Source organism: Gobius niger, assembly GCF_951799975.1.
Source record: "Gobius niger genome assembly, chromosome: 2".
Classification (NCBI taxonomy): domain Eukaryota; kingdom Metazoa; phylum Chordata; class Actinopteri; order Gobiiformes; family Gobiidae; genus Gobius; species Gobius niger.
Genome location: NC_136853.1, coordinates 55,810 through 199,988, shown reverse-complemented (window position 1 = coordinate 199,988; position 144,179 = coordinate 55,810). Strand labels below are relative to the sequence as shown.

Genomic DNA, 144,179 nt, shown 5'->3' with positions numbered 1-144,179 from the left:
GTTTCCTCAATAGTATTTCCCCAAATAAAGCATGTTTTACTGGAGCTTTTGTTAATGAACCTCGGCAGTACACCCCCCATAGATATAAATAACCCCCCATAGATACTTGCTTGGAGACCCCTGTACTAGAGTAACTAGAGCTCTGTGGAGTGGTCTTATCCATTCATTCCCCTCACTTGGAGGCCAAAGGGCTGCTCTGACTACCACCAATCACTCACTCATACACAATAATAACAAAGACAACCTTTTTTTGTTCATTTTTGTTGATGATGATCTTCATTATCATCTTTAAATCATCATCATCATCATCATCATCATCATCATCATCCTCTTTTTCTTTTAAAGCCCTCCTGAACCAAAAGAAAAGGGCTTTCAACTCAGGGGACAGAGAGGAGCAGAGGAGAGTCCAGCATGAACTCCAGTGGAGGATCAGGAAGGCCAAGAAGGACTATGGCGAGAAGCTGGAGCAGAAGCTGGAGCAGAAGCTGGAGCAGAAGCTGGAGCAGAAGCTGGAGCAGAAGCTGGAGCAGAAGCTGGAGCAGAAGCTGGCGCAGGGCAACGCACGGGACGTGTGGAGGGGACTGAAGAACATCTCCGGTTTTGGACAGAGTGCCAGAGGGACAGCGGTTGGAGACCAGTGCGGGGCGGATGAATTCAACCAACATTTCAACCGGTTTGATTCTCCCCCCACTCCCTCCTCTTCACACGTCTCCAGCCCAGTGGACACTGCCACCCTCCCCCGACCACCTTCACCTGCCTCCAGCCTCCAGCCCCCCTGCACCCACGTCTCCAGCCCCCACTATACGGACTTCCTCTAGCACCTGCCCCACCCCCGGCAGTCCACCCCCACACCGGTCCCCCCCTCACTCCCCCCTCTCCATCACACCGGACCAGGTGAGGAGGGAGCTGATGCGACTGAAGCGGGGGAAAGCTGCAGGACCAGATGGCATCAGTCCCAGGCTGCTGAGGACCTGCGCAGACCAGCTCTCCGAGGTCCTCTGCCACATCTACAACCTGAGCCTCAGCCTGGAGAAGGTCCTAAAACAGCGCACGCCAGGGAACCGGCCCACTACAGACCAGTCGCCCTGACCTCCCACCTGATGAAGACGATGGAGCGGCTCATCCTCACCCACCTCCGCTCTGTGGTGAGCCCCACCCTTGACCCGCTGCAGTTTGCTTACAGACCCAACATCGGAGTGGAGGACGCTGTCATCTACCTGTCGGAGCGGGCGCTCACGCACCTGGAGCACGCCGGGAACGCTGTGAGGGTCATGTTCTTTGACTTCTCCAGTGCCTTCAACACCATCAGGCCGGCGCTGCTGCGGGGGAAGCTGGAGGACGCGGGAGTGGATGAACATCTCACCGCATGGACCATCGACTACCTCACGGACCGACCACAGTATGTGCGGCTGCGCAGCTGTGAGTCTGAGGTGGTCGTCTGCAGCACCGGGGCCCCTCAGGGCACCGTCCTCTCACCGTTTCTCTTCACCATCTACACATCGGACTTCACATACAACACGGACAGTTGTCATCTCCAGAAGTTCTCCGACGACTCCGCCATCGTGGGCTGTGTGTCTGAGGGGAACGACCTGGAGAACCGGTCAGTCATCCTAGACTTTGTGGACTGGTGTGAGCGCAACCACCTGTGCTTGAACATCAGTAAGACGAAGGAGATGGTGATCGACTTCACGAGGAAGACACTACCGCACACACCGCTGAACATCCAGGGGGAGGACATTGAGGAGGTGGACAGTTTCAAGTACCTGGGTGTTCACCTCAACAAGAAACTGGACTGGTCCCACAACACCTACGCCCTGGACAAGAAGGGCCAAAGTCGCCTCCACCTTCTGAGGAGACTGAGGTCCTTCAGAGGAGACTGAGGTCCTTCTGAGGAGACTGAGGTCCTTCTGAGGAGACTGAGATCCTTCTGAGGAGACTGAGGTCCTTCTGAGGAGACTGAGGTCCTTCTGAGGAGACTGAGGTCCTTCTGAGGAGACTGAGGTCCTTCTGAGGAGACTGAGGTCCTTCAGAGTGACCAGGCCTCTGCTCTCCACTATGCTGCCGTGTGCTGGGCCCCGGGCCGCACAGAGCGGGACAAGAACAGACTGAACAAGCTGGTCAGGAGGGCCAGCTCCGTCCTGGGGCCCCCTGGACTCTGTGGAGGACGTGAGGGACAGGAGGGTGTTAGCCAAGCTCACCTCCATCATGGACAACACCTCCCACCCACTGCACGGGACTGTAGAGGAGCTGAGCAGCTCTCTCAGTGGCAGACTGAGACACCCTCAGTGCAGGACGGAGCAGGTCCTTCATCCCCACTGCTGTCAGACTGTGCAATAAGACCGTAAAGTATATGTGCAATAATCTCTGTATCAGCTGCACTTTATTCACTCTGAGTGATCTTCTTGAACACCGACTGTAACAAGTGAATTTCTCCATTGTGAGATCAATAAAGGATTAGATTATCTTATCTTATCTTATCTTATCTTATCTTATCTTATCTTATCTTATCTTATCTTATCTTATCTTATCTTATCTTATCTTATCTTATCTTATCTTATCTTATCTTATCTTATCTTATCTTATCTTCATTAATTACTTATACTTTGCAAATTACCTTGGGTTGGCGTTGCCATTGTTTTCAAGGGAATCTCCAATGCGGATTTCTGCTCCATTCAGTCGATAGGAGCAATCAGCTCTGTTGGTCACATTCACAGAGAAAATCCTGTGTGTTTTGCCCAGGTCCAGTCTCCACCAGGGACTTAATTCACTCTTTGTGTGTGGGCACAAGTCAATACTACTGGCACGGTTTCCATCAATAGCTAAGTATGCCATTTGATGATCATACACAGATGACTGAGTAGCTTTTCCATGGATTGCCAGATTCTCTCCTGTAAAAGGAAAACACAATACATGTTTTCTTCTGAAGTATGTTCCAAATTATTATGCAAATTATACTTTTCTCAGATTTTCTAAATTGTCAGTTCAAATGACAGTAAGCATAATGTTTAAACAACTACAGAAAAGCAAGATCAGCAGGTATTTAATACATGGGTTCACTTACTTATTCCATGCATGTTTCTGCAAAATGTCTTCATAAACTTGTGAATTAATTTTTCTATTGATGATATCAGGTTGTCCAGGCCCTGAGGAAACAAAACAGCCCCACACCATGATTCTCCTGCTCCAGACTTCACAGTGAGGAGAGGGTTTGATGTCAGTGTGCTGTTCCATTTTTCCTCCACACATGACGTTGTGTGTTCCTCCCAAACTATTCAACTTTGCGTTAATCAGTCCACTGTATTTTTTTCCAGCAGTGCTGTGGAGTATCCAAGAGCTCTTTCACAAACCAAAGTTGAATAGTTTGGGAGGAACACACAACGTCATGTGTGGAGGAAAGCTGGAACAGCACATCAACATCAAACCCTCTCCTCACTGTGAAGTCTGGAGCAGGAGAATCATGGTGTGGGGCTGTTTTGTTTCCTCAGGGCCGGACAACGTGATATTATCAATGAAAAAATTAATTCACAAGTTTATGAAGACATTTTGCAGAAACATGCATGGAATAAGCAAGTGAACCCCTTGTATTAAATATCTGCTGACTCTTCTTTTGCAGTAATAACTGCTTTTCTGTAGTTGCAGATTTGACGCTCACAAAGATCAGGATGAATCTCGGACCATTCCTATTCACAAAAGTGCTGCAGTTCAGCTGTGTATTTCATTCATATTTTCATTTTATCAATGAAAATGTGATCAATTGTAAATGTTTAGGTGGTATTAGTTAAAGCAGACACTGTTTAATCACTCTTATGATTTTAATAAAGATCAGACCACATTTTATGACAAACGAAGGCAGAAATGTGAGAAATTATTCCCACTGTGTATATTGACAAAGGTCAATTGAGTGCAGTATTTTCAGTTTCATCAAGCATCTACTGATTATTTAAAATAATTCCAGTCCGTCTTAATTCTATACGTCAATTTGGCCTTTTTTAAAGCGACATTTTAATTATTTTACGACCAAGAGGGTTCATTGTAAAAATATAAAGTAAAGTTGTACCAGTTGGTGCATGGTATCCATAGACCTCCACTTCACAGAGGGTCAGAACTCTACGTGCTCCAGGCAGGAACACAATGACATACCGTCCCTCCACTCGTCTGGTGAAGGTGATGGTCAGAGACCGTCCTGCTGGGATGTGTGGGAGCACAGCCACTCTGGAAAGCAACAACATAATAACACATCTGCATAGACAGAATCAATATTTAAAAGTTTTCTACCTACACTGGATTGTAAGCACCATAATTTAGCAAAGAATTGCCGACATGGACCTCAGCCCTGTCCAGTCTGTCCGCACAGCAGTCTCCTCTGTTGGTGATGGTGATGGAGGTCACAATGTAGTTCCCCAGCAGGTCCACTCTCCACCAGGGGTTGCTCCGTTCATCAGTCCGTGTGCACGAACCAGCAAAGTAGTCTGATTCCCGATTCCCATCAATGGCGTTGATGGCATTTGAAAGGCTGTCTTGATGTGTGTCCGACTGGGTAGCTTTTCCACGAAGAGCCACATTTGCTAAAGGTGTCATAGAAGTCAAACAAATTGCATTTGTATTTGCAAGCCTGGGGACCCACCTCTAAATCTTGAGCCAAGGTCTTTGTCGTGAGTACCTATCTGGATAATTAACCTATATTGTACATGCATTATGTTAGTAGTGTCCAGAAGAATCCCACCCAGACTCAGGGAGCACATGCAGCCAGCCCATGACTCAAACCCAAAAAGACTTACGGTAGGTACGAGAAGAGCAGGTGTTCACCAGAAATATCACAAATAAACCTCTGTTCCAGTTCATTTTCTTCCCCATAGATGAAAATGTGCTAAAAGAGCGTCGCTTGAGTGTGTTGATGGAGTGAACTGACCCACTTAAACACACACCTTTATGAGGCAATGCCCACCTTTATCTTTCCAAGGGGTGGTGTTCTTGGCAACACTAACGATTGATTTTATTGCTGTTTGAAACCTTTGATCAGAGAGTCAGATATTTCAAAGATCTCCGTCAACAGACATTTATTATGTCCTGTAAAAAGTGAAATGATTACCACTGTGGTTATCTGACCGGAGATGTCAAATGATCTGTCTGGTGGTGACTTGGATCCGCTGGTGGGTGAAGGGAAAACCAGGCTTGAAAGACCCAAACGTTAGAGGGTCTGTAGAGGCGGCTGGTGGTCTTTCAAGCTCATCATATTTTATATTCATTATCATGGACCTTTTTGTCCCTGTGTCAGAGCGTGGTGTCCTGCACTGGTCGGCTCTTCCACTTCCTCCTTCCTTTTCCTCCTGCGCAGCTCCCTCCGCACCGCCTCCTCTCGCTCCTTCTGCTCTACATCTTTGTCTTCCTCCTTCTCCCTTGGCTATGGACGCCATTTTTCACTCGGGTCAACTGTGACTAAACAAAGCAAACCTTGGGCTAAACCAGAACTGATCAGTCAGGAGTATGTTTTGCATACATTCTGTAAACTTCAACTTTTTCCTGTCATGAATAATATATATACATTATATATATATATATATATATATATATATATATATATATATATATATATATATATATATATATATATATATATATATATATATATATATATATATATATACTTTAAACTCTTTTCTGAGCCCCTGGTGTTTCTCTAGTTTCTCCTGTTCCTTTTTCCTGATGTTGAAGTCTTGGTGTTGCTATGTCGACCACAGCGGCTCCTCTGCTCTTTGTCACCACCACAATGTCCGGTTGGTTCATCACCTTCTGTCCGTCTGGATCTGGACGTCCCACAGGATCTTGGCTCGGTCGTTCTCCACCACCTTTGGAGGTGTTTCCCACTTTGACCTTGGGGTTTCCAGCCCATACTCTGCACAGATGTTCCTGTACACTATACCAGCCACTTGGTTATGGCTCCATGTAAGCTTTCCCTGCAGCATCTTACACCCCGCAATTATGTTCTTACACCTGCAGTTATGTTCTTACACCTGCAGTTATGTTCTTACACCTGCAGTTATGTTCTTACACCTGCAGTTATGTTCTTACACCTGCAGTCATGTTCTTACACCTGCAGCATCTTACACCTGCAGTTATGTTCTTACACCTGCAGTTATGTTCTTACACCTGCAGTTATGTTCTTACACCTGCAGTTATGTTCTTACACCTGCAGTTATGTTCTTACACCTGGGGTCTTGTCTGGTGTGGTAGATCTGGGCCTCTCTTGCTCTGGTGCTCGAGGCTCCTGTGCAGCCATGATGAGCCTCTGTGCTGTCCTTTAGTCCGGCTCTGTCTGAATATCCGCCACTTCAGTTATGTTTGGGTGGTACCTGCCGTGTAGGGGCCACTTCAGTTATGTTTGGGTGGTACCTGCCGTGTAGGGGCTTCAGTTATGTTTGGGTGGTACATGCCGTGTAGGGGCCACTTCAGTTATGTTTGGGTGGTACCTGCCGTGTAGGGGCTTCAGTTATGTTTGGGTGGTACATGCCGTGTAGGGGCTTCAGTTATGTTTGGGTGGTACCTGCCGTGTAGGGGCCACTTCAGTTATGTTTGGGTGGTACCTGCCGTGTAGGGGCTTCAGTTATGTTTGGGTGGTACCTGCCGTGTAGGGGCCACTTCAGTTATGTTTGGGTGGTACATGCCGTGTAGGGGCCACTTCAGTTATGTTTGGGTGGTACATGCCGTGTAGGGGCCACTTCAGTTATGTTTGGGTGGTACCTGCCGTGTAGGGGCTTCAGTTATGTTTGGGTGGTACCTGCCGTGTAGGGGCCACTTCAGTTATGTTTGGGTGGTACATGCCGTGTAGGGGCCACTTCAGTTATGTTTGGGTGGTACATGCCGTGTAGGGGCTTCAGTTATGTTTGGGTGGTACCTGCCGTGTAGGGGCCACTTCAGTTATGTTTGGGTGGTACCTGCCGTGTAGGGGCTTCAGTTATGTTTGGGTGGTACCTGCCGTGTAGGGGCCACTTCAGTTATGTTTGGGTGGTACATGCCGTGTAGGGGCCACTTCAGTTATGTTTGGGTGGTACCTGCCGTGTAGGGGTTTCAGTTATGTTTGGGTGGTACCTGCCGTGTAGGGGCTTCAGTAATGTTTGGGTGGTACCTGCCGTGTAGGGGCCACTTCAGTTATGTTTGGGTGGTACCTGCCGTGTAGGGGCTTCAGTTATGTTTGGGTGGTACCTGCCGTGTAGGGGCCACTTCAGTTATGTTTGGGTGGTACCTGCCGTGTAGGGGCCTCTTCAGTTATGTTTGGGTGGTACATGCCGTGTAGGGGCCACTTCAGTTATGTTTGGGTGGTACCTGCCGTGTAGGGGCTTCAGTTATGTTTGGGTGGTACATGCCGTGTAGGGGCCACTTCAGTTATGTTTGGGTGGTACCTGCCGTGTAGGGGCTTCAGTTATGTTTGGGTGGTACATGCCGTGTAGGGGCTTCAGTTATGTTTGGGTGGTACCTGCCGTGTAGGGGCCACTTCAGTTATGTTTGGGTGGTACATGCCGTGTAGGGGCCACTTCAGTTATGTTTGGGTGGTACCTGCCGTGTAGGGGCTTCAGTTATGTTTGGGTGGTACCTGCCGTGTAGGGGCTTCAGTTATGTTTGGGTGGTACCTGCCGTGTAGGGGCCACTTCAGTTATGTTTGGGTGGTACCTGCCGTGTAGGGGCCACTTCAGTTATGTTTGGGTGGTACCTGCCGTGTAGGGGCCACTTCAGTTATGTTTGGGTGGTACCTGCCGTGTAGGGGCCACTTCAGTTATGTTTGGGTGGTACCTGCCGTGTAGGGGCTTCAGTTATGTTTGGGTGGTACCTGCCGTGTAGGGGCTTCAGTTATGTTTGGGTGGTACCTGCCGTGTAGGGGCCTCTTCAGTTATGTTTGGGTGGTACCTGCCGTGTAGGGGCCTCTTCAGTTATGTTTGGGTGGTACCTGCCGTGTAGGGGCCACTTCAGTTATGTTTGGGTGGTACCTGCCGTGTAGGGGCCTCTTCAGTTATGTTTGGGTGGTACCTGCCGTGTAGGGGCCTCTTCAGTTATGTTTGGGTGGTACCTGCCGTGTAGGGGCTTCAGTTATGTTTGGGTGGTACCTGCCGTGTAGGGGCCACTTCAGTTATGTTTGGGTGGTACCTGCCGTGTAGGGGCCTCTTCAGTTATGTTTGGGTGGTACCTGCCGTGTAGGGGCCTCTTCAGTTATGTTTGGGTGGTACCTGCCGTGTAGGGGCTTCAGTTATGTTTGGGTGGTACCTGCCGTGTAGGGGCTTCAGTTATGTTTGGGTGGTACCTGCCGTGTAGGGGCCACTTCAGTTATGTTTGGGTGGTACCTGCCGTGTAGGGGCCACTTCAGTTATGTTTGGGTGGTACCTGCCGTGTAGGGGCCTCTTCAGTTATGTTTGGGTGGTACCTGCCGTGTAGGGGCCACTTCAGTTATGTTTGGGTGGTACCTGCCGTGTAGGGGCCACTTCAGTTATGTTTGGGTGGTACCTGCCGTGTAGGGGCCACTTCAGTTATGTTTGGGTGGTACCTGCCGTGTAGGGGCCTCTTCAGTTATGTTTGGGTGGTACATGCCGTGTAGGGGCCACTTCAGTTATGTTTGGGTGGTACCTGCCGTGTAGGGGCCACTTCAGTTATGTTTGGGTGGTACCTGCCGTGTAGGGGCTTCAGTTATGTTTGGGTGGTACCTGCCGTGTAGGGGCCACTTCAGTTATGTTTGGGTGGTACCTGCCGTGTAGGGGCCTCTTCAGTTATGTTTGGGTGGTACCTGCCGTGTAGGGGCCTCTTCAGTTATGTTTGGGTGGTACATGCCGTGTAGGGGCCACTTCAGTTATGTTTGGGTGGTACCTGCCGTGTAGGGGCTTCAGTTATGTTTGGGTGGTACATGCCGTGTAGGGGCTTCAGTTATGTTTGGGTGGTACCTGCCGTGTAGGGGCCACTTCAGTTATGTTTGGGTGGTACCTGCCGTGTAGGGGCCACTTCAGTTATGTTTGGGTGGTACCTGCCGTGTAAGGGCCTCTTCAGTTATGTTTGGGTGGTACCTGCCGTGTAGGGGCTTCAGTTATGTTTGGGTGGTACATGCCGTGTAGGGGCCACTTCAGTTATGTTTGGGTGGTACATGCCGTGTAGGGGCCACTTCAGTTATGTTTGGGTGGTACCTGCCGTGTAGGGGCCACTTCAGTTATGTTTGGGTGGTACCTGCCGTGTAGGGGCTTCAGTAATGTTTGGGTGGTACCTGCCGTGTAGGGGCCACTTCAGTTATGTTTGGGTGGTACCTGCCGTGTAGGGGCCACTTCAGTTATGTTTGGGTGGTACCTGCCGTGTAGGGGCCTCTTCAGTTATGTTTGGGTGGTACCTGCCGTGTAGGGGCCTCTTCAGTTATGTTTGGGTGGTACCTGCCGTGTAGGGGCTTCAGTTATGTTTGGGTGGTACCTGCCGTGTAGGGGCTTCAGTTATGTTTGGGTGGTACCTGCCGTGTAGGGGCCACTTCAGTTATGTTTGGGTGGTACCTGCCGTGTAGGGGCCACTTCAGTTATGTTTGGGTGGTACCTGCCGTGTAGGGGCCTCTTCAGTTATGTTTGGGTGGTACCTGCCGTGTAGGGGCCACTTCAGTTATGTTTGGGTGGTACCTGCCGTGTAGGGGCCACTTCAGTTATGTTTGGGTGGTACCTGCCGTGTAGGGGCCACTTCAGTTATGTTTGGGTGGTACCTGCCGTGTAGGGGCCTCTTCAGTTATGTTTGGGTGGTACATGCCGTGTAGGGGCCACTTCAGTTATGTTTGGGTGGTACCTGCCGTGTAGGGGCCACTTCAGTTATGTTTGGGTGGTACCTGCCGTGTAGGGGCTTCAGTTATGTTTGGGTGGTACCTGCCGTGTAGGGGCCACTTCAGTTATGTTTGGGTGGTACCTGCCGTGTAGGGGCCTCTTCAGTTATGTTTGGGTGGTACCTGCCGTGTAGGGGCCTCTTCAGTTATGTTTGGGTGGTACATGCCGTGTAGGGGCCACTTCAGTTATGTTTGGGTGGTACCTGCCGTGTAGGGGCTTCAGTTATGTTTGGGTGGTACATGCCGTGTAGGGGCTTCAGTTATGTTTGGGTGGTACCTGCCGTGTAGGGGCCACTTCAGTTATGTTTGGGTGGTACCTGCCGTGTAGGGGCCACTTCAGTTATGTTTGGGTGGTACCTGCCGTGTAAGGGCCTCTTCAGTTATGTTTGGGTGGTACCTGCCGTGTAGGGGCTTCAGTTATGTTTGGGTGGTACATGCCGTGTAGGGGCCACTTCAGTTATGTTTGGGTGGTACATGCCGTGTAGGGGCCACTTCAGTTATGTTTGGGTGGTACCTGCCGTGTAGGGGCCACTTCAGTTATGTTTGGGTGGTACCTGCCGTGTAGGGGCTTCAGTAATGTTTGGGTGGTACCTGCCGTGTAGGGGCCACTTCAGTTATGTTTGGGTGGTACCTGCCGTGTAGGGGCTTCAGTTATGTTTGGGTGGTACCTGCCGTGTAGGGGCTTCAGTTATGTTTGGGTGGTACCTGCCGTGTAGGGGCCACTTCAGTTATGTTTGGGTGGTACCTGCCGTGTAGGGGCCACTTCAGTTATGTTTGGGTGGTACCTGCCGTGTAGGGGCCACTTCAGTTATGTTTGGGTGGTACCTGCCGTGTAGGGGCCACTTCAGTTATGTTTGGGTGGTACCTGCCGTGTAGGGGCTTCAGTTATGTTTGGGTGGTACCTGCCGTGTAGGGGCCTCTTCAGTTATGTTTGGGTGGTACCTGCCGTGTAGGGGCCTCTTCAGTTATGTTTGGGTGGTACCTGCCGTGTAGGGGCCACTTCAGTTATGTTTGGGTGGTACCTGCCGTGTAGGGGCCTCTTCAGTTATGTTTGGGTGGTACCTGCCGTGTAGGGGCCTCTTCAGTTATGTTTGGGTGGTACCTGCCGTGTAGGGGCCACTTCAGTTATGTTTGGGTGGTACCTGCCGTGTAGTGGCCACTTCAGTTATGTTTGGGTGGTACCTGCCGTGTAGGGGCCTCTTCAGTTATGTTTGGGTGGTACCTGCCGTGTAGGGGCCTCTTCAGTTATGTTTGGGTGGTACCTGCCGTGTAGGGGCTTCAGTTATGTTTGGGTGGTACCTGCCGTGTAGGGGCTTCAGTTATGTTTGGGTGGTACCTGCCGTGTAGGGGCTTCAGTTATGTTTGGGTGGTACCTGCCGTGTAGGGGCCACTTCAGTTATGTTTGGGTGGTACCTGCCGTTTAGGGGCCTCTTCAGTTATGTTTGGGTGGTACCTGCCGTGTAGGGGCCACTTCAGTTATGTTTGGGTGGTACCTGCCGTTTAGGGGCCTCTTCAGTTATGTTTGGGTGGTACCTGCCGTGTAGGGGCCACTTCAGTTATGTTTGGGTGGTACCTGCCGTGTAGGGGCCACTTCAGTTATGTTTGGGTGGTACCTGCCGTGTAGGGGCCACTTCAGTTATGTTTGGGTGGTACCTGCCGTGTAGGGGCCTCTTCAGTTATGTTTGGGTGGTACATGCCGTGTAGGGGCCACTTCAGTTATGTTTGGGTGGTACCTGCCGTGTAGGGGCCACTTCAGTTATGTTTGGGTGGTACCTGCCGTGTAGGGGCTTCAGTTATGTTTGGGTGGTACCTGCCGTGTAGGGGCCACTTCAGTTATGTTTGGGTGGTACCTGCCGTGTAGGGGCCTCTTCAGTTATGTTTGGGTGGTACCTGCCGTGTAGGGGCCTCTTCAGTTATGTTTGGGTGGTACCTGCCGTGTAGGGGCCACTTCAGTTATGTTTGGGTGGTACCTGCCTGTAGGGGCTTCAGTTATGTTTGGGTGGTACCTGCCGTGTAGGGGCCACTTCAGTTATGTTTCGGTGGTACCTGCCTGTAGGGGCTTCAGTTATGTTTGGGTGGTACATGCCGTGTAGGGGCCTCTTCAGTTATGTTTGGGTGGTACATGCTGTGTAGGGGCCACTTCAGTTATGTTTGGGTGGTACCTGCCTGTAGGGGCCTCTTCAGTTATGTTTGGGTGGTACATGCCGTGTAGGGGCCTCTTCAGTTATGTTTGGGTGGTACCTGCCGTGTAGGAGCTTCAGTTATGTTTGGGTGGTACCTGCCGTGTAGGGGCCTCTTCAGTTATGTTTGGGTGGTACCTGCCATGTAGGGGCTTCAGTTATGTTTGGGTGGTACCTGCCGTGTAGGGGCCACTTCAGTTATGTTTGGGTGGTACCTGCCGTGTAGGGGCTTCAGTTATGTTTGGGTGGTACATGCCGTGTAGGGGCTTCAGTTATGTTTGGGTGGTACCTGCCGTGTAGGGGCCACTTCAGTTATGTTTGGGTGGTACATGCCGTGTAGGGGCCACTTCAGTTATGTTTGGGTGGTACCTGCCGTGTAGGGGCTTCAGTTATGTTTGGGTGGTACATGCCGTGTAGGGGCTTCAGTTATGTTTGGGTGGTACCTGCCGTGTAGGGGCCACTTCAGTTATGTTTGGGTGGTACCTGCCGTGTAGGGGCTTCAGTTATGTTTGGGTGGTACATGCCGTGTAGGGGCTTCAGTTATGTTTGGGTGGTACCTGCCGTGTAGGGGCCTCTTCAGTTATGTTTGGGTGGTACATGCCGTGTAGGGGCCTCTTCAGTTATGTTTGGGTGGTACCTGCCGTGTAGGAGCTTCAGTTATGTTTGGGTGGTACCTGCCGTGTAGGGGCCTCTTCAGTTATGTTTGGGTGGTACCTGCCATGTAGGGGCTTCAGTTATGTTTGGGTGGTACCTGCCGTGTAGGGGCCACTTCAGTTATGTTTGGGTGGTACCTGCCGTGTAGGGGCTTCAGTTATGTTTGGGTGGTACATGCCGTGTAGGGGCTTCAGTTATGTTTGGGTGGTACCTGCCGTGTAGGGGCCACTTCAGTTATGTTTGGGTGGTACATGCCGTGTAGGGGCCACTTCAGTTATGTTTGGGTGGTACCTGCCGTGTAGGGGCTTCAGTTATGTTTGGGTGGTACATGCCGTGTAGGGGCTTCAGTTATGTTTGGGTGGTACCTGCCGTGTAGGGGCCACTTCAGTTATGTTTGGGTGGTACCTGCCGTGTAGGGGCTTCAGTTATGTTTGGGTGGTACATGCCGTGTAGGGGCCACTTCAGTTATGTTTGGGTGGTACCTGCCGTGTAGGGGCTTCAGTTATGTTTGGGTGGTACATGCCGTGTAGGGGCTTCAGTTATGTTTGGGTGGTACCTGCCGTGTAGGGGCCACTTCAGTTATGTTTGGGTGGTACCTGCCGTGTAGGGGCTTCAATTATGTTTGGGTGGTACCTGCCGTGTAGGGGCTTCAGTTATGTTTGGGTGGTACCTGCCGTGTAGGGGCCACTTCAGTTATGTTTGGGTGGTACCTGCCGTGTAGGGGCCACTTCAGTTATGTTTGGGTGGTACCTGCCGTGTAGGGGCCACTTCAGTTATGTTTGGGTGGTACCTGCCGTGTAGGGGCCACTTCAGTTATGTTTGGGTGGTACCTGCCGTGTAGGGGCTTCAGTTATGTTTGGGTGGTACCTGCCGTGTAGGGGCTTCAGTTATGTTTGGGTGGTACCTGCCGTGTAGGGGCCTCTTCAGTTATGTTTGGGTGGTACCTGCCGTGTAGGGGCCTCTTCAGTTATGTTTGGGTGGTACCTGCCGTGTAGGGGCCACTTCAGTTATGTTTGGGTGGTACCTGCCGTGTAGGGGCCTCTTCAGTTATGTTTGGGTGGTACCTGCCGTGTAGGGGCCTCTTCAGTTATGTTTGGGTGGTACCTGCCGTGTAGGGGCTTCAGTTATGTTTGGGTGGTACCTGCCGTGTAGGGGCCACTTCAGTTATGTTTGGGTGGTACCTGCCGTGTAGGGGCCTCTTCAGTTATGTTTGGGTGGTACCTGCCGTGTAGGGGCCTCTTCAGTTATGTTTGGGTGGTACCTGCCGTGTAGGGGCTTCAGTTATGTTTGGGTGGTACCTGCCGTGTAGGGGCTTCAGTTATGTTTGGGTGGTACCTGCCGTGTAGGGGCCACTTCAGTTATGTTCAGGTGGTACCTGCCGTGTAGGGGCCACTTCAGTTATGTTTGGGTGGTACCTGCCGTGTAGGGGCCTCTTCAGTTATGTTTGGGTGGTACCTGCCGTGTAGGGGCCACTTCAGTTATGTTTGGGTGGTACCTGCCGTGTAGGGGCCACTTCAGTTATGTTTGGGTGGTACCTGCCGTGTAGGGGCCACTTCAGTTATGTTTGGGTGGTACCTGCCGTGTAGGGGCCTCTTCAGTTATGTTTGGGTGGTACATGCCGTGTAGGGGCCACTTCAGTTATGTTTGGGTGGTACCTGCCGTGTAGGGGCCACTTCAGTTATGTTTGGGTGGTACCTGCCGTGTAGGGGCTTCAGTTATGTTTGGGTGGTACCTGCCGTGTAGGGGCCACTTCAGTTATGTTTGGGTGGTACCTGCCGTGTAGGGGCCTCTTCAGTTATGTTTGGGTGGTACCTGCCGTGTAGGGGCCTCTTCAGTTATGTTTGGGTGGTACATGCCGTGTAGGGGCCACTTCAGTTATGTTTGGGTGGTACCTGCCGTGTAGGGGCTTCAGTTATGTTTGGGTGGTACATGCCGTGTAGGGGCTTCAGTTATGTTTGGGTGGTACCTGCCGTGTAGGGGCCACTTCAGTTATGTTTGGGTGGTACCTGCCGTGTAGGGGCTTCAGTTATGTTTGGGTGGTACATGCCGTGTAGGGGCCACTTCAGTTATGTTTGGGTGGTACCTGCCGTGTAAGGGCCTCTTCAGTTATGTTTGGGTGGTACCTGCCGTGTAGGGGCTTCAGTTATGTTTGGGTGGTACATGCCGTGTAGGGGCCACTTCAGTTATGTTTGGGTGGTACATGCCGTGTAGGGGCCACTTCAGTTATGTTTGGGTGGTACCTGCCGTGTAGGGGCTTCAGTTATGTTTGGGTGGTACCTGCCGTGTAGGGGCTTCAGTAATGTTTGGGTGGTACCTGCCGTGTAGGGGCCACTTCAGTTATGTTTGGGTGGTACCTGCCGTGTAGGGGCTTCAGTTATGTTTGGGTGGTACCTGCCGTGTAGGGGCTTCAGTTATGTTTGGGTGGTACCTGCCGTGTAGGGGCCACTTCAGTTATGTTTGGGTGGTACCTGCCGTGTAGGGGCCTCTTCAGTTATGTTTGGGTGGTACATGCCGTGTAGGGGCCACTTCAGTTATGTTTGGGTGGTACCTGCCGTGTAGGGGCCACTTCAGTTATGTTTGGGTGGTACCTGCCGTGTAGGGGCTTCAGTTATGTTTGGGTGGTACCTGCCGTGTAGGGGCCACTTCAGTTATGTTTGGGTGGTACCTGCCGTGTAGGGGCCTCTTCAGTTATGTTTGGGTGGTACCTGCCGTGTAGGGGCCTCTTCAGTTATGTTTGGGTGGTACCTGCCGTGTAGGGGCCACTTCAGTTATGTTTGGGTGGTACCTGCCTGTAGGGGCTTCAGTTATGTTTGGGTGGTACCTGCCGTGTAGGGGCCACTTCAGTTATGTTTCGGTGGTACCTGCCTGTAGGGGCTTCAGTTATGTTTGGGTGGTACATGCCGTGTAGGGGCCTCTTCAGTTATGTTTGGGTGGTACATGCTGTGTAGGGGCCACTTCAGTTATGTTTGGGTGGTACCTGCCTGTAGGGGCTTCAGTTATGTTTGGGTGGTACATGCCGTGTAGGGGCCTCTTCAGTTATGTTTGGGTGGTACATGCCGTGTAGGGGCCTCTTCAGTTATGTTTGGGTGGTACCTGCCGTGTAGGAGCTTCAGTTATGTTTGGGTGGTACCTGCCGTGTAGGGGCTTCAGTTATGTTTGGGTGGTACCTGCCGTGTAGGGGCCACTTCAGTTATGTTTGGGTGGTACATGCCGTGTAGGGGCCACTTCAGTTATGTTTGGGTGGTACATGCCGTGTAGGGGCCTCTTCAGTTATGTTTGGGTGGTACCTGCCGTGTAGGAGCTTCAGTTATGTTTGGGTGGTACCTGCCGTGTAGGGGCCTCTTCAGTTATGTTTGGGTGGTACCTGCCGTGTAGGGGCCTCTTCAGTTATGTTTGGGTGGTACCTGCCGTGTAGGGGCCACTTCAGTTATGTTTGGGTGGTACATGCCGTGTAGGGGCCACTTCAGTTATGTTTGGGTGGTACATGCCGTGTAGGGGCCTCTTCAGTTATGTTTGGGTGGTACCTGCCGTGTAGGGGCTTCAGTTATGTTTGGGTGGTACCTGCCGTGTAAGGGCCTCTTCAGTTATGTTTGGGTGGTACCTGCCGTGTAGGGGCCACTTCAGTTATGTTTGGGTGGTACCTGCCGTGTAAGGGCCTCTTCAGTTATGTTTGGGTGGTACCTGCCGTGTAGGGGCCACTTCAGTTATGTTTGGGTGGTACCTGCCGTGTAGGGGCTTGTCCTCCCATGACGGGACCTCCAGCACCTCATCTTCTGTTCCCCATTGTCTGAGACATTCACTGAGCACGTCATCTGTCGGAGCCTTGTCCTTGATGTACTTATGGATCTTGGATGTTTCATCCTGGATAGTGGCTCTCACACTCACTAGTCCTCGGCCTCCTTCCTTACGGCGAGCGTACAGCCTCAGGGTGCTGGATTTGGGGTGGAACCCTCCGTGCATGGTTAGGAGCTTCCACGTCTTAACATCTGTGGTCTGTATCTCATCCTTTGGCAGATTATTATTCCTGCAGGGTATCTGATTACTGGTAGGGCGTAGCTGTTTATTGACCGGGACTTGTTCTTGCCATTGAGCTGCTTCTTAGGACCTGCCTTACTCGTTGGAGGTATTTGGCCGTAGCCGCTTTCCTTGTCACCTCTTCGAGGTTGCCATTTGCTTATGGGATTCCGAGGTACTTGTAATTGTCCTCAATGTCTGCAATTGTTCCTTCTGGGAGTGAGACCCCTTCTGCGACCGCATCACTGCTGACGCCGCACCGATCCGTCTGTCCATCTCACGCTCCATCCGTCCCTCACTCGTGAACAAGACTCCGAGATACTTGAACTCCTCCACTTGAGGTAAGGACTCCCCACCGACCTGTAGAGGGGAAGGAGAACCATGGCCTCAGATTTGGAGGTGCTGATCCGTATCCCGGCCGCTACACACTCGGCTGCAAACCAGAGCAGCTGAAGGTCCTGGTTTGTTGAAGACAACAGAACATCATCTGCAAACAGCAGAGATGAGACTCTGAGGCTCCCAAACCGGACACCCTCCGGCCCCTGGCTGCACCGAGAAACTCTGTCCATTAAGGTAATGAACAGAACCGGTGACAAAGGGCAGCCCTGAGGAGACCAACACGCACCGGGAACAGGTCTGACTTACTGCCGGCAATGAACCAAGCTCCTGCTGCTCATACAGGGAACGGACAGCCCTTAGCAGAGGGCCCCGGACCCCATACTCCCGGAGCACCCCCCACAGGGCACCACGAGGGACGCGGACCCCATACTCCCGGAGCACCCCCCACAGGGCACCACGAGGGCCCCGGACCCCATACTCCCGGAGCACCCCCCACAGGGCACCACGAGGGACGCGGTCGAACGCTTTCTCCAGATCCACAAAACACATGTGGACTGGTTGGGCGAACTCCCACGAACCCTCGAGCACCCGACGGAGGGTATAGAGTTTGTCCAGTGTGCCACGACCAGGACGAAAACCGCATTGTTCCTCCTGGATCCGAGGTTCAACTATCGGCCGGATCCTCCTCTCCAGCACCCCGGAGTAGACCTTACCGGGGAGGCTAAGGAGGGTGATCCCTCTGTAATTGGAACACACCCTCCGATCCCCCTTCTTAAAGAGAGGGACCACCACCCCGGTCTGCCAATCCAGGGGCACTGTCCCCGACCGCCACGCGATGTTGCAGAGACGTGTCAGCCAAGACAGTCCTACAACATCCAGAGACTTAAGGTACTCAGGGCAAATCTCATCCACCCCCGGAGCCACCAAGGAGCTTTCTCACCACCTTGGTGACTTCAGCCCCGGTGATGGGCGAGCCCACCTCCGAGTCCCCAGCCTCTGCTTCCTCATTGGAAGACGTGACGACGGGATTGAGGAGGTCCTCGAAGTACTCCTTCCACCGCCCGACGACATCCCCAGTCGAGGTCAGCAGCTCCCCACCCGCACTGTACACAGTGTTGGTGAAGCACTGCTTCCCCCTCCTGAGGCGCCGGATGGTTTGCCAGAATCTCCTCGAGGCCGACCGATTGTCCTCCTCCATGGCTTCTCCGAACTCCTCCCAGACCCGAGTTTTTGCCTCCGCGACCGCACGAGCTGCAGCACGCTTGGCCTGCCGGTACCTCTCAGCTGCCTCAGGAGTCCCACAAGCCAACAAGGCCAGGTAGGACTCCTTCTTCAGCTTGACGGCATCCCTTACTTCCGGGCGCCACCACCGGGTTCGGGGATTGCCGCCGCGACAGGCACCAGAGACCTTAAGGCCACAACTACGAGCAGCCGCATCGACAATGGAGGAGGAGAACAGAGTCCACTCTGACTCCATGTCTCCAGCCTCCCCCGGAATCTGGGTGAAGCTCTTCCGGAGGTGGGAGTTGAAGACCCCACTGACAGAGGGATCCGCCAGACGTTCCCAGCAGACCCTCACAACACGCTTGGGCCTGCCAGGTCTGACCGGCTTCCTCCCCTGCCAGCGGATCCAGCTCACCACCAGGTGGTGATCAGTTGACAGCTCCACCCCTCTCTTCACCCGAGTGTCCGAGACACGCGGCCGGAGGTCAGATGACACAACTACAAAGTCGATCATCGACCTCCTGCCTAGGGTGTCCTGGTGCCACGTGCACTTATGGACACCCTTGTGCTCGAACATGGTGTTCGTTATGGACAAACTGTGACTAGCACAGAAGTCCAATAACAGAACACCACTCGGGTTCAGATCGGGGAGGCCGTTCTTCCCAATCACTCCCTCCCAGGTCTCACTGTCGTTACCCACTAGGGCGTTGAAGTCCCCCAGCAGAACAATGGAGTCCCCAGTCGGAGCACCATCTAGTACCCCTCCCAGGGACTCCAAGAAGGCCGGGTACTCTGCACCGATGTTGGGCCCGTAGGCCGAAACAACGGTGAGAGACCTGTCCCCGACCCGAAGGCGTAGGGACGCGACCCTCTCGTCCACCGGGGTGAACTCCAACACGTGGCGGCTGAGCTGGGGGGATATGAGCAAACCCACCCCAGCCCCCGCCTCTCCCCGCGGGCAACTCCAGAAAAATGGAGAGTCCAGCCTCTCTCCAGGAGTTGGGATCCGGAACCCAAGCTGTGCGTGGAGGTGAGCCCGACTATATCTAGCCGGTATCTCTCAACCTCCCGCACAAGCTCAGGCTCCTCCCCCCCAGCACAAGCTCAGGCTCCTCCCCCCAGCACAACCTCCCCACAAGCTCAGGCTCCTCCCCCCCCCAGCGAGGTGACGTTCCATGTCCCGAACGCCAGAAGCTGCTCATGTGGACCAGGTCGTCGAGGCACCCGCCTCTGACTGCCACCCAGTCCTCTCCGCACCCGACCCCTACGGATCCCTCTGCGGGTGGTGGGTCCACAGGAGGGCGGGCCCACGTCGTCCCTTCGGGCTGGGCCCGGCCGGGCCCCGTGGGCAGAGACCCGGCCACCAGACGCTCGCGTTCGGGCCCCAACCCCAGGTCTGGCTCCAGGGTGGGGCCCCGGCTGCGCCATGCCGGGCGACGTCACGGTCCTTGTATAGTGTACGTCCATGGGGGTCTTCTGAACTGCTCTTCGTCTGACCCGTCACCTCGGACCTGTTTGCCGTGGGAGACCCTACCAGGGGCATAAAGCCCCAGACAATATAGCTCCTCGGATCATTCACTCTAAAGTTTCTCTTTCCTCATATTTATTATAATTGAGCCTCAGGCCAATACAGTGACAAAAGCCACAGGTCGCGCACGCCGTTTTCACCGAATTAATGATGCTAATTAGCTGCGCGCATTTGGAGACTCACATTATGAATACGCAGCTTTGGAGACGAGTCAACCTGATTCTAGTGAAAGGTGGAGCTCGAGCCATTTAGTCTATTCCAACGTAACTTTTTACAACAACAATTTACTGACAATACACTTAAAGGTATAGGCTTCAAATATGGTGAGACTAAATCAGACTGAAGCCCTTGAGTTTTGCATTCAGGCCTGTGGCCACAGAGACAACATAGTATCATATTTTTTTTGGAAAAGAACATTTTAAAGCCTATTTTAAAGTCACACATGTGTTATTCTCAGCACAAATATCCCATGTCCCTAGTTCAGTCCTCCTGTTTAATGTGATGCTAATAATCATTATGCTCTACCTAAAACTAGCCATTTCAACTGGCCCAATGAAAGTAGAATATTTATATTCTACTTATATTTATATTGAACTGCACTGTCAAACCACTAAACCAAAGAACATAGAATATGAACTGTGAATTTCATATGGGGGGGTACTCCAAGATAGTTTGTACCCAGGGCCCAGAATTTGGTGCTACGCCCCTGGCCGTATACAATGAATGTGCGTACAGCGGCCTGCGGAGAGGGCGTGTGAACCCGCGCATCACTAGTGTGTATGTGTGTGCGTGTTTGTGATATGCAATCTGGCAAATGTGAGAGGAGTTTGTCTGCGTGTTTGAGAGAGGAATATCCACTATGCAACCAACTTGTGCAAGACAAGAGACATTTATTTACAGGGGTTTGGCTGTGTATATGAGATGTAAATGAGCCTTATTGTCACCCCAGCTGCAGAGAGAGGTGAGAACTGCTCTGCTTTGAAAGCCGTTTACTCACTTCAAACTTTGTTGAAGGCCTAAATTCAAGTGTCTTCTAAATGGTCAAATATGATCAGATTTCCATGTGCTACACATCGTCGAAAAGCTTGGAGACTACACTCTAACGATCGGTCACATATTGCATTGTATGTGGACACATGTTTTTACCACAGAGGAAATATTTGTGTTTGTTCATTTTACAGGAGAGAATCTGGCAATCCTTGGAAAAGCTTCCTCGTCATCTGTGAATGATCAAAGATATGCATCGTTAGCTATTGATGGAAACCGCATCAGCAATGATTATCACTTGTGCCCACACACACAACATGATTTCAGCCCCTGGTTGAGACTGGACCTGGGCAAAACACGGAAGGTGTTCTCTGTGAAGGTGACCAACAGAGTTTTCAATTACGAAAGACTGAATGGAGCTGAGATCCGCATCGGAGATTCCCTTGATAACCAGGGCAACAATAACCCAAGGTAATTTATTAAAAGACATAGTTAAAGGCAAATATACTGGAGCAGCCCTTGGTTGGCACAGTGGCACAGCGGTTGGCACTTGTGCTTCACAGCTAGAAGGTCGGGGTTTGATCATCTCTTTTATTTCACATTTTTTTACATAACATTTAGCAAACTCTAGTGATTAGGCAAACTATGCAGACACAAATGTATAGTTAAACTCATTTATTTTTATGATGTGTGGAGGCCCCTTGAAGTGCCCACCCGGGGATTTAGAGCCACAACTAACTCTCTCGTCCTGCTCCTGGGCTCTTTTTCTATGAAAGCCCATCTAGTTTTGTCTTGGTAGAGTCTTTAAAAAAACAAAAAATAAAATGAACATAACTGAAATTACGCAAACTAATGCAATTTCACATTTCGAGCATAATTTATAAGTGGGGAAATTTCTCTTCTCAACTCTTTTAAATGATGAAAACTAATAACTTTGTGTCTAAGACGCTTGTTTGTGAGTGAGTGACTTCAAAATTCAGAAGGATTGTAGTAGGATTGCTCGGATAACTGTCAATAGTTATATAGTAGTAATTATTATTGATTGACTGCGGAATTCTTCTGCAGTCAATTGTGCAATTTATGCAAGTTAAGCATCAAAACGTTCCGCATGTTGAGGAGAAGGGTGCTATTACTTTTGGGACTTCTGCAACTTACGGTTTTTCCGCAATTGGCCAAAATGTCGGAGATTTTTCCCATTGACTTATAATGGGGCTGCCGCAAATCCATGCTTTTCTGCACTTTTTTCTGCATTTTATGCAATTTCTGCACTTTGTGCATGTTCAGCTTATGCAACTTGTGGGTTTTGAGAAAAAATTGTCCTTCTGCAGTTTTCCAGTTTTTTTATACGAGAGTTTGAAATTTTTGCATCAGTGTGTATGTGAACCTGGCCATTAGTGTGTATGGGGGAATCCAGCCAATGGGGAAACTCCAGGCCTTTCAGCCATTTGTGCAGCTTCTGCCAATCAAGCACTGAGGCCATTTCAACAGTTTGACCAGTTTATGGAATATAAACGTTTATGCAATATTAACAATTTATACAAAGTAACCACTTTATGCATTTTGAACCGTTTATGCAACTTAAGAGTTTATGCCATTTAGGATTTATGAATTTTAAAGAGTTTATGCAATTTACATAATTTATGCAAATTAACCCATTCATGCAATTTACCAGTTTATGCAGTTTATACAGTTTATACAGTTTATGCAACATGACATTTTATGCATTTTACCAGTTGATGCAAATTAGATCATGCAAATTAAGCAATTTATGCAATTTGAACAGTTTATGCAACTTCTGCATTCGCTTCCCACATTTCCGCAGTCAATCGCAATGGCGAAGCTAATATTATTTAATTAGTTAATATTATTATTATTTTGTCAAGTCGTTTCTGAAGATGGCGCCGCTGTGCGTGGCATGTCGTCAATCTCTGCGGAGATTTTTGCTGCTATTGTTGTTAATTTCAGTTTTCTTTAAAAATGTGTCGCCGCTACTGGTGCCAGACACTTCTGAATATCCGCAATTGTGTGACAAAATCTCCGACTTCTGGCAGCAGTGGACAATCAAAGACGCTCCCACCATTCCTGGGCCACACTACCTGCTGCATCTACCTGTCACCCCTCCTCGCAAACGCCGCCACAGAAAGCGGGGGAAGCGAAGTGGTGAACTTGTTAGACTGAGACCTACCTGGCGCAGTCTTCGACCCATGACCACTTCACGCGGATTTCCCGGGGCTATGGTGGCTTCATCGTTCGGGGCTCCTCGGAGCTTAGCTGCCTCCGCTCTGTCCCAGGCACTGGCTACGTACACTCTAGCCGCCCGTGCCGTGTCCGCGTCTGCAGACGAGGCTCTGTGCGGGTAAACCTCCGTCCTGTTGCCTTGGACACATTGCGCTCATTAATGTGAGGTCTCTCACAAACAAAACTTTTATTCTAAATGACTTCTTCCTAACACGTGAGCTGGACTTTCTCTTGTTGACGGAAACGTGGATTAAACCGGGTGATGACAGCGCCTACACTGAGCTCCTCCCCCCTCACTGCTCTTTCCTCAGCTCACCGCGAGCGTCAGGTCGAGGAGGTGGAGTCGCCACAGTCTTCAAGGATAAATTTACATTCAAGCCTTTCCATGTAAATATGTGTTCCTGTTTTGAAGTACAGCTGTTTACATTAGAACTCTCTTGCCCTATTTTGTGTGCTGTTGTCTACCGTCCACCGAAATACAACAAGGATATGCACCATCACTGACTTTGGCCTTTTTAAATCCAGGCTCAAGACGCATTTATTCAGACTGGCTTTTAACACTTTTAGCACGGCCACACTTTTAGTACATTTGACCTGTTTTATTGTTTGGTTGTGTGAATGTTTTTAGTGGATTTTATGTTGTTTTATTGTAAAGCACTTTGGTCGCCTTGAGTGTTGTAAAGGGCTCTATAAATAACATTTGCTTGATTGATTGATTGATTGATTGATTGATTGATTGATTGATTGATTGATTGATTGATTATTTTTACTTTATGAATTAAATCAGGTCAACATTGGCAAACCCTGGTGAAGTGTTGAAACACAAATATAGGACTTTTAATCCAGCAGTCAATGTAGGGCTTTAAGTCTTTGTTGTTCTGAATGTTCCTAAAGTGTGGTCTCTCCTCTCAGGTGTGCAGTGATCTCTAGTATCCCTGGAGGCTTCACCCAGGGCTTCGACTGTAACGGGATGGACGGTCGATACGTCAACATCGTGATCCCAGGACGAACAGAGTATTTGCACGTGTGTGAGGTGGAGGTCTACGGCTCTGTGCTGGACTGAAAACACGTCCAACAGCATGTGCACGCTATGTAACATGTGTTCATTCCATTAAAATCCTTGGATCATCATATTGTTCTTTGAAAGGACAGATATAAAAGACAAAACAAACAGGCTTAACCAGACTGAGAAGGGGCACTTGACTGAAAAACACCGGCAGCAAAGTTTGATGATTTAAGCAGCCTTCTGTTTTCACACAACCACAGTAGCACATTAATGAAGTAGTACCGAACACTAAAAACTTCCAAAATATAGACAAGGTTTTGGTCCTCTTTGAAATTCAGACAAATTCAATTCAATTGGCTATGACATTTGCATGCCAAACAATGAAGGCTGCTAAAACATACCACTTCAGTAACTTTTTGAACCTGCTGCTGTCTTGCTATCCTTCCTCTCTCTCTCTCTCTCTTTCTCTCTCTCTCACATGAAGCACGTGAGGGATTGGCTGTGCTCATGGGGCCCTCTACACTGTTAGAAAAAGGGGTACGCAAGGGTACATTTATGTTCTTTAAGATAGAATTTTTAGTTATGTGCCCTCGATGGGTCAAATTTGAACCACAATATTCTGATATGTACCCTTTATGGGCTTAAATGGTGCTAATTTGTTCCCACTGATGAAAGGGCCCTAATTTGTACCCTTGTTCTTTGACATAGGGGTACAATGCATGTTATTCTACCATTGTATATACTGAAGCTGTTAAATATTAGTGGTAAGGTCGACTTTTCACTGTACTGTTTACAATATGTAGCTCAATTGTTTTGCACACATTTGCGTTACATAAAATGTAATATTGTATGTCCAAACATTCTAGGTTTGAATATTTTATGACCCATTCAATTGTGTGCTTGTGGGCTAAAATAATGAAATAAATATGTCAGTGCTGATCAGGTTTGACTCTCAAATGTGTCTTTCCACGCCCCACAACACCCAATGTTGTTGTATGCACAGTGACCCCACGTGATTTCCGCTTGGACAGTGAACCAGACGCTGTCCTTCCTGTCCGCTCTCTCTTCCCATTAAAAAATAGCAGGTCCCACAGAGATGAAGCGATAGCTCAAGATTTGGGAAAGGACAGCGAGTAAAAGTTCGGATGTGGCTGGAGCAGTTGTGCCATTGCCACATTTCCAAAAAAAGTCTATAAAGGTAAAAAATGCAAACCTAAGATCAATAACAAGGTGTGGTTTAATCATGACTGTAAACAAAAAAGACACAAATACAATGATGCAAAGAAAAAGAACAGAATTTAAAAAATTATTACTTCTGCAGAAAATTTAAGAATAAAAAGTAGAGCTTACAAAAATGTTTTACGCAGAGCTAATAGAGACAGTAAAGTCAGATTTAATAGAGAACTACGGAATCTGAAGTCTAAATATCCCAAAGTGTATTGGAAAAAGCTCTCCGAATCCGAACAGAGAAAAGAACAATGTCCTATCTCTGTTGAAGAGTTTTATAATCATTTTAAGGACATTGAACAAATACACAATGGTATTAATATGCCCGACATGGGTTTGAACTGTAGTGCCTTAAATGAACGTATGAGTTACCAAGAAGTTACACAGGCTATCAAGACACTTAAAAGTGGAAAAGCAGCTGGAGTGGATCAAATAATTAATGAATATATTAAGTATACTTCAGATACTTTGGCCCCAGTGTATATAATTTTGTTTAATAAGATCATGGACAGTGGAATAATCCCTGAGGATTGGGTTCTTGGTTTGATCGTGCCTATATATAAAAAGAAAGGTGATGTACATGACTGTAATAATTACAGAGGCATCACACTCTTGAGTTGCTTGGGTAAATTATTTACCAATATATTAAATGCAAGATTATGTAAATTCTGCAACGATAATTTAATCCTGTGCGATAATCAAGCTGGATTCAGAAAGGACTGTTCTACAATCGATCACATTTTCCTTTTGAAACAAGTAATTTCGCTTTAAAAAGAAGTTGTTCATTGACTATAGGAAATCATTCGATACGGTTTGGCGGGAAACTTTGTGGCATAAACTGTTGAAAACAGGTATAAAAGGTAAATTCATGACAGTAATGAAAAGTATGTACGACAATGTAAAATCTTGTGTTTATTTACATGGTGCAAAATCTGAGGCATTTGTGAGTCTACGAGGTGTCAGGCAGGGAGAACATTTATCCCCACTGTTATTTGCTTTGTATGTGAATGATCTAGAGCAGGGGTCACCAACATGGTGCCCGCGGGCACCCAGGGGCCCTTTGGGGCATGTCCAGTAGCCCTTGGGACTTTTTCTAAGGTGTAAAACACTTCATTTTCTTGAATCTAATTCTTAAAATTACAGTTATTTCGGTTCTTGTGACTCAGTATGAGTTTAAAATAAAGCTATTTTAATATAATATGGGGTCAATATCCTATAAGTGAACAGTGTACGTTTAAGTCTTTAGGATTTGTTTTTAACTGGTCGCCCTCAAACAACTTAATGCTCTTAAAGTCGCCCTCAGCTGAAACACCCCTGATCTAGAGGAATACTTGTTGGAGAATGGATGTGAGCCTGTTAACATCGGTGATTCAACAATAGAGATTTACCTTAAACATCTATTGCTATTGTATGCGGATGACACCATCATCATGTCCACAACTAAAGAAGGGCTACAGAGAGCCTTGAATTATATGTGCGAATATTGTAAAAAAAAAATTAGAAATTAGAAATTAATAGTGGCAAAACTAAAGTAACAGTATTTGGGCACAGGAAAGTGGATGGCACAAAATTAAATGTATTATGCAATGGAGAAAGACTGGAGATTGTACAATGTTTTCAATATTTAGGTGTTCTCTTTAATTATAATGGCTCCTTCAAGAACGCAAATGCAGAGCTACAAACACAAGCTACAAGAGCTATGTTTACAGTCCTAGCAGGAAAGGAAATTTGATTTGTCAATTGATGTTGCATTGGAATTATTTGATAAGTTAGTCTGCCCCATAATGCTGTATGCATGTGAAGTGTGGGGCTTTGAAAAATCGGAAGTATTTGAGAAAATTCATCTTCGGTTTTTAAAATACATCTTAAAAGTAAAACTGAGCACATGCAGTAACGTGGTGTACGGGGAGCTGGGACGATTCCCTTTGTCAATAATGATTAAGAAGAGAATGATCGGGTTCTGGAGAAACCAAGTACAGCCACAAAATGTACAACCTGTTGTTGGACTTGTTTAGAAAAGGTGAATACACGTCTCCATGGTTACTGCAGGTGAAACAGGTCCTCGATGACTGCGGTCTCTCCTGTATTTGGAGATCCCAGAAAATCACCAATGTTAACTGGCGGAAACTCAAAGTGGAACAAACCCTAAAGGACCAGTTTATACAGAAATGGAGAGGAGAATGTGTCGCTATGTCGTCCTGTGATGTCTATGTGGAATTTAAAACCGTATTTGAATTAGAAAAGTATCTTTTGTGTGAGAATGTCTCCCACAGACATTTGTAATTTAAGAACCGGAAACAATCGACTGGCAAAAGTAGTGGCCGATACAAAGGCATTGACAGAAAATGTGGTTATTGTAAATCTCTGTAATGATAATGTTGACGGCGATGAGTTTCATTGACTGCTTGAATGTTCAAATGCGGAAGTTGTCATCAATAGAGAAAAGTATTTGCCAAAATGTTATGTAAGGTTCTTCTTCTGTTAAAATGATGAACTCGTCCTTAGCCAGATCCTGAGTATCTCTTTATTTGTGTGGGAACCTGCTAATTGTGAAAGTAAACGATCAGCGACAGGAAGTCCAGCGTCTGCTCACTGTCCAGGAAGACGTCACGTGGGGAAACTGTGCATACAGCCTGTAATGCAGTCCATACCAGTGCAGTTGTGCGGTTTGTGCGCGCGGTCCCGACAAAGATTTGAATTTCACCGCCATTTCCTTTCTGCCCCGCGCGCACATTCCGCTCTCAAACTTTTCAGATGGACTTCACCACGGAGGAACTTCTTCTGAAGCTACAGGAGTCGGGTGTTAATATTATGGAGGAAGAGGCACAAAAATTCAGACGATGTGACCATGAAGGTTGCTTGTCAGCGTCAAATGGTTTGCTAATGCTACCTAGCCTGCTTGGGACTGCTACTAGCGTTAAACAACTGAAATTCATAGAGCATGGAGGGTCGTATTCTTAATAATAAATAAAACAAATCCAAAATGAGGCTACCGTTACATTTCACATGTCCTCAATTCCCCAAAGACCTACAGAGCCTGCTGGACAAAAAGGAGCCATGCCATAAGATGTCTAAATATAGACATAGGATTGTCCGTGTGCTCCATGAAGCGCTTCTAGAATATACAGTGTAAGTCATAACTGTTACTTGGTTAATTTCTTTTAAACACATAGGCAGTGTTTCTCAAAATGGTGTTTTTCTGAGTTTGTTTTTTAAATCATTAAATAAAATGCCATTTATACTTACTGCATAAAGTTGTGTAGTTTTTGGTTTAGATCTGGTCTTAAGATCTAGCTTGATCTGGCCCATTCCAATCACTGATAACTAGGAAGAAGCTCATGACCACATTGAGATTTCCACTTTATCCAGTGAATGAATGTTTATCACTGCTATTGGACATTAAGTAGGGGGAGGAAAATACAAAATTTAAACATTTTTAAACTCTGCATGGTCCCTTTGAGACATGACGGGACATACGTTTTGTGCAAATGATCAAAGAGACTTAATAGAATATTTGTGTGTAATTGTTTCAACAGCTGAAATACCAATGTTTATAATGTGTAATAATTCATGCTGTACTTTGAAATGGGCTCAAAAGAACCAGACTTTAAAGGAATAGGCCACCGTTTTTACATACTAAGATATGTTCTTACCTCACTTTAGACGTGTTAATATATCCCCGTCTGGTCTTTGTCCGTGCGCTCACACATACGCAGCCTCTCCCACATGTCACATAGCTCCGAAAAAGCTCAGATAGAAGCTACCAAGCTCTTCCACGTGTTCCCTATTTAAATAAAGTTACGTGAAGTGTTTTCATGCGAAGTATATTTACACAGAAATGTAACATGTGGATTTTATAAGCAGATAAAAAGGGGGACTATATTGTGAGGCGTAATGATACAGGAGCAAAACGTCCGCGTAGTAACTCCTAAAGACTTCCCCCGCTCACTTCCGTCAATAACCTTTAGGAGTTACTACGCGGACGTTTTACTCCTCGTATCATTACGCCTCACAATATAGTCCCCCTTTTTATTTGCTTATAAAATCGACATGTTACATTTCTGTGTAAATATACTTCGCATGAAAACACTTCACGTAACTTTATTTAAATAGGGAACACGTGGAAGAGCTTGGTAGCTTCTATCGTGAGCTTTTTCGGAGCTATGTGACATGTGGGAGAGGCTGCGTATGTGTGAGCGCACGGACAAAGACCAGACGGGGATATATTAACACGTCTAAAGTGAGGTAAGAACATATTTTAGTATGTAAAAACGGTGGCCTATTCCTTTAAGATAAGACACATTCATAAATAGTCAGACAAATAGCTCCCGGTCGATGTAGACAACACGCTAACACACATTTGGTAAGTACTTCTTTTCAATCTCAACCTTTTTAAACGACTTTTCCTAAAGGCTTGTGATTCTCTGCTAGTTTCACGTTCAATATTTCAGGCGTTTTTTTGGGAGTTGGGATTCCCCGGGGAAAAAGCCTCAACTGTCCAGGGGGGGAAATGTTTTTTTTTTTTTTATTATTATTGTCCTAAAGCAAAACTAAGTAACTTGTTTACCTTCATAAATCCTTTCCGTCGTGCCTCTGGGGGTTATACAAGTGTTAATGGGATGATTGGAGGGTCTTTCATCTTCTCCTGGTGACCCTGGCCAGAAAAACACATTTGCAACTTCGCTGCCACCAGGTTACAGGTGCAATACACACTAATGGAATCTCGAAGAAGAAGCTAACAGGTGTTGTGACAAGTTTAGTTAAAGTTAAGCTGGTAACCAAACTGGCGCCATGCTGCCTGGCACCCTGCTGGGCCTTTGACTAAGCCACGTAGAGAGACCGGCTTCTTCCTGTACTCCAGACGAGGCCCTCGCTCCTTTACCCAATAGGCCCCAATAGGCCCGTCTCCTCAACATCACAAAGATCTCCTTCTGCCTCCAAACGCCACCATGATGCATTACCATGGAAAGCGCCTTTTGGTGGCTGCATTAACATCTCCAACTGCATTACCATTTCTCTGTGTTTCTGGGCTTCCCTTTGTTGTGTATGACCCCTGTCCTGCTGCTCTGTCTTTGGTGCTCACCTTCATAAGGTGATGCCAAAGCTGAGCAGGGCAGAGCTTACCTTGAACTCGCGTTATGTGTAACCCTCTCCGCAATGCATTGTGTAATAAACTTCACATCTTGACTAGACAAACATCTCTTAAGCTTTATTAAGCAAGAAAATCCACAACACAGGCTAATGGGCAAAGCTAACTGCGGGCTAGCGCCACTCAAACAGTATTTACAGCCAAGTTTGAGTGAAAAAAATGATCTCGATAGAGTAATTGGATGAACAATCTCCCTCTGTCCCTTTGTCTTTTCTGTCAGCGTAGGATTTACTCTCACGGACAATTAATGAGTAAAAAAACATGTTACAACACCTGCAGTGGCGCTCATGGCCTCTAGGGGCATGAGTTACTCAGTATTGCTTTAAGGGCACATCATTATGTCATATGCAGCATCAATATATGATTGTTATTTTTTTTGTAGGAAAATGAAGTGCCTCACTGTTTTGTTTGTGTTGTTTACTGTGAAGACATGCTCCGCCCGTGTGAGTGTTAATATACAGCAGATGTTTGTGTTCACTGAGCAATATTAAGGCTTCTATCATTTATTCTCACTCTTTCTTAGAAACTGTTGCTCTTCGTGGCAAAGCTACCCAGTCTTACAGAAGCCTTCACATTTTGGGAGCAGCCTCCAACGCCATTGATGGAAATCGTGAATCCAACTACAATGTCTAAGTCCAACCCCTGGTGGAGAGTGGACCTGCTGGAGAACTACATTGTGACCTCCATCACCGTCACCAACAGAGGAGACTGCTGTGCAGAGAAGCTAGAGGGGGCTGAGATCCATGTTGGAAATTCCTTACTGAATGACGGCCATTACAATCCTGTGTAGGTGAAAATAAATACTATCTTAGATAGTGTCAGCATGTGCCTGCCCACAAAACATTGGCCCCTTCCGAAGCGAGCAGATTGGTAAGAGCTCTTACGCCAAATCGGATGTGTGTCAGCGTCCGCCATGATAAGAAGCGTCCGAATTGGTCTGCCAGTTAGGAAGTAGTTAGGAAAAGAAGCCTCAATGCTAACAATCAATCAATCAATAAATCAAACTATCATGGCTGATGGAGAATTATAGAGTTAATTCGGCCATAGCACATTCCTTTCGAATCTTATCATATTGTACTGTCAAAGGGGAACATTCAGGCGCCGACCTTCTACATGACTTGTGGCCTAGTCAACGTGGCACATTGTCCGAGAGGTAGACTGTTAGTGCCTACGTCTAACCGAGGCTATATAGCTCTCCTCATGTGGAAGTATCCCCAGACTCTGAATGATCAATGCTCTGAACATTGTGTTGACTGTTCAAATGTCTCCAGGCCTGTAATACGGTAATAAACTTCTAACATGTAAGACATCCAGACCGTGTCCCGTCTCTCCATCCACATCTCCTCCGGACTCCTTTAGTATTTCCCTAACAGTTGGCGTCACGAACTTTGGTGTCTACAAAAAGCTGATCTGGTAAGTGCAGATTTTTCTTCTTTTACAAAAATGGAGATTGGACTGCCTTACCAGATGCAGACTTGACAGATTAAAAAAGACTATTGTGTGGGGAATTTATTAAAGAGTCCGATATAACAAAAACTAAAATGGATAAATACCAATTGGCGTACAACAATCACAACATACCTCTCTTGCCACAGGCAATGATTGTGCAAAAATAGTGTATTTGGTTTGTTCTGGAGTTCGAAGCCAATCGAAGGTAGGGAGAACCATCAAGGTTCAGGCTACCGCTCGATTGGATATTCACGTGCACAAGACCCACAGAAAATAGCTATTGCAATTTGTGAAGTTCCATGAGGCTGCATTCTGGTCTAGAGTAGGTCTGAAAATCACCTGTTTTGCTCGAAAGCTGGTTTGTAATTATTGTCATGGATCCAAGAGGCACAACTTGTTGCAGCTACGTGTGTTTTTGTGCTACGCTGGTGTTAAACTTCAGTGTTGAATATTGAGATGGTAATATTTACAAAGGCCTTGTGATTTATTGCTGAAACAGTTGGAGGTTAAGTAAAATTCGCAGTCGGATTACGACTGTGGCCACAGGCTGTGTGAAGACCTGATTAGTGTTGTCTATAACAGGTAGTCATAGAAGTTTGTGGTTTTATGACAGCTGCTGCTTTCTCCTGAATATTATTGAGGGAAATCGAGTTGCTGTTGATGTTAATGTTTGTTGGGACAGAAACCTAGGATAATCTCTCTCAGCCTTGAGATCGTTGACATCGCTTGAGTTGTGCACAAAAGAGAGGACACTTCTGCACCATATACAACCTATGGTCGCTTGACGTGTTGACTTGAATCTAACTGTGAGCTCCGGAATCAACCAATGCACGTTACCTATTAGACGGACGCTCCCTAAACGAAGTGTTCGATACCTCTGGATGCAATAGCAGAAGCTTTGTTTGCCATAAAACTGTGAATTTGATTTTGTTACAGCTATGGGTTCTTCTCAGTCCACTTCCAAGGTTAACCATAACAGACAACAAACTCACCCCAGTATGGACTCAAACAAAGAGAGCGTGTGCACCCCAAAGCCCAAGGTTGAAATAATCCCAGCAGAAAAAAATTGACAAAATTAAATGCGATGCGCTGTTCTCCCCCAGAATGCCGGCTGGCATTGTGGGCCGTACCAAAGGTTGGGAATTTGTTTTCCCATTTACTGCCATGTTGTGTGATGAAACCCACCGGATTTGGCCTTATGAAGGCACATTTAGCTTTAGCCTGATGGATTTTGTGCAGAGCTATGTTGACGAACTTATACCAGATAGGCGTTACATTGCAAAATGCTTTAGCGTTTGGAGAGATGCGGCGTTGCAAAATCCGCGAGTGGATGAGTGTGTTCTGGATGCAAGAATTGACGACAGGACTCAGAGACTGATTCAAGAGGCGGGAGCTAAGGCCACAAAGCAGGTGGTCCTCCCCCTCATGGTTGAATTAGACCTAGACTTCTCAGAATGGGGACCAAACCTTAGGGCGCTCTCCCCACGCGTAGCCGCTACAGCTGCTATATATGCGTGGATTGCAAAAGCACACAACAAACCATACACGTACGAAGAGCTCCTGATCCATCTGCGGAGTGTGGGGTTGACCGCTCAAAACAGGGAAGTCAAACATCAGTTCGTTAAGACCAATCGAGCGGTAAGGTCTGCACTAGCTGCAGCAGCTCGAACCACTGATGATTTAATTACATGCACAGCAGCGATGCGTGACATGCAAATTCAAAGACAAAAAAGACCGGTGAGCTACATTGAGGCAGGGGTGCAAACGAGCCGTTTGCAGTCAACAACCTTAGACACAAGTCTGGGTGACCAGGCAGCAAGCAGCAGTTACATATCGCCCCCCACGAGCTCCTCAACCCCGACACCTCACTCACCGGATACAATGACGCAAATTGCAACATCCACGTTCAACCCCACATCTCCAAACATGCCTTCCGTGTCACATGGTCCCCAATACGCCACACCAGTTGAACTAGCAGCCGGTGCTAGGCCCAAAGTCAAACCTCACACCCCTGACCCAGATCACACTCAAGCTCTAACCACTGATAACGCACGCGAAGGGAGAAACATCCCGCCCCTCCCGCACTGCTCTAGCTCAGATAGCATAGAGCAGCCCATAGCTAAAGCAGGAAAGAGAAAGGCTAAAACTAATGGCGAAGGGAAAAGGGAGAAAAAAGAGAGACACAACATAGATAGTGAAGATGAGACCGACGGGCAAGTCACCGAATCGCGCTATCAGCTCAGGGACCGAACTGCGTCCCCCACTAGAAACAAACAAACAAAAAACGAAGGCGACACAATCCAGCAATTTCCGATGTTTAGAATTGGGAATGTTAGAGTTAACAAGCCTTGGACACCTGCGGAGATAACGGATCTGATTGATAGATCCCCTGATCCGCTGCGTGACCCCGATACATTTATCAACTGGTTTTCTCAGGTATGCAAAAATTACAACTGCTTGGTAATGGATGCGAGGCAATTGTTGGAGGGAGCTTACAAACTCGAGTGGCGTTACTGCATGAAGTTGTTTGAACTTCCTGAGCCTGATGACAATGGCGATTGGCCCGCAAACAAAACAATGTTGCAATGGTTGGATGATTTCAAAAGAGCTGTGCAGAAGGCATCACACGTTCGCTCGGACTTCAGCCAGGTGATCAATTGTTCACAAAGTCCGAGCGAACCTGTGGTCAAATTCATTTATCGCTTTGACCAAATTTGGAACAAATATTCAGGCCTCAATAGTGATGACAACCAAAACCCACTCCTAAAGGTACACTATATGGTTAATGCATTAGCCCAGCAGGCCCAGCTGGCCTACAAAATAGCTGTAGTGGAGTGGGAAACTGTGCCATGGCAAGTAACGATAGACAAACTTCTTGCCATGGAGAGAGCTGGCGTTTTCACAGCCGCTAATCCCCCATCTGGTAACCAAACTCAAATGGCACAATTGGTGAACCCAAACCCTTTAAAAAAGGGTCAACGCAAAAAGGCAGCAAGAATGGCGAGGTTGAAATGCTTTCTCTGTGGGGAAACGGGGCATTACTTGCGTGCATGCCCTACTTTCTCCATACAGCCGAATTCCCAATCTAATCAGCCAGGGAGACATCTGCCGGCCTTGCCCGGCTCAGAACCAATGCAAGATTAGAGACGCCGCGAGGGAGCAGGATCATACACCAGTCAGTCAGACAGTGAACAAACAGATGAAGATGGTGAAATTGACCATAACATCATAATTCAATCTGTAAAAATACAACTTTCCAAAAATCCAGCTGAAAACCCCGTTTTACCAGTCGAAATCAATGGTGAAAGAGTAAATGTTTTAGTGGACAGCGGCGCCACGCTATCTGCAGTCAATAATGATCATGTGTGTAGCCCAACAAACGAGTACATAGCGACTATGGGAGTAGCAGGAGTATCTCTCCTTGAGCCAGTGTCCGCTTCCTCGGAAGTGTGTGTTGCAAATACAGATATTCAGCATTCTTTTCTGATTTCAGACACGTCCCCTGTCTCACTCATGGGCCGAGACCTATTGTGTAAGTTACATGCTAGCATCCACTGTACTCCAGATGGGTTGTATCTGACTATCCCAGAAGAACAGGTAACACAGGCAACGCAAGTAATAACACAAAGCACACATGTACATTATGGCTGGACTTTGCAAAATTTTGATTTGAGAAATCTTTTCTCTGTCCCCAGAATCCAGTCCTTGGCCAAAACGTCTCCAGCGTGTGCGGCCTTGATCTCTGCTGCTAGACCGGTCTTATCAACATTCTGCACAGCTGCCGTAAACCCGTCAGATGAGTATAAGCAGAAAGTACAAAACATTTTAAATGCACAAGAGTGGCTGGAAGGCGAGCAGTTTTTGTATGTGGGCCCACAAGGGTGCGCTCTGCCAATTACATTGACAGAGACACAGGGGGCGCTCGTGCAGGACGCGGAGGAGACAACTTTTGTTGTGATAGCCTTGACTCCAGGGTGTGATTTAGGTCAAATCAGGGAGATGGTGAAACACTGCCACCTAGCTCCGAAACCTCAAACACTATCTGATGTGCAACCGGCACATAATTTGAGCAAAAACTACTATCAATTACACTTGAAAGAGCCTGTTGACAGAATACCTGCCATTTTTGACAAACAAAGCACACCATTCAAGATTCAATTTGGCCCCCCTTCTGAACTTGCAGAAGTTCCTCTAACATTGTGGGCATTGCACAAAAATCATGTAGGGTTTGTTAAATCTGCTACACCACACAGAGTGACGCTTAAACCTAATGCTAAGCTGCCAAGAATCAAACAATACAAGCTTTCTCCAAGGGCCGTTGAGGGCATAAAGAAAGTAATTGATTCACTTCTAGAACAGGGAGTCCTGGCAAAAATGACAAGCCCTTGCAACACACCTATACTACCAATAGAGAAGGCTGGCCGTCCAGATGATTGGCGTTTCACTCAAGATCTGAAAGCAATTAACAAAATTGTTGTCCCAGTCAAGCAAGTTGTCCCTGATGCCAATACAATTCTGGCCTCATTGCCATCTGACTCTAAATTCTACACAGTCATAGACCTCTGTTCGGCATATTTCTCAATCCCATTGCATCCAGATAGCCAATATTTGTTTGCATTCACCATCGGGTACACACAGATGTCCTGGAGGCGATAGCCACAGGGCTTCTGCGAGAGCGCCGCCCTGTATTCGGCCGCGGTCAGGCGCGATCTCGACGATCTCCATCTGCCAGGGGGATCCACCTTGTTGCAGTACGCCGACGACCTTCTCATTGCCGCAGGGTCCAAACATGCCTGTCACACCGACTCAATCGCACTCATGAAACGCCTCGCTGAGTGTGGGCACCGCGCGTCGCTAGCAAAGCTGCAGTTTTGCCAGACCCAGGTCACGTACTTGGGACACATCCTTTGTGAGGGACAAAGAATGCTGTCGCCTGAACGGGTCAAGCCTCTCCTAAACATGCCTCCACCAAAGACAAAGAAAGACCTGCTCTCCTTCCTGGGAATGGCAAACTACTGCAGACACTGGCTGTTTGACTACGCGGCAATGGACTCCGTCTTGCGTGCTGCAACGCTGCAGACTGCTCCAAGGACTGTCGTATGGACGGATGAACTGTACAAAGCCTTTGGGGACATTAAACTCGCTCTGTCTTCAGCTCCAGCTCTGGGCCTGCCGGACTACAATCAGGGGTTCCACCTTCACGTCACCGAGAGGGAGGGGTTCGCCTGTGGGGTCCTCGTCCAGAAGCACGGGTCGCGTTTCCGGCCTGTGGCCTACTACAGCGCGCGGCTCTCTCACGTGGTGATGGGTATGCCTGGATGCCTTAAGGCAGTGGCCGCTGTCGCGGAAATGATTGAAAAGTCATCCTCAATTGTTTTAGATCATGAGTGTAAGGTCCATGTTTCACATGCAGTATTACACATTTTGAACACAGCAGCCACACAGCAAATGTCAGCAGCACGTCGCTCTGGTTACGAGGCAACTATTCTGTCAAAGGCCAATATCACACTAAAGCGCTCGCCTCCCATCAATCCTGCCACTCTTGTGCCGATTTCTGAAGACGGTGAGGAACACGATTGTGTTGCCGTACTAGAAACCAGTACGTCTCCTAGACCGGATCTGCAGCAGACACCAATACCAAACTCTGACTTGATTCTGTACACAGATGGGTCTGCTACTCGGCCGTCTGATAGTAAGATTATATCAGGCTATGCGGTTGTTAATGATTGGGAAGTGGTCGAAGCGGGGCCTCTCCCAGATGGCACATCTGCGCAGGCAGCTGAGGTGTACGCCCTCACCAGGGCGTGCATACTCGCGAGAGACAGAGTAGCGACCATTTACACAGATTCTCGTTATGCATTTGGCATTTGTTTTGATTTCGGTTTAATCTGGAAGCAGAGAGGGTACCTGACCTCATCGGGTAAGCCGTTGCAGCATCACGCATTAGTTGCTTCACTGTTAGATGCCATTTTATTGCCAAAACGACTAGCAATCATCAAATGTGAAGCACATAAGATTGACGATGATCCTGTCTCAAAGGGAAATGCTCGGGCTGACGCAGCAGCCAAACAAGCAGCCATTTCCCCATCCCCCGCGACACTCCAATGTGTAAAACAACAACCTGAACCAATTGCCTTGCCCTCCATTAATGACATTGCAGAACTACAAAGCCGCGCTGATAATCGGGAGATCCGGAAATGGCTCAAGAAAGGTTGTAGACCTAATGAGCAGTCAGGGTTATGGCTCCATCCGGACGGACGGCCAGTCTGTCCGCGTTCGCTCCTTCATGTGTTGGCCCGTGTGGCACATGGACCCGCACATGTAGGAAAAGCTGTTATCTCCGGCGTCATCAACTCACAGTGGTTTGCACCAGGAAAGGATCAAGTTGCAGAAGAACTGGTATCCAGGTGCATGATCTGTCGCCAGAATAAGAGAGGACAAGGTGCAGCAAAACATGATCACCTCCCGATGCCTGAGGGACCATTCACAAGCATGCAGGTAGATTTCACACACATGCCACCTTGCCAAGGGTTCAAATATGTGTTGGTCATTACAGATGCTTTCTCCAAGTGGGTGGAAGCATTTCCTGTCCGCAGAGAAGACTCCGTCACAGTGGCGAAGTGCCTGTTGAAAGAGGTAATTCCTAGGTTTGGGGTGCCACGGAACATTAACAGTGACAGAGGGCCAGCCTTTATAGCAAAGGTCACTCAAAACTTAAAACAGATCTTAGGTTTCGATTGGGCCTTGCACGTACCGTACCACGCGCCAAGCTCGGCATACGTGGAGAGAATGAATGGTACGATTAAGGAGAGACTAACCAAAACAGTCCAATCAACTGGTTTGAAATGGCCCGATGCACTTCCAATTGTGTTGTATTCTATTAGGAGTTCTCCAAATAGAACGACAGGATTGAGTCCACACGAGGTCCTGATGGGCAGGCCAATGTCGACCGGGGTGAGTCCACCATTTACACCTCACAAGGTTACCTTGCTATGGACTGAGGAATACCTGGCTGACTATGTTAAGGCACTTGCTAATGTAACCAGGAAATTTCACTTACAGGTTCAAAACAGGATCCCGAAACCATCCGAAGAAAGCACTCATGACTTTGTGCCTGGTGATGATATACTAATTAAATCAATAGAGAAGCATTCTCTTGTTCCCAGGTGGAAAGGGCCGTATCAGGTGTTGCTGACAACAAGGACAGCCGTCAAGGTGCAGGGGAAGCCAGAATGGATACACGCCACCAGGTGCCAGAGGGTCCCGCGACAAGAGGAGGGAGGGGAGGCGAACCAGCGCTCCCTTCCTCCTCCGTCAGACAGACCAGGCACAAGTTCCTCAGGGAAATGATCATCCTGGTTCTGGTTTTCCTCCGGCTGGGGGGGATGGCAAACTGCACTCCTGAGGGCCAGTCCATAGGACAGGGGAGACACCCTCCCCTGTCCCAATACCACCGGCCGCATCATCATTCATTCGAGTCCACAAAACTATCCCCTCCCTCGAGCGAGAGGTATGTTAACCGCAAAATTGAGCAGACTAATGAGCTTGTGGTTACAGGAGGTTCGAGGGGGAAAAGAGCTGCGGGCACGATTGACTTCATTTGCCCGAGCTCGAGGTGTCAAGATGGGGACTGTGTTGTGGCAAGGAGAGAAGCACGGAGGGGGCACTGGGAGTGGGTAACAGATAACACCGAGAATGTACACATGGAGGCATCCCGGCGTTCACCAGGTATAACATTGGTTCGATATACACCCCGAGGGCTAGATACAGATAACATTGAGTTATGGTGCTTTACTGAACAACAACTAAAAGGGCAGCCAGACTGCTCAGATTGGGAGATCAACTATCCCCCAGGTAAACAACAACTTACAACATGTGCAAAGGTGAGTAATGATCAGGGCTTTAAGGCAGGACCTAAAAATTTAACCAAGCAGAGAAAACACCCAAACTCTGCCATTGCGTTAATGATAGATTATGCTAGAGAGCGTAACTTCAGTAACTGTTGGTTGTGCCAGCATTTGCCCAAGTCCATGCATTCATCCACTTTGTCTCCAATTCCATTTAGTAAGGCAGATTACATTAAATATAATTGGAACAGTATAGGTGATCGCCTACAAAACCGCTCAGACGATTGCTATACTCCAACATATCCCATTGAACGAGCCCATGATAAAAGGTACCAAGGCCTTGCCAAATTAATCATAAATGAAGTCAATGCCAAATATTTACCGCGTGGGGTCAACATCACTACCCTTCTGAGGATAACTTATGCTCGGATGTACACTAGACTAGGATTCGAGTATAGGATGCAATTGACACTTACCCAAACTAACTGCAGCAAGCAAATTAAGAGCAGGACATGCATTCCTCAGCCCTACACACCGGCAGTATTGGTGGAAGCTTTGGTTAGCGTACTCCCATGGTATGGCACTCGATCAGTTGATGAGGTAAAGGTAAACATTTTGGAATGTTCTAAATCAATTTGGACTGAAGCGGGTAGCTCCCGTGATTGTTCCCAATATATACCACCTGTATTGGTTAATGAGTTGACTAACGTTTCCGTCTGCTTTCAGGGAGTGGGAACTGATGCCAAGGAGAGTGTGGGCCATAGCCAGTGCGCCCACAGCGTCAGAGTTGCGGTAAAGCGGGTCCCGCTCCCTGAAAGAGTCTATATGGTGTGTGGGGGTAAGGCATGCAGTTGCATTCCATATGAAAATATGAGTGGCACCTGCTACTTGGCATATTTAATCCCTATGATTCGAAAAGTTGCAGCATCTGAGATAGCTGCCCTCTACGCACCACTACACCGAGACAAGCGTACTTTAACAACAACGGATAAGGTACTCGGTACACTGTTGCCATGGTATGGGGTGTACGTTACACAAGAGGAGGTTAGCTCCCTATCCAAAGTGTTGGAGGCACATTTGAATTCCTCGGCGAGGGCCATGCTGGCAGAACACAGAGAGTTAAATGAGGTAAAAAACATCGCCTTGCAAAATAGAATGGCCCTTGATCTCTTGCTAGCTGCACAAGGGGGTACGTGTAAAGTCATAGCATCAACAGAGTGCTGTACGTATGTTCCGGATGCCACACAGGAGGTAATGGACATGGTACACAACACAGAACAGGGGGTTCAGGAACTACACCGACTACATGGGTTCACCCTAGGGGACATATCTGGGGTATTTGGAGCATGGGGCTCTGGTTTGGCTAAATTTCTCTTTAGCGTAGCGTTACTCATCTTGATGGTGTGCCTTTTAGGCTCATGCGTGATTGCAGTAACTAAGATCCTAGCAAGAAAGACTGCGGCTGCAGTGATTCAAGCCCCTAGAGTAGCGACATGTAGCGTAGACAATGGAGAAGCGACGTGTAACATTGCCAACACTCAGTGGAGGCCCCCGGTGATCGAAGAGCCACAACACAGATCCCCTACAGATTATTAAGTAAAATGAACCTGGGATTCAGCAGTAAGGAGGCCGATTTTATTCCATTTTTTCTTTAATTCATATTTTTACATTTTTATATTTTTTACATTTTATCATTTTTCTAATCAGTATTTAACCATACCAAATTCATTTTTATATTTTTACATTTTAAATGTTTTTACATTTTACATTTTCACATTTTATTAATTTACATCCTATATTGTCATTTTTAAATTAGCATTTAACATAATTTGATTATTTATCTTACTTCATTTTTTTATTCTTATTTTTATTATTATTATTATTTTATATTTCAGGCCTGCTTTGGTGATTTATCAATTATTATTATTATCATTATTATTATTATTATTATTATTATTATTATTATTCTTATTATTCTTAGTCTTATTCTTATTATTATTATTATTATTATTGTTATTATTTCTTAATCAGTGTAGTATTTTACTTGACTCTAAAAGTTGCAGAATCACTCAGTTTGGTTTAGTTAATTAAAAAGAACAAAGAACAAAAGGTATTCAACAAAAAAGAGAAGACAAAAGGTGTTTAATCAGCCACACGGGCTTTGTTGTGGTGATGGAGAATTGTGATCCTTTTCGTGAGTCTGCTTTGTTGAAGTATTATTTTGTGGTGAACTTTATTACAAGCAATAAAGTTTTATTAATTGAACTGTCCATGAAGAAGATTGTGAAGAACCACAGTGGATTTCACGATGGAGATCCATTGTATGCCTCATGGACATTGTTGGTGATTCCCCCATTTCATGCCAGTCGGAAGAACAACGTAGGGACCTCTTGGTGTGTGGGCAGAATAATCCCTAAGCACACCAAGAGTGGAGGGTGCGGCAGTCTACCCGCACCCTCGGAGATCTTGCCGATGACACTGTCTCGAAGGACAGTGAGAGAGTGTACACTGAATTTATTCAGTGTGAAGATTCCATTCATTAAAATTCTTTTTCTCTTATATATTAATATTTTACCTTTTATTTGTGTAACCAATTGATGATCGATACTGACAAGTGATTATTTTATTTTTTGTGTTATGTTGCCATTCATTTTTTAAGGTGTTTGTATTTGATTGATTTGTGATTCTAATGAACTAAAGTCTGGTAAGATCCCAATAGTACCTGAAATGGTCGCGGCTGGGCGGAGGTTGGGTGCAGCAGCGCGATGAGGTCGCCTTTCCCATCAAATGAGTAATCATGAAGACAGTTTACTGCACTGATGGGTTTTCGGGCCACATACTGATGGGATCAGGTATCCTTCCACATAAGAGTGTTATTTTAAGCAAATTTGTTGGGAAATTGCTTTAGTTGGGTTAATGGGTTAAATTGATTTTATTGGGTTTTACTTTGGGATAAATTTATTTTTTCTTTAAAAGTGAAACTACTAGTACGTGTTTCAAAAGGGTGGGGTGATGGAGAATTATAGAGTTAATTCGGCCATAGCACATTCCTTTCGAATCTTATCATATTGTACTGTCAAAGGGGAACATTCAGGCGCCGACCTTCTACATGACTTGTGGCCTAGTCAACGTGGCACATTGTCCGAGAGGTAGACTGTTAGTGCCTACGTCTAACCGAGGCTATATAGCTCTCTTCATGTGGAAGTATCCCCAGACTCTGAATGATCAATGCTCTGAACATTGTGTTGACTGTTCAAATGTCTCCAGGCCTGTAATACGGTAATAAACTTCTAACATGTAAGACATCCAGACCGTGTCCCGTCTCTCCATCCACATCTCCTCCGGACTCCTTTAGTATTTCCCTAACAATGGCCACTTTAGCATAGGGACCTCTGGTGCTAACTAACTGGTGATTAGGAGCTATGGGCCATCCCATAAGCCACTGCAAGAAGAAAAACAGATGTTGGTGATGTCACTTCCCCTTTCCCTGGGTAAGGACGGTCAGATTGTGCAAAATATCTCTGAAGCTCTAGTTCACTAACTGCATAGAGAGCTAACAGTTGACCCCATGAAAGGTAAAGGATTAGTTGCTGGTACTTAGAGGCTATAATTTGATGGTTTCGGGTGCAGCCATTCTGTTACACTAAAACATTAGCCACTTGACTTGCAAAATCACCTGGAAAGGTCTGAAAATGTGCAACAATGTCTAATTGTACCGTCTTCCTCAGAGTGGCTGTGCTCCCACACATCCCAGCAGGACGTCTCTGACCATCACCTTGACCAGACGAGTGGAGGGACGATACGTCTCTGTGGTTCTGCCAGGTTTTAACAGAGTTCTGTCGCTCTGTGAAGTGTATGGATGACACGCACCAACTGGTACGAAATTCCATTTTCTCTTGTCATTCTTGAATTATATTCCACAAAAGTAAATGGATGCATAGGGTCAACATGCTTTTCAGATAAGATTAGCCTTTATTGATCTTCCAATGGAGACATTTACTTGTTACATGTGCTTGTAGTTGGTGCTTAGTGTTATACACTACTAGAGGCAGAGGCGTTCAAAAAGGAAGATTATGCATTTCTTTAAAGAGGGGGTATTATGCTTTTTTCAGTCCCATAGCTCCAGTCTATATCACACTACAATGATGACAAACCTTCTGTTTGTCTGTAAATGCAGTAAATTAAAATAAGATAAGATAAGATAAGATGATACTTTATTGATCTCACAGATGGAGAAATTGCATTCGATGAGAGAGCATCCGGCAGCACCACCCATTTAGTGCGCACCAATAAATAAAAAAATAAAATAAAAAAATAACTGCCTTGTATAAAATTGCTCTTTCAAAATGGCTGTAGTGAATGTCTTAAAATAGGCCTCTGTCTCTTTAAGAACATCTAACCCTTTCCGACACGCCCCCTCCACACGCTGTCTGTGGCATCACAACACTCCGCTCGTTGTCTCAACAGTATTGAAAAATAACTGCGGTTTGGAGGCTTCTCTTTGCATCTGCCATGCCCTATGGATCTGTAACTATACCCCCATGGACGACACCAGGATCTGCAGGAGCCCATACGATTCAAAGACGGACATTATCTGTGCAGGTGGACAATGGTTTTTCAAGGTTACCCGTTAGCTTGTTATAATCGACTACAGCTCATTGTTGATGAAAAGTCTGTAATAAACCACAAATGTGTAAAGCCAGGCTCATTGTGTGATCATCGTAAAGGCTGCTTCGAGTAGTTGCTGCTTTATTGACGTTATTTGTGCATAATATGCTGCCTGTTTTCAATGAATGTTGTGAAGGTGAAGGTTGTTAGCTTGTCGCGGCTAATAGTGCCTTAGCTCCGGGAGAAACCACTCGGCTACGACTCACTGTAGATGAAATGTGAGCAGTAAACTACACAATCAACAAGCCAGGCTCCGTGTGTGATCGTCATAAAGGCTGCTTCAAGCAGTTGCCTGTTTTAGTGATGTTTTCAATGCATAATATGCCGCTTGTATTCAGTGAATTTTCCCGTTAGCTTGTCGCGGCTAGCTTGTTAGCTCCGGGAGAAAACCACTCGGCTATGACCCATTGTAGATGAAATGTGAGCAATAAACTTCCAAATCAACAAGCCTGGCTCCGTGTGTGATCATTGTTAAACGGTTCTTTATGTGTGTGGTGGTTTTATTGACTTTATGTGTGCATATTTCTCGTTTTCACGTGATGACTCGAGGTTTAGCTTAGCATTAGCTTTCTCCGGAGGCTCTGTGCATCATCAAGGCCCAGCGCAGAACCAGACACTGAAATAAGTGTTCTTGTCACCGGTTTTAATCCTGGGTGTTTCGGTAACAGAAACACTGATGTGTCTTTGTAAAAGTCTGCTGTGGCTCCGGTTCACAACACATGAAGCTAATCCTCCATGATGACTGTTTACATCTTAGGGCTAGACACTGCGGGGAGGGGGTTCTGCTGAGGAGCAGTGGTTGGTTACTCGGCTGGTGATGAAAGGTCGGAGGCGTCTGCGAGGAGATGGAGGCGTTCCGAGGAGCACTCAGGCAAACCTATCCCTAAAATGGCCGCCATCAGAGTTTTTACAGATTACTCAAAAATACGCTTCAGGCATGTGTTTAATGAGGGAGTGACATAATAACATGATGTAAAGCTTGAAAAAGTCGATTTTGCATAATACCCCCCCTTTAACAAATGCTGGGCTAGTGCCATAGGGAAAAGTGTATTTAGTTTATGGTTCCTGGCCCAATCAACCACAACATTGTCACATCGTCAATATGAAAATGTTAGTCATATCCTTATGTCTTTTCTTGATTCTGATTGATGTGGGGCAAGACAGTATACTTTATACTATTTCCTTATCAAAAACACCCCAGAGTGGTTTGTGGCTTCATTCACGCAGCTCTCAGTAATCCTCCTGAATCCTGCTCTCTGAGGCTCCGCCCTCCTGCTCTCTGAGGCTCCTCCCTCTCCTGGTGAACTGACCTGCTCAGTTGTGTCGTCACAGCGGAACGGAAGTGCTCGACGTCTGTAAAGCAATGTCTTACAGCCTGATTTTAATTTGTTATACAGCTTTTTCATTATTTCTGTCGTAAGAGAGATGAAAGAGGAAAAAAAAAAAAAAAGACAAAATAAAAAAGGATGTGCCCGAGGTGCTTCCAGGTCAGCTGAGGCCAAAACAAACACATCCCTGAGCGTCTGAACAGATCAGTCATGTTTGCGCTGCAGCTGAAGATGGAGCTCGTTATAACTTACTCTGGACACACCTGTTCTTTATTCTTACCTAACGATAATGTCACGGAGAAAAAGAAGCGCGTTTGGCTACGAGGACGAGGAGTTTATTCAACCTTTTTCAGGAAGAGGCCACTCAAAGTTGTTTTTTTCTCTGGGATTCAGCGACTTTCACCAAAATATTGTTTTTCTGTGACTGTCTCTGATGGATGTTTGTGAACCTTCGCCAGAACCAAAGTGGATTAACTTTTATAACCAACGCAAGTCCCACAATGTAAACAGCGATGGAGCAGAGGGTGAGTCAGTCCAAACGCGGGTTAGCTTGTGTGTTAGGGTTAGGGTGTGTGGCCAGGATGAAGGTGCAGGGAGCAAGATGGCGACGTTAGTAAGAGCAGGTGAAGTAAGTAAGTAAGTAAGTAAACTTTATTTGTATAGCGCCTTTCACAGACACAGAGTCACAAAGCGCTTCACAGTGTTAAAACATAATAATATTCAAAATTCAGTAATCATGGTACAGATGGTGTCAGTATTGCATCAGCCGGACTCAAATGCTTTCTCAAACAGATGGGTTTTTAGGTGCTTTTTGAAAGTAGCTGCTGACTCCAGTGAGCGCAAGTCAAGAGGAAGTTCATTCCAAAGTCGGGGCGCTACGGCTTTGAAGGAGCGGTCTCCCCGGGTTTTAAAGTGTGTTCGTGGAACCATCAACAGGTTCTGCCCAGAGGACCTCAGGTTCCGAGACGTACTATAGGGTTTAAGTAGGTCGGCAATATAAGTGGGCGCCTGACCGTGTAGAGCTCGAAAGGTCAGCACCAAGATTTTAAACTGAACCCGATGTTCAATAGGGAGCCAGTGCAAGGACTTCAACACAGGTGTGATGTGGGCTCTCCTGTTTGTCCTGGTCAGAAGTCTCGCAGCTGAGTTCTGAACTGACTGCAGACGGGCAAGCTCTTTCTTGCTCAGGCAAGTAAAGAGGCTGTTGCAGTAATCCAATCGCGAGGACACAAACGCATGGATGATCATTTCCAGTTCTTCTCTGGACACCATGGGTCTGAGTTTAGCGATGTTACGCAGATGGAAGTTGCAGTTTTTGACCAACTGCCTGACATGATGTTCAAGAGACATATTCTTATCAAGGATGACGCCAAGATCTCTCAGTTTTGTTTTTGCCGTGAGGCTCAAGTTGCCTAAGTGTTGCTTGATGGCGGGGAGGTCACCGTCAGGGGCAAAGATAAGTGTCTCGGTTTTGTCAGAGTTCAGTTGAAGACTGTTGTCGCTTAGCCACTGCTTTACCTGTATCAGACAGTTTGTGAGGGAAGTCAGTTTGTGGACTTCAGACAGTTTGAATGAACAGTATAGCTGGAGGTCATCGGCAAATAAATGATAGGCAACGTCACTGAACTGCTGGATGATCTGCCCGAGAGGAAGAATATATAGAAGAAAGAGGAGGGGTCCTAGAACAGAGCCCTGGGGCACCCCACAAAGCAGATTGCCTGGGTCAGACATTATGTGGTTGGCCGACACACAGAAGCTCCTCCCATTTAGGTATGAGGAGAACCACTCTAGCACTGGGCCCGATATCCCAACCAGGTCACGCAGCCTGTTGATCAGGCCCTGATGGTCAACTGTGTCGAAGGCCGCAGACAGGTCCAGGAGGACCAGCACCGTACATCTTCCCGAGTCGGCTGACATCATGATGTCACTTGACACTTTCAGCAGAGCAGTTTCAGTAGAGTGGTTACTACGATACCCTGATTGAAAAGTATCATGGATGTTCTGTGACTCTAGAAATGATGCAAGTTGGGAGAAGACAACTTTTTCCAGCATTTTGGCCAAAAGGGGGAGTTTTGAGATTGGCCTAAAGTTCTTAAAATCTGCATGATCAATGCTGGCTTTTTTGAGTTTTGGTTCCACAATAGCATGCTTAAAAGAGTGTGGAAAAACTCCGGAGGAGAGTGACAGATTAATCATTTTAGTCACCCACGGTCCAATTGTCTTAAAAACATTTAAAAGTAGTTTAAATGGCAGTACATCTGTAGAACTGCTGGAGGGTTTCATTTTCTCTGCCATTGCTGAGATGTCCTCAGGAGACACAAGATTAAAAGAGGACCACACGCAGGATGGCGGGTTAGTATGAGCTGGACTACACATGGACGGTGGTGGGATCTTATCTTTAATGTCTTTGATCTTGTCAATGAAAAAGTTCAAAAAGTCATTGCTGTCTGCTATACAAAGCACAGGAGCAGACAAAGTGGGAGGTGACACAATTGAGTTTATAGTGTCGAACAACATTTTTGGGTTTCTTTTGTTGGAGGCAATCAGTTTGGAGAAGTATTCAGCTCTAGCCTTCTTGATTGTAAGGTTTAAAGAAGCGATTTGATCTCTAAGGTGTAGTCTGTGAACCTCAAGCTTGGTGGATTTCCAGAGCCGTTCAATTATGCGACAAGATCTTCTCAGGGCCCGTATATTTTCATCTATCCAGGGAGAGGAAAACTTCTTGGAGACATCATTCGATTTTAGAGGAGCCACTTGCTCAATGATGGAGTCACAATGTGAGTTAAAACAATGCATAAAATCATCAACATTGGCACATTGGTTTAAAATATTTGGATCAAACATGGCACAAAATTTCCCAGCTGTAGTTTCTGTGATTATCCTCCTTTCTGCCCTCAAAGCGGCGGGCCTTTGCTCCAAAGGAACATTTAAGTCAAAAAGAACACAGCTGTGGTCGCTGAGGTGGACATCTACGACACAGACATTTCCAATAGACAGACCAAGTGAAAGCACCAAGTCTAGAGTATGCCCCTTGCTGTGGGTGGGGCTTGAGACATGCTGCTGAAAGTTAAAAGATTCAGTCAAAGATATAAAATCAGCTGCTGAGCTGGATGACACATCGTCAATATGGAGGTTGAAGTCCCCAAGAATTAAAACTTTATCCAGTTTGATTATGGATGATAAAAAGAGATTAAAGTCATTTAAGAAGTCAGCTGCAGGGCCAGGAGGACGGTAAATCAAGCAACAGTAAAAGATATTGGAGGAGCCAATCTTAATTATTTGTGACTCAAAAGAGGAGAAGTTGTCAGTGTGCAACCTTCTGCATGTGTAGCTGTCACGATATACAGCAGCAAGACCTCCCCCGCGGCGACAGGGCGGGGCAAACCAAGGGCTGAGCATCCTACAGGGCACAGCTCATTTAAGTGGATATGTTCTCCTTCCTTCTGCCATGTCTCTGTAAGAAACATTTGGTGCGCATGTGAAGACATGCGCACCAAACTTTCTGCAAACTAACAAAAGGAACCCTACTTCTAATCTCACAGACAATGTAAACTGTTGTAAATGTCTACACGAGGTGGCCGCACCGCCCGAGGTGGCACAAAAAGACATAATCCTAACCAAACCACCTGGGCGCTCGGCGCTGCCGGCCATGACTACGCGAGCAGCTTCGAGGAGGACTTTCCACCGCTACCCGTAACGCCATCAAAATCTCCGGCAATGAAAAAGAAAGCATGGGACACAGAGATGGACCCTGCTATGCTCGCTCAATTCGAAATCCTCAAGTCTTTTATCAACTCTGGAGTGGACTCTATTGAACGCAGAATGATTGCATTGGAGGAAAAGTTTGAACGTGCTTCTTCTGACCTGAAGGCTGTTACCACCAGGGTGACCGCCTTGGAACATAAAGTCACGCAAGTGGAGCAGCCCTACGCAAGCATCCAAAGGAAGATGGATGAAATGGAGACGCGTATGAGAAGACAAAACCTGAGACTGGACGGATTACCAGAGTCTATCCGGGCGGAGGACTTACGTGAAAAAGTGATCAACATCTGTCAGAAGCTGGCACCTGATATCCAGGACCGGCTGACACGCGACATTGATGTTGCACACCGCCTGGGGAGACGCATCGACACCGGGGAGGGATCCAGACCGCGGACCGTCATCATGCACTTCGTCTCCTGCAGAGACGCCGTCTGGGACACAGCGAAGAAATCCACTTACCTGAGACAACACGACATGCTGTTCAAGGTGGACCTGTCCAAAGGAGACCGAGAGCGAAGGACGAAGCTGTGGCCTCATGTCAAGAGGGCACGCGAGGCCGGCAAGACAGCCTACTACGTGGGAGGACGAGCGTTTATCGAAGGAGAAGGAGAGATCACTCTACCAGAGTGACTTTTTCAATGTAATACAGGTCAGTTTTGACACTTTTATTTAATGGACGGTATGAAATAAAGATTTATTTTCCTTAATCAATCTAGCTCCTTTTGCATAAATGACTGAAATACGAGGTGCAGCAGGTCTTTAGCCTGTCCCTTTTTGTTTTCATCCTAAGAGAGGATTTAGAGACTTTTAGTTCTCCATTTTTGTTTTTTATTTAACATTTTTTCTTTTATCCCTTTTTCTTTGTATGTCTATTTCTGTTTTGTCTATAAATGCCAGGGGGATCCGAAATGACTTAAAAAGAAAAGGGTTATTTTTGTTTTGCCAAGGGAAACGTGCAGATTTTTATTTTATACAGGAAACACATGCGTCTGAATTGGATAAATCATACTGGAAAAATCAATGGGGAAAAGACATCTGGTTCTCTTTTTGCAGCAATAGATCTGCAGGGGTCGCAGTATTAAAGGGGAATTTTGGAGGACAAATCATTAAACACCTCGCTGATGAAAATGGGCGATGGATAATACTGATTGTTGAGATTGACAATGTAGTGGTGATTCTTGTAAATATACATGCATCTAATAACAAGAAAGCAAATGTAACTTTATTCCAAAATATCAAAGGCAACATCAATACATGGTTATCAAAATTCCCATCTGCCAAAGTGATATGGGGAGGGGATTTTAACACCGTAATGAATGAAAAAGTTGATAGACTGCCTCCAAGAGATGAAAGAATAAATGAATTAAATCATATATGTAACAGGATGGACTTAACGGACATCTGGAGAGAAAAACATCCAAACACCAAAATGTACACATGGAGTAACAAGGATTTATCCTTACAATCCCGTATAGACTTCTGGCTTATCTCAGCTAATATGACCAAGACTGTTGAATCTACTGAAATTATACCAACTGTATTTACTGACCATAAAGCCATTATTATTGAAATTAATCTCTTACCTAAAAGGGCTCGATTAAATGCTGACTACTGGAAATTCAATGAGAATATACTCAATAATGATGGCTTTACAAGACAAACTCTGGGCCAGATCTTGTGGCGGTGCACGGGGCGGCGCAGGCTCTTGGCGAATTATTTTCCGAGTGGCGGCGCTATATGTGCCATTGGCCTCCGCCGCCTGTGAGGGGGCGTCACAAGAGGAGGCGACTGCACTCATGGAAACACGGCTGACATTCACTTCCTGGTTTACATTGCGCTGTCTTGCTTCTTTCTTAAGCCTTAGGCTCTCACAGCTCAAACTAAAAACTTTATTTACCCCATCGTGAGCTAAACCATCGTGAGCTAAACCATCGTGAGCTAAACCATCGTGAGCTAAACCATCGTGAGCTAAACCATCGTGAGCTAAACCATCGTGAGCTAAACCATCGTGAGCTAAACCATCGTGAGCTAAACCATCGTGAGCTAAACCATCGTGAGCTAAACCATCGTGAGCTAAACCATCGTGAGCTAAACCATCGTGAGCTAAACCATCGTGAGCTAAACCATGTTCTCGTCTCCAGAGAAAAAGAGCTACAGCGTCCGCTGTGGCGCGGATCGGCCGCGCTCGGCGTGAACGCAAAGCAAAACAAAAGCACATGTTCACCCCCCACTCCCACACTCCCACTCTCCTGGAGGCGGAGTCGATCTGGTTGGAGGAAAATGTCTGTGTCTCCACCCATGTAAATGCGCTAAGTCTGGAGTGACAAGATCCCAAAGTGCTGCTACTGAGGCAGAATGTCACGCTATCGTCTCCGTTATGATGCACAAGATCGGGCCCTAAGAGGCTTATTAAAAAACATTGGAATATGGCCACAGCATCGAGCCGATATGGACAATCCTGGGAACTAATGAAGTTTGAAGTTAGAAAGTTGGCTATCGGATTGAGCAAAGAAATATCTAGAGCAAAGAAGGAAAATGAGTTGCAAATTATTACACAAATTATGAAACGAACTGAAAGTGTAAACTTAACTGAGGACGAACAAACAGATCTGGAATTACTACAAATTTCTCTGGATCGAATTTATGAAGAAAAAGCAAAAGGTGCCTCTATAAGATCAAGAAGGAAATGGCTTGAACAAGGGGAGAAATGCTCCAAATACTTTTTCAATTTGGAAAAAAGAAACTATGAAATGTCCTCACTAAGTAAACTTAAGATAAATGATGTGGTTTGCGAAGATGATAAAACTGTTGCCAACTTCTATAAAAAACGATACTTTTATACAATCTTGATGAAAATAAAATGGATGTGTACTGCCAAAATGTAGAAGACGTCATAAAAACAATTGATGATGAATTTAAAAATGAATGTGACCGAAAAGTCTCTTCTGATGATGTGATGAAATCTATCGACTCTCTTAAAGACAACAAATCTCCGGGTAACGATGGCCTAACAAGCAAATTCTATAAATATTTCAAAGACTCCCTTGCTCCATTCCTGGTCCAAGTTTTTGAGGAAGCTATAACAGGTAATCTACCACCAACACTACAGCAAGGTCTTATAACACTAATCCCTAAACCAAAAAAAGACAAACTGAGCATTGAAAATTGGAGGCCGATTACCCTACTGAATAATGACGCCAAAATATTTGCGTCAATTTTTGCAAAAAGACTTAAGACGGGGCTGAATGAGATAATTGATGAAGAACAGTCAGGATTTATGCCAGGAGGATACATTATCAACAACGTGAGACTCATATTGGATCTGTTGGATTATAATGAACATATTGCAGAGGACAGCCTTGTTTTATTTATCGATTTTTATAAAGCATTCGATACAGTCAGTCATACATTTATGTTAAAAACATTAAAAACCTTTGGATTTGGTGACCGATTCACCAGTATGATCAAGACCCTGTATAACGGATGTAACAGCTCCGTTAAGCTAGCACATGGAACATCTCCTAGGTTTACTATAGGAAGAGGAATAAAACAAGGCTGCCCTATCAGTCCGTACATTTTCCTACTAGTAGCACAAATGACGGCTCGTCATATTAAGATGTCTAACTTTCAAGGCATTAATGCTTTCGACCGAGAATTTAAACTATCACAGCTAGCTGACGATACTGCAGTGTTCATCAATAATCCAGCAAACGTAAGTGTTGCAGTCGAGTGTATCAAAGAGTTCTCAGTCTGGGTTAAGAATGAATTTAAATAAATCTGTCCTGTTGCCACTCAAAAATTGTAATGACCTTGAAATACATGGCATCCCAGTTAAGAGAACTATAACCTACCTTGGAGTAATATTGAACAGTGGCCAAAAATTAAGATGCAGCTTAAACTTTGACCCCATCATTAAGCAAATCACCACCAAATTTAATATGTGGCTCATGCGTGATCTTTCTATCTATGGCAGAGTCTTATTGTCCAAAGCGGAAGGTATTTCAAGGTCAGTATATATTTCTCTGTCAATGAATATGCCTCAAACAGTATGTTCAAAACTTGACAGACTGTTGTATAACTTCATCTGGAAACACAAAGCTCATTATTTAAAGAAGGATGTACTTTGCAACCAGAGGGGAAATGGAGGGCTGGAAGTTCTGAGCTTTGAAACGGTCAACAATGTCTTCAAAGTTAAGTGGATGTCCCAACTAGTAAAAGGAAAAATAAATATATGGAATGCAATCCCCAAATACATTTTTAATCAAATTGGAGGAATTGAATTTCTTCTAAAATGTAACTATAAACCTGAAAAACTACCCATCAAACTCTCAGACTTCCACAAGCAGGCGTTGCTCTCCTGGAGGCTGATGTACAAGCTCAGCTTCTCACCAACCAGGTGTTACATTTGGAACAATCAATATATTAAACATCGCAACAAAACACTCTTTCTCAAAACCTGGTATGATAACGGAATAATATGGACTAATCAACTCATCAATCAGCAGGACAAGCATTTTCATACAACGAATTCATCACATTATACAAACCTCCAACTCTGCAGCGTGAATATGTTCAAGTTTGTAAATCCAAACCAAAAGGAATAATGCATCTCTTAAAAAATTATCAATTCAATAATGAAACACAGAAAATTCATAACAAATTGTTTATAGGAGAAATTGATATCACTAAAAGAACATGTCCAAACAAATACATCAGAAACCTCATCCAACCTGTGCAGAGACCGAGAGCAACGCTGCACTGGAGCTCAGTGTTTGGGGAGGTAAACTGGAGCAGGGCGACGCTGGCTGCTGAGAGGCTGTGCTTCTATAATAAAGTCAAAGAAATCTCATATAAAATCCTACACAACATATACCCTGCAAAAAAAACACTGGAAAGATTCAAACTCAACATAGATTATAAATGCGACTTCTGTCAAACTGAAGAAGAAACCATCATCCACCTGTTTTATCACTGCACATACAGTCACAGCCTATGGTCACACGTACAACAACTGATCCAGAACAAAACTGGCCATGTGATCGGCCTCCAGGAGAGTGACATCATGTGATCAGCCTCCGGGAGAGTGACATCATGTGATCAGCCTCCAGGAGAGTGACATCATGTGACCAGCCTCCAGGAGAGTGACATCATGTGATCAGCCTCCAGGAGAGTGACATCATGTGATCGGCCTCCAGGAGAGTGACATCATGTGATCAGCCTCCAGGAGAGTGACATCATGTTTTATCTCGATAATCCAAATATTCCCAAAGACCTTTCCCTTCTGGTTCAAACTATTATACACCTGGCCAAATATCACATTCATAAAACTAAGTGGGCACAAACAAAGCCAAATGGACATCATTTCATAAACAAACTCAATCAGTATCTTAGAACAATAAAAACTGTGGCTAATCAAAAAGCCATCAAAGCCCATAACGCATTCTGCAAATACAACATAACACAGTAAATGTATAAATCTATATGTCATCCCTTATTCTGTCTTGATCTATTCTATGTACGACTTTACTTCCTGTATTTCCCTCTTCTCTTTTTTTTTTTTTTTTCGCCCCGCTATGTTTTTTCCCCCGCTATGTTCATTAAACATGTGAATATGTGTTTTACATGTACACACGTACCTCTGCAGTACTTTTGCTTTGTAAATACATTTCTGTTAAATAAAAAAAAAAACGAAAAAAAAAAAAAAAAAACGAGTGCTCCCACTGCGCAATTGGCTGAGCACAGTCAAGTGATTGGCTACGTGAGGTCGAAGGGCACGCACGGAAAATTTAAAGGGGCAGAACTAGTATACACAATTGTTTTGGATATAGTAACAGATTTTTAATCCGGGTTACATGTACACTTTAGAAAAGCTCACAAATACTCTTAACTAACTTTTAGTAACTGACTGAATAAATCATGCACTGTAGTATTAGTTTATAATTGTTTATACACTTATTGACATGTAACATGTGGTTTTATCATGGTGTAATAAGTCATCTATACATGTAGTTATAAACGGTTACTTCATAATTATTTAATTATTAAATAATGAATGGTCGCCTCCCGCGGGAGGTGTTCCAGGCATGTCCTAGTGGGAAGAGGCCTCGTGGACCCAGGACACGGTGGTGGGACTATGTCTCTGAGCTGGCCTGGTGTGGCCTCGGGGTCAGAACAGCTGGAGGAGGTGTGGCCTCGGGGTCAGAACAGCTGGAGGAGGTGTGGCCTCGGGGTCAGAACAGCTGGAGGAGGTGTGGCCTCGGGGTCAGAACAGCTGGAGGAGGTGTGGCCTCGGGGTCAGAACAGCTGGAGGAGGTGTGGCCTCGGGGTCAGGACAGCTGGAGGAGGTGTGTGTGGATCGGGAAGTTTGGGCATCTCTGCTGAGACTGCTGCCCCCGCGACCCGGCCCCGGATAAAGCGGAAGAAAATGGATGGATGGATGGATAATGAATGTTTGTGAAGACCTATTAATTATGAGTTAAGCATTAATTAAGTGTAGTAGTTAAGTAGTTTTCAAGTGTTAGTCACACTTAATTATTTTTTTCATGATGAATTAAGTGTTAATTCAACATTTATTTAGTCTAAATAAGGTGTAGTTATAATCAAGTGTTGCCATGCTGGGGTATATAATACAATACATATTTGTTCATGAGAAGTGTATGTAGTAATAACAGATTGATTTATGCTCATGGTAATATTTATTTTGATGATATTTGTTAAAACGAGTCGAGGTTCTTCTTTTTTTTCAGTTCAGTTTAAACCTCGGCTCAGTGTCCAGGAAAAAACAGATTATTTTTATCCAGAGCCGTCCCTGTGGCTGCAGTTCACAGTAACGTCCTCATGGAGGCGCTACATCACTATAGAAAACAGACGGATTAATCCAGTACAGTTTAAATATACCCTGACTCATAATAATGAGTCCATAATAATGAGTCCAGCCCTGGGTCAGGCTCAACAATTCTGTTTCCTTTGAAATAATCTTAATGAAATATAATGTAGGGAGTTTCCGGGAGCGGTCCAAGATGGCGGATTAACTTTTTACCTTTCCCAATCAGAAGTACGAAAACTCCACATAACTCGAGAAAAACGCTACTCTAACTCTCAAATTTGATCATAATGAGTGGAAAAGGGAAAAGAAAACATCGGAGGACTGCCAAAAATAAAAATGAAGCAAATACCGACCAAGAAGACATCGAAGACGGTGCTAGCTCAACGGAGCTAACCGAGGAGGACGAGGAGCTAACAACGGCCCAAGCTATCATGTCGTTGTCGAACAACATAAGTGAAATGAAAGACGAACTTAAACAAGAGCTGGCTAGCCTGAAATCTGAGATGAATCAAAAACTACAGAATGTGACTGTGGACGTGCGAAACCAATGGACAAGATTAACTGAGGCCGAACAGCGAGTAAACGAGCTTGAAACCGTGAACATGGATATGAGGGAGGCACTACTCCATTGCCTTGGCCAGCAGAAATCGCTTCAGGCTAAGATGACTGAGTTGGAGGGGAGGTCCCGGCGGAATAATATCCGTATATACGGGATAAGAGAAGGGAGCGAGAAGGATGATATGGTGACTTTTGTTAACCATTTCCTGAAGAAAGAACTCGTCATCGGAGAGGACGTAGACCGTCAGATACAGCGTGCGCACCGCTCATTAGCACCGAAACCCAAAGACGAACATACAGCCCCAAGATCCATTCTGATCAATTTTCAGAGATTTGACGTTAAGAATAAAGTCTTACGAAAGGCCTGGGCGAAGAAAATTGTTTACGACGGGAAGGTGATTTCATTTGCTCACGACATGCCAACTGAGATTTACAACAAGCTGAAAGAATACAAAGACATGAAGAAGATTCTCAAGGAAGCAAAGATACGTTTTCAAACACCATACCCTGGCCGGATGAGGATTCACTGGGACGACGGACCTTGCCTGTACAAAAACGCGACAGAGGTGGCAAGTGAAATGATGAAGAGAGGCTACCCTGTGGAAGCACCGCGACCTGTTGCTGGCGTGGATTGGGAGCAAATTCTCACCGAAGGCGCACATTGGGACAGGACGGATGAAACGCACTCCGAACGGGTGCGCGGAAGGCTCCGGGAATTCCACCGGGATCAAGTATAAAACACCCGAGTTGAATACTAGATGGTAAAAAGCCAGATGTGTTAGTACACGACATAATCAGGTCTGTTCGTTTGATTTATAATCCTAAAAATGGTTAATTTGCTCTTAAATATGTATGTTACTACTTGGACACTCCGCTATTACTGTAATTCTGATTGGGATGGGGAAGGTTTTTTTTTGTTTTGTTTTTGTTTTTTGATTGCTCTTGCTCAGGAAGAGGAACTTTGCTTATTGCAGAGAGGGAGCCCCTCTACTTCAAGAGGGTTTTTTTTTTCTCCCACATTGGACAGTTAGGGTGTGGGATGACAGGGTTTAATAATACCCTATGGGTGGAAGTTCTGTTTTTGTGTTTGTTATTGTTTTTTTGTTTCAAGTTGTTTCTTACACTCGGCATGTGTAATTGTGATATCTGGAATGAACAGGGATGATTATAGAGTAGCCTCATGGAACGTAAACGGACTCAATAATCCTGTCAAAAGGAGTGGAGTAATGTCTTGGATAAAGAAAGAAAAAATAAAAATTATGTTTCTGCAAGAAACTCATCTTTCTCAAACTGAGCATGAAAAGTTAAAGAAATTTGGTTTTAATAATACTTTTCATATCTCATTTAAGACCAGTCATAAAAGAGGAGTGGCAGTGTTAATACACAATTCTTTGCATTTTGAATGCATTAAACAAATAAAGGATAGTGAAGGCAGATATGTCCTGGTACAATGCAAAATAGAGGGTAAACTCGCAACCCTTCTTTCTGTCTACCTCCCTCCAGATTACGGCTCAAATTGTTTGAAAAAAATTCTTGAAATAATATCCTCTGAAACACAAGGGGTATTAATATGTGCAGGTGATTTTAATACAGTCATGCACAAAAACGATACATCTAACAATAAAAGGATAATTACGCCACAGAGTAAATTGCTTAGACAGGGTTTGATTGACTCTGGCTTGCTTGACGTTTGGCGAGAGGTACATCCGACAGAGAGAGATTATACATATTTTTCTCCCCCTCATGCAGTATACTCAAGAATTGATTTCTTTTTTATGTTTTTAAATGACAGGCACAGAATAAGAAGTTGCGAAATTGGTACTAGGGGTTTGTCAGACCACTCACCAATATATTTAAGCCTTTACTTAGATACGAGACCAAAGAGGACAATATGGAGGCTAAATACTAGTCTACTTAATAATAAGAACGTTGTCAATGAAATAAAGGCAGAAATAGATTTTTTTCTAGAAGTAAATGACAATGGACAGGTTGATCCTAACATTCTGTGGGATACTTTGAAAGCATTTATTAGAGGAAAATTCATATCACTTAGCTCGGCAATAAAGAAAGAGAAAGAAAGACGGCTTGGGGACCTGGACAAATCATTGAAAGATTTGGAAATGGAGCATATTAAGACTCCCACTAATCAGGTTTTAGCGGAAATTAAGAAAATAAGAAATCAAATTTCAGATTTATATAAAGAAGAAGAAGACAAAAAATACAAATTCTTAAAACAGTCATATTATGAAACCGGTCCAAAAGCTACCAAATTACTTGCTCGTAGAATACGCCAAAAACAAATTCAACATTCAATCTGTTCAGTAATTAATCCACAAACTGGGTCACTCGAAAAAGATTTGGATGGAATTGACAATGCATTTCAGACATACTACGAGACGTTATATACACAGCCTGAACAAACTAATGCAGAAAACATAAAAGAATTTCTTAATTCATTAGATTTACCATCAATAGGGACACAACAGAATGAACGCTTAACTAAACAAATTGACATAAAAGAACTAGAAACAACTTTGAAAAAATTAAAAAATAATAAAACGCCAGGCACTGATGGCCTACCAGCAGAATGGTACAAAACATTTCAAGAAGTATTATTTCCTGTTCTCTTAAAATCACTTAATTGGACACATCAAAACAATAAAATGCCGCCTTCTTGGTCAGAAGCCATTATAACCATAATACCTAAGGAGGGAAAAGATAAAACATTATGTAGTTCATATAGACCAATTTCGATTTTAAACCAAGATTATAAACTATATGCATCTATTATGGCCAATAGGTTAAATTCTTTCATTACAGATTTAATTGATGAGGATCAAACTGGGTTTGTCACTGGTCGGCAAACCCAAGACAATATAAGACGTTCTCTTCACATAATTAATAACATCCACAACAATAAACATAACGCAGTGTTGCTAAGTTTGGACGCCGAAAAAGCGTTTGACTGTGTAAATTGGAGTTACTTATTTCTGGTTCTAGAAAGATTCGGCTTCTCAGATACTTCAATTAAAAGTATTAGGACATTATATTCTGCACCCACAGCAAGAGTTAAAATAAACGGCCGTTTAACAAACTGTATAAGGCTAGGGAGATCAACACGGCAAGGATGTCCTTTGTCGCCAGCGTTATTTGCTTTGTATATTGAGCCATTGGCTCAAGCAATAAGGGAAAACCAAGATATACAAGGAATAACTATAAATTCAAGACAGCATAAAATAGCATTGTATGCAGATGACGTTCTTTTATATCTTTCTAATCCAGATCAATCTATCTTGACACTTCTACATTTGCTCGACTCATTTGGCAGGTATTCAGGATATAGATTAAACATAGGTAAAACACAAATTATGACTTTTAATTATAGCCCTCCAGCAAATCTTAGTGGGAAATTACCCTGTAACTGGTCTCAAAAAGCAATAAAATATTTGGGTGTGTGGTTGACGCATTCTCCTGACGACCTGTACAAGAAAAATTATGAGAATGTGAATAAAAAGATCAAAGAAGACCTCACAAAATGGGCAATAAGTATATTAAATTTTAACTCAAGAATTGAAGTTATAAAAATGTCCATACTGCCCAGATTGTTATATTTGTTTATGTCACTTCCTATTAAAGTCCCACCTTCTCAGTTTCATGACTGGGACAAACATATTTCCCGATTTATTTGGAAAGGACAAAAACCTCGAGTTAAATACAATACATTGACCGTTCACAAAGAAAAAGGTGGATTGTCATTACCAAACCTCCGTGATTACTATCTAGCAGCCCAACTTAAGCCACTTGTACAGTGGTGTGATAAATCTTGTGGGGCTAGGTGGAAGGAATTGGAGAGCGCTTGTGGTAACATTCCAGTGCAAGCCTTTATTGGTGATCAGAAACTTATGTCAATTTATCAAAAGGAACTTACTCCAATTGCATTTTTTACGCTATCAACATGGTTCCAAGTTGTAAAAGAACTAAAACTATCAAATCAGACATGGGTACTTAGATGGGCAGCATTTGATACAGAATTTAAGCCAAACCAAATAGATTCACGATTTAAACACTTGGTACAGAATGGGATTACAGCTTATTGTAGGATATTGGACAAGAAGGCTGTCCCAAGTTTTCAAATATGTCAGAGGAAATATAACTTGGAATCAAACGATTTCTTCAGATATCTACAATTAAGGCAGTATTTATCATCAAAATTGCAAAAAATAGATACCCCAAAACTAAACGAAATAATTAATTTAATTTAATTACACAAACTTACTCCAAAGGAAGTAAATCGACTATATCCAAACTATACAAAAATCTGATTAACAGTAGAGGGTACTCAACAGATTATATTAAAAAAAGATGGGAGAAAGAAATGAAGTTCGACATAACTAATGATCAATGGGATAATATTTGTGAAACCGTTTACTCTACGTCGAGTTCAGCTTACTGGCGTGAATTTTGCTGGAAAAATATGATACGTTTCTTTGTGACCCCTAAGCAACAAATGGGTATTAACTCGCGTAGTTCATCATGCTGGAGGGGCTGTGGAGAGGAGGAAGCACATCACACTCACATTTTTTGGTCTTGCACAAAATTAAGACTTTTTTGGACTGAAGTTGGTCAAAAAATAGAAGAAATTGTAGGTTTTAGGATTCCTCAAACAATGTTAGTGTTATACTTTGGAGATCTTCCGGTGGACTTGACAACCAAGGATAAATATTTAATACAAATTTTAATTGTCACAGCGAAAAAGGCAATTACAAGGAAATGGCTTCAAGATGCTTCACCAACGGTCGAAGACTGGCTGAAGGTGGTTGAGGAGACCCACCAAATGGAAAGATTGACTTTTATGCTGAGGCTACAGGCTAAACTTTATTTCTCGAGGTGGGACAAATGGACAAAATATTTTCCAAATGTTTAATATGCAAATTGTACCCCTGTTGAATCTGTAAACAAAGAATATTCAATGTAGATTTCTGCCGAGTGTAAGAGTTGTGTTCTTTGTTCTTTTTTTATTTGGAAAACTTCTTTAAAAATAAAGTAATAAAAAAAAAAAAAGAAAAAAAAAAAAAAGAAATATAATGTAGATCTATTACTGTTCACTTTAAATTACACTTCAGCAAAAAACAGGACAAAACCAGGACAAAAACATGTAAATCCTGAAATGAAAAAGCTGCAGGTTCTTGAGTCGTCTTCTGGACTCTAGTTGAAGTGAAGAAACTCATGAACCTGCATTGAAGATGGACAACTCCTGTACGACTGAGAGCCCACACAGGAAAAGCTGCAGGTTTGTGCAGAGCTCTGCCCGGTAACAGCCGACTCAGGCCTGTCCTGTTTTCTGATTGGCTCAGAGCAGGTTTTCAGGGACTTTCCTCAGACTCAGACCGGACCGACCTGATCCACAGGTGTCTAAACAATAACCACAGCTTTGTGATGATGAGGGTGTTTCCTTTTTAACTATGTGTCTATTCATAAGTTTCACTTTAACCTGAGTGAAGCTGCTGAAATCTGATACAAGAGCGGAAAGAAACATGAAAGCAGTTCTGCTGATCCACAGGGTTTTACTGATGTTTGTGCAAATCTGAGGAACAGAAACAGTTTAATGATGATTCTCTGATACAGAAGAGTTTAAATGACAGGAAAAAGCTGTTCACTGATGTACTACAGTCATAAAACATGTACAACAGCAATCTCAGCATGTTCTTAACTTATAAAGCACTTTTACCCAAAGTGCTTTACATCAGGGACCCACTCACCCATTCCCTCTCTCAGTCAAACACCAGTGTGAGGAGGGGGAGTGCCTCACCCAAGGATACAATGGCAGTGAGCACCTGCAAGAGCCGGGATTCGAACTCGTGACATTCTGATCATGAGACGACCCGCTCTATCAACTGAGCCACAGTCACACGTTTAATGATGGTGGTGCAGTTTCTCTGATCTGTTTTTAGCACAATAATACTAATAATACATTGGTTCTGGAAACTCAGACGCTTTACATTATTCATTCACTCCAGACTCGGTGGTGGTAAGTTGCTGTTGTAGCCACAGCTGCCCCGGGTTAGACTGACTGAAGACCAGTCTGTGCCATCGGCCCCTCACACCACTCACTCACTACACTCACATCAGGGTTCTCCATCCGAGCACCAGCCAGGCCCTTCCTCCTGCAGATCTGACGGGATCAGGCAGAGCAAAAAAAAAATCATGTTTTTATTGCTTTCATTCATTATTTTGATATATTTTATTTTTTCTGCAGTTTCTTTTGTATGCTCTCTCTCTCTATAGTAAAGTCAGTGTCAGTAAGAGTGTGGGGGTCAGCGCACAGCCCTGTAGGGCCCTCTTTAACCTGAATCTGCTCCAGACTCAGAGACTGCAGCTCGTTCTTCTGGTTTCTTCTGTCTGAGGGATTTTCAGACCATTTCAGTTTGGTGTAAACAGAGGAGGGTAGAGTAGGCAAAATATTTACTCGAGAATAAAAACTAAGTACTTGAGGAGTGTGAGTACTGAGTAACTGAGTGAAAAAGATTAGAAAAAGTATTACTCAAGTAGAAGTAACAAGTACTGTATGATAAAGCTACTCAAAGTACATTTACTGCACAGCTGTGGTTTTGAACAGCTCAAGATCAAACTCATGAACTCGTGGCATCACTGAGGTCCATAATCCTCTGTCTCTGATCCTTTAAAACGTCTCCATGAGTTTATTTTAACTGAATGTGTTTTTCCTCATTGTCAGATCAATAACAGTTTATCTCTTATTGTTTGTTTGTATCAGTGAGTCCTGTGTCAGACCGAGTGGTTCAGAGTGAAATGCTTAGTTCCTGAAAAGTTCATTTAATCTAAAATCTTCTCTTGCATGTAAAGTTAGACTATTGTCTTGATCTTAGTTGTTCACTTTCTACAAAATAATCCCAGTGTGAAACTATATATGTTTTGTGCCTCATGCTGAGTGGCTCATCAGGAAACATGGTAGTAAAATCTATTCCGTGGTTTCTGTTGGACCGGTCTGAGTCTGAGGAAAGTCCCTGAAAACTCCTCTGAGCCAATCAGAAAACAGAACCGGCATCAGTCAGCTGTTACCGGGCAGAGCTCAGTTTAAGAGCCTTTTATTACAATTGAGAAACAAACTTCAAACAATTAAGATTTAATCAAAAACACAGAGCATGAACCACAGAACAAACACCACTGCTCCTAAAGAAACATATTTATAGAGAATAAACGAGAAACACACAAGTTTCTCCATAAAACTCTATTAAAGCGATGATTCAAAGATCGTCTTCACATGTAGCTCATCTAGATTCAACGAAAATATAGTATCCAAAAAAAGATACATTTTAGAAAAAATGTGAAGGGTATCAGTAGTTCATATATCCAGACAGAAGTAACGCTAGTGTTATCGTTTACTCTATGTTGTAACCAAATAAAGAAATATGTGAGTACTTCTGTCTGGAAATATGAACTACTGATGTGCTACCCTTGATAAAAATATAATTTGATTTATGTGAGCAACAGCAGAAGCTCCAGCAGGAACAGGACTCAGTGAGTTGGAACCAGGATCAGGCCTAAAACATACACATTAGGGTCATTAATATCTGTTTAATGTGTTTAATATATATGTTTAATAAGAGTTAATTATTCAGTTAATGATTTTGGTTTATTGGTCAGGACATGTGTGGCATGTGGAGCCTCAGGGTCATTTCCATCCATCGTCCTCCATCACACTCTCAAACTGACGCTCAGCCTATTCCTCATGTTAAATCAGTCAAATCAAGTCGAACTGTTGCAGAAATTTCAGCTGAATAAACATTTGTAAAATCATCAAACTCACTTTAAAGGTTTGTTTACATTTTGTTGAAGATAAATGTGGGCCCTGACCCACGCATTGAGAATCACTGTTACACTGTAAAACTCTGACCTCTGCTCTTGTGTCTGTAGAAGATGAATCCGGCCAAAGACAGAACCAGACCCAGGACCAGACCAGACGCCCCGATGGCAAGTTTATTCCTGTCCCCGTCAGAGAGAGCGCCCTCTACAGGACACACAGGTTACTACAACTATAGAGAGAGAGCGCCCTCTACAGGACACACAGGTTACTACAACTATAGAGAGAGAGAGCCCTCTACAGGACACACAGGTTACTACAACTATAGAGAGAGAGAGAGAGCGCCCTCTACAGGACACACAGGTTACTACAACTATAGAGAGAGAGAGCCCTCTACAGGACACACAGGTTATTACAACTATAGAGAGAGAGAGAGAGCGCCCTCTACAGGACACACAGGTTACTACAACTATAGAGAGAGAGAGCGCCCTCTACAGGACACACAGGTTACTACAACTATAGAGAGAGAGAGCGCCCTCTACAGGACACACAGGTTATTACAACTATAGAGAGAGAGAGAGAGCGCCCTCTACAGGACACACAGGTTACTACAACTATAGAGAGAGAGAGCGCCCTCTACAGGACACACAGGTTACTACAACTATAGAGAGAGAGCGCCCTCTACAGGACACACAGGTTACTACAACTATAGAGAGAGAGCGCCCTCTACAGGACACACAGGTTATTACAACTATAGAGAGAGAGCGCCCTCTACAGGACACACGGGTTATTACAACTATAGAGAGAGAGCGCCCTCTACAGGACACACAGGTTATTACAACTATAGAGAGAGAGCGCCCTCTACAGGACACACAGGTTACTACAACTATAGAGAGAGAGCGCCCTCTACAGGACACACAGGTTATTACAACTATAGAGAGAGCGCCCTCTACAGGACACACAGGTTATTACAACTATAGAGAGAGAGCCCTCTACAGGACACACAGGTTATTACAACTATAGAGAGAGCGCCCTCTACAGGACACACGGGTTATTACAACTATAGAGAGAGAGAGCGCCCTCTACAGGACACACAGGTTACTACAACTATAGAGAGAGAGCGCCCTCTACAGGACACACAGGTTATTACAACTATAGAGAGAGAGCCCTCTACAGGACACACAGGTTATTACAACTATAGAGAGAGAGCCCTCTACAGGACACACAGGTTATTACAACTATAGAGAGAGAGCCCTCTACAGGACACACAGGTTATTACAACTATAGAGAGAGAGCGCCCTCTACAGGACACACAGGTTATTACAACTATAGAGAGAGAGAGCCCTCTACAGGACACACAGGTTACTACAACTATAGAGAGAGAGAGCTCCCTCTACAGGACACACAGGTTATTACAACTATAGAGAGAGAGCGCCCTCTACAGGACACACAGGTTATTACAACTATAGAGAGAGAGAGCCCTCTACAGGACACACAGGTTACTACAACTATAGAGAGAGAGAGCGCCCTCTACAGGACACACAGGTTACTACAACTATAGAGAGAGAGAGCGCCCTCTACAGGACACACAGGTTACTACAACTATAGAGAGAGAGAGCGCCCTCTACAGGACACACAGGTTACTACAACTATAGAGAGAGAGCGCCCTCTACAGGACACACAGGTTATTACAACTATAGAGAGAGAGCGCCCTCTACAGGACACACAGGTTATTACAACTATAGAGAGAGAGCCCTCTACAGGACACACAGGTTATTACAACTATAGAGAGAGAGAGCCCTCTACAGGACACACAGGTTACTACAACTATAGAGAGAGAGAGAGAGAGAGAGAGAGCCCTCTACAGGACACACAGGTTACTACAACTATAGAGAGAGAGAGCCCTCTACAGGACACACAGGTTATTACAACTATAGAGAGAGAGAGCGCCCTCTACAGGACACACAGGTTACTACAACTATAGAGAGAGAGAGCCCTCTACAGGACACACAGGTCAGTACGACTATAGAGAGAGAGAGCGCCCTCTACAGGACACACAGGTTACTACAACTATAGAGAGAGAGCGCCCTCTACAGGACACACAGGTTATTACAACTATAGAGAGAGAGCCCTCTACAGGACACACAGGTTATTACAACTATAGAGAGAGAGAGCCCTCTACAGGACACACAGGTTACTACAACTATAGAGAGAGAGAGAGAGAGAGAGAGAGCCCTCTACAGGACACACAGGTTACTACAACTATAGAGAGAGAGAGCCCTCTACAGGACACACAGGTTATTACAACTATAGAGAGAGAGAGCGCCCTCTACAGGACACACAGGTTACTACAACTATAGAGAGAGAGAGCCCTCTACAGGACACACAGGTCAGTACGACTATAGAGAGAGAGAGCGCCCTCTACAGGACACACAGGTTATTACAACTATAGAGAGAGAGCGCCCTCTACAGGACACACAGGTTATTACAACTATAGAGAGAGAGCGCCCTCTACAGGACACACAGGTTATTACAACTATAGAGAGAGAGCGCCCTCTACAGGACACACAGGTTATTACAACTATAGAGAGAGAGCGCCCTCTACAGGACACACAGGTTATTACAACTATAGAGAGAGAGCCCTCTACAGGACACACAGGTTATTACAACTATAGAGAGAGAGAGCCCTCTACAGGACACACAGGTTACTACAACTATAGAGAGAGAGAGCGCCCTCTACAGGACACACAGGTTACTACAACTATAGAGAGAGAGCGCCCTCTACAGGACACACAGGTTATTACAACTATAGAGAGAGAGCGCCCTCTACAGGACACACAGGTTATTACAACTATAGAGAGAGAGCGCCCTCTACAGGACACACAGGTTATTACAACTATAGAGAGAGAGCCCTCTACAGGACACACAGGTTATTACAACTATAGAGAGAGAGCGCCCTCTACAGGACACACAGGTTATTACAACTATAGAGAGAGAGCCCTCTACAGGACACACAGGTTATTACAACTATAGAGAGAGAGCGCCCTCTACAGGACACACAGGTTATTACAACTATAGAGAGAGAGCCCTCTACAGGACACACAGGTTATTACAACTATAGAGAGAGAGCCCTCTACAGGACACACAGGTTATTACAACTATAGAGAGAGAGAGCCCTCTACAGGACACACAGGTTACTACAACTATAGAGAGAGAGCCCTCTACAGGACACACAGGTTATTACAACTATAGAGAGAGAGCGCCCTCTACAGGACACACAGGTTATTACAACTATAGAGAGAGAGCGCCCTCTACAGGACACACAGGTTACTACAACTATAGAGAGAGAGCCCTCTACAGGACACACAGGTTATTACAACTATAGAGAGAGAGCCCTCTACAGGACACACAGGTTATTACAACTATAGAGAGAGAGAGCCCTCTACAGGACACACAGGTTACTACAACTATAGAGAGAGAGAGCTCCCTCTACAGGACACACAGGTTATTACGACTATAGAGAGAGAGCCCTCTACAGGACACACAGGTTATTACAACTATAGAGAGAGAGAGCCCTCTACAGGACACACAGGTTATTACAACTATAGAGAGAGAGAGCGCCCTCTACAGGACACACAGGTTACTACAACTATAGAGAGAGAGCGCCCTCTACAGGACACACAGGTTATTACAACTATAGAGAGAGAGCCCTCTACAGGACACACAGGTTATTACAACTATAGAGAGAGAGAGCCCTCTACAGGACACACAGGTTACTACAACTATAGAGAGAGAGAGAGAGAGAGAGAGCCCTCTACAGGACACACAGGTTACTACAACTATAGAGAGAGAGAGCCCTCTACAGGACACACAGGTTACTACAACTATAGAGAGAGAGAGCCCTCTACAGGACACACAGGTTACTACAACTATAGAGAGAGAGAGCCCTCTACAGGACACACAGGTCAGTACGACTAGAGAGAGAGAGCGCCCTCTACAGGACACACGGGTCAGTACAACTATAGAGGGAGAGCGCCCTCTACAGGCACCGTTAAGTGGGTTTTAATGATTTTAAACTCATAATAAGATCTGGTCCTCAGTTCTTACCATAATCCAGGACCATGGGCTCTTTCAGACTGATGTGTTCAACCACACAGGAAATCTGGTCCCCAGACCTGTCAAAATAAGAGACTCTGAGACACTTCCACACTTGTCAAAATAAAAGACTCTCAGACACATCCAGACTTGTCAAAATAAGAGAACTTCCGGTGGCACTGCAGCGATACGGAGGGGCGCTCAGGTGCACGGTGGTCTAAGTTTTCATTCTTTCTGCTTGTTTCTATAATTTGTAGACATGTTTTTTTTTTATTATCTTTGAAGTAGGCATTACAGTTTGCAATTGGGAATTCTACTTTTGTGGCACTTTTTCTTTGGACTTATGCTACTTTCGGCACTTTTGGAGTCTGCGCCGGGACCCCCCACAGCGGGACACGGGGTCCCATTGTCTACACGAGGGAGCAGCTGCTCGGCCTTAAGGTCTGCTTTCCTGCATGCAGAGAAACCGGTGACCCCCGTGGAGATACGCAGGAGCTGCAGAGGTGGACGTACGAAGCGGAGAAGACCCTTTTCCATCCCAGCCATCATCATCAGGGACGTGCGCTCCATCTCGCTCCATCTCGAACAAGACTGAGGAGCTGGCTGCGCTAACCCGCCGTCAGAGGCTTATCTGTGCGGACTCATGTGCTTTACGGAGACGTGGCTGAACGGGAATATACCGGACTCTGTGGTTTCCCTGGACGGATTTAAACTGGACCGGTGTGTGGGCAGCGGAAAGAAGAAGGGAGGGGGAGGATGCACCCGGGACCTGGAGATGATCGTTGTGAGCATGAGGCCTAGGTAGCTTTCACACACAGTGGTGATGTGTTTATATATTCCCCCCTCGGTGACGCCGCTGCAGTCTGTGAGCACATCCACAAAGGTGAACCAGATACAGATGCGTCATCCCCGCGCGCTGCTGCTCATCACCGGTGACTTTAATCACGCCTCCCTCTCCGCCACCCTCCCAACTTTTACACAGTACGTAAAGTGCCACACAAGGAACAAGAAGACATTGGAATTACTCTATGCAAATGTGAAGGGCACTTACAGCTCCTACTACTACTCTGCAATGCCTGGTTGCTGAGGAAAAAGTTGGATGAGCTACGGACAATGGCTAAGGTCATCTGCGAGTACAGAGAGTCGGGTCTACTAGTATTTACATACCCGATCCTAGCACAAATCAATGTTTTTTTCAATTATACGCTCCCATAGGAGAGCTAGCTCAATGAAGCTTACTGGAGGAGGCATCTGTACATATGTAAAAGATGTTTGGTGCCATAACATTAAACTTAGAGACAGCATATGCAACCAAGATCTTGAGCTATTGTGTATCACCTTAAGACCGTACCAACTGCCAAGGGAATTTTCAAACATATTTGTCTGTGCTATGTATGTTCCACCAGATGCCAACTCCACCAAGGCTGCAAGCCAAATCGCTGACTGTGTCCACCTACATCTCCAAAACAAGCCTGATGCAACAATGCTGGTGTTGGGCGAACTCAATCATTGTTGCTTGTAAAAATATCTCCCAGGCTTTCAGCAACGTGTCATGTGGGACAAGGAAGGATAACATCTTGGACAGATGTTATGGTAATATGAAGGAGGCCTACACTGCCAGAGCTAGGCCTCCACTAGGTATATCTGTCCATTAAACTGTCCACCTCATTCCTGCATAAGACGGTTTTTAAAATTCAACAAACCAATGAAAATAACAGTACATAGATGGTCCAGAGATGCCATGGAAGAACTGAAGGGATGATTTCTATGTACCAACTGGAAAGTCTTCCTCCAATGGGCAGATATCAACACAGCTATAGAGGAAGGTACTCTTGTGTAGACTCAATAATACTACAAAGGACTATCATAAAACACCCAAATGATAGACCCTACTTAACAAAGGAAATGGACTAAGGATGAAGAACTCTATCTGCAAGAAGAAGGCAGCCTTTAAAGCAAACGACGCAGTGGCTGAGAAGGCTGCACAAAACAAACTCAATAAACAACCCAAGGAAGCCAGAGGAAGGTACAAAGATCGTGCTGAGGAGAATCTCGGCAATGCAGACACAAAGAAACTATGGAACACAATGAGGGAAATGACAAACATGAAATCAGAAACTTAATCAATATTGGCGTATAACGAAAACGGTAAAGCAATGAACTAAATGAATTCTTTATCAGATTCAAAATGGACATTTTCAATTTGCATATTCAAAGGATCGGAGCACATGTGATGCAATTTCCACAGTGACTCATTTAATTTAAAACATCTTGAGAATACACGTACACAAAATAACAAAAAAATTAACACACAAAGTGGCTCATTTTCCATAAAACGTGAGATATAAAAAAAAGATAAGAAAAGTTGATACTTACTTACTTTTATATAATACTTACGTACTTTTTCATTACATCTCAGAGTTCTCCATTAAACCAGGGCAGACTCTGTCTTTGGAGCTGTTTCCTTTGCATCTTGTTTGTATATTTTAACATGAGTTCTTGTAAAGTCAGTGTTAGGTCACTGCATGCTTGTTCACACGATTTATTTCCAAAGATGGCATTCCAGTTCGTTAACTTTAAATCTAAGGGTTAGGGTTAGGTAATCTAAAAAGGGAAGGTCTTTTTGAGGTATGAACGATATACTATTATTCACTTCTTCGTACTTGTGTCTAGTTTTATTCAATTTTCTTGTTACTTATGTGAGGTTATGGTCAGATTGGCCAGTAATTAGAAAATAGGTTTTTATTATCCTTTCAGGTTTGTTTGTAAAGATTAAATCTATTAGTGTTTGAGAAGTTTTCATTATTCTGGTAGGTTTATTTATCATTTGGGTCATTTGATAGGTTTTCGTTATGTCCTTCAGTTTGTTTTTACGCGCCGTATCGCACCAATTTAGATTGAAGTCTCCAAGAAGTAAGATTTCTTTGCTCTCAAACCTTTTGAGCATTTCAGACAATTCAGGATAAAAATCGTTAGATGCACTAGGGGGGCGATAGACAGCAATAATTACAAAAGACATTTCAGGAGAGAGTGTAATAGTAACCCCCACACATTCAAGTTTATGCTTGGTGAGGTCTATTTCCTCGCTTTGAAAATTTTCTTTCACATATATCCAAACACCTCCCCCTTTTCCCTTTTCTCTATCCCGTCTATACACGTTGTAGCCTGGAACGGTAAATACAGATAAAGGGGTTGAGGGACATAACCATGTTTGGCTTAGACATAAATTGTCCAGGTTAGAATCCGCCAGCAGGTGCTCGATTTGCTCAGTCTTTGAGGCAGTACTTCGTGTATTTAAGTGCCCTCCAAAGAAACCCTTCGGTTTTGAGTCCGAGTTCCACAGCACGTGTGCATGATTGACAGTTTGAAAAAGTTTTATCCGTTGTTGTTTTAGAGCCACGCGGGTTCGATGCGCGCTCGTGCATAGGGAGGAAAGTGCAGTCTTCTTGCCAGACTGTGGCTAAAAAAACGCATGTTTTCTCTTGAAGCCTGTTTGCACATCCAGGCCGTACCTAGGAACGTTTTGCAAGCACTAGTTTCTCATAGGACCAGAGAAGGAACCACATCCGGGTCATGGTAGCTATTTAGCGGAAATAGCATTTCTGCAAATCGAGGCTGAAACTTTGATGAAATCTTCAAATGTAAGTTGAGTTGTGCTAAAATAAAATGATGTCGCTGCTCATCGTTTCCATCTTTAGATTATTGATTGGAATGAACTTCGTGTGATGGATTTTTTTTTTGTTATTTGAAGATTTCAGTACGTCTTAAACTGGCAACATCAGGCCATAAAGGAAAACTGCAGTAGCTCCATCTAGTGCTACGCATACGGCCACAGTGACCACATTTTAGTAGTATTTTTGATTTATTACAGTGCTAAAACGTGTTTTAGAACATGCCATTCTAGTGAATTTCTATAATCATTGTTACAATAACATAAAAGGATATAAAACAAAAGTTATCCCTTTTTTTACACAGAACAAAATGAAACCGTTGGTGTTGTTTGCAAAGCGACCACAAGGTGGACCTACTGGACCACAAACAAGTCTTCCACGGCCGAAAATAATGTGTAATTATAAGATAGTTGGCAAATAAGTAATGGTACATAGAGGTATCTGATTCACAATGTATAATTAAACCTCAGGAAAGGAAGTCAAATATGATAATTAGTCATACAAATTGTAGATATTATAGTAGATAAATTGTAGATAAATGGTTTGCACCTTTATAAAGTGCTTTTTTATCTCCTCCCTACATCAGGTGATGAAAGCAGCAGCAGCAGGGAAGGCACTGATGACAGGAGCAGCAGTAATGAAGATGTTACTGAAAATCATGATGCCCTTCCTGTTCCCAGAGCTCCTGCTGTTAGCTCTGCTTACTGTTCTAATATCCTAACCTGAACACACAGGTGTTCAGTGTATCTTACAGTGCATTTACATATGTAACCATTCAGAACAAATAAATGTTGTAATTTGAATACAACTACAATTTTTCCTGTTGTTGTAAATTTGCAACACACCTAACATTGTATGAATGCCTGTTGTTGGAAATTTACGACATACCTAAAACTACATCTGTACTATGTGCTACAGATAAATTAACAATCTCCACTTAATTTATCATCAGCTTGAAAGCAAAAACACTGATAATATATATTTTTATATAATTGGAAATACATTCAGGGGTAAAGAGTGTATATAAGAGTGTTTGGGGTTAGTTAGAGTTTAATGTTGACTTTCTACAGGGCGTGCATAGAAACAGTGCTAAGGTCTGGAATTGCAAACTGGTTTTGTAATCTGACTGTAAAATATATTATTATATATTGTCAGACTTGTAAAAGTGGCTGGTAAAATCACGGGGATGTCCACTCCTCTGATCTCCTGCACGACATTTTTGATCAGTCCACATTGACTCGGGCTCGTAAAATCTTCTCATGAGCTCCTTCTCATGAGCTCAACTGTCTGGAGGAGGTTTAGGATGGTTCACACAACCACTATATAAACTCTTTTATATCACACTCAATCAAATTACTTAATGAGAACAACTAATATTATGTATGCCATTCCAATTCAGCTCTGTTTGGAAGGAACATCTTGAGGCTTCCTATGAAAAGCATTATTTTAGGCTACAAAGTGGAAAAGGTCCGTCTAGTCATGGAGCTGGAAGACTCTGCTTATCCAGTCGTGAAAAAAGCCAAACCAAATGTTTTCACTGGACGAAAATGGGATGCATCAGAGGCAGTAGGCCAGGCCGCTACCCGACTGAAACACCAGGAGGTCGTGGGAATGGTCCAACACGGCAGAGCAGGCCTCTGATGGGGAACAGCCACCACGATGTGGTCAAAAGCCAATGAGACAGAGCAGAAAAAGATGATTGTTCTGGAGGCCACAAAGGAGGAGGAGGAAGGCTACAGGCTCACAGCGGTGAGCCAGTCTGTGCAAGGAAAATGGACGACATGGGAGGGTGTTTTGGAAAAGACCATCACTTGGGCAGAATTGTGGAAGCTGATCCAAGCAAGGTTAAAATAGCTATCCTTGATTTTTTAATTTTCTGTTATTGGAATACAATTTTTTTTTTCCTTTAGTATATGGTAAAGAAGAATACTGGTTTTAAAACAGTCATAAAATGTCAGGCTAGTAGACATATTTTAAAGTGAAGTGACAGTTTTCCTCCTGAAAGTTGTGAAACCTGGTTTAAACTCAGTCCCTGTGATGAATGTTGATGTTGTAAATGCATTAGGAAAGTCTGAGATGAGTTTGGACCAGAACATAGCAATATGAAATTTGTGTGACCCTGTTTCTTTTACAATCAGGTATAGCTCCTTTAAGCTTCCAGATTAGGGCCACATACGACACTCTTCCAAGCCCACAAAATCTGCATCTGTGGTATGGCACAGAAGAGCTTTGTCAACTCTGTGGCCACCAAAACCCAGGCCTCCATCACATCCTATCTGGCTGCAAAAGGGCCCTGACACAGGGTCGGTATGGATGGCGTCACGACAGAGTCCTGCGAAAGTTGGCTGAAGTGATTGAAGTGCGCAGGCTCCAAGTGAACAAGGCCAAACCAACATCATCATCATGTCAGCCCATCCAGTTCATCAGGCAAGGTGGAGAAGTACTCAGCAGCTCAGTTCGTGACCAGGAGGGAAATGGGAGCAGAAAACAGATCTTGGCCAGAAACTGAAGTTCCCTGTGCCATAACAACGCTTAGTCCCGACATTGTACTTTGGTCGAACTCCTCTAAGTGTGTCATTATGGGAGAACTGACCATACCATGGGAAGACGGGATGGATGCAGCGTTTGAGAGGAAAAAGGAATAGTATGCTGAGCTTTCCTCTGAGGATGGAAGGTATACATTTTTCCAGTAGAGCTCGGCTGCAGAGGCTTCACTGTTCCACTCAACAGTCCCTCAAGACGCTCGGGATCAGAGGACCCATCTTGCGAAAGGCAATGAAAGACCTGGCAGGACAGGCGGAGCAGGGGAGTTTTTGGCTCTGGCCACGCAGGACAGATAAGTCGTGAGGGAAAGCCTGGTCCTAAGGCAGCTGCAGGGAGCAGTAGTCCCTACTGCTGCTCCACCACGCAGAGATGTTCCGGGCTTACAGGAGTGAAACATCTATGAAGGGTGGCACCCGGCTGATGACCCTGCAGCTGTCCAAAAGGCACTGGCGGAAGTGCGTCAAGCAGAAATGCTATGCTCAAATCTGTAACTGTGTTAAGCCGGGCTACTGTGGTTGTCTTTTTGTTTTTTTGTACTGTGTCTATGTTCTTGTATTTGTATTTATGTTTGCAACTGACTCTCCTCAAAGTTGAATTTCTCCCTCGGGAAATTAACAATAAATTAGTCTGAATCACATCCAGTCCTGTCAAAATAGGAGCCTTACTCTGGCTTAGGGCTGATTGATTCTTTCATCTTTTCCTCAGGTTTAAAAGGTCTGTGAGCTTTGGTCGAGCGGCTAAACATATGTAAATGTAGCATATAAAGGTTAGCTGTATTTATCTTATTCCTCACCTGGGGGAGCACTCCAGGTAAGAGTACCTAAAGGACAGTACCTGGGTGTGTACTCCAGGTGAGAGTACCTAAAGGACAGTACCTGGGTGTGTACTCCAGGTGAGAGTACCTAAAGGACAGTACCTGGGCGTGTACTCCAGGTAAGAGTACCTAAAGGACAGTACCTGGGTGTGTACTCCAGGTGAGAGTACCTAAAGGACAGTACCTGGGCGTGTACTCCAGGTGAGAGTACCTAAAGGACAGTACCTGGGTGTGTACTCCAGGTGAGAGTACCTAAGGGACAGTACCTGGGCGTGTACTCCAGGTGAGAGTACCTAAGGGACAGTACCTGGGTGTGTACTCCAGGTGAGAATACTTAAAGGACAGTACCTGGGCGTGTACTCCAGGTGAGAGTACCTAAAGGACAGTACCTGGGCGTGTACTCCAGGTGAGAGTACCTAAGGGACAGTACCTGGGCGTGTACTCCAGGTGAGAGTACCTAAAGGACAGTACCTGGGCGTGTACTCCAGGTGAGAGTGCCTAAAGGACAGTACCTGGGCGTGTACTCCAGGTGAGAGTACCTAAGGGACAGTACCTGGGCGTGTACTCCAGGTGAGAGTACCTAAGGGACAGTACCTGGGCGTGTACTCCAGGTGAGAGTACCTAAAGGACAGTACCTGGGCGTGTACTCCAGGTGAGAGTACCTAAAGGACAGTACCTGGGTGTGTACTCCAGGTGAGAGTACCTAAGGGACAGTACCTGGGCGTGTACTCCAGGTGAGAATACTTAAAGGACAGTACCTGGGTGTGTACTCCAGGTGAGAGTACCTAAGGGACAGTACCTGGGCGTGTACTCCAGGTGAGAGTACCTAAGGGACAGTACCTGGGCGTGTACTCCAGGTGAGAGTACCTAAAGGACAGTACCTGGGTGTGTACTCCAGGTGAGAGTACCTAAAGGACAGTACCTGGGTGTGTACTCCAGGTGAGAGTACCTAAGGGACAGTACCTGGGTGTGTACTCCAGGTGAGAGTACCTAAAGGACAGTACCTGGGCGTGTACTCCAGGTGAGAGTACCTAAAGGACAGTACCTGGGTGTGTACTCCAGGTGAGAGTACCTAAGGGACAGTACCTGGGTGTGTACTCCAGGTGAGAGTACCTAAGGGACAGTACCTGGGTGTGTACTCCAGGTGAGAGTACCTAAGGGACAGTACCTGGGTGTGTACTCCAGGTGAGAGTACCTAAAGGACAGTACCTGGGTGTGTACTCCAGGTGAGAGTGCCTAAAGGACAGTACCTGGGCGTGTACTCCAGGTGAGAGTACCTAAGGGACAGTACCTGGGCGTGTACTCCAGGTGAGAGTACCTAAGGGACAGTACCTGGGTGTGTACTCCAGGTGAGAGTACCTAAAGGACAGTACCTGGGTGTGTACTCCAGGTGAGAGTACCTAAGGGACAGTACCTGGGCGTGTACTCCAGGTGAGAGCACCTAAAGGACAGTACCTGGGCGTGTACTCCAGGTAAGAGTACCTAAAGGACAGTACCTGGGCGTGTACTCCAGGTGAGAGTACCTAAGGGACAGTACCTGGGCGTGTACTCCAGGTGAGAGTACCTAAGGGACAGTACCTGGGCGTGTACTCCAGGTGAGAGTACCTAAGGGACAGTACCTGGGCGTGTACTCCAGGTAAGAGTACCTAAGGGACAGTACCTGGGTGTGTACTCCAGGTGAGAGTACCTAAGGGACAGTACCTGGGTGTGTACTCCAGGTGAGAGTACCTAAGGGACAGTACCTGGGCGTGTACTCCAGGTGAGAGTACCTAAGGGACAGTACCTGGGCGTGTACTCCAGGTGAGAGTACCTAAAGGACAGTACCTGGGTGTGTACTCCAGGTGAGAGTACCTAAGGGACAGTACCTGGGCGTGTACTCCAGGTGAGAGTACCTAAAGGACAGTACCTGGGCGTGTACTCCAGGTGAGAGCACCTAAAGGACAGTACCTGGGTGTGTACTCCAGGTGAGAGTACCTAAGGGACAGTACCTGGGCGTGTACTCCAGGTGAGAGTACCTAAGGGACAGTACCTGGGCGTGTACTCCAGGTGAGAGTGCCTCTGGTAGTACCAGTCTGAGTCGGACATGGGGGGAGAGTTGGAGACTCCGGTGCTGATCTGCTGCTGGTTGTTGGGTGTGTACTCCAGGTGAGAGTGCCTAAAGGACAGTACCTGGGTGTGTACTCCAGGTGAGAGTACCTAAAGGACAGTACCTGGGGGAGCACTCCAGGTGAGAGTACCTAAGGGACAGTACCTGGGTGTGTACTCCAGGTGAGAGCACCTAAAGGACAGTACCTGGGTGTGTACTCCAGGTGAGAGTACCTAAAGGACAGTACCTGGGGGAGCACTCCAGGTGAGAGCACCTAAAGGACAGTACCTGGGGGAGCACTCCAGGTAAGAGTACCTAAAGGACAGTACCTGGGGGAGCACTCCAGGTGAGAGTGCCTAAAGGACAGTACCTGGGCGTGTACTCCAGGTGAGAGTACCTAAAGGACAGTACCTGGGTGTGTACTCCAGGTGAGAGTACCTAAAGGACAGTACCTGGGCGTGTACTCCAGGTGAGAGTACCTAAGGGACAGTACCTGGGCGTGTACTCCAGGTGAGAGTACCTAAGGGACAGTACCTGGGTGTGTACTCCAGGTGAGAGTACCTAAAGGACAGTACCTGGGTGTGTACTCCAGGTAAGAGCACCTAAAGGACAGTACCTGGGTGTGTACTCCAGGTGAGAGTACCTAAAGGACAGTACCTGGGTGTGTACTCCAGGTGAGAGTACCTAAGGGACAGTACCTGGGTGTGTACTCCAGGTAAGAGCACCTAAAGGACAGTACCTGGGTGTGTACTCCAGGTGAGAGTACCTAAGGGACAGTACCTGGGTGTGTACTCCAGGTGAGAGTACCTAAAGGACAGTACCTGGGTGTGTACTCCAGGTAAGAGCACCTAAAGGACAGTACCTGGGTGTGTACTCCAGGTAAGAGTACCTAAGGGACAGTACCTGGGTGTGTACTCCAGGTGAGAGTACCTAAAGGACAGTACCTGGGTGTGTACTCCAGGTGAGAGTACCTAAAGGACAGTACCTGGGTGTGTACTCCAGGTGAGAGTACCTAAAGGACAGTACCTGGGTGTGTACTCCAGGTAAGAGTACCTAAAGGACAGTACCTGGGTGTGTACTCCAGGTGAGAGTGCCTAAAGGACAGTACCTGGGCGTGTACTCCAGGTGAGAGTGCCTAAAGGACAGTACCTGGGCGTGTACTCCAGGTGAGAGTACCTAAGGGACAGTACCTGGGCGTGTACTCCAGGTGAGAGTACCTAAAGGACAGTACCTGGGTGTGTACTCCAGGTGAGAGTGCCTAAAGGACAGTACCTGGGTGTGTACTCCAGGTGAGAGTACCTAAAGGACAGTACCTGGGTGTGTACTCCAGGTGAGAGTACCTAAGGGACAGTACCTGGGTGTGTACTCCAGGTGAGAGTACCTAAGGGACAGTACCTGGGTGTGTACTCCAGGTGAGAGTACCTAAAGGACAGTACCTGGGCGTGTACTCCAGGTGAGAGTACCTAAAGGACAGTACCTGGGCGTGTACTCCAGGTAAGAGTGCCTAAAGGACAGTACCTGGGCGTGTACTCCAGGTGAGAGTACCTAAGGGACAGTACCTGGGCGTGTACTCCAGGTGAGAGTACCTAAAGGACAGTACCTGGGTGTGTACTCCAGGTGAGAGTACCTAAGGGACAGTACCTGGGCGTGTACTCCAGGTGAGAGTACCTAAAGGACAGTACCTGGGTGTGTACTCCAGGTGAGAGTACCTAAGGGACAGTACCTGGGTGTGTACTCCAGGTGAGAGTACCTAAAGGACAGTACCTGGGCGTGTACTCCAGGTGAGAGTACCTAAAGGACAGTACCTGGGTGTGTACTCCAGGTGAGAGTACCTAAAGGACAGTACCTGGGCGTGTACTCCAGGTGAGAGTACCTAAAGGACAGTACCTGGGTGTGTACTCCAGGTGAGAGTACCTAAGGGACAGTACCTGGGTGTGTACTCCAGGTGAGAGTACCTAAAGGACAGTACCTGGGTGTGTACTCCAGGTGAGAGTACCTAAGGGACAGTACCTGGGTGTGTACTCCAGGTGAGAGTACCTAAGGGACAGTACCTGGGTGTGTACTCCAGGTGAGAGTACCTAAGGGACAGTACCTGGGTGTGTACTCCAGGTGAGAGTACCTAAGGGACAGTACCTGGGTGTGTACTCCAGGTGAGAGTACCTAAAGGACAGTACCTGGGCGTGTACTCCAGGTGAGAGTACCTAAAGGACAGTACCTGGGCGTGTACTCCAGGTGAGAGTGCCTCTGGTAGGTCCAGTCTGAGTCGGACATGGGGGGAGAGTTGGAGACTCCGGTGCTGATCTGCTGCTGGTTGTTGGGTGTGTACTCCAGGTGAGAGTACCTAAAGGACAGTACCTGGGTGTGTACTCCAGGTGAGAGTACCTAAAGGACAGTACCTGGGCGTGTACTCCAGGTGAGAGTACCTAAAGGACAGTACCTGGGCGTGTACTCCAGGTGAGAGTGCCTCTGGTAGGTCCAGTCTGAGTCGGACATGGGGGGAGAGTTGGAGACTCCGGTGCTGATCTGCTGCTGGTTGTTGGTCCAGGTCACAGTGATGTCTTTGGGGTAAAATCCGTAGACGCTGCAGACCAGTACCCTCTCACTGCCACTAGAGGACGCTGTGTGGATCACTGCGTACGGCTCCACTGGAACAACAGGAGAAATGGGCTTGACATTAAAACTTTTGAAAAACTGTAGATTCGTATGTAGGGTTATCATTACCCGATTTTCCCCAATGCCCAATGGATGCCCATTACTGGTTTCTTTGAAAAACGTTTTAATTTTTTCCGATGAGAAATCAGTGGCCCGGAGTTTTCTCTACACTGCTCCATTTTTCTGTGGTTCATACACGCATTTAGCAACAAGTTTATGTGCAGTTTGAATGCTCATCAGATGAATTATCATTATTATCTATTCAAATAAAAATGTTCCTGTGGTTTACTTCCGGGAATCAGCATACATACAGCTGTTTAACAGGTACAAGCGTAATTATATAATAATTATAATAAAAATGGTAAGTGGTCTCATCTTATATGGCGCTTTTCTACCTTCATCAGCCCCAAAGTGCTGCTTGAGAGTCACCCATTCACTCTCCAATGTACGCAGACACTGGAGGCAAGGTTGGGAAAGTGTCTTGCCCAAGGACACGACAACAGTGCGCACCTGCGGGATCTGGGATTCAAACCCCTGACATTGTGATGACCCGCTCTACCACCTGTGCCACTGTGGCTCCTCCATAACACAAATAACATTTGGAATTTATGTCAAAAATAATGATTTTGGAAAACTGGTCATCAATACAGCTTAGATCAACATGTAAATGATATTGAGTAAAGGATTTCTTTATAACCTTTTGTTTCTTTTTATGGTCAAAAACTGTGACAATCATAAAATGAAATGGCATTCGTACTGGAATAAAGTCATGTGAAACGAGGCTGATGAACTATAAAGGAACAGGCGTTTTTCCAGACTGTGATCTGTTCTTACCTGAGCTTAGACGAGTTGATTTGTACCTGTCTGGTCTTGGTGGAAGAGCTCGGTCACTTCTAACTTCACCCCTGTTTGGAGCTATAGGAATATACTGGGAGAGGCTAAATGCTAACAACATCTTTGGTCTTTTTGTGTGACTGAGCGCACACACAAAGACCAGACAGGTACACATCAACTCATCTAATCTCAGGTAAGAACAAATCTCAATATGGAAAAAACGGTGAACTGTTCCTTTAAGAAATGGTAACTTTGATTTTTTAAATAGTGTGCGTCCACAGAGAGATACCACACTCTTCCACATCTGTCACCTCACCTGATTTGGAGAGAATGTTTTTGTACAAGATCGGTATGTTGTGAACACAGTATCTGTCCTTCTCATGTCTCCGTCTCTCCAGGATGGCAGTGTTGTTGTTCCATTTCTCTGCGTTCTTCACTCCTAACTCAGTGTATCCCACAAACCACCCCACGTTACTGTCGAACCTGATGAACTCCAGTTTGTTGTAGAAATAAGATTGAATGTACTGAATGTCCTCAGGGAAAGTGGAGTTGAACACACAGTTAATTTTTGTGTGGTAATATATCAGACCATCTGTGAAGAAACACATACCGACAATCAATAGGTTATTATTTATAGAATATAGAGCTTGCTAAGAACTTGACTTGCGCTTCACAGCAATAAAACATAATTAGCCCCTGGATATTTAAAAAGCACTGAAACTCACTCCCTCTTCATAAGAAAACCTTACTAACAAATAGTACTAATAGCAATTAGAAGAGTATCTCACCTGTCGTTCCCCCCAACAGCAGCACATATAGAGGTACCCAGATCACCCTCATGACTGCTCTGCACCCAAGGGTTAGGAGCTCACCAAACTCTCATCAGCGCTAAGACTGACTGAGTCACTTACAGCAGCTGCAATAAACTTACGGATCATGTGACTTCGCTTCACCTGTTGCCAGGTAGATGTTGGCAGAAATAAGCATAGTGGAAGTATTCACAACCCCATTCTTGATTTGAATGCTGGCCCGCTTGCTTGGAGAGTTCGATTGAGGTGTTGTGAACAAACAAATCAGAAGACTTTACTAATCTCTATTCTCTATTAAGGGCAATACTTTGCAGCGACCGGCTATACACAACATTTATTAATCTTGCTACAAATTATAGTATTTTACAATTTTGCTGTGCCCTGTTCTAAATGCATTTTATGCAGCATTTATATCTTTATTTACATGTTTTTCTATGAAAAAAAACGATTGAAACAAGTAGTAACATAATCTTGATTTTAAGACTTAATGAACTTGACGTGGTGGAGGGACAATGTACAATATACATTAACCTCAAAAAGGAGAGATATATTGTACCAGGTTGTAGCTCTTACGCTGATTTCCACCTGCAGTGCCTGGGCAGAAGTTAACAGACCAGTTTTGAAAAATGCACCTATTAATATACATTTCCTCCAAACAGTATTAAAATGAAACACACACTTCATACATTCCTAAGCATTAAGTTGCAAACACTCCTGCATACGCTCCAATTACACAACATTGTGGGAACAGGTTTATTTTTTGTACTGATGTGAACAACTGTTTACACGGCTGACCACATATTCCACTGTCTGATGTCCACACTCGAGAAGTCTGAGCTGCTGAGTGCAGTCGAGTCTGAGCTCACCACAGTACCATTAATTATCTTGAACAAACAGACAGAGATTTGAATATATGATTATATTATTTTTGATATAAATATAAAAAATAATATACATATATACAAAACGATCGTGCAGTGCTCGCCTCCTCTCAAACATACACTAACGCACTCACATGTATCCGAAAACAAACATTGTAATTGGACAGAGCCCATAAAAGTCAATGGACCTCTACCATGACGTAGGAATGTGCGAGTGCTTTCTGAAAATATATAGTTTATGGTACCCTTGTATGGGAATTTCTTTTTCTTTCTTTCTTTCTTTCTTTCTTTGGCACCGTCGCAATTTTCACCCAGTGAACATCAACGAAAAGTCACAGATGTTGGCCCGAAAATCAAACCCAATTTTGATCATTTTGTTATCAGATGTTAAAGTCACAGTCCTAAACACTTTCATTTGGCAAAATCCTAATTTGGCGCGACAGCGCCCCCTACAGGAATTATATGGTGAGTACAAATGTTAGTTTTTACGAAAATGTAAATAATTTGGCACAAAAGTCTATTTGGTCGCTCCGATCAGACAAGTCAATCACACCCATGCCATGTTTTTCACTGGGGTTGCCATAGCGATGACCAGAATGTCCCATTTTACACATTAGGCCTACTACTACTGTTAAACTCCATAATTCAGCAGCATGTGCTTTTTCTATCTCCTCCTGGTGAAGAAGATCTAGAGTGAGGAATCAATGTTATCCAAAGTACTTGGATAAACTTTGTGGATTTACAACCCTTAGTAAAATGTTAAACTATGCTTCAGTTTGCAGATATAGTGTGAAACAAATTCATACTAATTTTCTCTGTATAATGTCAACCAAAATTGAGTGCCTAGTGCTCAGCATTGTCAATGTGTTGACCCGAGGGAAAAAAAAAACATAAAAAACAAATAAACATAAAGGCAGTAGCAATACCGTAGTTTTAGATTGAGGGAGACAATAGGGCGCAGAGCCCTTGCTTTGGGCAGGGCAGTCGATGAGGGCTGATACTCGCCGCTTTACGGCTATAATTACACTTGATCTCAACAAAGACAAGACATAATTAGTGTTTTGTTGTAAGGCCTGTTCCTATATGCGGACAAAAGCTTTCAAAGGTCATTGAGCAAAAGAATCTGATTGGATAACAATATACATTAAAAATAGAATATAAAGTAAAAAAAAAAAAAGCCTATAGAAAAATGACTATGTATCCAATGTAAAGAAATGCAAAAATCATTTTATTATGGATGCAAGGATGCAAAAATATGTCCTCTGTCAATAAAAGCTCAGGTGAAATGTGATATGTATACTTTCCCACATGTATTACAATAGACTCTCTGCAGGTGACAGTAGCACATTACACATTATTATTTTTAACCTTACATGGCTGACCGACGCAAACGTAAGGACATTTATATCATCGAGGACACTTGGCATCAATATCACAAAAAGGACATTTGCAGAGGAAGCGGGAAATGGCGGTTCAAGCCTCCTTGGGACTCGAGTGGGCCGCGGCTAGAAGCTAGCCAAGGACTCCTGCAAAGTCTCAGCAGGAGTTTATCACATCATAGACTAAAACCGGAGCATGACATCGCGGCAGCTCTACATTGGTGGGATTGTATTGGAGCACTCGTCCCATGAAGACAGCAGAAGGTAAGAAAAACGCTTTAGTAAAAGTCATTTTGCAGAGAAACATTGTCGGAGATTTGGAAAAACAAGTTCCATTGTATGGCTTTATAATACGCGTGAAAAAGTAAGCCGTTCATCTGTCATAGGATGGCAGACGAACGTATTGACTCTTCCGTTCATTAAGCGGAGAACAAGGGAAAATGTTCTCCCCTAAAATCTGATATTTAGTCAATTGATTTGTATACAATGGTAAATGTTCATTTGCACCGACATGTCAATACTGCACTGCTTCTAAAGACATGCAATCTATAATATATTATAGATGATAGATTTATAAAATGGTTTGTACATTCAAATGAAAACTACACAGGTTATAAATAGAACAACATATTCAATCAATCAAATTACCCTTTTTTTTTTTCTATAGCACATTAAAAAACAGCCACTTATGACCAAAGTGCTAAACAGACAAATTTAAAGCAAAAAAAAGACATCATCAAGATAAAATTACCACATTAGCAAAACGGCTCAGGACAATAATAAAAAACGAATGCATTAGTTAGTGACACTAATGACATCACAGATCTGTCCAATCAGCGGCACTCGTTCCCTTTGACCAGGAAGAAGGTTCCCACAGCCACGCCCACCAGCCCCAGAGTCAGTCCTACAGCGCAGAAGACAGAGGGCGCCAGAGAGGGCTTCTGGAACTGCACTGCTGTAACACATAATATACATGTTATACACCTTCATGACTACAGGGGGCGCTGCAACAACAATAATATACATGTAGCTAGGTCAATGACGTATCAGGGGTCTAAAAACATGTTTTCAAAAAGTGTTTTCAAAACTGATGTCCTGCATATTTTTGAGTCAATGATTATGTTTAAACACGTTATGTTTGTTAAATAACATTTAAATGTATTTTGTAGCTGACTGATGCTGGATCAGCAATAAAACCAGAGGACCAGGGGCGGAGTGTTCGGTTTCAGCCTAAAACAGTGATCGGTTCAGTATCGGATATTTGATTGACTGCGGAATTCTTCCGCAGTCAATTATTGGTTTTCATGTTCTTTATTATTATTCCTCTTCCATCTTTTTCCCGATTTTCTAGAGCTTTCAGCACCTTCATGCTTTGTGCAATTTATGCAAGTTATGCATCAAAACGTTCTGCATGTTGAGGAGAAGGTGCTGTTACTTTTGGGACTTCTGCAACTTACGGTTTTTCCGCAATCGGCCAAAATGTCGGAGATTTTTCCCATTGACTTATAATGGGGCTGCCGCAAATCCATGCTTTTCTGCACTTTTTTCTGCATTTTATGCAATTTCTGCACTTTGTGCAGGTTCAGCTTCTGCAACTTGTGGGTTTTGAGAAAAAATTGGCCTTCTGCAGTTTTCCAGTTTTTTTATACGAGAGTTTAAAATTTTTGCATTGGTGTGTATGTGGGAATCCAGCCAATGGGGAAACTCCGCCTTTCAGCCATTTGTGCTTCTGCCAATCAAACACTTTCAACAGTTTGACCAGTTTATGGAATTTAAAAGCAATATTAACAATTTATGCAAAGTAACCACTTTATGGGATTTAACCAGTTTATGCAACTTAAGAGTTTATGCCATTTAGGATTTATGAATTTTAAAGAGTTTATGCAATTTACACAATTTATGCAAATTAACCCATTCATGCATTTTACCAGTTTATGCAGTTTATGCAACATGACATTTTATGCATTTTACCAGTTTATGCAAATTTGAAGAGTTTATGCCATTTCTGCATTCGCTTCCCGCATTTCTGCAGTCAATCGCAATGGCACAGCCATTGCATTTCTAGTTATTAGATTGTAATTCAAAAAATGTTTGCAGTTGCACCACCTGACATTAGCAACTAATATCAAATTAATATAATAAAATGGCTTTCATGTGGACTCTTGCATTAGCTTTAGCATTTGTTAGCATGGGTATACATTGACTTGAAGCGGGTTAGTTAATGTTAGTTATAGTTACTCACTCCAGAGGTGGGTTAGTTAATGTCAGTTATAGTTACTCACTCCAGAGGTGGGTTAGTTAATGTCAGTTATAGTTATAGTTACTCACTCCAGAGGCGGGTTAGTTAGTGTTAGTTACAGATATAGTTACTCACTCCAGAGGTGGGTTAGTTAATGTCAGTTATAGTGACTCACTCCAGAGGCGGGTTAGTTAGTGTCAGTTATAGTTATAGTTACTCACTCCAGAGGCGGGTTAGTTAGTGTTAGTTATAGTTATAGTGACTCACTCCAGAGGTGGGTTAGTTAATGTTAGTTATAGTTACTCACTCCAGAGGCGGGTTAGTTAGTGTTAGTTATAGTTATAGTGACTCACTCCAGAGGCGGGTTAGTTAGTGTCATTTATAGATACAGTTACTCACTCCAGAGGTGGGTTAGTTACTGTCAGTTATAGATACAGTTACTCACTCCAGAGGCGGGTTAGTTAGTGTTAGTTATAGATATAGTTACTCACTCCAGAGGCGGGTTAGTTAATGTCAGTTATAGTTATAGTTACTCACTCCAGAGGCGGGTTAGTTAGTGTCAGTTATAGATACAGTTACTCACTCCAGAGGCGGGTTAGTTAATGTCAGTTATAGATACAGTTACTCACTCCAGAGGCGGGTTAGTTAGTGTTAGTTATAGATATAGTTACTCACTCCAGAGGCAGGTTAGTTAGTGTCAGTTATAGTGACTCACTCCAGAGGCGGGTTAGTTAGTGTCAGTTATAGTGACTCACTCCAGAGGCGGGTTAGTTAGTGTTAGTTATAGATATAGGTACTCACTCCAGAGGCGGGTTAGTTACTGTCAGTTATAGTGACTCACTCCAGAGGCAGGTTAGTCAGTGTCAGTTATAGATACAGTTACTCACTCCAGAGGCGGGTTAGTTACTGTCAGTTATAGATATAGTTACTCACTCCAGAGGCGGGTTAGTTACTGTCAGTTATAGTGACTCACTCCAGAGGCGGGTTAGTTAGTGTCAGTTATAGTGACTCACTCCAGAGGCGGGTTAGTTACTGTCAGTTATGGATACAGTTACACACTCCAGAGGCAGGTTAGTTAGTGTCAGTTATAGGTACAGTGACTCACTCCAGATGCGGGTTAGTTAGTGTCAGTTATAGTTATAGTTACTCACTCCAGAGGCGGGTTAGTTAGTGTTAGTTATAGATACAGTTACTCACTCCAGAGGCGGGTTAGTTAGTGTTAGTTATAGATACAGTTACTCACTCCAGAGGCGGGTTAGTTACTGTCAGTTATAGTGACTCACTCCAGAGGCGGGTTAGTTACTGTCAGTTATAGATATAGTTACTCACTCAAGAGGCGGGTTAGTTACTGTCAGTTATAGTGACTCACTCCAGAGGCGGGTTAGTTAGTGTTAGTTATAGATATAGTTACTCACTCCAGAGGCGGGTTAGTTACTGTCAGTTATAGTGACTCACTCCAGAGGCGGGTTAGTTAGTGTTAGTTATAGATATAGTTACTCACTCCAGAGGCGGGTTAGTTAGTGTCAGTTATAGTGACTCACTCCAGAGGCGGGTTAGTTAGTGTCAGTTATAGTGACTCACTCCAGAGGCGGGTTAGTTACTGTCAGTTATGGATACAGTTACACACTCCAGAGGCAGGTTAGTTAGTGTCAGTTATAGGTACAGTGACTCACTCCAGATGCGGGTTAGTTAGTGTCAGTTATAGTTATAGTTACTCACTCCAGAGGCGGGTTAGTTAGTGTTAGTTATAGATACAGTTACTCACTCCAGAGGCGGGTTAGTTAGTGTTAGTTATAGATACAGTTACTCACTCCAGAGGCGGGTTAGTTACTGTCAGTTATAGTGACTCACTCCAGAGGCGGGTTAGTTACTGTCAGTTATAGATATAGTTACTCACTCAAGAGGCGGGTTAGTTACTGTCAGTTATAGTGACTCACTCCAGAGGCGGGTTAGTTAGTGTTAGTTATAGATATAGTTACTCACTCCAGAGGCGGGTTAGTTACTGTCAGTTATAGTGACTCACTCCAGAGGCGGGTTAGTTAGTGTTAGTTATAGATATAGTTACTCACTCCAGAGGCGGGTTAGTTAGTGTCAGTTATAGTGACTCACTCCAGAGGCGGGTTAGTTAGTGTCAGTTATAGTGACTCACTCCAGAGGCGGGTTAGTTACTGTCAGTTATGGATACAGTTACACACTCCAGAGGCAGGTTAGTTAGTGTCAGTTATAGGTACAGTGACTCACTCCAGATGCGGGTTAGTTAGTGTCAGTTATAGTTATAGTTACTCACTCCAGAGGCGGGTTAGTTACTGTCAGTTATAGATACAGTTACTCACTCCAGAGGCGGGATAGTTAGTGTTAGTTATAGTGACTCACTCCAGAGGCGGGTTAGTTACTGTCAGTTATAGTGACTCACTCCAGAGGCGGGTTAGTTACTGTCAGTTAGAGTGACTCACTCCAGAGGCGGGTTAGTTACTGTCAGTTATAGTGACTCACTCCAGAGGCAGGTTAGTTACTGTCAATTATGGATACAGTTACACACTCCAGAGGCGGGTTAGTTAGTGTTAGTTATAGTGACTCACTCCAGAGGCGGGTTAGTTACTGTCAGTTATAGTGACTCACTCCAGAGGCGGGTTAGTTACTGTCAGTTATAGTGACTCACTCCAGAGGCGGGTTAGTTACTGTCAGTTATAGTGACTCACTCCAGAGGCGGGTTAGTTACTGTCAGTTATAGTGACTCACTCCAGAGGCGGGTTAGTTACTGTCAGCTATGGATACAGTTACACACTCCAGAGGCGGGTTAGTTACTGTCAGCTATGGATACAGTTACACACTCCAGAGGCGGGTTAGTTACTTTCAGTTACAGTGACTCACTCCAGAGGCGGGTTAGTTAGTGTCAGTTATAGTGACTCACTCCAGAGGCGGGTTAGTTAGTGTCAGTTATAGTGACTCACTCCAGAGGCGGGTTAGTTACTGTCAGTTATAGATACAGTTACTCACTCCAGAGGCGGGTTAGTTAGTGTTAGTTATAGATACAGTTACTCACTCCAGAGGCGGGTTAGTTACTGTCAGTTACAGTGACTCACTCCAGAGGCGGGTTAGTTAGTGTCAGTTATAGTGACTCACTCCAGAGGCGGGTTAGTTAGTGTCAGTTATAGTGACTCACTCCAGAGGCGGGTTAGTTACTGTCAGTTATAGATACAGTTACTCACTCCAGAGGCGGGTTAGTTACTGTCAGTTACAGTGACTCACTCCAGAGGCGGGTTAGTTAGTGTCAGTTATAGTGACTCACTCCAGAGGCGGGTTAGTTAGTGTCAGTTATAGTGACTCACTCCAGAGGCGGGTTAGTTAGTGTCAGTTATAGTGACTCACTCCAGAGGCGGGTTAGTTAGTGTTAGTTATAGATACAGTTACTCACTCCAGAGGCGGGTTAGTTACTGTCAGTTACAGTGACTCACTCCAGAGGCGGGTTAGTTAGTGTCAGTTATAGTGACTCACTCCAGAGGTGGGTTAGTTAATGTCAGTTATAGATACAGTTACTCACTCCAGAGGCGGGTTAGTTAGTGTCCGTTATAGTTATAGTTACTCACTCCAGAGGCAGGTTAGTTACTGTCAGTTATAGTTATAGTTACTCACTCCAGAGGCAGGTTAGTTACTGTCAGTTATAGATACAGTTACTCACTCCAGAGGCGGGTTAGTTAGTGTCAGTTATAGTTATAGTTACTCACTCCAGAGGCGGGTTAGTTACTGTCAGTTATAGTGACTCACTCCAGAGGCGGGTTAGTTAGTGTCAGTTATAGTTATAGTTACTCACTCCAGAGGCGGGTTAGTTAGTGTTAGTTATAGACACAGTTACTCACTCCAGACGCAGGTTAGTTAGTGTCAGTTATAGATATAGTTACTCACTCCAGAGGCGGGTTAGTTAGTGTCAGTTATAGATATAGTTACTCACTCCAGAGGCGGGTTAGTTAGTGTCAGTTATATAGTTACTCACTAAAGAGGCGGGTTAGTTAGTGCTAGTTATAGTGACTGACTCCAGAGACGGGTTAGTTAGTGTCAGTTATAGTGACTCACTCCAGAGGCGGGTTAGTTAGTGTCAGTTATAGTGACTCACTCCAGAGGTGGGTTAGTTAGTGCTAGTTATAGTGACTGACTCCAGAGGCGGGTTGATTAGTGTAAGTTATAGTTATAGGTACTCACTAAAGAGGCGGGTTAGTTAGTGTCAGTTATAGTTATAGTGACTCACTCCAGAGGTGGGTTAGTTAATGTTAGTTATAGTTACTCACTCCAGAGGCGGGTTAGTTAGTGTCAGTTATAGTGACTCACTCCAGAGGTGGGTTAGTTAATGTTAGTTATAGTTACTCACTCCAGAGGCGGGTTAGTTAGTGTTAGTTATAGTGACTCACTCCAGAGGTGGGTTAGTTAATGTTAGTTATAGTTACTCACTCCAGAGGCGGGTTAGTTAGTGTTAGTTATAGTTACTCACTCCAGAGGCGGGTTAGTTAGTGTCAGTTATAGATACAGTTACTCACTCCAGAGGTGGGTTAGTTACTGTCAGTTATAGATACAGTTACTCACTCCAGAGGCGGGTTAGTTAGTGTTAGTTATAGATATAGTTACTCACTCCAGAGGCGGGTTAGTTAATGTCAGTTATAGTTATAGTTACTCACTCCAGAGGCGGGTTAGTTAGTGTCAGTTATAGATACAGTTACTCACTCCAGAGGCGGGTTAGTTAATGTCAGTTATAGATACAGTTACTCACTCCAGAGGCGGGTTAGTTAGTGTCAGTTATAGTGACTCACTCCAGAGGCGGGTTAGTTAGTGTTAGTTATAGATATAGTTACTCACTCCAGAGGCAGGTTAGTTAGTGTCAGTTATAGTGACTCACTCCAGAGGCGGGTTAGTTAGTGTCAGTTATAGTTATAGTGACTCACTCCATAGGCGGGTTAGTTAGTGTCAGTTATAGTGACTCACTCCAGAGGCGGGTTAGTTAGTGTTAGTTATAGATATAGGTACTCACTCCAGAGGCGGGTTAGTTACTGTCAGTTATAGTGACTCACTCCAGAGGCGGGTTAGTTACTGTCAGTTATGTATACAGTTACACACTCCAGAGGCAGGTTAGTTAGTGTCAGTTATAGTGACTCACTCCAGAGGCGGGTTAGTTAGTGTCAGTTATAGTGACTCACTCCAGAGGCGGGTTAGTTACTGTCAGTTATAGTGACTCACTCCAGAGGCGGGTTAGTTACTGTCAGCTATGGATACAGTTACACACTCCAGAGGCAGGTTAGTCAGTGTCAGTTATAGATACAGTTACTCACTCCAGAGGCGGGTTAGTTACTGTCAGTTATAGATATAGTTACTCACTCCAGAGGCGGGTTAGTTACTGTCAGTTATAGTGACTCACTCCAGAGGCGGGTTAGTTAGTGTCAGTTATAGTGACTCACTCCAGAGGCGGGTTAGTTACTGTCAGTTATGGATACAGTTACACACTCCAGAGGCAGGTTAGTTAGTGTCAGTTATAGGTACAGTGACTCACTCCAGATGCGGGTTAGTTAGTGTCAGTTATAGTTATAGTTACTCACTCCAGAGGCGGGTTAGTTACTGTCAGTTATAGATACAGTTACTCACTCCAGAGGCGGGATAGTTAGTGTTAGTTACAGCTATAGGTACTCACTCCAGAGGCGGGTTAGTTACTGTCAGTTATAGATACAGTTACTCACTCCAGAGGCGGGTTAGTTACTGTCAGTTACAGTGACTCACTCCAGAGGCGGGTTAGTTACTGTCAGTTATAGTGACTCACTCCAGAGGCGGGTTAGTTACTGTCAGTTATGGATACAGTTACACACTCCAGAGGCGGGTTAGTTAGTGTTAGTTATAGTGACTCACTCCAGAGGCGGGTTAGTTACTGTCAGTTATAGTGACTCACTCCAGAGGCGGGTTAGTTACTGTCAGTTATAGTGACTCACTCCAGAGGCGGGTTAGTTACTGTCAGTTATAGTGACTCACTCCAGAGGCGGGTTAGTTACTGTCAGTTATGGATACAGTTACACACTCCAGAGGCGGGTTAGTTAGTGTTAGTTACAGCTATAGGTACTCACTCCAGAGGCGGGTTAGTTAGTGTCAGTTATAGTGACTCACTCCAGAGGCGGGTTAGTTACTTTCAGTTACAGTGACTCACTCCAGAGGCGGGTTAGTTACTGTCAGCTATGGATACAGTTACACACTCCAGAGGCGGGTTAGTTAGTGTTAGTTACAGCTATAGGTACTCACTCCAGAGGCGGGTTAGTTAGTGTCAGTTATAGTGACTCACTCCAGAGGCGGGTTAGTTACTTTCAGTTACAGTGACTCACTCCAGAGGCGGGTTAGTTAGTGTCAGTTATATAGTTACTCACTAAAGAGGTGGGTTAGTTAGTGCTAGTTATAGTGACTGACTCCAGAGGCGGGTTAGTTAGTGTTAGTTATAGTGACTCACTCCAGAGGCGGGTTAGTTAGTGTCAGTTATAGTGACTCACTCCAGAGGCGGGTTAGTTACTGTCAGTTATAGATACAGTTACTCACTCCAGAGGCGGGTTAGTTAGTGTTAGTTATAGATACAGTTACTCACTCCAGAGGCGGGTTAGTTACTGTCAGTTACAGTGACTCACTCCAGAGGCGGGTTAGTTAGTGTCAGTTATAGTGACTCACTCCAGAGGTGGGTTAGTTAATGTCAGTTATAGATACAGTTACTCACTCCAGAGGCGGGTTAGTTAGTGTCAGTTATAGTTATAGTTACTCACTCCAGAGGCAGGTTAGTTAGTGTCAGTTATAGTTATAGTTACTCACTCCAGAGGCGGGTTAGTTAGTGTCAGTTATAGTTATAGTTACTCACTCCAGAGGCGGGTTAGTTAGTGTCAGTTATAGTTATAGTTACTCACTCCAGAGGCGGGTTAGTTAGTGTTAGTTATAGACACAGTTACTCACTCCAGACGCAGGTTAGTTAGTGTCAGTTATAGATATAGTTACTCACTCCAGAGGCGGGTTAGTTAGTGTCAGTTATAGATATAGTTACTCACTCCAGAGGCGGGTTAGTTAGTGTCAGTTATATAGTTACTCACTAAAGAGGCGGGTTAGTTAGTGCTAGTTATAGTGACTGACTCCAGAGACGGGTTAGTTAGTGTCAGTTATAGTGACTCACTCCAGAGGCGGGTTAGTTAGTGTCAGTTATAGTGACTCACTCCAGAGGTGGGTTAGTTAGTGCTAGTTATAGTGACTGACTCCAGAGGCGGGTTGATTAGTGTAAGTTATAGTTATAGGTACTCACTAAAGAGGCGGGTTAGTTAGTGTCAGTTATAGTTATAGTGACTGACTCCAGAGGCGGGTTAGTTAGTGTCAGTTATAGTGACTGACTCCAGAGGCGGGTTAGTTAGTGTCAGTTATAGGTACTCACTCCAGAGGCGGGTTAGTTAGTGTCAGTTATAGGTACTCACTCCAGAGGCTGGTTAGTTAGTGTCAGTTATAGTGACTCACTCCAGAGGCGGGTTAGTTAGTGTCAGTTATAGGTACTCACTAAAGAGGCGGGTTAGTTAGTGTTAGTTATAGTGACTCACTCCAGAGGCGGGTTAGTTAGTGTCAGTTATAGGTACTCACTCCAGAGGCGGGTGGCCGGCTCCTTCAGGGCTGGGTGCTCCAGGCTGCAGCTGTACACCTGTCCCTCCTCAGGCTGGAGTAGCTCGATGGTGGAGAACTGGGTGAAGGTGCCGTCGCTCTGAGGATAGGGCTGGGACACGGAGTCAGAGCTGATGGTCTGTCCATCTCTGGTCCAGGTGAAGTTGATCGGGACCGGGTAGAACCCTGAGGCCTGACACACCAGAGTGTTGGGCTGTGAGGGCCGCAGGTGGTCCTTGGGGTACAGCAGGGGGGCCCCAGGGGCGTCTTGGGGACACAGAGCAGAGATTACGGACAGTACAGATGTTTTTTCACGACTGAAATGTGTTTTGAGTTTTAGAAGTAGACATTTGTGAAAAGGCCCTGTGCATCTTCTTATAAAGGTTAGTAGTTACAACAAGTGGTTGTTCTCAGCACTATTGTGAGAGGGAAAACGTGTGCCTGTGAAGAACTGGGATGATAGGAAAATGTGAAGAAAGTTTGAAATGTGTTTGAACACATCAAACAATTGACTCTGTGCATTAAACGGTTAACTCGTCGCCCAAAAAGCGACTTCCGGCTTCAAAAAAAAAGCAAGTACTTGCTGAACTAATGAATGAGACGGTCATTCATTAGTTCAGCAAGTACTTGCTACATAAGAATGCAATTAAATACACACATTTTAAGTGCCACTGTAACGCAATCGAAACACATGTCCGCTCTGACTTTATCCAGTGATGTAAAAAGAGGTGAAGCTAAGCAGCATGTTTACAATACGGACTAGTCTTTTCAGAGCCAGGTTTACACTTGTTGCAGCGTGAGCAGATAAACAGTGGATTTTAAAGGATAACTCGCCTGGTAAGCACTTTTATAATTAGAAAGACGCACAAATAAACCAGCAGCAACAGCTTAAAGTTCAGACATAGCAGCAAAGCTAGCATTAGCATTTGACCTGTTGTACAAAAACAACAACAGACCTTAGAAAAGTTCCCTGCTATCACTGATCCATGTGGCAAAATGAACATCCTAAGGCTTTACTCATCGTAGCAACTTCGCTATTATTTCTCCAGGGCCGAGCTGAGGCCAGGGCCGAGCTGAGACCAGGGCCGAGCTGAGGCCAGGGCCGAGCTGAGACCAGGGCCGAGCTGAGGCCAGGGCCGAGCTGAGACCAGGGCCGAGCTGAGGCCAGGGCCGAGCTGAGACCAGGGCCGAGCTGAGACCAGGGCCGAGCTGAGACCAGGGCCGGGCTGAGACCAGGGCCGAGCTGAGACCAGGGCCGAGCTGAGACCAGGGCCGAGCTGAGACCAGAGCTGAGACCAGGGCCGAGCTGAGACCAGAGCCGAGCTGAGACCAGGGCCGAGCTGAGACCAGGGCCGAGCTGAGACCAGAGCTGAGACCAGGGCCGAGCTGAGACCAGGGCCGAGCTGAGACCAGGGCCGAGCTGAGACCAGGGCCGAGCTGAGACCAGGGCCGAGCTGAGACCAGAGCTGAGACCAGGGCCGAGCTGAGACCAGAGCCGAGCTGAGACCAGGGCCGAGCTGAGACCAGGGCCGAGCTGAGACCAGAGCTGAGACCAGGGCCGAGCTGAGACCAGGGCCGAGCTGAGACCAGGGCCGAGCTGAGACCAGGGCCGAGCTGAGACCAGGGCCGAGCTGAGACCAGGGCCGAGCTGAGACCAGGGCCGAGCTGAGACCAGAGCTGAGACCAGGGCCGAGCTGAGACCAGGGCCGAGCGGAGACCAGGGCCGAGCTGAGACCAGGGCCGAGCTGAGACCAGGGCCGAGCTGAGACCAGGGCCGAGCTGAGACCAGGGCCGAGCTGAGACCAGGGCCGAGCGGAGACCAGGGCCGAGCTGAGACCAGAGCCGAGCTGAGACCAGGGCCGAGCTGAGACCAGGGCCGAGCTGAGACCAGGGCCGAGCTGAGACCAGAGCCGAGCTGAGACCAGGGCCGAGCTGAGACCAGGGCCGAGCTGAGACCAGGGCCGAGCTGAGACCAGAGCCGAGCTGAGACCAGGGCCGCTCTGAGACCAGGGCCGAGCTGAGACCAGAGCCGAGCTGAGACCAGGGCCGAGCTGAGACCAGAGCCGAGCTGAGACCAGGGCCGCTCTGAGACCAGGGCCGAGCTGAGACCAGGGCCGAGCTGAGACCAGAGCCGAGCTGAGACCAGGGCCGAGCTGAGACCAGAGCTGAGACCAGGGCCGAGCTGAGACCAGAGCCGAGCTGAGACCAGGGCCGAGCTGAGACCAGAGCCGAGCTGAGACCAGAGCCGAGCTGAGACCAGGGCCGAGCTGAGACCAGAGCCGAGCTGAGACCAGGGCCGAGCTGAGACCAGGGCCGAGCTGAGACCAGGGCCGAGCTGAGACCAGAGCCGAGCTGAGACCAGAGCCGAGCTGAGACCAGGGCCGAGCTGAGACCAGGGCCGAGCTGAGACCAGGGCCGAGCTGAGACCAGGGCCGAGCGGAGACCAGGGCCGAGCTGAGACCAGGGCCGAGCTGAGACCAGGGCCGAGCTGAGACCAGGGCCGAGCTGAGACCAGAGCCGAGCTGAGACCAGGGCCGCTCTGAGACCAGGGCCGAGCTGAGACCAGAGCCGAGCTGAGACCAGGGCCGCTCTGAGACCAGGGCCGAGCTGAGACCAGGGCCGAGCTGAGACCAGGGCCGAGCTGAGACCAGGGCCGAGCTGAGACCAGGGCCGAGCTGAGACCAGAGCCGAGCTGAGACCAGGGCCGCTCTGAGACCAGGGCCGAGCTGAGACCAGAGCCGAGCTGAGACCAGGGCCGAGCTGAGACCAGGGCCGAGCTGAGACCAGGGCCGAGCTGAGACCAGAGCCGAGCTGAGACCAGGGCCGCTCTGAGACCAGGGCCGAGCTGAGACCAGGGCCGAGCTGAGACCAGAGCCGAGCTGAGACCAGGGCCGCTCTGAGACCAGAGCCGAGCTGAGACCAGAGCTGAGACCAGAGCTGAGACCAGGGCCGCTCTGAGACCAGAGCCGAGCTGAGACCAGGGCCGCTCTGAGACCAGAGCCGAGCTGAGACCAGAGCTGAGACCAGAGCTGAGACCAGGGCCGCTCTGAGACCAGGGCCGAGCTGAGACCAGAGCCGAGCTGAGACCAGGGCCGAGCTGAGACCAGGGCCGAGCTGAGACCAGAGCCGAGCTGAGACCAGGGCCGAGCAGAGACCAGGGCCGAGCTGAGACCAGGGCCGAGCTGAGACCAGGGCCGAGCTGAGAGCAGAGCCGAGCTGAGACCAGAGCCGAGCTGAGACCAGGGCCGAGCTGAGACCAGAGCTGAGACCAGGGCCGAGCTGAGACCAGGGCCGAGCTGAGAGCAGGGCCGCTCTGAGACCAGGGCCGAGCTGAGACCAGAGCTGAGACCAGGGCCGAGCTGAGACCAGGGCCGAGCTGAGACCAGGGCCGCTCTGAGACCAGGGCCGAGCTGAGACCAGAGCTGAGACCAGAGCCGAGCTGAGACCAGGGCCGAGCTGAGACCAGAGCCGAGCTGAGACCAGAGCCGAGCTGAGACCAGGGCCGAGCTGAGACCAGGGCCGCTCTGAGACCAGGGCCGAGCTGAGACCAGAGCTGAGACCAGGGCCGAGCTGAGACCAGGGCCGAGCTGAGACCAGGGCCGAGCTGAGACCAGAGCCGAGCTGAGACCAGGGCCGAGCTGAGACCAGGGCCGAGCTGAGACCAGGGCCGAGCTGAGACCAGGGCCGAGCTGAGACCAGGGCCGAGCTGAGACCAGAGCCGCTCTGAGACCAGAGCCGAGCTGAGACCAGGGCCGCTCTGAGACCAGAGCCGAGCTGAGACCAGGGCCGATCTGAGACCAGGGCCGAGCTGAGACCAGAGCTGAGACCAGGGCCGAGCTGAGACCAGGGCCGCTCTGAGACCAGAGCCGAGCTGAGACCAGGGCCGATCTGAGACCAGGGCCGAGCTGAGACCAGGGCCGGGCTGAGACCAGGGCCGAGCTGAGACCAGGGCCGGAGCCGCGGACTCGGCGTGCGAGGGGAGACCAGGGCCGAGCTGAGACCAGGGCCGAGCTGAGAGCAGAGCCGAGCTGAGACCAGAGCCGAGCTGAGACCAGGGCCGAGCTGAGACCAGAGCCGAGCTGAGACCAGAGCCGAGCTGAGACCAGGGCCGAGCTGAGACCAGGGCCGAGCTGAGACCAGGGCCGCTCTGAGACCAGGGCCGAGCTGAGACCAGAGCTGAGACCAGGGCCGCTCTGAGACCAGGGCCGAGCTGAGACCAGAGCTGAGACCAGGGCCGCTCTGAGACCAGGGCCGCTCTGAGACCAGGGCCGAGCTGAGACCAGGGCCGCTCTGAGACCAGGGCCGAGCTGAGACCAGAGCTGAGACCAGGGCCGAGCTGAGACCAGGGCCGAGCTGAGACCAGAGCTGAGACCAGGGCCGAGCTGAGACCAGAGCCGAGCTGAGACCAGGGCCGAGCTGAGACCAGGGCCGAGCTGAGACCAGGGCCGAGCTGAGACCAGGGCCGAGCTGAGACCAGAGCCGAGCTGAGACCAGGGCCGCTCTGAGACCAGGGCCGAGCTGAGACCAGGGCCGCTCTGAGACCAGGGCCGAGCTGAGACCAGGGCCGAGCTGAGACCAGGGCCGAGCTGAGACCAGGGCCGAGCTGAGACCAGAGCTGAGACCAGAGCTGAGACCAGGGCCGCTCTGAGACCAGGGCCGAGCTGAGACCAGAGCCGAGCTGAGACCAGGGCCGAGCTGAGACCAGGGCCGAGCTGAGACCAGAGCTGAGACCAGAGCTGAGACCAGGGCCGCTCTGAGACCAGGGCCGAGCTGAGACCAGAGCCGAGCTGAGACCAGGGCCGAGCTGAGACCAGAGCCGAGCTGAGACCAGAGCTGAGACCAGAGCTGAGACCAGGGCCGCTCTGAGACCAGAGCCGAGCTGAGACCAGGGCCGCTCTGAGACCAGAGCCGAGCTGAGACCAGAGCTGAGACCAGAGCTGAGACCAGGGCCGCTCTGAGACCAGGGCCGAGCTGAGACCAGAGCCGAGCTGAGACCAGGGCCGAGCTGAGACCAGGGCCGAGCTGAGACCAGAGCCGAGCTGAGACCAGGGCCGAGCAGAGACCAGGGCCGAGCTGAGACCAGGGCCGAGCTGAGACCAGGGCCGAGCTGAGAGCAGAGCCGAGCTGAGACCAGAGCCGAGCTGAGACCAGGGCCGAGCTGAGACCAGAGCTGAGACCAGGGCCGAGCTGAGACCAGGGCCGAGCTGAGAGCAGGGCCGCTCTGAGACCAGGGCCGAGCTGAGACCAGAGCTGAGACCAGGGCCGAGCTGAGACCAGGGCCGAGCTGAGACCAGGGCCGCTCTGAGACCAGGGCCGAGCTGAGACCAGAGCTGAGACCAGAGCCGAGCTGAGACCAGGGCCGAGCTGAGACCAGAGCCGAGCTGAGACCAGAGCCGAGCTGAGACCAGGGCCGAGCTGAGACCAGGGCCGCTCTGAGACCAGGGCCGAGCTGAGACCAGAGCTGAGACCAGGGCCGAGCTGAGACCAGGGCCGAGCTGAGACCAGGGCCGAGCTGAGACCAGAGCCGAGCTGAGACCAGGGCCGAGCTGAGACCAGGGCCGAGCTGAGACCAGGGCCGAGCTGAGACCAGGGCCGAGCTGAGACCAGGGCCGAGCTGAGACCAGAGCCGCTCTGAGACCAGAGCCGAGCTGAGACCAGGGCCGCTCTGAGACCAGAGCCGAGCTGAGACCAGGGCCGATCTGAGACCAGGGCCGAGCTGAGACCAGAGCTGAGACCAGGGCCGAGCTGAGACCAGGGCCGCTCTGAGACCAGAGCCGAGCTGAGACCAGGGCCGATCTGAGACCAGGGCCGAGCTGAGACCAGGGCCGGGCTGAGACCAGGGCCGAGCTGAGACCAGGGCCGGAGCCGCGGACTCGGCGTGCGAGGGGAGACCAGGGCCGAGCTGAGACCAGGGCCGAGCTGAGAGCAGAGCCGAGCTGAGACCAGAGCCGAGCTGAGACCAGGGCCGAGCTGAGACCAGAGCCGAGCTGAGACCAGAGCCGAGCTGAGACCAGGGCCGAGCTGAGACCAGGGCCGAGCTGAGACCAGGGCCGCTCTGAGACCAGGGCCGAGCTGAGACCAGAGCTGAGACCAGGGCCGCTCTGAGACCAGGGCCGAGCTGAGACCAGAGCTGAGACCAGGGCCGCTCTGAGACCAGGGCCGCTCTGAGACCAGGGCCGAGCTGAGACCAGGGCCGCTCTGAGACCAGGGCCGAGCTGAGACCAGAGCTGAGACCAGGGCCGAGCTGAGACCAGGGCCGAGCTGAGACCAGAGCTGAGACCAGGGCCGAGCTGAGACCAGAGCCGAGCTGAGACCAGGGCCGAGCTGAGACCAGGGCCGAGCTGAGACCAGGGCCGAGCTGAGACCAGGGCCGAGCTGAGACCAGAGCCGAGCTGAGACCAGGGCCGCTCTGAGACCAGGGCCGAGCTGAGACCAGGGCCGCTCTGAGACCAGGGCCGAGCTGAGACCAGGGCCGAGCTGAGACCAGGGCCGAGCTGAGACCAGGGCCGAGCTGAGACCAGAGCTGAGACCAGGGCCGAGCTGAGACCAGGGCCGAGCTGAGACCAGAGCCGAGCTGAGACCAGAGCTGAGACCAGGGCCGAGCTGAGACCAGAGCTGAGACCAGGGCCGAGCTGAGACCAGAGCTGAGACCAGGGCCGAGCTGAGACCAGAGCCGAGCTGAGACCAGGGCCGAGCTGAGACCAGAGCCGAGCTGAGACCGGGGCCGAGCTGAGACCAGGGCCGAGCTGAGACCAGAGCCGAGCTGAGACCAGGGCCGAGCTGAGACCAGGGCCGAGCTGAGACCAGGGCCGAGCTGAGACCAGAGCCGAGCTGAGACCAGGGCCGAGCTGAGACCAGAGCCGAGCTGAGACCAGAGCCGAGCTGAGACCAGGGCCGAGCTGAGACCAGGGCCGCTCTGAGACCAGGGCCGAGCTGAGACCAGAGCTGAGACCAGGGCCGAGCTGAGACCAGGGCCGAGCTGAGACCAGGGCCGAGCTGAGACCAGAGCCGAGCTGAGACCAGGGCCGAGCTGAGACCAGGGCCGAGCTGAGACCAGGGCCGAGCTGAGACCAGGGCCGAGCTGAGACCAGGGCCGAGCTGAGACCAGAGCCGAGCTGAGACCAGGGCCGATCTGAGACCAGGGCCGATCTGAGACCAGGGCCGAGCTGAGACCAGGGCCGAGCTGAGACCAGGGCCGAGCTGAGAGCAGGGCCGAGCTGAGACCAGAGCTGAGACCAGAGCTGAGACCAGGGCCGAGCTGAGACCAGGGCCGAGCTGAGACCAGGGCCGGGCTGAGACCAGGGCCGAGCTGAGACCAGGGCCGGAGCCGCGGACTCGGCGTGCGAGGGGAGAAGAGTAAGGGGAGAGATAGTACAGGCTGCAGAGCGAGGACGAGCCAGATCATCCAAAAATAACTTTCTCTCAGTTGAGATATTGATTGTGTTTTGTCTGTTAAGTCAGACATACAAAACTTAAAACTAACAAACTGCTGAATGAACTAATGAATGAGGCGGTGCTTTTATTTTGCCATGGTAGCAAAACCGGATGTTGTTTTCTGGGCTTTTCAGGTTACCGTTAGCTTAATGCACAGAGTCAATTGAAACTTTACAAACAATGAAAGCAAACGAATTAAACCAAAAAGTCAGGTAAAGGGTCATTAAGTACAATCTATTTTTTGTAAACAGCACTGACCTAGTTTCAAGGGGATGTCCTTCATAGCTTTACTCACAACCTTTTGATTCAGCTGGCACAGTGCTTGATCTCTCATGGCTTCTTCATAAGCTACTTTGTTGACCACCGGATCTACAAACTTTGGCAGACGGGAGACAGTTCTTTTATGTTCAAAGTCTGTCTCGTAGACTACATCTGCATCCAGGCCATACATGTCCAGTTTGTCTGTGTCCGAGCAGCCATTAATATGCATGTCTTTATGGGATTCTGGAAGAAAATAAAAGGAAAATTAAAGCATTATTAAATGGCTAGAGTTTGCTCCTTGTGAGGCACAATATTTCAGACAGCAAATGATCATAATAGAAATGTATGCATGAGTATTGCATGTTTGATACTTTGTCTGCACTGACTGAGTATGGCTTACATTTATTTATTTATTTTTTACAGTAAATGTTTGTTTACTTGATGGGATGCATTTTCCTCTGTAGTCTAATTGTAATGGTCTCTCCAAGTGCAATAAATAGATAAGTTACTAATACCTTTTGCCAACAAACAAAAAGACCTGGGGCCTTGTTCATAAAGCTCACAATCAAACAAAATGAGTTAGCTTGTCTGTACATGCAGGTGGGGTTTTGAGTACAGAAGGATGAGAGAACAGTTCGGTCTGGGTGATGTGAGAAGGAGAGGTCAGTAGATGCGGTGTGTAATTCGCAGTGACTCTGAATGGACTTATGCTTTGGACCAACCTCAGTGCGGCCTCTGCAGGAGTTGGTTTGACTATTAAAGCACAGCACAGGCTTTGGTGCCTGTTCATGAGTGTGCATGAACAGGCACGTCTTTGAGCACGTCTTTGAGCGTCACCGATGATTGCACTTGGTAAAATTATAGAAATGTAAACATTTCACGCAAAGCTTGTGATTGAATTCTTATTTTCTTGAATCTTATCTTATCTTCTAAATTAACTATTTGAAATGTGCGCTAAACTTCATTTTTCATTTCAGTCTAATTTCTATAAATACAACCTTTGGCGCCAAACAGTTCGTACGTAAGGTTTTGGCCTCATTCTGTCCGTATGTGAGCTTTTTTGAAAATGAGGCCCTGGACCTGAAGACAGCTCTACTAACTATCGGGGAGCAATCGTTTGATGCAAAAAAAAAAAAAAAAACGAGAAAGAAAAAGGTTACTTCGTAAACAACAGTTGGAAAAAAACAATTTCCAAGATTTGAAACAGCAGCACAAAGTAGGAGGAAAAACACAAAGTGAAGATATAAGTAAGGTCAGTATCAGTTAGTAGTAATCATTAATTTAGTAGCAGTATTCCTTACCCTGGGCAGAGCCCTGCAGTATCAGGAGTGTCAGTATGAGCAGCTTCATGTTGAACTGAACTCTGTCTGAACTCTGTCTCTGTTTGTGTCTATAATTCAGATTCAGGCCGGACTGGTCTGAGTATGAGGAAAAGCCCTGAATATTCACCTGAACTAATTAGAAAACAGAATAGGCCACAGTCGGCTGTTACCGGGCAGAGCTCAGCACAAACCTGCAGCTTTAAACTCAGACTCAGAGGACGGGGAAGTTTACTGTGATGAGTGTGACATAAAGTGTAAATTGTCAGAGACAGAAGTGTTTCTCTGCAAACACAGCCAATTTGTTTTAGGCAAGGCAAGGCAACTTTATTTATACCACGCATTTCGTACACAAGGCAACTCAATACGCCTGACAAAAGAACAGTGCAGAACAGTCCATCATTGTGCATTGCTTTCCTGTATAAGTCCATCACTCGCTCACTCCCTCGCTCACTCCCTGCTCCAAAGTGCGACAGCAGCGGGGTCCGATTGCAAGTTTTCAACTTTCCGACTTTTGGATAAACCAGGGCAAAGCCAAGTCCGTACCCTGTTATCAAGAGTCCAAATAAGTGAATATCTTTGATGTCTCCGACCGACAGGACCGCGAGGCAAACGATCCACTGACTCCACACGTCCACCACAGCTGTGAAAGTCCGGTCAGGGCAGACGACCTCCTCCGTGGCCTCACTTTGTGAAAAAACCTGATCAATTGCGCTGAGATTCCAGTTAATCAATTCCATAGTTTATCGGTTCGGGAGGACAGAGAGCAGGTGGTCAAAGAGAAACAAAAGTCAGACAAAGACACTCGCAGAAGCACAAAAAAAAGCACGAAAGCCAGGAGCAGTTAGAAAAGTAAGGAAGTCGTTAAGAGCTGGGCAAGTTGGCCAAATATAATATATTCCTCCTTCTTCATTTTACTTCAATTAAGCACTGCCTAAAACACAACACGCAGCCTTTTGCAAAGTTGTAGTGGATGTTAATGAATGTTTATAAGCCCAGTGTAATTCTCATGATCTCCACACGAGGGAGGCAGATACACAGTGCCCCCACCACAGCCACACCTCTCTGTTCTACAAATCTGAATTTAACCTCTTTTTTTGTTTAATATTAATCAAATGATTTGACACTGTAGGGTTCTGTGGAGGGCTGAGTACTGTAAATAACGGCAGCCTTTCACAAATTCAAATTGCTGTCATTCAAATGACCATTTTCATTTGATTACAATGAACAATGGTGACAGTGGCGCAGATGGTTCAGCGTGTCGTTTGTGACCGAGAGTCAGCGGCTCCAATCTTGCACATTGTCGTTGTGTCCTTGGGCAAGACACTTCGTCCATCTTCACCATGGCTTTAGGCCAAATGTAGTTAGAAAAGCACCATCTCAATATGGCCACATATTGACCATCAAGATCAGAGACACAAAGTCTTCACGTGCATAAGGAATGCCACCAGATTTCCAGGCGTCCAAACGCAAAAGGGACCTAAATCGGGCCAATAGTCATAGGGTTAGGGTTAGGTTTAGGTTAGGGGAATATCCCGATGACCTCCTTGTTCATTCCTTAGTGAATTGAACAGTTAAGGAGAGCCAAAGGTTTGCCCTGGCCCAATTGTAGAAGGTGCAAACCCCTGACAAAGAGGTGTAGCAGTCGTATAATGAGAGAGACGTGTCCTCAGTAGAGGCTTCTTGCTATAGCCATTGTTAAGGTCTGGCATTAGATCTGAAAGGTGCAAAATGAAGGGGGGAAAAGAAATGGCTGTGGTGATGAAGAAGGGTTAGGGTTAGGTTTTAGAAAGTTGTTATTAAAATATTGCCCAATAGGCTTTTTGTGCTCTGGCAACAGGTCAGTCCATATAACCCGACGTTCAGGGCCCACAGAACCAGCAGATTTTTTTTTTCTCCATTACGACTCATTAAGTCCACAGGGTTTAAGCGGAATGTTTTTACACTGCAAACTTATCCCTAGAAGATCCCAGTTTGCCCAATCCACTGCCCCAGCCCCCCCGAATGTGAGAAACTAATATTGATTGTATAATGAAGCCTTTGGCCCCGAACCCAAAACTCGAACCCAAGCGGAAGAGCATAGGAGTAGAACCCTTGTCCGGGGTCGAGTTACTCCCCTACCTGTCCAGGCATGAGCTCAGCCCCTTCCCCTCTCACCCACACCACCAAAGAGGAGGCATGGGGGAGGGGAAGGGGGGAGGAGGAAGTGAAGGAAAACTGTATTAAAGAGGCTCAAGTTCAAGCATGAGCTCCCAATGGTTAGAGTAATGGTCGAGATTAAGTATATTTAAGTTGCGGAAGGAGCGTTTCTATAGAGTCCTAGGCTTAAGTTTAGGCATAGGCCACTAATATTAGGTTTAGGGTAAGAGCTTGGGTTAGGATTACAGCAGATGTGGTTGAAATGAGTGCTGCTTCAGAGTCCTAGGTTTAAGTTTAGGCATAGGCCACTAATATTAGGTGAAGAGCAAGTGTTTGGGTTAGGATTCTTTAAGATGTGGTTGAAATGAGTGATAGTTTAGTGTTAGTCCTCGGTAATTGGGTTTAAAGTGATAGTCTGGAAGTCTAAATGTTTTACATTTTTTAAGAAATGCACAAAATTGACCTCCTGGCCTTAAACTTTGATATATAGTGAGTACAAATATATATTATTATATATTTTTTAAGTCCCTCCTTCCCTGAACTCAGCAACTACTCAAGCAGTCCCGGCGTCAAGAGGGGGCGTGAGGGGGCGTTGCCCCCTCACGGGTACAGTCCCGCCCCCTCAGTCAAAATGTAGTGTTTTCATTTTTTAATATATTGTTTTCAGTCTATGATGTGTTCAAAACAACCAAAAACTCAGAAGAAACTCCACTGACTAATGAACAGTTTTGGAAATTCAAATTCTAGTTTCTAGTGGTCCTTGAACCCATCAGGCAACTGCTAACAATGTTATCAGTGCATCATCCCGCCATAAGGAGTAGCCTGTAGCTAGCAGCTATATTTTGTGTTCCAAATGGACATTCGCACATGGCTGAAAAAGCCAAACATGACGACACCGTCGCCGTCCCTGCAGCCTTTCAGAAGCAACAGGAGAACCGGAGAGGCTGAGGAGCACCTGCCGAGGCGTGGGCGCAGCAGACCACCAGGACTCTTCAGGACTACGTAGTGAGTGAACGCCTTGTTTTCGTCTGTTTCTTAATAGTTACGTTGTGGTAAAGCAGGTATCTTTACTTGTGCCTGTGTGTTATTGTAACTTGTTATCACGTTTCTATGTGGCTTGTATTAAACAGTTGGGCTGCATACGTTTTCTCATACTATGCATGCGTACACGTCATCGCCCCCCCTTGGTTTTCAGCTGCCCCCCCTTCTGTTCTGAGCTGGCGCCGGGACTGTACTCAAGAGCCCGCTCGCCGATCGTGTAGACCAATAAAATGCGAGCAAGACGATGATTGACACTTCATGCGCGCTGCAGGCTCGCGCCCGAGAACTGAGCACGCGCAGAGTGTTTCTCGTACCTGGATCCGCCATTACGCCCGAGCGCCGCTCTGGACAACAACAGCCAGAAGCTACGACTGCCTGCTCCTTCTCTTTAGACATGTAAACAGTTCAAAAGTCCATCTTCTAAACTAGCAGGAAAACGAGGGCAAGACAGATGTGGAATTTATATCGGAGAGTTGTTCAACAGATGGACGGAGCTACGTGAGCTCAACTTCAGCACGGAGGAAGAGAGATGGCAGTTTCTACAGGTAAATGCATGACATTTTGAAGTTTTCATGACGATAATTAGTTGAATTTAGTCCGTCATGGTTAGGGTTTTTGCATATGCTAAGCGCTAATACGCTAGCTAACTATGGCCTGTTTGCATGGCGTTATAAAGCTATAGGTTAGCCTACTGTAAACACTGACACTGGTCACCGCGATGTTTTCACTACTTTACATGCACGTGAATTGACCATGTATATTTCTGTGCAAACTGGCGTTACATCAAATGTAGCATTGAGATTTGGAGACGTGCAGACACGCAGTATATGTAATGTCAAAACCTAAATATAGTGCTAGCATCTGAACTTTATTGTATGATAGATAAATGAGGGCCAGTGGGCTACGTGCGTTATTGAAGAAAATGTGATTAAAAATATAGCTTACTCTGTAAGAATTGTATTAGACTTGCACAATGTCGTTGCTACATTTTGTGTAAATATACATAACTTTATGTTTCCAGTTACCAAACCGGATCAGGAGTTCCAATATCTACTCCAAAATAAAAAATAAAAAAACACTCTTTCCTGCTCATATTGCTGTGTCAGCACTATCAAGTGTCCACGGGGACTTCTCTGAGAGGTAAGAATTTTTTGGGGTGAATGAGATTATCACACAACACGACAGTATGTAAAGGGCAGACAAAAATGTGCATTGAAATAAAAAAAAATCACCACAGAAACAAAGTATAGACGTGTGAACTGTTGTGGGTTGAGGATAATGGTCTAATCAAATGGTGTGCATTACTTACTATAAATAGGTAAGCCTTGCTGATGCTATGGAAAAACAGACACCCAAACACCACAAAACAACCATCATGGGTTGAGTGTCAGTTTAGGAAATAATTCATAAACTGCCATTATCCTGTATTTGTAGAGATAATGATTTTGAAGAGGGAGTGAACATCTTGGAGCAAGAGGAAGCTTCTACTTCAAGAACCGGAGAGTAAGTAAAACATGTTTGGTGTCTGTAAAGTTGTCACACTGATCATTGACACTGAAATGAAAATAATGTTTTTGTTTTTTGTTTAGTTTACCGTCACTTGGTATTCCTGAGGAGGAGAACAGCCACACTGTGAGGATTTGAGCTTGTGTTTAAACCAATCCAGTCCTGTTCCACATAAATACATGCAGATATAGACATGCAACAGAACATGGAAACCTTTGTACATAATACACACTTTTCACACTGTGTTCAGGGGCCTCTCTGAGAAGGAAAACAGACCTGAATGACCTTCAGCACATACGTGAGCAGGAGGCAGAGGTCAACATTACAGAAGTGAGTACTGATGCCCACTCACACATTTCTGCTCTTTTCAGTGTCATCGTTTTTTGGTTATAAAACTTATAATTGGACACATCTAAAGCAATTATAATTTTTATTTTAAATTTATAATCCTGACACAGGAAATGGCATATACAAAGACAGTGGTGTGGAGCACACATGATGCGGCTGGGACTAAGAACTTTGGCAAAAAGTTCCATGCAGTAAGTAAAATGGTGAGCTTTGTAAAAGATGCTTTTTTTTTTTTTTTTTATTACATTCATTGTGTCTTCTTGAGTAATACACTTTTTTTGGTTTCTTTTTAAAAGACACTAGGTTGGAACAAACAAAAGCTGTTCAAATTACCTTCCATGCAAAACTTGCAATAAAACATACATTGGTGAAACAGGACGGACCTTCAACACACGCAAACGGGAACATCAAAAGGAGTGCGAAAAGGAGACAGCGGGACGATTAACCAGAGCAATAAAACAAAAGGCCACACAAGAAAACCTCAAATCCGCAATATCAGACCACTGCAAAAGGGAAAATCATATCATGGACTGGGAGGGGGCGAGGATCGTGGGCACGGAAGAGCACAAATACAAGCGCTGGATCCGGGAGGCCATAGAAATCAGAAAGCGAGGAATAAGATCCATCAACAGAGATGAGGGCGCCTTCACCCTGGCGCACACATGGGACGCACTTCTCCACTAACCAGCACACGGCGGAAGGCGTGGCCACACTGACAGGTTTATTGCTTATGTCAGTGTGGCCACGCCTGGGAAGAACAACATCCCAATAAGAGACGCATCATGCACGTCGGGAGACGCCTCTGACGAAGACGGAAGTAGTTCCTTGTCCGTCGAAACGCGCAAGGTAATTTGAACAGCTTTTGTTTGTTCCAACCTAGTGTCTTTTAAAAAGAAACCAAAAAAAGTGTATTTGTAAAAGATGCTTATTGTGCATTATACTGTACATGTATTTGATTTTTGTCTCTGTTCTGTGTAGGCAGGCCAGCAAAAGGGATGTTTCACAGTACTACAGTGGAACAAACGTAACGCACTGGAAAGTGAACGAGTGGACAGTGAAAGGTTCAAAAGCGTGAGGTCATTCTGAAAGAACGTTGGTTCAAAGAAGTACCAAAGTATGTGAAGTTTAGGTATTGTATTTGCAATTTCTTTTTAAATGTAAATTATAGAAGCTTCAAAGTATGCATTATTTTTAAACAGCCCGCCTGGAGACATTGCACAGTCATCTTATGTACGCCCGCAAAAGATTGACTTATGACCTGCCCATCATGGATACAAGAATGCCACTCTCAGCCCTCACCGTGTACACAGATCTGCAAAGAGGAATACTGATGTATAATTGCATTCAGTATGTACACATTTTGTAAACTATGTATCTTCATTGCTTTTCTGCGATTTACTTTTTTAGCATTATTTTGTCCCTATTTCAGATACCGGAAAGTATTCAATAAAAAGTCCAGGTGCTGCAGGATGTATACAGTGAAGGTTGAGAAGGACAATTCATATATTCCAGAGCTCCAGACAATGATTGTTGCTGCACGCCGTGCAAGAGTGAGATCCTCAGACAACTGGGTTTGCTGTAAAATGTCTGTGACCCAACAACCCGGGAGTTACTCCAACACCAGCACATAAGGAGATGGTATGGACTCATTTATTCTTCTCACAATATTGACTATAGAAATTGCATACATCTATGTATCCATAACATTATCCTTGTTTTTTACAGGTCAACAATTTCCACAGAAATAACGTCATGATGTTTTTTTTATATATATAAATAAATAAATAAATAAATAGTTGTTGAAAAATATTTGACCATTGTTTGATTCTATGTGTAACCAAATGTTTCCCTGACTACTTATGAGATGGTATTTCTGTGCATGTTCTTTTTTAGGTAATGTGTTAGCTGTGTGTGCTTAGAAATTACAAACTGTATTACATTGCATTCTTTATTCTCATGAAAACAAAGCAAAGTGACTTCAACTGAAATGTTAATTACACTCGACATGTGGCATAAATCCAATGTAGGGCCCACTAGGATCAGTGTGTCTGATTTAGTCTCTGTGACACTTTAGATATGCAGTTCACTGGAGGCTGCAGGCAGCATGTTTTTTTCAATATCCGTGGGCATTTCTGCACTGGGGTGTGTCCAGGAGGTGCAGAGTGAGAGATGATGACATCAGGGTCTTTGTTCACCGTCCTGACCTCCAGAGTCATATTCTGTATGTGCATACCAAAACATACCAAAAGAAAGAGCAGTTTTGTTATACTAACACTTTTTATTACATTTGCTGTAAATGGCTACACGGACTTCTGAAGGGACTTACATGTTCGAAGTGTAGCCTCTGATTATGACCAGGGGCTAAATCCTCTTCACTAAGGTCTAAAGCTGGGTCTCCAACATGCTTCCACGACCCAGGTCACAGATGCTTTTGGTGATGGTCTGCTTGATGCTGCAGGTGGGGTTTATTCATCATCGGAGGATCCTCCCATTACAGAGCTTTGCAGAAGATGAAAGATAAAATAATTAGAAAAACAAAAGCAATATGGCCTAAATCTGAAGTGGTCTAAAACACACCAAAAACACGACAGGACAATCAATCGTACGCTAGCTGTTAGCATATCAAAGAAGTAAACACAATGTCGCATGCTATAAACCATGCCAAACGATGTCAAAACTACATGTTTACTGGATACACCAGTTTATTTGACATTTCAGTACAAAGTTAGCTGCATAAACGTGTTATCCCCGTCAAAAAACACAACGATTTTCTAACATAAAATGCATTGTTACCTTGGAAAACTCCATTGTTGACAATGTCACCGTAATGTCTCTCCTCGTCACTTCTTGGCCCATTGAACCTCGCGCGTGCACGGGAAAACAGGCGTGGCTTCCCAGACAAATCAGGAGGGGAGGGGGCGGGAGCTGGAGCCGTTTTTTAAAAAAAAGAGAGCTCTCTCTCTTTTTTCCTGACAAACTCCAGACTATCACTTTAAGTGAAGGTTTGTAAGATGGGTTCTTTGTTTAGAGTCTAAATTTGAGACACATCAGTAGAAGACCTTGGTGTCATCGAGTGTTTCGGCCATAAGGTTAGGGTTTTCAGAAATTAAAAGTTATGTACGAGGTTTAAAACGTTTTTGGATATTATTAGCGGTTTTTGGAATGTGTTTTATGGAGAAAATGTTAAGCTTATATTTTTCTTTTCTAAAATTTCTTTATATTGAATTATCCCGAAATTATAATTTGACACATCTTCAGTAGTGTACCTTGGAATCACAGGGTGTTTCGGCCATTACCACTATACACCCTCATCCAAGGACGGCCCCAACGGGAATGATCAAGTCCCGTGGTGTGTCTTTTTAAATTTATTAAAGTAACGGTGAGTGAAGGAGAAAAAAGTAAGTAATTAATTTATGAGAACAAGATTTAAGTTGAGCCAGAGTTTAGTTCTAAGTGAGGTAAGTGGTTTAGGTAATCGAGATTCAAAGTTTTAATTCCATATAAAAAGGTAAGTAATAAATTGTAAGAAAATAGAGAATTTAAAATTATTTTATTTATTTATTATTTTTTAGCCAGAGTTTTGTTCCAATTTTTAAGTGTAAATAAATGATTATTCTGGTTTCTGAGAGTCTTTTCTTATTTCTAACGAGTTTTTGGTTTGAGAAACAATCGTCTAATATTGGAGATTTCTTAGGATTTTACAACGAAATTAACGGAGAATCTATCTAAAAGGCGGAAGTTATAGGGAGTTAGGGAGGCTGGGATGGGTCTAAGTAGATTTGGGATTTGATTGAGGGACTTATAATTTATGACGGGAAGCATAGTTTATCCTGGAGTCTTGTGAGGGCCTCCATCGGTCCAAGTGAAAGCACTCCTTCCTTTCCTAGGTCCAGACCAGCCATGACAAAGCATTGCCTTCCGGATTTCGGTCAGGTAGAGGGAATGAGAGCCTAGCCATGTCTGAACATTGCTTCTCCCATCCCAAAGAATGCTCCCAACAAAAGACCTCCAAGGTTCACTGGACCAGCCCCGGTTGAACGTTGCCTTCCAGTTAAATCCCTGGTTTGGAGGGGCCCTCAATGTTGGGGAGAATCCCCAAAAGAAAGGGCTCCTCAGGTGACCCAAAATAACCATGTCCATCTTTGGGGAAAAAATGTGTGAATTATCCACGGCCTGAGCCCTTATTGGACCAGGGGATAACATTTTTTAGAAGGTTTAAAGGGGTTTTGTAGAGCCAGATTAAAAGCGTGCGTAATGCATATGTGCTGTTGCATGGGCGGGGCTAAGCCCCATAGAAAATTGGGCTACATTTAAGGTCCTGATGCCCTGGACCGCCACACCCATAGTGCTGTCCTATAGTCGGAACCTGGGGGGCTGTATACTCACCGCCCTCCTCAATCCACCGGCTGTTCGTTCACACCGCTAGGTATCCCAGCCAGGGTCTAATAAGGGCGCTGCTGTAGGTCGTCTCTCGTCTTGAAAATGTGCGGGGGGAGGGGGGGGGGGGGGGGGGGCCCTGACCCCCGTAGACCCATAGCCCGGAGCGGTGCTGTGTCACTCAGGGCCAGCTCTGCGAACAGTGCCTCCCTGGTGGACAGCAGTTTAGGGTCTAACACGGCAGTCAGTGCCTGCTGCGTAGAGCCCCAAACCCCCGCTCGTAGCTCGGTGTCTAGCCCCCTCCACGGGCTTTCGAGAGGAGCGGACTGTCCCTTGTCAGCGCACCGGGCCAGCCCCGCCAGGCGGTGCACACCGGAGCGCCTCAGGGTAAAGGAGCAGAGGCCAGCGCCGGCACAGCGCCGCCTCCTCCGCCCCCCCAGTCCGCATCCCCTCCACATGAGAGCCATCCGTCCCGTGTCAGCGCTCCGGGCCAGCCCCGCCAGGCGGTGCCTCCCGGAGCGCCTCGGGGTAAAGGAGACGGGGTCCGCTGCGACAGACCGTCGCTTCTCCCGCTCCACCAGACCGCTCCCTCCGCAGCCCGACAGGGAAACCGCTCCGGAGCAGCCGCGCCAAGCAACGCTACTCGGTTAAGTTTCCCTGCTGGAGGGAAAGACACGTGGGTCTTCACGATCTCCTGCGCTCCATACAACGCACAGGCCCAGGAAGGGTTAGGGTTAGGGTTAGGTTTTGGTGTTCTTATTCTTCAAAAGACCAGTCGGTTTTCAGTGCACTGGCAACAGGCCTGCCCAAAAGCTCCTTAATTTCCCTTAGAGCCTGAGAGCAGAGCCTGAGAGCCTGAGAGCAGAGCCTGAGAGCAGAGCCTGAGAGCCTGAGAGCAGAGCCTGAGAGCCTGAGAGCCTGAGAGCAGAGCCTGAGAGCAGAGCCTGAGAGCAGAGCCTGAGAGCAGAGCCTGAGAGCAGAGCCTGAGAGCAGAGCCTGAGAGCCTGAGAGCCTGAGAGCCTGAGAGCAGAGCCTGAGAGCAGAGCCTGAGAGCAGAGCCTGAGAGCCTGAGAGCCTGAGAGCCTGAGAGCAGAGCCTGAGAGCAGAGCCTGAGAGCCTGAGAGCAGAGCCTGAGAGCCTGAGAGCAGAGCCTGAGAGCAGAGCCTGAGAGCAGAGCCTGAGAGCAGAGCCTGAGAGCAGAGCCTGAGAGCAGAGCCTGAGAGCCTGAGAGCCTGAGAGCAGAGCCTGAGAGCCTGAGAGCAGAGCCTGAGAGCAGAGCCTGAGAGCCTGAGAGCAGAGCCTGAGAGCAGAGCCTGAGAGCAGAGCCTGAGAGCAGAGCCTGAGAGCCTGAGAGCCTGAGAGCCTGAGAGCAGAGCCTGAGAGCAGAGCCTGAGAGCCTGAGAGCCTGAGAGCAGAGCCTGAGAGCAGAGCCTGAGAGCAGAGCCTGAGAGCAGAGCCTGAGAGCAGAGCCTGAGAGCAGAGCCTGAGAGCCTGAGAGCCGAGCCTGAGAGCCTGAGAGCAGAGCCTGAGAGCCTGAGAGCAGAGCCTGAGAGCCTGAGAGCAGAGCCTGAGAGCCTGAGAGCAGAGCCTGAGAGCCTGAGAGCAGAGCCTGAGAGCCTGAGAGCAGAGCCTGAGAGCAGAGCCTGAGAGCAGAGCCTGAGAGCAGAGCCTGAGAGCAGAGCCTGAGAGCAGAGCCTGAGAGCAGAGCCTGAGAGCAGAGCCTGAGAGCCTGAGAGCCTGAGAGCCTGAGAGCAGAGCCTGAGAGCAGAGCCTGAGAGCCTGAGAGCAGAGCCTGAGAGCCTGAGAGCAGAGCCTGAGAGCCTGAGAGCAGAGCCTGAGAGCAGAGCCTGAGAGCCTGAGAGCAGAGCCTGAGAGCAGAGCCTGAGAGCCTGAGAGCAGAGCCTGAGAGCCGAGCCTGAGAGCAGAGCCTGAGAGCAGAGCCTGAGAGCCTGAGAGCAGAGCCTGAGAGCAGAGCCTGAGAGCCTGAGAGCCTGAGAGCCTGAGAGCAGAGCCTGAGAGCAGAGCCTGAGAGCCTGAGAGCAGAGCCTGAGAGCAGAGCCTGAGAGCCTGAGAGCAGAGCCTGAGAGCAGAGCCTGAGAGCAGAGCCTGAGAGCCTGAGAGCAGAGCCTGAGAGCCTGAGAGCAGAGCCTGAGAGCCTGAGAGCCTGAGAGCCTGAGAGCAGAGCCTGAGAGCAGAGCCTGAGAGCAGAGCCTGAGAGCCTGAGAGCCTGAGAGCAGAGCCTGAGAGCAGAGCCTGAGAGCCTGAGAGCCTGAGAGCCTGAGAGCAGAGCCTGAGAGCCTGAGAGCCTGAGAGCCTGAGAGCAGAGCCTGAGAGCAGAGCCTGAGAGCAGAGCCTGAGAGCAGAGCCTGAGAGCAGAGCCTGAGAGCCTGAGAGCAGAGCCTGAGAGCCTGAGAGCAGAGCCTGAGAGCAGAGCCTGAGAGCAGAGCCTGAGAGCCTGAGAGCAGAGCCTGAGAGCAGAGCCTGAGAGCAGAGCCTGAGAGCCTGAGAGCAGAGCCTGAGAGCAGAGCCTGAGAGCAGAGCCTGAGAGCCTGAGAGCAGAGCCTGAGAGCAGAGCCTGAGAGCCTGAGAGCCTGAGAGCCTGAGAGCAGAGCCTGAGAGCCTGAGAGCCTGAGAGCCTGAGAGCAGAGCCTGAGAGCAGAGCCTGAGAGCAGAGCCTGAGAGCAGAGCCTGAGAGCCTGAGAGCAGAGCCTGAGAGCAGAGCCTGAGAGCCTGAGAGCCTGAGAGCAGAGCCTGAGAGCAGAGCCTGAGAGCAGAGCCTGAGAGCAGAGCCTGAGAGCCTGAGAGCCTGAGAGCAGAGCCTGAGAGCAGAGCCTGAGAGCAGAGCCTGAGAGCAGAGCCTGAGAGCAGAGCCTGAGAGCCTGAGAGCCTGAGAGCAGAGCCTGAGAGCAGAGCCTGAGAGCAGAGCCTGAGAGCAGAGCCTGAGAGCAGAGCCTGAGAGCAGAGCCTGAGAGCAGAGCCTGAGAGCAGAGCCTGAGAGCAGAGCCTGAGAGCAGAGCCTGAGAGCCTGAGAGCAGAGCCTGAGAGCCTGAGAGCAGAGCCTGAGAGCAGAGCCTGAGAGCAGAGCCTGAGAGCCTGAGAGCCTGAGAGCAGAGCCTGAGAGCAGAGCCTGAGAGCCTGAGAGCCTGAGAGCAGAGCCTGAGAGCAGAGCCTGAGAGCAGAGCCTGAGAGCAGAGCCTGAGAGCAGAGCCTGAGAGCCTGAGAGCCTGAGAGCCTGAGAGCCTGAGAGCCTGAGAGCCTGAGAGCAGAGCCTGAGAGCCTGAGAGCCTGAGAGCAGAGCCTGAGAGCAGAGCCTGAGAGCAGAGCCTGAGAGCCTGAGAGCCTGAGAGCAGAGCCTGAGAGCAGAGCCTGAGAGCAGAGCCTGAGAGCAGAGCCTGAGAGCAGAGCCTGAGAGCAGAGCCTGAGAGCAGAGCCTGAGAGCAGAGCCTGAGAGCCTGAGAGCAGAGCCTGAGAGCAGAGCCTGAGAGCAGAGCCTGAGAGCCTGAGAGCCTGAGAGCCTGAGAGCAGAGCCTGAGAGCAGAGCCTGAGAGCCTGAGAGCCTGAGAGCAGAGCCTGAGAGCAGAGCCTGAGAGCAGAGCCTGAGAGCCTGAGAGCCTGAGAGCAGAGCCTGAGAGCCTGAGAGCAGAGCCTGAGAGCAGAGCCTGAGAGCAGAGCCTGAGAGCCTGAGAGCAGAGCCTGAGAGCCTGAGAGCAGAGCCTGAGAGCCTGAGAGCAGAGCCTGAGAGCAGAGCCTGAGAGCCTGAGAGCCTGAGAGCAGAGCCTGAGAGCCTGAGAGCAGAGCCTGAGAGCAGAGCCTGAGAGCAGAGCCTGAGAGCAGAGCCTGAGAGCAGAGCCTGAGAGCAGAGCCTGAGAGCCTGAGAGCCTGAGAGCCTGAGAGCAGAGCCTGAGAGCAGAGCCTGAGAGCCTGAGAGCCTGAGAGCAGAGCCTGAGAGCCTGAGAGCAGAGCCTGAGAGCCTGAGAGCAGAGCCTGAGAGCAGAGCCTGAGAGCAGAGCCTGAGAGCCTGAGAGCAGAGCCTGAGAGCAGAGCCTGAGAGCAGAGCCTGAGAGCCTGAGAGCAGAGCCTGAGAGCCTGAGAGCAGAGCCTGAGAGCCTGAGAGCAGAGCCTGAGAGCAGAGCCTGAGAGCCTGAGAGCCGAGCCTGAGAGCAGAGCCTGAGAGCAGAGCCTGAGAGCCTGAGAGCCGAGCCTGAGAGCCGAGCCTGAGAGCAGAGCCTGAGAGCAGAGCCTGAGAGCAGAGCCTGAGAGCAGAGCCTGAGAGCCTGAGAGCCGAGCCTGAGAGCCTGAGAGCAGAGCCTGAGAGCCTGAGAGCCGAGCCTGAGAGCCGAGCCTGAGAGCCTGAGAGCAGAGCCTGAGAGCAGAGCCTGAGAGCAGAGCCTGAGAGCAGAGCCTGAGAGCAGAGCCTGAGAGCAGAGCCTGAGAGCCTGAGAGCCTGAGAGCCTGAGAGCAGAGCCTGAGAGCAGAGCCTGAGAGCCTGAGAGCAGAGCCTGAGAGCAGAGCCTGAGAGCAGAGCCTGAGAGCCTGAGAGCAGAGCCTGAGAGCCTGAGAGCAGAGCCTGAGAGCAGAGCCTGAGAGCAGAGCCTGAGAGCCTGAGAGCAGAGCCTGAGAGCAGAGCCTGAGAGCAGAGCCTGAGAGCCTGAGAGCAGAGCCTGAGAGCAGAGCCTGAGAGCAGAGCCTGAGAGCAGAGCCTGAGAGCAGAGCCTGAGAGCCTGAGAGCAGAGCCTGAGAGCAGAGCCTGAGAGCCTGAGAGCAGAGCCTGAGAGCCGAGCCTGAGAGCAGAGCCTGAGAGCAGAGCCTGAGAGCAGAGCCTGAGAGCCTGAGAGCAGAGCCTGAGAGCAGAGCCTGAGAGCCTGAGAGCAGAGCCTGAGAGCAGAGCCTGAGAGCCTGAGAGCCTGAGAGCAGAGCCTGAGAGCAGAGCCTGAGAGCAGAGCCTGAGAGCAGAGCCTGAGAGCCTGAGAGCCTGAGAGCAGAGCCTGAGAGCAGAGCCTGAGAGCCTGAGAGCCTGAGAGCAGAGCCTGAGAGCCTGAGAGCAGAGCCTGAGAGCCTGAGAGCAGAGCCTGAGAGCCTGAGAGCCTGAGAGCAGAGCCTGAGAGCAGAGCCTGAGAGCAGAGCCTGAGAGCAGAGCCTGAGAGCCTGAGAGCCTGAGAGCAGAGCCTGAGAGCAGAGCCTGAGAGCAGAGCCTGAGAGCAGAGCCTGAGAGCAGAGCCTGAGAGCAGAGCCTGAGAGCAGAGCCTGAGAGCAGAGCCTGAGAGCCTGAGAGCCTGAGAGCAGAGCCTGAGAGCAGAGCCTGAGAGCAGAGCCTGAGAGCAGAGCCTGAGAGCAGAGCCTGAGAGCAGAGCCTGAGAGCAGAGCCTGAGAGCAGAGCCTGAGAGCCTGAGAGCAGAGCCTGAGAGCAGAGCCTGAGAGCAGAGCCTGAGAGCCTGAGAGCCTGAGAGCCTGAGAGCAGAGCCTGAGAGCAGAGCCTGAGAGCCTGAGAGCCTGAGAGCAGAGCCTGAGAGCAGAGCCTGAGAGCAGAGCCTGAGAGCAGAGCCTGAGAGCAGAGCCTGAGAGCAGAGCCTGAGAGCAGAGCCTGAGAGCCTGAGAGCCTGAGAGCCTGAGAGCCTGAGAGCCTGAGAGCCTGAGAGCAGAGCCTGAGAGCCTGAGAGCCTGAGAGCAGAGCCTGAGAGCAGAGCCTGAGAGCAGAGCCTGAGAGCAGAGCCTGAGAGCCTGAGAGCCTGAGAGCAGAGCCTGAGAGCAGAGCCTGAGAGCAGAGCCTGAGAGCAGAGCCTGAGAGCAGAGCCTGAGAGCAGAGCCTGAGAGCAGAGCCTGAGAGCAGAGCCTGAGAGCCTGAGAGCAGAGCCTGAGAGCAGAGCCTGAGAGCAGAGCCTGAGAGCCTGAGAGCCTGAGAGCCTGAGAGCAGAGCCTGAGAGCAGAGCCTGAGAGCCTGAGAGCCTGAGAGCAGAGCCTGAGAGCAGAGCCTGAGAGCAGAGCCTGAGAGCAGAGCCTGAGAGCCTGAGAGCCTGAGAGCAGAGCCTGAGAGCCTGAGAGCAGAGCCTGAGAGCAGAGCCTGAGAGCAGAGCCTGAGAGCCTGAGAGCAGAGCCTGAGAGCCTGAGAGCAGAGCCTGAGAGCCTGAGAGCAGAGCCTGAGAGCAGAGCCTGAGAGCAGAGCCTGAGAGCCTGAGAGCCTGAGAGCAGAGCCTGAGAGCCTGAGAGCAGAGCCTGAGAGCAGAGCCTGAGAGCCTGAGAGCAGAGCCCCCATATATAGGACTGGCCTGGGACAGGACGTGACACACGGGGCAACAACCAAAATAAAATACACTTGCCAAAACAAGACAGACAACCCAAAGACACTGCCAGGTATGACCAACGAGCAAACCAACAAGAACTACGGCCAGCGCCAATTCTCCAGGATATACCATGAACCATAACCCTGTTACATAGGCACTTTAAAGGGAACAGTCCAGGACTTGGGATCTTTATGAATCTTTGGCAGCAAATAAAATTGCCGTTGCCGTGGTTCAGGGGAACCCAGGAGAAAATTCCTCTGTTTAGCAGAGATGAATTTTTCCCTGTGGAGGTGCAGAACGATGCTCCTCACTTTCTGTGAGGTTGCCTGTTGCAGACTTTGTGGTATCGGTTTATAGTAGGTCAAATTAGACAGTTGTCTGTTTGCTTCTAAAAGATATTGAGATTTATCCATGATGACAATCTTAGAGCCTTTATCGGCTGGTTTAATAATAATATTGACATTGTCTATCAAAGATTTCACCACAGCTGCGTACTTTTTATCCTGTTCACTGAACGGCGTGAAACCAGGCATGAAATTGTTCAAACACTCCACATCTTTTCGAATCAAAGTTTTGGTCTCTATTTCGAGTTGTTCCCACGAGGGTTCCCAAGTTGACGGGTTGACAAACTGGACAATCTCCCCGTCGGTTTCCTGAAAGTATTCAGCCAGTTTTATTCTCCTATGGTAACAGAACAGATCCTTCCTCAACTGTTCCCTGTTAAACGCGTCCGGTCGAGGAATGAAGGTTAAACCCTTACTCAACAGATCCGCCTGGGCCCTCCCAGAGGAAAGAGAATACAGAAAAGAGATCTCAAAATGGTTTCAAGTTTGGCTCCTAGACAAACTTGAAACCATTTTGAGCCTTGTATAAGTCTTAAGCGTATTGCTCCTGTTTCTCATCTTTTTCTCCGAGCAACAAGGCCAACAAAAGCTCAGTTTGGACTCCAGTGGAGATATGACAAAGATCTCACTTTTACCTTAACCTAGTCTCAATGTCACTCCTGTCTACTTCTTAATTTGGTCTCATGGAAAGAAACCGGTGAGATTTCAGACTGAACTCAAAATAGTCTCATGCCGATATCCTTGGTCATGGTGTTAGGCATGCAGATATTTTGATTTCAAATCGTTTGGAACTAAGACTTAGAGATGTCAGATGATATCAGGAATAAAGTGTGTGAACGTTTAAAGATCTAATATCAGTTACCAGCCTTACTCAGCTCTCTTATTTGAAAAAGCAGCTAAAAGGAGCGTTGCTCTTAGGTGCTCAGACATGCATGTGTGGCAGAGCTGATGATGTGAACTTCTACCTCAGTAGCCAATCACAACATTCAAATGGAGTAAATGTAGTTTGTGAATTAACAAACCACTCGTTTTTAGGCACAAAAGGATGGTTTTGTTAGTTACCCCTAAAATGTCTAATAATAATATAGACAGTAACATGTAGACAATACAATTTCAACATCCATTTAAGCAGTTTATCAGCAAAAAATAAGTTGATCTGGTGTCTAGTTGCTCTTTAAGTAGTGATATATCCGTTTTCAGTCATATCAGAACATTTTAGAAATGTGTTGCTCAAACCATATTGAAAATATCTTAAAACAATTAGTCACCCAGAAAATCATGTCCATTAATTTGCAATTTATTGAGAACACAGCAATAATCATTTTAGAGGTCCCTTTCAAGTTTGTTTGGGAAATGTGCAACAAAGACAATGCCAGGCATTGAGGACAGATCAATAAACATTAACTTGCCCAAAATATTTTCAAGGGAAACAACTGTTCTTTTTACAGGCATCTCCATTAGACTGACAATATGAAAGCATGTTCCACCTGTCTGAGTGTCATGTAACAGGTTTCTACCAGTAACAGAGAATTCATTGACAATTGCAAGATGTATTTCATTGTACAAAAACAATAGTTCAATCTGCCCATATTTAATCTGAGCCCCGTCCTTAAATAACACTGTACAATTATTTCTCCGCTTGGCTTTTACATACTTTTTGGAAGTGTAAAGTGTTTTTCCTATTTGTGCCCTGTTAAAAGCCTTGACAATACAATGCTCCCCTATAGTCTGTTGCAGAAGGTGCAGAAGATCAGCATTTAGGCATAGACTGTATGATGCCCCAGTCATTGACACACTCTTGGCAGAATTTCTTTGATAACCACTATCACCAATCATTTTAGCCAAGAAATCTGCTGCAAGACTATTAAGCTTAATGGTTTGTGTGATACAGGGAAGATTTTGTACAATTTTCACAGCCCTCACCATTTGAATTGGAATATTTTGGGTGCCATGTATAAGTCGGAGCAAGTGGCCATTTTTGTCCTCAAAATGAAAGCAAGAATGTGTCCATAGAGGACCAAGATGTCTTACACCATCTGCTAAATGAACAAGCAGATGCATTGTGGCCGTCATATATCGTTCACCGTAAAGGACATTAATTTGTGAACAAAAATTCCACAGCAGTCTTTCAGCGTGATCTACTTGTGCAGGTGTTATAGTTTCCATAAGTAGAATGAAGACGGCCTCACTAAGAAGCAGGAAGTGGTTGTAATAGAGGTCCAATAGAATTCCACGAAATACAGCAGGTCCAAAATACAACAAAATTGACCGATACTCCGATGCTTTGAAGAACATTCGATGAGAGAACACTGAACGTGGAAATCTTATGAAAAATGTTGGACGAATTTCATTCATTCTTTTATCAACTTCTTTGACTGACCTTGCCATACTAAAATCACAGCGAGAAAACTCAGTGGAAAACCACAGAAACATCAGTGTTCGCATAACTCCTAATAATACACAGTGCATGTAGTCTATAGCTGTGCCGAGCACTAGATCATAGCTCTTTAGTCTGCTTAGATACGTGGGTCCTTTCACTCCTTGGACAACGCTATCGGACTCATATGCTACTTTAGCATGTTCTATGAAGCTGTTGTGGGTGCGAGGAGGGCCTTTTGGGTCGTCAGTTTGAAAAGGAAACGCATGTACATGGCCTCTCTCTCCTGTTTTTACAGTTTTCCCCGGCTGTTCACATTTTTGGCATCCAAACCTTCCATTGAATTGAACTGTGTTAAGCACCATAGACTTAGCCGGTAAATCACACGTTCCTGCAATAGTGAAAACCTTGCATGTAAAGGGCAACTGTGCTCCTGCAAATTTCACTGTAGTTCCATCTTCTTGTAACTTGTTCAGAGTTCCCACCAGAGGTTCCAGAAATGTTAGCATAGAAGGCTTAGAATCCCCAAACCAAAGTCCTGCAAAGATCATATTCTCTCGTTTTGTGCGTTGAACAAAGCTCAATTCATTTATAACACAATAAAAAGGCCAAACTGAAAACTTAGATGACTTGAAGATGGGTATTCCGTCTGTGTTCCAGGTAAGAGAAATATTTTTGGGATCAGAAAGAGGCCCATTACATTGTACAAGCTTCTGATAAATCTCACCATCATAAATGTCCTCTATTGTGTCATACCTTTTTTTCTGTCTTTTGAACCTAAACATAAGCTCTTCCTCAAACCCATCTTTAGCAAACAATGATCTTAGTTGTGCTTCGATAGAAACTTCAATAAAATGGGAGGTGGCACCTTCTTTTGTTAGATCAGCTGCACAGGACTTGCAATTTGGGTCTGAACTTTCCATTGAAACAAAACAAACACTACAATATTTGTGCAACAGCAAAGAGGAAGATGATGAACTATCAAAAAACTCTTTAAATTTCTGTAGATTTTGAAGGCATTCAGTCTGTACATCAGGAGGACAGTGTACACTAATAAGTTTGATCAAGTCATTCAATGCCTTTCCTGTTAATTTGTGTCTGGTGGCAAATGTCATAATGAGAATAAGGCTTTCCGCAATAGACATTGGTGCATTGGTATAAAGGGGGCCATTTTTGGAGTCCTCACAGGCACTAAATTCCCCATCCTCCTGTGAATCACACTCAGAGGTGTCCTCATAGACAAAAGGGTCATCAAAGTGTTGCTCATTCTCTGCATATTCTGTCTGGTGATCCGGTGTGCTCATGGATTCAGTCTCGGACGAAGGGATGGGTGACTCCGTTGAAGACTCTGCAGGGAAGTCATCTTCACCATCCTCAGTAGTAGTTGAAGCCTCATGTGCTGCTGCTTCCACAAGTTGTTCCTCATCTGTAGAGTCTAAGAATTATATATACAAAAATAAATAAATATCATAGTACAGTGAGGCTACACAATAATTTGTTTTTTAAATGTACCTGTAGATTCCTGTGATTGAATGGCTTGCTACAGGGAAAAATGAAAGATTATATTAATAATCCACATTTATGAATAGAAATACAATTAAGAGATAGGGAGATATTAAGATCATTCTGTCTAAAACATAGTGTAGTCCAGGATCATACATTCAAGGACAAAATACCAAAATGAGTACCACCAGTGTTGGAGAGAATAGTTTGAAATTGTATTCAGTTACAGAACACTCTGAATACTTTTGTAGTATTCAGCTACTTTGCCAAATCAGTGTATTGTACTGTATTCGGAATACTATCACCTTGAGTTGCATTATATTTTTGAATAAATATGCTGAGTGATTCAAAATATACAGAACCAACTATTACGTTTGACCAATCAGATCACAGTTCACATGACTCGCATGGGCATTATGTTAAGGCGGTTTAAAAAGGTTTATTTTAGTACGAAAGTCGGATAATCAGTATTTTTTTTTACATTTTAATGTAAAAATGCTTGTCCTAGTGGGACATGGCCTAGTGGAAGACCCAGGACACGCTGGTGGGACTATGTCTCCGAGCTGGTGTGGTGTTGTCTCGGGGTCCCCCCAGAACAGCTGGAGGAGGTGTGTGTGGACCGGGAAGTCTGGGCATCTCTGCTGAGACTGCTGCCCCCGCGACCCGGCCCCGGATAAAGCGGAAGAAAATGGATGGATGGATTTTAATGAATGTTTAGCTTCTAATTTTACGACTATGAATATTGCAATGTATTTCCTTTGGCATTTGAGAAGCAACTATGAAATACTCTCAAATGAGATAGTATTTGTACCTGAATACAGTTACACAAAATTAGTATTCTGAATACATATTTTAGTATTGTATTTAATGTATTTAGTTACTCTCCAAAACTGGTACCACTAATCCCAAAACAGGGTGGGAACTGCCGTTATAGATTACCTTTTTCCTGTATCTCTTCGATGCCTGTTCTTCAGACTTTACTTTTCTTCTCCACCGAGGATCAGGCTGCTTGTGTGTCATTTTTTTCAAAGCTTGTTTTGGATATCTATGAATTAGAAAGAAAAAAAAAAGATTAGGCAAGATATTACACAATTAATGTAGGCAATGATTTAAGGATACTTCCATTTTTTTCCTTTAATGTTACATTATTCTCCAAGTATTATGTGTACACTTATTTATTCCCTCATTGCAACTCGTGTGTAAAATACAGGCATTTGTACAGGTTCAACTCCAAGGAGGCGCGTGTCAAATGAGCAGCAACTCAGGTAAGTCGATTATTACGTACCAATTTTTTTTGTCAAGAATAATGAAACACGTAAATTGAACAGATCAATCATAAGCAGTTGTGATGGTTATCATGAAAAGACAGTGTATCTCCAGGTTTGGTAACATTAAATTCAAGAGTTTAATATTAATACCCTTTTAATGCCATTGTAGGCCAATTACATATGTAATATTAGGTCATTTAAAGAAAATAATAAATAAAATACAGCTAGAGAAAATCAGAGTATAAACTTGCGCACGGATTTACTTAGGAACTAGTATACTTGACAAGAAACATCGCTAAAATCAAATGACAATGGTAAGACCCATGCACAGGAAATATAGTACGTTTTTGCATACATTTTTTTTTTTTTTTTTACCATTTAAGACCTTGGGACTACGCTGCAGGTAGTTCGTTCTTATACGGTAATAAAATAAACTACAGTCCGTCACCTACTCGCGTCCCTGTGGAAACGTGTCTCCAGGGTTAACTTTAGTTCCGCCAAGCCAAAGAACGCCCCAACGTTAATCATTAAAATAAATATATACAAAGATGTTGAAACGGTACACCATGTTACCGACCAGAACATACTAAAATAATGGGGCGTCTCATTCGTCCTAGGAGATTGAACTCTGAGCTGGAAAATTCCTTTTTCGGACAAGCAGAAAGCCAGCAGTTGAATTGGAAGTATTTCTTAATGGCATCCCTCATTTTAGCAACCCGATTTTAATAACCCGATCAGTCTGGCTCTATTTGTGATGTGTTAAATTGTAACAAATCAAAGTTACACTACAAAGTAGGAGTAGTTTGGCATCCGCACAGTGAAGTGAAGATATTACTGCGCGGATTTCGAACTACTCCTGGTATTATTATGTCTTGCAATATAGTTCCCCCTTCTACCCGTTTAGAAAATCCACATTGTTTAATTTTGTGTAATTATACTTTGTAGTGGAACACTTCACGTAACCATATTTAAATAGGGAAAACATGGAAGAGCTTGGTAGCTTCTATCTTGACCTGTTTTGGAGCTATAGAGGAGAGAGGGAGAGGTTAAATGCTAACGCCGTCTGCGCTGTGTTTACGTGACTGAAGGCACGGAGGAAGATCAGACAGGTCCTAAAGAACTTGTCAAAGCTAAGGTAAGAACATTTCTCAGTATGGAAAAACGATGGCCTATTCCTTTTAACAGCGCGATAGTGCGGCGTGCCTTCCATTGTGCAGAGGCAGGAGAAATTACTCTTATACTCCTCTAAGGCGTCCAGGACGTTGATCTTGGCATAAAATGTTTAGCTCACTGTCTAGCAGCTGGACATTGCCATGTGGTCTCTTACAGCGATGATCCGTGCAATGCGCACAAACTGTCTTTTTTTTTTTTTAATGATGTAGAAAAAGGGTGCACTGTATAGGCCAAAAAAAAGTGATTTTCTTGTTGCCAAGTTTTTAAATAAAGGCCTTTGTTGATAATTTTATGTGTGATTATTTTAAACAGTATTATTTCTCCATTGTATCTCTTTTATTATAGCACTCTTTAATGGCTCCATGGTGGACCAATATGAGCAACAGCAACAATTTCTCACCTATGTCTCTAATAGAGCTTATTTTGTTTTCTCCCTTATTGCTCCTAGTGAATTTTAGGAGAAACAAACAAGAAATTAATCAGACAAATCTGAAACTAGTTTGAGATCAAAATGAGAGACTCAATGTTGTCTCCTGAGTTTAAAAAAAGACAAACTTGAGCCAGAAAATTTTCCTCTGGGTAGTGCTCATCAGTGGGATTTGACAATGCTATTCTCCCCAAAAAACACTCTTATTTGAAGATTCAACTCTCCAAATATAATATGTGCTTCAGGAGTTGCTTCTATAAAAAGTCCAGTAAGAACTTGCATTTTGAGGCCTGCCATACGTTCTGGGACAGGTGAAACGTGTCCCCGGTGGGATCAGGTGTCTTTGCTTTTCTGCTCTGAAGGATTGATGAAATTCATATTTTGACACACTTTTCAAGTATGTTACACAACATACTTGGGTCTATTAGAATATTTTCGTCCCGTCTCGTTCTGACCACCAGAAAGCCAAGTAGCCAACCGAGCGTCCGACAGAGTCAGCGCTTTAGAATCTGATCTATTAGCTATTTAGAGGGAGAGGGGCTGAATTTTGTGCTATTCGCACTTTATTTGACCCTTTAACACACTCCTAAATCATGAAAATGGCGAGCGAAAAAGCGCCGCCGTTTGAAAACGATACGCCCGACAGACACCAAACCTATACCCACGCGCTCGTCTCATGACCCTTAATAACATATTGTGGCGAAAGCGTTCAAAACCAAGTAGAACAAAATCCTCTCTGCTGTTCAAGTCATAATGGAGATGGTGTTAGAGGACTTGCCCCTGACCCCATCTCCAAAGCCTGTTTTGACAACAGCCAATTAACTCTCATGGGGGTCCTAGGTAAAATCAAACACTGGTTTATGGTACAGGGCCCTAATGACATTCTCTACCCCGAAAATGGTGCCCCTGGGGTCAAAGGTCAAGGCGCGGGAGAGAAAAAGCAAGCGGCTTGGCATAACGCTCATCGGTGCGATTTGACCTTGTCTTTCTACACATAAAACACTCTTCTTTGAAGATTCAACCCTCAAATTACAATATGTGCTTTGGGACTATTGGACGAGTGGTGGGTACGAGCGAATTTAACCTACTCCAACGTTAAAGGGGTCAAACGGGCTCTGACAGTGGTCAGGTCCGTTTTCGGAGCCTTCTGGGTGTCCTGCACGGGATTGTCATTGCTTTTTGGCCACAGATTCTAAAGTAAGGCCTGCCGTACGTTCTGGGACAGGTGAAACGTGTCCCCTGTCGGATCAGGTGTCTTTGCTTTTCTGCTTTGATGGATTGATGACATTAATCTTTTAACACACTTTTCAAGTATGTTACACATCATACTTGGGTCTATTTGAATATTTTCGTCCCGTCTCGTTCTGACCACCAGAAAGCCAAGTAGCCTACCGAGCGTCTGACAGAGTCGCAGCTTTAGATTCTGATCTATTAGCTATTTAGAGGGAGAGGGGCTGAATTTTGGACAATAGGGCTGGAAAGCGGAAGTGCGAGATTTTGCGAGATTTCCGCCCGCGGATACAAACAAACAACACGCGCCGGTTGTACTGTTCTGAGATCGCCCACTTCTTGATGGCTTTTTCTATATTGTTTTGGACAAATTTCGTCTCTGGGACGAAAAAATTGAGTGAGCGGTCGGAACTAGCTGTGAACTCTGGCCATGTCCTGAAGTTTGAATATGAAGAGGAGATGAGAAAGGTGCAGGGCCGTGTTCAAGCTAGTATGCGGGACCGGAGTTATCGTGTAAATGTAAGTTCATACATTGTAAATAGAAATATGTTTTGTAGTATTTTATACGATAACCTTTTCGCATTGTAGATTACGCTTGGTGATAACTACATTGTTGAAGACAGCAATTGTGATTGTGTCAATGGGCTTCTGTTTTATTGTTCGGGTAAGTACGTAATGCCTGTATATATACTGTATGTGTCACCCATGTCTATATTTTTATAATGCTAGATACAAGAATGTCAGCAAAACGGACATCAAAGCATCATGGATTCAGCGACCCAAAAGTGCCCCACCAACACAGACACTAACCATGGAAGAGCTGTTTCCAGCCCCACCAAAGTTGTCAAATTACAGGTGATACACAATGGGATTGAAGCATGTGTTGCATATGTAAGCATATTCTGTGTGTCCACATGTCAGTCAAGTGTAGTATGTACAGATGTTCTAACAATAAGTATTGTATGTTAGGGCAACATCAAGACCTGTTGAGTGTTCCGATGTCACCTTTCTCTGTGACAAGTTGAAAGAACTTGGTCGTTTTTCAGGTTACCATGAATTAAGTTGTCAGTTGTCCTGTTTTATCTGCATTGTTGATGTTTTTTTGTTGTATTGTATTGTTTATGTCCCATTATATGTTTGTATTTTATTATTGTCTTATTATTATTGTTTGTCTATTTGTAATGTTTAAGATTTTAAGTGGACCATCTGTTATGTGCATGTACATGCACATAACAGATTAAACGCCAGACAAGAGGACCTATCTATATGTAAGTACAATGCATTTTGCACATACCCCCCCCCCCCCCACTCCCCTGTTAGGGTGGTGGGGAAGCCCCGCAGCTGTGGATCCACTACCCTAGACCCCTTTTATATACTTGGTATTTCCAATACTTCATGTAATAATATACAATATAATATTGTACATTATTGCGTGAAGTATTGAAATATAACATGGTAATTGTAGGTCTACCAAAGTACAATTACCATGTTATTTATAAGAGTATTAAAACAAATCAACAGAACTACTGTTTCTTTCTATATTAGCGATGCACTGGATGTTGTCCCCTGAACCTGCAGTCCCACAGCTTGATGTCCCATGTGTGGAGGACTTGTTGCTCTCAGACAGTTATTTGGAGTCTACGAACAAAATCCAATGGCTCAAAGACAAAATGGCAATGACGCCTGAACAAATACAGCAGGTTGGTACATTTGTAGGTTTCAGACAAGGCACACATGATTCATGTTTACATTTGCAGGTACAGTGGTCCCCCGGCATTAAAACACCCTCTATATATAATTTACCAACAAAGATGTTTTTAATGTTGTCTGATAAGCAGATTTCCTAGTACATAACCCTTCTGAAAAGACCTTAAGGGGTCTTAACAGCAGATCATAACAAAAGGGACACCTGCATCACAACAAGGATAATATGTGCAGTTTTTGTATTGCAGGTGGCACAACTTACTGCTGGACAAAGAGACAATCACCTCTGGGCACTGGTGAGAAAAAATCGATTGACCGCATCAAATTTTGGTTCAGCATTGGCAGCTTTGAGAAGGAACAGGTGTAGCATGTGGGTGACCTATTGCCCTCTTCACCGTGGTTACCGCATTCCAGAGATGACCAAAAACCCCCACTTCAAGACCCAGACCATTTTATGGTTTTCACTTCCTGTCTTGTGAATGGCGGTTCAGGACAAAATTAAGACTGTGACGATCTATCCTGTAACCTTCAAAACCAGAGAGGAGAACTCTCTATTGACCTTCGAATTGGACTAAAGACTGAATCTCAAACTTCTGATTTGAGTAATAATCCAATTCTTTAATTCATGGACAGTGAGAATGAACTCAACCAATCTGTTCTAATGATGAATTCTTCCCCAGGTGAACAAAGATGCAATGTACAAACATACTGTCCAAATGTTGTTTGGAAAGTTGTGAAGTTGTTAATGTGTTTATCGCAATAGAAATGTATTTCTTGAATTCTCTCCCAAAGACATTCCCACTTGGGATCGTCATATCGAGTTACGGACTGAATCGATTGGTCGAATCCACGGAGAAGAAGGGGCCGCCCCCTTGGTATAAAGGAAGCAGAGATAGCCAGAACTCTTCCTCTTCTTTTTAAAACGCGCTTCTGAGAGGGTTGGAGAAGGAGAGACGGCCGGATGACATCCCCCGCTGAACTCTGACCTCTCCTTTGTCTCAGATGCACCACAAGAACTTTAAGTTTGAGCCCGTCGTTTGACGTGATTTGTAACTACCAGTTACTTCTTTTAAGAACATTTGCATTTTTCCTACAAGACAACAACATTTTTGATCGCTGAGCTTTCAGCGAAACCAATTTGAGTCTAGCTGGTCAATCCAAACCCCAAGGCCCCGAGGAGCTGGAGAGAGAGACCCCAGCCTCGCCTGCCTCAGCTGAGATAGCCATCCGAGAGAAACCACAGGCCGTCGGACACCAGGACTTTGGAAGCCGGACCACAGTTGGAGTGGAAAGCCTTTCTCTCACGGTCGTAAGCGCATCTCATAGACCTGGCTCAATAAGACTCACATAACCTCTAACCACCTTACTGACTTTCAGATACAATTTTAGAACATTTTATCTGATTATTCATCCTGTTAAGGTTCCAAGTTATTCTGTTTGCACTTTAATATTTAATGCCGTCTGTTAATTGATTTTGATCATTAAACCTCCATAAACCACAGTTTGCTTTGGTAATGTCTGTGTTTATTATTCCAGAATAAGGGTCCATGTGTACGTCCAAGACCTCATTTCCTTCAGATAAATCTGTAGTTTAGCCTCCTATTCTTACTTTTATTTTGTTCGCTTGTCGAACTGGTGCCCCGTTAAATCTTAAGGCTAATCTACAACCAATTAATTAATTAATATACAAATTAATTGATTAATAAACCCTTGTACCCTACACAGGTAACTTATATATTCTATCTATCTATCTCTATCTGTCTATCTATCTATCTGTCTATCTGTCTATCTGTCTATCTATCTATCTGTCTGTGTCTTAGGTTTCCACCATCCCTCTTCAAGAAAATCATGTGCTCATACAATCTGTCAAAGAAAGATGCAATCATGTGGGGTACTAACAACGAAGCTGTTGCACGGGCAAAGTATTGCTCTTTTGGAGATGCAGTTGTTGAAGAGACTGGTAAGTAATATATTTTCTAACTGATCATGCTAATTTAAACATTATTAAATGAGCTGTACAGTAATACAGATAATCAATGGTAAGATATGTACATGTACGATTGGCAATCCATTTGTTTGTGTTATTTCAGGTGTGTGGCTGCATCCAAGTGGAGTTTTGGGGGCCAGTCCAGATGGCATCATACATCGGCCCGCCACACACAACTACACACATCAACTTCCAGCTCTTGCCCGTCAGCTGGAAGCGATGCGACTTGCGCCTGAGATTCTGGAGATAAAGTGTCCATTCACCTCCCGAGATATGACCATTGAAGAGGCCATCAACATGTCTAAAGATTTCTGTTTGGGTAGCTGAACACATGAACAAAAACATGTTGCACTACACATGTATCTGTTGTCAGTGTTGGGGAGAATACTTTGAAATTGTATGCAGTTAATGAATCGTGAATACTTGAAATGTATTATATAATGTATTCCGCTACTTTGTCTAGTGAGGGTAGGTACTGTATGTTGAATACTTTGAATACTTTGACATTGATTGTCATTATATTCATGTGTAAGTATGGCGTATAATTAAAAAAAATTAAGACTACGATTGTTGGAACACCAATTACCATTAATTAGGAACTCACAAACTCTCTTGGCAAATGCACATGAGCAGCAGATACGGCATCATGTGACGCACATGTGCACTATTTGAACTTTATATGCCGTTTAAATATTCATTTTATTTTAGGAGGAAAAACATGTGAACATTAAAAGTTCTTAATGTGCAATATGGAGCTTTAAATGTAATGATTAAGACTGGGAAGTATTCCCCTGATAATTGGAAAGTAACTATTCTAAATACTCTCAAATGAAAGTGAAACTTTACCAGAATATAGTTACTCAAAATGAGTATTCTAAATACATGTATTTAGTTACTCCCCAACACTGTCTATTGTACTCAAGTTCATTTTTTTTATGATTATGATGATCAGAGTTCCAGAAGCACGGTGACCAGCAATTATTCAAACTCAAGGAGGACCATCCCTACTATGATCAGGCCAACTGCACATACTAAACAAGTCTGCCTGCCATTTTGTTGTTTGGACAACAAAAGACATCGCTATTATTCGGATAGTGCAAGACAGTACATGGACACCAAACATGGATAAACTTATTGACTTTATTTTAACAAGATGCTGCATGTTTTTCAACAGTAAGACAGAAACAAGAGATTGATTAGTTGATCTTTTGAACGTGACATTGTTACAACAGTTAAATACAAATTCACAATGTTCACAAACTATGTTGCCTTATTAAACTGAGAAAAGCTACCGTCATTGTTATTTTTTTGTTTGATTTCTGAAACCTGGGGTGAGTTAAACATCTTACTAATGGGTTGTGTTCATGTAAGATTTTATTTCAGTTGGAGGGCAGGGCCAATACGTTTCTATGGGAGAAAAACTGCTTTTGAAAGAAATGTCCCATAATTTTCCCTGATTCACAAATCTGCCACATCATTCTTATGGGTGAAAGTTCTTCCTAATGACCAACATCACGCACATGTTTTTCAATATGGTCACCACTTTTAGACACATTTATACCACAGTCCACATGTGATGGAAGAGAGGACTTTGAACATTGTGACACTTTTTGTTTCATGTGATTTGGCCCAGGAATTACACAGAAATTGTAAAACTAAAATAAGACATTTTAAACTATAAGATCCTTAGAATGTTTTGATCTAACGTGAAGTTTTGAAATTTCTTGCAAGCTATACTATATTACTCTGGATTCCAATTCTCTGCAATTTCAGCGATCATAGGTTCTTGAAAGTTAACAAGCATTGAGCACACCTGAAAGAGCTTTGTGCTGATATGACGAAACTGTTGAGGGATGTGGTCCAGTATCTGAAAATTCTTTATTCTCTCGTTCACTCTCTCCACATGAATACGTGATCTTGCGATCTTCCTGCAAGCCTGGACTTCCGCAGGGGTATACTGTCCCTTCTCTTTCAGGAATGGGGGGATATTAAGGTGTACTCCAGAAGGAAGCAAAGGATGAATGATAAATCCCTTGTCAGCAAGGATCAAATCACCTGGAGACAGTAGCTGGAGCATCTGGCTGTGCTTAAATTGACTATGTAGAAACCATATTTTCTAGTCAAAAGGATGTTTGTAACGACCTTCTGAGATGCACAGCTGCTGCTTGTGCTGTTAATTGGCTTCAATCCTAGTACTTCACAAAATGTGCAAATTCCAATGCCAAAAGCAGTGTAAGCTGTCAGGATGGCCGAGCGGTCTAAGGCGCCAGACTCAAGGTGAAGGCTTTCCCAAGCAAGGGGACTTCTGGTCTCCGAATGGAGGCGTGGGTTCAAATCCCACTCCTGACACAGAGATCTTGTTGCTCACAGTAGAGCATTATGCCAGAGCCTTTCATGTGCGTTGGCTATTGGATCAGCGTTACTCGGAAGGACATGTATTTCATGAGGCGTTAAGCTTGCTTGGAATCTCCTCATCGGTTTTTGGTGACAAGTAATCACATAGACAGACGCCCAAATCTTTGAATGTTCTGATGATCCTTGTCCAGTTTGCTAGGAATCTCCCTGTTATTTTTCTATTGCATTGGATTGCCTGTGATGATCAGAGACAGAGCAAGCTTGGGGCCCATCAAAGTCTTTGCAGAATATCCTTTCCCTCACTGCATCAAGGCCTTTCAGATTACCAGCGCCAAGTCGCAGCCAAATGCCTACGAAAATGTTTCTGCCCAGTTTCGAACCGGGGACCTTTCACGTGTTAGGCGAATGTGATTACCACTACACTACAGAAACCATGAATTCTTATCAGAGGAACTATACCAAAGAAACTCAAGAGCAGAAAAAAAAGAGTCTTCTTTATGCTTAGAATGGCCTAGCAATTCAAGGCGCAAGAATGAAAGTTAACTTCCTGAATGCAGTCTGGCCTACAAGCGGGGTAAAGGTACAAATCCCGATCTGAATGTTTCACTTTTGGTTTCTGAAATGCACAACTCTTGGCATGTTCACAATCACCATTTCACTAGCATAGACTCAATGAACAAGTCCATTGAGTCTCTCTCCTTCTGCATCCCAGTTGCGTACAGTAGATGCATCCGAGCGCTTCCCCTTCAGTTGAGCTCAGGCGTAGACGTACTAGATGAAGTGTGGCACTCATTGAAATACTTTTCAATTAATAATTCAACTCAAGAGTGTTGTTGGGGGACATAACACAAGTCTAGCTCTGTTGTAACATTTTTCACAATGTTTCAATATCACGCAGAAAATCAATGTGAGCTAAGTTGCCATATTTGGTTCCTTGCCCTTCAGTGGTAAAACAAAATGACTGTAAACAAAGTTACCGTATTTACTTGATTGAAATGTACCATGCATTTAGCCAGACTTCGTTTTTTGTCAGACTTCAGAGAAAACAGAAAGTTTTCTTGGTCAAATGCCACGGAGGTGGGATCTGTGCTGTCGGGTGATCTCCTCTGATTGGCTGAGTGAGGACCGCGCGCTTCTTTACATTACTGATGTGCAGCAGAGGCCATGTGTAAAGTGTGCAGAGATGACCAAAAGTAGTCACTTACCCTATAAAGGGTTAATGACGCTTGCCCGGCTGGCTCTACCCGACGGGGGTACGACTGTATATGGCGACCAATCACCTTTGAGATTCAATCTTTCCTTGGCCAATCAGGCAGGCGGGTCAATAATTCAATAGCCTATCATCTAGAGGCGTCCATTATTTGCTGCCCAATCGCAGGGCGAGCCGACTTTATCCCGCCTACTCGGCCCGGCACGGTCATTTAAATGATGTTGGATGCTGAGGCTGCCTCTGATGCTGATTCTCTGAATGTAGAACGCCGAACGCATCCTTCTTACTCCTTCTGCTCGTCACGATTTCGGTAAGAACTATTCCTTTCTGTCTATTTTCGTGTAGGACTTAGCTAGCCCGTTTTCTGCCGCTAAAAGCACTTTTTGTATTGTCGATCAGCCAATGTTGTATACAAACTTTTACCGTAGGTGCGCACTGCGCACTACTACGAGCAGTACTTACTGCTACAGTAGCTACGTAGCTTAATATTAAGTAGATGAAAAATGTAACACTCTACCCTGTCACCAAATACAATTGAGCATGTGTTGATGTCATATTCATCCAAGCGCACAAAATTGTTTATGGTTTATTTGTAGGCAAATAGCGCACTTTTGCGCCAAAATAATCCGCCTTTTTTTTTGATAGACTATCAAAGCTATAGCCATACAATCTATGGTAACAAAACAGTAAAAACATGAATAATAATAATGAATAATAGAATACAATATAGATCTAATAGTGTTTGACTGGTCTGCTAGAGTTATTGACAGGATTGAGCTGGTGTGTTACATATCATTTGTTGCATACATGTTTGATGCATGTCTGTGTAATCTTCATTTCGGGCCCTTGCCATGACAACTTAACGTAATTACACTATAACATGATAAAAACTGCTTAACTGTCATTACAGAAAATGTCCAAACAACAATTTAAAAGCCACAAGGCTATGGACGACACTGAGTGGCTGAAGCGGCTCAGGTCTTTTGCCTCCACTGGTGTCTGGCCATCAGATGCAGGCAACCGACCTGCTCCAAGGCAAAAGAGGTGGTACAGTCTGTATCAGAAGGTATGTAGGAAAAGTATCAAAAAGTAGACTTATTATATTTTCAATATGTATGAGCATCAAACAAGAACTTAAATATAAGTAAGTGGCATCATTTGGTTTGTTTACAGATAGAGAAGTGCCCTATGCAGCTGAGAGGCCAGCAGACACTTTTCTCCCAGCCACAGAGGTGTTTGTGTGGATTTCATCCTCATAAGGTAGGCTACTTTGGCCTCTTTCAGCTTAACTACAGCTGATGCAATCTGCACACAATATAAAGATGTGGTATGTCTTAACATTAATGTATTCTTGGACAATTTCTGTTGTTTCTGTCTGGGTTGGTTTGGCAACAGGTCTGCTCCGCAGCAGAGGAAATGGCGTAGCAGGTAAAAGAAGGTCATAAGGTTAAAACTAACTACCACTAATAACTAAATAAAACAACACACATCTGAATTTGTCACGTCATTTGCATGAAAGGGATTCTCATACGTTATTGTTTATACTATTAACTATTACTAGTTCTATAGAATAGAACAGTAGTATTGTGCTTTCTTTAAATCACTGGTGACTGTGTCCATCTTCTAAGTCATCTGTCATCTGTCTTTCTTGGGAATTCTACAGTATACAGTGGGGAAAAAAAGTATTTGGTCAGTTTCCCATAGACTTTCTTTTGGATTTTGGTCAAATACTTTTTTTCCCCCACTGTATATGCACTGTTTTATACATTTTTGTTATGCAGCAGCAAGTGCCAACAGCCTCATCTAGACCCACAAGCAGTGCAGACCAATCAACCAGTGGTGCATGTAGCTCCCTAATGGTATGTAGATTTTACAGCTTTATGTGAGAATTTGTGTGAAAATTCATAAAAGAAATATTTTTTTATTCTTTTCATATTTCAGCTCCCACCCACTGCTCCAGTAGAGCGTCCCGCAGGTGTCTCTACACCAGCAAGTCCGGTGAAAAGGCCCAAGCTCACCCTTGCTTCGGTGCATATGAAGGCATGTGTTTTAAAATGGTTCACGATTGTCATATTAATAATTCTCTTTAAAGTTTGAAAGGCCCAGATTTGGTGGAAAGCATGTGGACAGTGCAAAGCCAAATGTCAATGTTGGACGGAAAGCTCATGTAAGTAATCAATATTTTCTATTTCTTTGCTACTAATGACACCATTTTTTAATCTTGTATTTTTAGACTCATTCAGCCACTGCTACAAATGCAGCTGCCAGTGTGTGTGAGGCTCCAGTGCCAGCAGGTGGTCCTCCTCAAACCATCTCTCCACAACAGCCTCCAAGTGAGGAATCGTTCTTTCTCGCTCCTCCATTAACGCCTCCAAAACAACGGCATCGGCCAGCAGAGGGTCAGAGTTTTGGAGTGAATGTGGTAAAACTTTTCACTTGTTACTAAGTTTGGTTAATTTTTTTAATTATTATTATTTATTTATTTTGACCTGTCCTTCTCTGTGTCTACAGAGTGCATTTCAGCCTGGGCACTCTGCTGAACTTCCTCTCCTGTGGCCTAAAAGCATGCCCCTGGAGGATCAGCAATGGGTCTCCACAGCATTGTTCAGAGTTGGTGCTCGTGGGAAGTTGGAGCTCCAGGACCATCTCCAATTGTGGTATTTCCCTCCTCAGCCATCCCTTATTTACCACCAGGCACCAACATCAGCCAGATTTTTTGCCCATCCTATGCTGCTGTGGATGCCTTATAGGCTGTGGAAAGTCAGGCTGCTGTGTGCGGACCCAGCCTGTAAAAGCCCTCTGAGTAGTGGAGGTCTTCACAGGCGGGTGTGTCAGGTCCTTGACATTGACCGCTTTTACAACATGGTCACAGAGACTCTGATTTGCTCCAAGTGCCGCCGCAGCTACCTGTCTTGGAATAGGGAAATACTTCAGCAGCTGGACATGGCCCACCGCTCTGAGTTTAGGGTCATTCTTACTCGCCGGTATGTTGCATTTATAGGTGATTTTGTCAGTTGTTTATCCATGTATACATGATTTATTTATTATTACAGATATGCCTGTGACATCAGGGTGATACGCCTCCTACGGGAACGTGGTCTGGGGAATGGCCCTGTCCGACTGATTGGCCAATTGAAAGAGAACCACAGTGAAGAGTGGATGAAAAGGGTGGCGCGGTATACCAGCGAGTGTGCTTCTTTTACCAGCAAAAGTTGCCTGATGCCGTCAACATTTGAAGAGCCTCCCCAACCTGTGGCAATTCCCAGCTATAAGTGGCTTTCAGTGGTGTACAGCCAAGACATCCTGTTCAGGCTGGAGGATATCAAGGCTAGTATCACCTCCACTTATGGATCCATCTTAAAACTGGATTCCACCAGAAAGGTACATCTTTAATTTATGCTGATTGTTTTTCTATTTAAATTTAAATAGAAATGGAACCTCAAATTAACAAACAATTAAACAGTAGGGAAGGAATAACACAAGAATTACATTGCAGACATAGCCACTAAATTATTTTTTAAGACATCACACGCATAAGCTCTATAATCATGCAATACAACCACTGAAGGTGTTTAATACATATGTTTGTTTTAGATCACCAAAAAGCTCTCGGGTCCGGCAAAAGGCACTGCACAGTGGCTGACATCAGTCGGCAACGAGATGGGTCAAGTGCTCATCAGTGTCATGACTGCTGGTGAGGGACCAGGTTTGGATCTCATGGCAGCTGGCTTGGTAGACAGGTATGTTTCCTGTAATACATTTGCAGCTACATGAAATTAAACTTGTCCTTAGTTTAGAATTTACTATTTACAATTTGTCATTGTAATTTACTATTGTTTGATGATGAACATTTCATTATTTTTGATCATTATTTATCGCAGGTATAAAGCTGCAGGTGTAGAGTCTCCTGTTGCTCTCTATGTGGACTGTGGCTGCTGCAAGGATGTGGGTGAGACCAAGCTGAAGGCCAGATTTGGTGGATGGCCTGACTTGATTGTGCGCCTCGACATCTGGCACTTTATGCGGCGCTTGGCTGTGGGATGCACCACTGATGCACACCAGCTCTACCCCACTTTCATGGCTCGCATGTCAGCATGTATATTTGAGTGGGATGCTGCTGATGTGAACAAGCTGAGAGAGGCAAAAAGAGCACAGCTAAAGGAGCAAGGCCTGGTCGCTCTGACGGAGAAGCAGCTGGATCGGCACATTAAAAAAGAAGAGTTGGAGCTGCACTGCAGGAGGAGGACTCGTGGAGAAGAGCAAACCATCCGGCTGTTGGACCAGCTCATCAGTGAGCTCATCAGTGACAGGGGTAAGGATGCCCTTGGTGTTCCTCTTCTGGACCCCATCAGAATGCAGCACATCTGGCGTGTTCAGAAGAGACATGCGAAGTGCATTCAGGACCCACCTGGTGTGGCACTGTACACCCAGACAGGCACCATCACCAAGGGAGGAATCCAACTGCAGACACTGCGCTGTGCCAGAGGCTCCACATCTTTGGAGTCATTCCACTGTCACTTACACCGGTTCATTCCAGGTACGTGCAACTCAATAATGTTTATGTTTAACACAAATACTCTCCCTTATTCCATTCTGATGTTTTTTGTATTTACTTTAGGAAACAGTGCAAACTCGCTCAACTTCCAGATCTACCTCCTAGATGGGCTTCATCGCTGGAACCACAACAGGGCAGCAGCTGCTCTGGAGGCAGAGGCCTCTGGAGGCAGAGGCCTCTGGCCTGCGCACATACTCGGGCGAGCTGGCTCACAGTGTGAATACCGATTATGAGAAGGTTTTTGGCAGGAAGCTGATTCCTTCTTTTACACCACCCGCAAAGTTCACAGGTATTCATATGTAATGTTGTATGTTTATGCCCATAGTTCTTTCTCTGTCTCTGTGGTCTCATTGGTTTTGCATTTTCAGGTGAACTGATTGGACTGCAGTACCTGTTGAGGCAGAACAATGAACCTCTACAGTGTATGGCGCCAGACTCCGAGGAGGCAAATACACTGCTGGAGCACATGGAAGAGCCGGTAGAGACTGATGAGGGCTTTGAAGAACATATTGAGGTCACTCTTGCAGATTTACTTTTGGACACATCTGATATAGAAGTGCTTCCTGCTCCTGCTAAGCTTTCTGGTCAGTCTGCTGCTCCTGTCCAGTCCACTCACCTGCTGGGGGTCCAGTCTGCTTCTGCTCCTCCCGCTCCGTCCACTCACCTGCTGGGGGTCCAGTCTGCTTCTGCTGCTCCTGCTCAGTCCACTCACCTGCTGGGGGTCCAGTCTGCTTCTGCTCCTCCCGCTCCGTCCACTCACCTGCTGGGGGTCCAGTCTGCTTCTGCTGCTCCTGCTCAGTCCACTCACCTGCTGGGGGTCCAATCTGCTTCTGCTGCTCCTGCTCAGTCCACTCACCTGCTGGGGGTCCAGTCTGCTTCTGCTGCTCCTGCTCAGTCCACTCACCTGCTGGGGGTCCAATCTGCTTCTGCTCCTCCCGCTCCGTCCACTCACCTGCTGGGGGTCCAGTCTGCTTCTGCTCCTTCCACTCAGTCCACTCACCTGCTGGGGGTCCAGTCTGCTTCTGCTCCTTCCACTCAGTCCACTCACCTGCTGGGGGTCCAGTCTGCTTCTGCTCCTCCTGCTCAGTCCACTCACCTGCTGGGGGTCCAGTCTGCTTCTGCTCCTTCCACTCAGTCCACTCACCTGCTGGGGGTCCAGTCTGCTTCTGCTCCTCCTGCTCAGTCCACTCACCTGCTGGGGGTCCAGTCTGCTTCTGCTCCTCCTGCTCAGTCCACTCACCTGCTGGGGGTCCAGTCTGCTTCTGCTCCTTCCACTCAGTCCACTCACCTGCTGGGGGTCCACTCTGCTTCTGCTCCTCCCGCTCAGTCCACTCACCTGCTGGGGGTCCAGTCTGCTTCTGCTCCTCCCGCTCAGTCCACTCACCTGCTGGGGGTCCAGTCTGCTTCTGCTCCTCCCGCTCCGTCCACTCACCTGCTGGGGGTCCAGTCTGCTTCTGCTCCTCCCGCTCAGTCCACTCACCTGCTGGGGGTCCAGTCTGCTTCTGCTGCTCCTGCTCAGTCCACTCACCTGCTGGGGGTCCAGTCTGCTTCTGCTCCTCCTGCTCCGTCCACTCACCTGCTGGGGGTCCTGTCTGCTTCTGCTGCTCCTGCTCAGTCCACTCACCTGCTGGGGGTCCACTCTGCTTCTGCTCCTCCCGCTCAGTCCACTCACCTGCTGGGGGTCCAGTCTGCTTCTGCTCCTCCTGCTCCGTCCACTCACCTGCTGGGGGTCCAGTCTGCTTCTGCTGCTCCTGCTCAGTCCACTCACCTGCTGGGGGTCCACTCTGCTTCTGCTGCTCCTGCTCAGTCCACTCACCTGCTGGGGGTCCACTCTGCTTCTGCTCCTCCCGCTCAGTCCACTCACCTGCTGGGGGTCCAGTCTGCTTCTGCTCCTCCTGCTCCGTCCACTCACCTGCTGGGGGTCCAGTCTGCTTCTGCTCCTCCCGCTCAGTCCACTCACCTGCTGGGGGTCCAGTCTGCTTCTGCTGCTCCTGCTCAGTCCACTCACCTGCTGGGGGTCCAGTCTGCTTCTGCTCCTCCTGCTCAGTCCACTCACCTGCTGGGGGTCCAGTCTGCTTCTGCTCCTCCCGCTCAGTCCACTCATCTGCTGGGGGTCCAGTCTGCTTCTGCTCCTCCCGCTCAGTCCACTCACCTGCTGGGGGTCCAGTCTGCTTCTGCTACTCCTGCTCAGTCCACTCACCTGCTGGGGGTCCAGTCTGCTTCTGCTCCTCCCGCTCAGTCCACTCATCTGCTGGGGGTCCAGTCTGCTTCTGCTCCTCCCGCTCAGTCCACTCACCTGCTGGGGGTCCAGTCTGCTTCTGCTGCTCCTGCTCAGTCCACTCACCTGCTGGGGGTCCAGTCTGCTTCTGCTCCTCCTGCTCAGTCCACTCACCTGCTGGGGGTCCAGTCTGCTTCTGCTCCTCCCGCTCAGTCCACTCACCTGCTGGGGGTCCACTCTGCTTCTGCTCCTCCTGCTCAGTCCACTCACCTGCTGGGGGTCCAGTCTGGGTTACCTGGACAATCTACACCCTCAGAGCAAGTTGTAAGTGAAATACCAGTGTGCTTAATATTTATTGATGCTTGACCTTCTTGAAACACTTCAAATCTTATGTAATACTTCCTGCTAGGCTGTGGATGAACAGAGTTTGGCAGGAATGGATCGAGTAGATGAGCTTGTGGAATACTTGGTGGAGCTCCGAAATGAAAAAGGCCTCACTCTGACCAATCAGCAGGCCAGCACAATTGTGGGTCTTTGGCAGAACTTGGAGAAACAGGATAAGGACCGGATTTCCTACGCTGCTCGACATCAGGAGAGACTGCTCACCGGTCGGTTTAGGTCTCCGAAAAAGAAGGCTGTATATGCAGGAGTTGAAAGCACAAAAAGGTGTGTACTTGGCTCTACTGGTTCAGCTGCTCAGTGGCCAAACTGCTGCCGTCTTGTTGAAACAATATTCATCAGATTGTGCAACATTCATAATAGCCCCAAGAAAATTGGACATCAAACCCATTCAAGATGGTCATTAATTCTAAATGATTATAAAAAACTTCGACAACTCATCTTGAGCAACGGCATTGTTATGAAAAACACAACTCTGCAACTTGTCACTGTAAATCAGACCACATTGATACAGTGACATAACAAAAGATTCAAGGCACAAGAAGTTGCAATTCTGATGCAAGGGTTGGTACTGCCTGATGAACGCCCCCTTTCCAGTGAACCGCAACTCCCAGTAAACACTAGGCCCACTCAAGTCACACCACACATGCACGAACACACTTACAACCTGCCACCTGACACAGCTGGGCAGGCGAAAACCAAAATCACCGTCAAAGATAGAGATGAGCTGAGAAGCATTCAGCCAAAACAACATCCAGCTCAGCCAGCAGTTTTTTACATGCCCTTTTTAATGCCACCGACCACTACAGCACCGACCACTACAGCAAGTAGCATTCTGCTTGTGCCGCCGCCGCAGGCCACAGCACCCAGTACAGTTTGCACACCACAGTCTGACAGCACAACTTGCCCTGATCAAACACCACAAAAAGAGAAACGCAAGTACATTAGAACAGTAACATCCAACAGATGCACTAAATGTGGAGAGCCACGCACCACAGACACCGGCCATAGCCAGTTCAAAGGCAGAATTTACTGCCCAAACAAGGAGACCCTAACCAAAGAGCAGTGGCTGAGAATGATGAGAAAATAAGTTATACATATACCTGTATTTTTTGTGAAGATTTTGTTTTTATTGTAGTGTTGTGGTTTACAATTGTCCATAGCCGTTTATTGGGCTGAATGTCTATCATATGTGTCTGCACGTAGCCATAGCCCATTGTATCAGATGACGTATGACATACCCGCTGTAAAGTTTCGAGCTAAACTATTTAGAACACGGTTTGATCAAAAGATGGAGTCGCCGCTGTCCCTCCTCGTTCTGTGATTCCCAAATCCATGCGAAAATTGCTGCTGTGCAGTTTGAAATGATTCGAGCGCACACAGCAGCACGGGTATTCCCAGGCTGTGTGCTGCCCACAAAATATACACAAATTGTTGTATTTGTTCAAGGTTAATATGATGTGTATATATTTCAGATCAGTTCAGTTTTGTTTGTTTTTCTTTTTACTTGTAAATAGTTATTTATTGTAAATACTACACCAAACGTGATTTATTTGTACATATTTTGTTAAATGTTGTATATATTGTATAAAGTGTACATTATGTGTTTTATATTTAGAAGAGAAAATAATAAAAAATAAGTTTTGAATATTTAATTGATCTGTTTTATGTTTATTGTTTTGTTAATGGCTGATAGTGACAGTGATTAGTCATTAGGTGGAATGTTAAAGTCAAATTACATAAAAGAGATACATGCACAATGCCCATTTATTTATTTTAGTCTAGGTTACAGTAATAGGTGGTTTAATCGTGTAAATAGCAATATTTCAGTGCACTTGTTGTTTTTCAGAAACAGGGTTCATTAGGGGTCAACAACCTTTTATTGCAGGCCATAAAACAGAGTGCTCATCTAGAGTGCAGGCACCTGCTGTGCAGGCACCATGCTGTGACTGATCAAACAACTTTGAGTGACAACTTGACCTCAGTTAAGTAAACAAAACCTGGCTCCAGATGTACAGCAATTTCAGCAGCACCAATTGCGTGTTTGATGACACTATAACACCATAAATGCCTACATTTTAGATCATTGGATTAGATCATTTCATCTAGATTAAATGCAATGTGTTGATAATTAAATACATGGTCAATTGCCTGCAAGCTGCAGTCCTTAAATTACCCTAAATAAATCTTGAAATTAATAAAATAGACAATAGACCCAGGAAGAAAACGCATGTTCTTCCCCATCTTATACGGACAATTGTTCCCCAGCTTTGGCGGAGTCGGTAGAGCATGAGACTCTTAATCTCAGGGTCGTGGGTTCGAGCCCCACGTTGGGCGCTTGTAGTTTTGGAAGGTGTGGAGTTCATATCCCAACAAGTCGTAATAAATGTAAAACATTGCACGATCTTTCAACCAAACTGTTTGTTCAAAGGACGCCTCCATTTGGCTTTTGAGT

General features: G+C 46.1%; 5 protein-coding genes across 5 annotated transcripts in view; 2 read left to right on the top strand and 3 right to left on the bottom strand.

The window, feature by feature from the left end:
- The window catches only part of LOC306959954 (uncharacterized protein), a gene marked incomplete at both ends in the record, with an annotated part of 5,397 nt that extends 819 nt beyond the window's left edge, over positions 1-4,578 (bottom strand). Inside the window, 3 exons of the mRNA XM_079552212.1 lie at positions 2,615-2,888; positions 4,058-4,212; positions 4,280-4,578. Coding sequence (XP_079408338.1) covers positions 2,615-2,888; positions 4,058-4,212; positions 4,280-4,578 — 728 coding nt within the window. The remainder of the gene's footprint in view (positions 1-2,614; positions 2,889-4,057; positions 4,213-4,279) is intronic.
- Positions 4,579-20,689: 16,111 nt separating this feature from the next.
- LOC306959953 (fucolectin-5-like) lies at positions 20,690-24,335 on the top strand (the record flags this gene model as incomplete). Its single annotated transcript, XM_079552211.1, has 3 exons — positions 20,690-20,723; positions 20,944-21,220; positions 23,900-24,335. 3 exons carry the CDS (start codon positions 20,690-20,692, stop codon positions 24,048-24,050), a joined length of 462 nt encoding a protein of 153 aa, XP_079408337.1. The 3' UTR covers positions 24,051-24,335.
- A 40,005-nt stretch (positions 24,336-64,340) lies between these two features.
- Positions 64,341-82,162, bottom strand: LOC306959952 (uncharacterized protein; the record flags this gene model as incomplete). Its single annotated transcript, XM_079552210.1, has 12 exons — positions 64,341-64,366; positions 64,720-64,833; positions 68,734-68,801; positions 77,780-77,905; positions 77,961-77,987; positions 78,084-78,110; positions 78,207-78,233; positions 78,330-78,356; positions 80,052-80,161; positions 80,255-80,481; positions 81,639-81,914; positions 82,111-82,162. 12 exons carry the CDS (start codon positions 82,160-82,162, stop codon positions 64,341-64,343), a joined length of 1,107 nt encoding a protein of 368 aa, XP_079408336.1.
- A 3,045-nt stretch (positions 82,163-85,207) lies between these two features.
- Positions 85,208-103,316, bottom strand: LOC306959951 (H-2 class II histocompatibility antigen, A-K alpha chain-like; the record flags this gene model as incomplete). Its single annotated transcript, XM_079552209.1, has 4 exons — positions 85,208-85,346; positions 94,254-94,538; positions 101,964-102,209; positions 103,268-103,316. 4 exons carry the CDS (start codon positions 103,314-103,316, stop codon positions 85,225-85,227), a joined length of 702 nt encoding a protein of 233 aa, XP_079408335.1. The 3' UTR covers positions 85,208-85,224.
- Positions 103,317-112,275: 8,959 nt separating this feature from the next.
- On the top strand, positions 112,276-139,340 carry LOC306959949 (uncharacterized protein; the record flags this gene model as incomplete). The annotated part of the gene is made up of 7 exons (XM_079552204.1): positions 112,276-112,332; positions 112,993-113,423; positions 137,303-137,536; positions 137,606-137,933; positions 138,147-138,292; positions 138,434-139,089; positions 139,171-139,340. The coding sequence occupies 7 exons, from the start codon at positions 112,276-112,278 to the stop codon at positions 139,338-139,340; spliced, it is 2,022 nt and encodes a 673-aa protein (XP_079408330.1).
- Positions 139,341-144,179: the final 4,839 nt, after the last annotated feature.